This window comes from Aplidium turbinatum, chromosome 17, assembly GCF_918807975.1.
Source record: "Aplidium turbinatum chromosome 17, kaAplTurb1.1, whole genome shotgun sequence".
NCBI classification, from domain to species: Eukaryota; Metazoa; Chordata; class Ascidiacea; order Aplousobranchia; family Polyclinidae; genus Aplidium; species Aplidium turbinatum.
This window is the reverse complement of record NC_137488.1, coordinates 15,955,750-16,082,913: the sequence shown is the minus strand read 5'-3', so window position 1 is coordinate 16,082,913 and position 127,164 is coordinate 15,955,750. Positions and strand designations below refer to the sequence as shown.

The following is a 127,164-nucleotide window of genomic DNA, read 5'->3' as shown; positions in this document are numbered from 1 at the left end:
GTGTTGTGGATTGAATTTGCCAGTTCCAATATTGATGTGGATGAGCAGTCATAATAATAATAATAGGATGGAGAAAGAAAACCGGACATAAAAGAAACCCATCCTCAGGCAAAAGCCCGTTTCAATGTGGCCCAGGAGAGCAGGTGTTGAGCTCTTTCTATGGTTAGACTGCACATCACACAGTAGCCTAAGACGATTGAGGTTTGATATCCAGTTTAAGTTTCGCTAACCCTTACCCTAACTCTAAGTCTCTAACCATAGAGTAACCTATGCTTTAACCCTCGCTGATCGCAGTTTCCGCAAACATTTTCCCGCAGTTTTGCTAACCTTTTCCTAACTCTAACCATAGCGTATTCTATGCTCTAACCCTAACCTTCGCTGATCGCAGTTTCCGCGATCAGCGAAGGTTAGGGTCAGAGAAACATTTTTCCGCTAACTGCAGTTTCCGCTTACCCTAACTCGGCCCTAACTCTAACAATGGAGTAATGTATGCTCTCTAACCCTAACCCTCGCTGATCGCAGTTTCTGCAAACATTTTCCCGCAGTTTCCGCCAACCTTTACCGTAACCATAGAGTAATCTATGCTCTAACCCTCGCTGATTGCAGTTTCCTCAAATATTTTTCCGCAGTTTAATTTTTCCGCAGTTTCCGCTAACCCAAACCCTCGAGTTTGTTTGCGAAACTCCGATCAGCGAGTTCGGCTTTGTGCTATTAAACTGCAATCAGCGACTTCGACTTTTTTTAATTTTTTCTCTCGATCTTTTCAGGGTACGAACTGAGGGTACGAACTGTTCAGGGTATGAACTAGGTTGCACCCAGTCCTTAGCATGTGTTAACACCCCAAGAGTCCAACCAGTGCCGTTTGATCTTGAAGCTTCTTTGTTCATGAAGTCACTCATATGCTAACCAACTGAGCTATTGGGACAGAAGTAAGTTAACAAGTTTTATTGTCAACAGAGCAAATGCTTAAAGTTTACAACATGTTTTGAAGTAAAAAACTACAGCGTATGTGAAATGCTAAAACATATTCGATAGCTCAATTGGTTAGCGCGTCACTTCTGGAACGAAGAAACTTCAAGATCAATAGCGGCGCTGGTTCGATTCTCCGGGTGTGCGCTTGAGCAACGCACGTTAAGGACTGCTCTCCATTCAGCGGCATCTAATGGATGGAATAATTCCCCGGCAACAAGACTTCAACAATAGGAAACTTCACTCTGTCAATCTCGGTGACCGGGCCTGTGTCAGTGATTCAAAGCTTCTACAAGTATGCGAAAACTGCCAGGATTAAGCTCTGCAAGAAGCTTTCCCAGTTCGAGGATAAAGATTCAATCAATCAATCAATTGTTCTCAATAAATAGCTTGGTATTTTATAGCATAAAAACGTATTCGTATTTGGCCACTTGATTGTTTTAAATTGCGAAAAATCTTGTTAGTTTTAATGTTAAGTGTTGTGACTGTTAAACTTGCGGAAAATGCAAGTTATATTTTTTGTTTTTGTTTGGTTAATTAACAAAAAATCATTTATTTAAACCATGTTTTTATGATTCATTGCTCATCATCTGCCTATGTCATATTACCAACAATCCTTTGTTATCTGCTGTGCATATATGATATTTAAAATGTATTTTATTCATCTAGTTTAAGTACCTGTGGCTTACAATTACAACCATAGATTATCTTGATGTTGCTAGTTGTCATATATACCATACCAACTTAATCTCCATGAAACTGGATGTGGAAAGACATCACTCTACCATCACACCATAAATAGGCTAGGCCTACTGCTTTAAATATTGCACTGTATTTCAGCAGCAAAATATTGGTGTTACGTCAGGAAGTTATAGTTTGTATGTGAAGCAATATATTTCCTGAATGACAACAAACTGCAGTTTTTATATTTATTATGTGCTATAATGCAACATAAAAATTTATTGATTGTGCTGATGCTTGTCGGTATGACTAATGAATGGACATTAATTTGTGAACTTACTGGGAATTTAACAGTAATGCTAACATATATGTACTACAGTTCATGTTTTGATAGATTACATCAAAATTGTGTAATATTTTGTCATCCTGGTTTACACATACCTGGCAGTTACAATAGTTAAAAGTGTAAATTAAGTGATTTAATCTTTGCATCCACCTTTTAAGCCAGTTATGTTATCTGCTCACAGCTGCATGCCCTTGGTAAAAGTTGAATTGACATTGTATTTTAACATTATGAAATTAGTACTTACCGTTGTTAGTGATGACCACGGCCCTATGCAGATGTAGCTTTTAACATGACAGTACCTTCTGCATTGTAAAAATTTAACATATATTCATGTATTTATTATTGGAAGCCTTTGTCAGATTTCTGCTGTTCTTATGTTAAATTACTGAAATCACGTCATGGTCTTTCCTACTATTAACTTTATCTCCAAATACCATGTGATATTGTTTGAAATTAGTGGAATCATGAATATGTGACTGATAACAATGCAGTGGTTTTACCAATGTTTCTTTGAATGGTCTAGTTCAGTTTTTTTTTTTCAAAGCCATTATCATCTAATGTTAGATTACGGGTCCACGTCTATTAGGCGCAGACAGTTAGGCGGTGGTCAAATAGGCGCGCACACTGTGGCGTCTGGATGTTTAGGTGCGGAGCACTGTGGCCCCCATTCATTTAGGTGCTATTCCGAGTAAAGTCTGCAGATTGTATCAGCTCAGCTTTGGCAAAACCTAGTCGGGGTTTTGACCGAAAACTAAGTTACTCTTGACTCAAGCCTACCACCCACTTGAATATAGGCTACGGTATAATTTTTACTGATGTTTAGTGTAGTTATTATTTGACTTATACAACTAAAAGTTAACTCAGTCATGTTCGGAAACTTGAATAATTTATTGATAAAGCTTTCGCCAACACAAACCTGGACTAACAACAAATAAATGCCGAACACGCCCATTAAAAAACCAATGTATTTTTCTGTTCAATATAATAAGATTTTGTGTGAAAAGCATTGCCGGTTTAAGCAGCTTCACTCACTGAAGCCATGACATATTTTTCTGTTCAATACAACATTTTGTGTGAACAGCATTGCCGGTTTAAGCAGCTTCACTCACCGAAGCCATGACATATTTTTCTGTTCAATACAACATTTTGTGTGAAAAGCATTGCCGGTTTAAGCAGCTTCACTCACTGAAGCATGACTAACAACAAATAAATGCACGCGCATTAAGAAAAGAACATAATTTTCTATTCAATATAACATTTTGTGTAAAAAGCATTGCCCTACCTGCCAAGCTGATACAATCTGCAGACTTTACTAGGAATAGCACCTAAATGAACGGGGGCCACAGTGCTCCGCACCTAAATATCCAGACGCCACAGTGTGCGCGCCTATTTGACCGGCGCCTAACTGTCTGCGCCTAAAAGACTTGCTCCCTAGATTACCATATAGTTCATCTATGCTCATCTTGTTTGTGCCTCATTGTTTGAAACATTACTGTCTGCAGTTTTAAGTAATAACATTCTTTTTAACTAAATTTATAGGAAATTGTAAGTTAGTGCAGCAGCCTGATGTAAATAGAAGAGACGGTGTTGTTGTGAGTTGGATTGATACTTTGCAGCATGGTTGCTTTGCGTAAGCTTGTCAAGCGTGCCGGTCCATTTGATGACACCAATATTGCAACAACAGCAGCAACAACGTCTGCTTACACTACTGCTGCACGATCGATACTTGACAAAGCAGAAGATATTTTCAAAGGAACTGTCAATAATATTTATAGCAAACGTGAGTAGTTGGGTTGTAAGTGATAATTCAGCACCATAACTTTGTCTCAAATCACGGTTATTCATAACCTTTCAGGATTGGGAAAAATCTTTTCAGTTCTTTATTTTTTTTTAAGCTGTCACTATAGCAAGAGGCTTATTGTTGCACTTAATATTTACTTCACAATGTAGATATTAACAACTTGTTTTAGCTCGGAATGGCATGTTTCGGCTAGTCTGATTCGGCTAGTTCCCTATTGGCTACAGTTTTGAATTGTATTTTGTATTTTATTCCACAATATCGTTTCTTTTGCATTCCGCCAAAGAAAAATAAATTGAAATGAAATTTAGCGCAAAATCTTTAAACTATTAAATTGAAATGTTTGCTCACATAAAATCGACATGTATCCTACGTCACCGTCTGTATGCAAACTTAGAATATATATTAGAATCCTCAACTATTACAAAATTCCAAATCCAACGACGCCTTCTGTTTATTTAGAGAATGTTGTATTTTATTCCACAATATCGTTTCTTTTATAGTTGAAATTATCAAAGCTTTAGATGAGTAGGGTTTAGGCCTAACCACTGAGATCTTAAATCATATTTATGACACCGGAAACATCCCTAGTGATATGGTACGTTCCATATTCATAACTTTACCAAAGAAAACCAGAGCAACAGAATGTTCACTCCACAGAACAATTGGCCTTGTGAATCAGCTAACAAAGATCTTACTCCGAATCATGATGATGAGATTGAGACCAAAACTAAAATCGGAAATTTCAACAGCACAGTTTGGATTTGTTCCAGACAAAGGGACCACAAAAGGAATTTTTTACATTAAAAATGATAACAGAGAGATGTATGTCCGATTCTTCTGTTTATTTGGAGAATTGACGTTGAATCAATGTAAAAATGACAAATTTTGTTGTCTGGGTTTGTTCAAATTAAGTGTTTTACATCAAAACAACATTTTTCATGATTAACAATAGAGGTTAATGAGATAAAGTCTCAGCGAAAGCATGTCAACGAAAAAAAAGACAGTTGCCAAATAGCGTTTGCTATAAAAGATGAAGTTAAAACCTAAGTGGCAGTTTAAAATAAACCTGGGTATAGTTGGATTTAGGGTTCTATATTTAGATTCTAATATATTCTAAGTTTGCATACAGACGGCGACGCAGGATACATGTCCATTTTATCTGAGTTAAACATTAATAGTTTAAAAATAAATTTACTTCGCTTTTTGGTTTTAAGATCTTAGTGGTTAGGTCTAAACCCCACTCATCTAAAGCTTCAAAAGTTTCAACTATAAAAGAAACGATATTATGGAATAAAATGCAACATTCTCTAAATAAACAGAAGGCGTCGTTGGATTTAGAAAATTTTGTAATAGTTGAGGCCGAATTGGACTGTAGCCGAATAGGGAACTAGCCGAATAGTAGCAGACCCGTTTTAGCCTGATGCTGCGAGTTCGCTGTGATATAATAGCAAATGGCAGTAGCTTTCGAAACACTGTTTCCTATTCATTGTTGAATGCTGCTCTTTTGTTTGGTATTCTATTAATCAACTGATTCAACAAAATTTCACAGCAATAATTCCTAACACACAGAAACCCAACAGCCTCAAGCCAAACAAAAGAGTCACATTAAACATAAAACCACATTAAACATATCAAATATATACCATAATCATACATATTGATCTAATTTTTTCGACAAGTATAACTTTTGTGATATTACACTTTGAACTATTTTTTAATTTTGCAACTCTCTGGTTTTATCACTTTTTCATGGTTGCATTGTGAAACTAAATCCTTAAGCTGCTCTCTCCGTAGGTTGAATTAGGTTAAGATGTGTACTTTTTATCTATGGTATGTTGGCAAAAGCAGTTTTTTTATTCTATCTTTTCAATATATAGGTAGACTGATGTTACAAAGCAAATCACTAAAAGTGAGGTTTCACTGCTACTAGACTGAATTCACATAATAAAACAGTTCTTTTGTATTTAAGGTGAAATGAAGGTACATTGACTAGCTCATTTTGTGTCATTTTTTGCAGTTCCAACATGGGCATGGATATGCATTGCGTTTGGAGCTGGTTTGATATTTATTTTTATCATGTATTGTTGTTGTAAAAGAAGCCTTTGCAAGAAAAAAAAGAAAAGCAAAAACAAAGAAAAGCAACCTTTAAACAACACCATTGACTTAAATGAAGTGCAAGCACTGGGAAATGGCTGCAAAGAAATGGTTAGTATCACAGTTATTTTGCAATACAAACTTTACGTCTTAATAACACTATTTTTAGCTCTATGATTTCTTCTGCAATGAATCTTATGTAGCTTTGCGACTTTTGAGAAGTTCTTATTTTAAGTGATTTTTACAGTGCTCTTAGGTACCGTGGTTGATTTCACTAGTTATTTAATTTAATTGGCTTCTCCGAATCAGCAGCTTCTACAAATCGGAGTCTGAATAGTAGCAGACCGGTTTATTCTTTTTATTTAAAGGTCCAGCCGGGTGTTGAAGAATTTGTTGACAATGATGCAGAAAAAGAAGATGAAAAGAAGAAACTCGGAACATTACAGTTCTCATTGGATTTCAACATCAGTGAAGAAAACGTATGAATATAATAAGTTAAACGAGCTCTATTAGTACCAGATGTAACGCTCAAAGGGGCGCTGGTTCCACACCACTTAAAAGTATCCGGCTGTGTTTATGGCAAGACACTTTATAGCAACTGAAGGTGGACAGGAAGATTGGCTTCCTTGCATATTTCGTCCACTTAATCTACATTTTCAAGTACTGGGCACGGACCTAAAACCTGGTTACAACAAAAAATATGTAGCTGATTGGTGATCTACAACTTTCATCATCATATTGAACTTCATTTTTCCTCACTAGTTTGAATTTTCACTTTTCTATTTTGGACAGTCACGCATGCCAAGCATGACCCATAGCTGTGAAATAGTTTTAAAGCTATTGACCATGCTTGGCTTGGTGTGACTGTTAGTGTTCAAACTAGCCAATTGTCAATTTGCGTAAATGCCTATAACATTAAAATAGTCGTATGGCTTACTATGTTACAACAGTCGTAACTGCTGTATTTGTTCTTGTAAAACATCCATATTTTTAGTTGAAGGTAGAAGTCTTACAAGCCGCCGACCTTATTGCGATGGATTTGGGTGGTACATCAGATCCTTATGTGAAGGTACATATAACATCCAGTATACTCAAACCTATCTATTCTTTTCAATATACTGTAGTGAGGGGTCGTTTAAGCGTAAAATTTTCTTAGGTTCTTCTTTTCTCAGTTATTTTCTTGCTCTGTTTCTTACAACCAATCTAATGATACGGTCCGGAAGTGATTAAAATGCTTTCAGATTAGGATTGTTCTATACCTGAATAGTCACGCATGCCAAGATTTCATATACTGATCACATCACAAATGCAGAAGTTTTAAACCAGGTACATCAAGACAAGGAACTATTGAACAACATAACTCAAAGGCAACTCAAATTTCTCGGTCACATTATCAGAAAAGAAGATTTCGAAAATCTCTGTCTAAGCGGCCGCCTTCTCGGGAAACGTGCTCGTGGCAGACAACGAACAACATTTATATCCCATTTCAATACATCAATCAGCCAACCAAGAACACTTTGGGACACTGCGCGACAAAGGGAACACTGGAAAAATTTACGAACTGAGCATCTAGTTCATCAAAGGCCGCATCGGCTATGATACTGTTGATTGATTGATACCTGAATAAGCAACGGTATAGCTGAATTTCGCATGTTTGCACAACCTTACTACTTGTCTTGTGAGAGTACAACAGGTGACATTATTGATCTCCGGTTTGTGCGTTAATTAAATTCACTTTTTACGATTTCAAAAACATCCTTTTGTCAGTCAACCGCCAGCAACTTAGTCCTTTTCTACAATGAACCAATATCGAGCAATGCGACATTGTCCGAACTATGGTCAAGCGTGTTATATGAGAGTAGGCCATGGGTCAAGTAAAGACTTAATGAGATGTTAGATGCGACTACCACAGTAATATACTGTAAAACTGTAAAGCTTATCGTTTTGAGACTGGGATGACTGTAATATGTAATAGAAGATAAGTGTTATCGCATCCATTTAAGGCAGGGGTTCTTAACCGGGGGTAAATTTACCCCCTGGAGGTAAATTTCACCTACCGAGGGGGTAAATTTACTGAATCATAAATTAAAGCAAACTTCATTTTTTAAGTTATTAAAAAACTGATAGTGTTGCATTCGATTTTGATTCAAATTTATGCTGTAAGTTTTCTTCTTTTCTTTTATCTCCACGCAAGTAGACTACCAGTTTCATTTCAGCAGGGTATGTGTGCTACATTTTCACAGTACACAACCTAATTAGAACTTCGACCACAAAGACGAAATTCGAGCTAGTAAGGCAAGAATTAGTCTTCAGCTAGACGAGTCACTGACGTGCGAATTGTGCATATTTGTTGGTTTACTGTCGATATGTGCATGCTGGTGAGATGAAAGAGGAATTCTTGATGTGCGAAAGTTTAGAGACGACTACCAAAGCGGTTAATGTTCTGGAAAAAAATGATAGTTTCTTTCAAAATAATATATCCTGGAAACATGTGGGTTCACTTTGCACAGACGGTGCCCCTTCTATGCTCAATGCTAAGTCTGGCTTTACAACTCTGGTGAAAAAACCCGCACTGAACATCATTTCTACTCACTGTGCGCTTCATCAACATGCACTGGCAAGTAAAGCCTTTCCAGAATATTTGAAAGCAGTATTGAAGCATGTGGTTGAATGTGTGAATTTTATCAGGGCACGTGCTCTTAAACATCGTCTTTTCAAAGTGGTTTGTGAGCAGATGAGATCACAACACTCTGTTCTCCTTTATCACACCGAAGTTCGGTGGCTCTTTAGGGGCATTGTTTTGTCTCGAGTTTTCGAACTATATGGTGAAATCGAGATTTAAATCGAGAACGCAAATCCCCGATGAGTATAAGCACTTTGGCGACCACAAATTTATTGGTGCATTGGTTTACTTGACAGACATTTTTTCAAGTTTGAACCAGCTCAATATGCAAACTCAAGGAAAAAGTGATGATACCATTATAGATGTAGGCCTACATGATAAAATTCAAGGCTTTTAGACAAAATTAGATCTGTGGAGTAGAAGAGTACAAAAATAAATTTACACAAATTTTCCAACAATTGATGATTGAAAAGTCAGTAGAAGTCGCAACGAGATTTATGACCTCGAAGTTTGGACACGGACATCACAAGGGGCCACCAAAACGGTGGGGGTAAATTTTACTTTTTTATTTGGCAAGGGGTAAACAAGACAAAAAAGGTTAAGAACCCCTGATCTAAGGTGAAACAGTCTGTTAAGGTTTTCAACAGAGTAGAGTAGCAGATGCATGTACTAAAAAAAAGATTGGATTTAGCAGATCGATACAACCGTCCAATAGCTGTGCTCTTAGCTTATATAAAACTATCTTCTTCAAAGACTTCAATCAATTTTTAATCAGTTTCAGCCTGAACATTTGTTTTCTCTCACGCTTTATTGATGGCTTTGTTTTAACATGTTGGATTCTAACGACTTATCTGTGAATTCGTTTTATGTTTGAAATCGGTTAATGAAATAAGCACACATTTTATAAGTTGTAAAGTAAGATGGTACAATATTGACACAGTTGAAACATGTTCATTTGAAATCAATAGACTTCTGTCCAGTGGCTTGGCATGAACTGCACAAGTCTGGTAAAAGTGTTTTTGTTTTTTTCCGCAAGTGAGCATAGCAATTTAAGTCATCTGATGTATGTTCTGTTGCTGAATCAAAACTTACAATAGGAGGTAGCATAAACTAAAGTCATATTTCTTTCTCGGGAACCTCATGGATTCTTTAATTGTGCTCCCATAATCATAGAGTTTACACTTAGATATACATTTTGTTGTATTATTCAGGTTTATATTTTACCGGACAAAAAGAAGAAATACGAGACAAAAGTCCACCGGAAATCTCTCAATCCCGTTTTCAAAGAAACTTTCAATTTTAAGGTAGACGTTTGTTTTGCGTTGTGAATACAAAAGTTTTGTACTTTGATACATTTCTTAGTTTAAAGTGTATTCGCAAATGAAGAGCCATTTTTGCATAGCATTTTTGGCTTTCTTTTTATTCTCACTGCTTGTGAATTCCTACGCAGTACTACGTCACTCACTGTTACAGCAGTATCCAATATTTAAAGTTGGAAAAATTTTCCTCATTATAGTCTGTTTGTGGTGAAGGCTACAGAAAGGCCTGTTTGGCACCATACTTTTAACAAAAAATGTTTACATAAGTGAGAAGTTTACATAAGTGAGAAGTTTACCATTACCATATCGTGCGACGAAATGGTCAGTTTCTGTGCTGCCGATGCGGATATGACTGTTTTGATACGGACGAAGATTCTGTTTCGGTGCAGCTTGTGTTTCTTTATAGAACTGGTAGGGTTCATTTGGATAGGCAGTCCCCCAACAGCTATCTTCGAAATTGAATATCTCCACTACGAGATGTCATAGACCAGCGGAGAGCCTTGTTCACTTGTCATTTGAAAACCTTCCAGAACTGATACGTCACTATTATTATAGTCCAGAGAGGTTGAAAGCTTATCACTGCATTTTGATTCTTAGGTTTCTCACAATGAAATAGGTGGGAAGACCCTAGTTTTTGCGGTGTATGACTTCGATCGCTTTTCAAGACATGACGTCATAGGAGTGGTACGAGTTCCATTGGGTAAGATCGACTTTGGCTCTGTCGTCAGCGAATGGCGGGACCTTGAGAGTATGGAAAGTTCAGCGGTAAGTGCAACTTTGCCAGGTGAACAACTAAAATACAATTATATTTTGTCACTGTTACCTTTCTAAAAAAATTTTATGTGCAGTATCAACGTAATACTTGCGTCGAAAGACCCTGCGCGTACCTCTTCTTTGTTATCAACATCCGAATTCGGCTTTGTCCGGTGGCCGATTTTTTTTTTTTTTGCAGCAGCAACTGTTTTCACTCATATTCTCCTTCTTATTCTGTCCATCGCATCTTTTTCTTCAGTCCGATCTTGTCTGCCTCATTCTTCACTTGTTTTTTTGAGCATCCCTGTTTCCTTTTCCCATCCACTTTCAAAGGTAATGCCCTTCTAAAAAAAATTCTTCCTCCCTCTCTAACACATCCATACCATCTTAATTTATTTTCCCTTGCAAGTTGGTGTATAGTCTCCCTCATCTCTACAAAACATAAAATTTCTTCGGTCTTCTCAATTTCTTAACCTAGAGGTTCTTTGCACCCCTTACTCATCTTAAGGCTGCTTGGGACGAGAGACCAATTTTGTGTTTGCTGTATCATTACATTTTTATAGCGTAACTGTTCCTGCCGTATGCTCTTTCTGACACTAACCACAGTTATAGACAGTGGGCCCAGCCTTTACTTAAAAAGACATTTTCTGCAAGGCAGCAGGGTGTCTAACAAATTTTAGCCAGTCAGTCGACACTGTTACGTGCGGATCAAGTTTTTTGCGCCGCGGTTGGTGTGATGGGACATGGAAACACTTGTTAGTTTGTTGTGTGATCGACCAGTTCCGCGAGACGCATGATTTTAAAATCTATGACGACTGCCCAAAATAAAAAAGTGCTACTTGTCTTGTCCGGAATGGCCCGTTTCGGTGAGTCCGATCCCTATTAGGTGATTTTTTTAATTTTTTTTTATAAAATTATCGGGTACCGTAGCCTAATTATCATTGCCGTTTTAGGGTTAGGGGTTAGAGGTTAGGAACTCACCGAATCGGACTCACCGAATAGTAGCTGACCCTGTCTTGTACCACACACTAAACTTCACAATATTATTATAATAATTAACACTAGATTAGTTTTAGTTGATCGAGACTTCGTACTATTCCATAAACCGTTTAGGTTCAAGAGAAGCTCGGTGATATATATTTCTCTCTCAAGTACGTGCAAAAAAACGGAAAACTAACGGTGGTTATTTTCGAGGCTAAAAACCTTAAAAAGATGGATGTCGGCGGCTTATCTGATCCTTACGTCAAAATCGTCTTGATGCAGGTTAGCGCGTGGTGCTATGTGTAGTTTTTGTAAACAAGTCGGCAAGTTTCATGTCGTGTGCTTTAATCAAGTATTGCATATCAATGGCTATATCAACACTTCTGGCTATATTCACACAGCACATCAAAATATGTGCAGTGCGTTGTACAGTATACCGTACATGTGCGGATTGTGCGATTGTGTGGTGGTTATGAAGTCTACTTCAAACCCTCACTTCAGTTTTATTAACCAACCCGAGTTACCACCAGATGAATTATTTGCATACAATTGTCTTTCTGTAATTACAAAACGGTAATTTGCTAGGCTATAACATACTGTACGTCGTCGGGTATGAGTGTCAGGCAGACCACAATAAAATCAACTGCACAATTCACCCTACTTTACAATATAGAGATTATTAATTTATCTCCTAATAGCTGCTTGATATCTTCCCCGGTATCGAGCCATTGACTCTTGCTGTTCTAAGGCATTTGGTAAAGAGACTTTTTATGTGAACCAGATGATTCTTCACCATTGTTTTTTTTGTTAAATGATTGAACGAAATCCTTCTCAGGGCAATCGACGTTTGAAGAAGAAAAAGACCACAGTGAAGAAAAACAATCTCAATCCTTATTTTAAAGAATCCTTTACTTTTGAAATTCCTGTCGATCAAATACAGGTAAGGCGGTCGTGTTTTTGATGCTTTAGAAAATCATCAACGCTTTTGAATGTAAAAGTGAACTGCATTAAGCTCTTGATGATCGAACCATAGCTGTTTGTTGAACAGGTAGACCCGTGACAAAGGGTATGCAGTTTTGTCACTTCTGCTCTATGACAAAGCTTTCTACATTTATCTCATAACGCTATATTTTTTGCAAAACGGCTAGTTCAATGAAGACACAGCACTCACGAAGTTTAAATAGTTGTTTGTTGTAATTCCATACGAACTACGATTACGAAGACAGTAATAAACGGTGCACCATTGGCTGTTCGTTTGTTGCAAAGGTACCATTTTCTGTAAAATTTTCTCCAATTTTTACCTCTTGTGTACATTGTCTTTGACTTGTACAGTGAATTGACAGACGCCGTTAATTATTTTAAGTGTGGTATCGATCGGCCAAATGAAGATAAGTTTTGTGGAGAAGGAAACATGAAAAAGCGTTTGTGAAAGAACGATAGTTTAATGCAGGGTACCAAAAACTCAACGGGACAAATTTTGCCGTTCATTTTCTTGAGTGCAGAAATGTGGCGTCTAAACTATGCTTGGATTTATGGAACAGGATGTTTTAGTATTGAAACTACTGTTGAAGACCAAATGACGAGTCAAATCAAACAATAGACTGACCGGCTTAGCTGAAAAATTGAAAGCTGTTTTAATTTATCTTGTGGCTGCAGTCGTCTCTTGTTTTTCCTGTTGGTCACAAATTTACATCATGGTAAATCGGTTGCATGGTGTAAAACGACTAAACATCAACTTGCTTTGTTAAAGAAACCACGAGTAAGGGCACTGTTGTAGGTGTTACCTGCTATTCTTTAGTTAAATATATATGCATTTAACTGATACACATTTTTGTTAAAAAAAATATCTGATAAAGTCTTGGAACGAGGTCAATTATATCTTTTACTTTTATTTATTCTGAAGTTGATTAAATATCTATAGGGCTTCTATACTATAAGCTTGCGAACATATTTTGGCATGAAAGGCACCCCATAACCCTAACCCCATATTTTATTCTTCAGAAAGTTTCTCTCGTCATAAGCGTGTTCGATTACGACAGAATGGGCAAGAATGACGTCATCGGCAAGTTGACCCTAGGCTGCCAGGCGTCTGGCGCCGAGTTGAGTCATTGGTCCGAGATGCTTCAAAACAATAGACGCCCCTGTGGTCGTTGGCATACATTAAAGTCGGCTGACCCACCGCCGGACGACAGCGTTACCCAAAAACAATAAATGACTAATAAGGGTGGTTCAAATGTCGTATGGCCGGCTCAAGGGGTACACCAGTATCATCATATTGCGTTTTATGGGCTGAAATAAAACCGCACGTTTGTCGTTATATCCCATACAGCAAAATCAGTCACTTTTACATTAATTTAACGCCTGTAGATGTTGAATCAATGCAAAAGTCACCAATTTAGCTGCCTGGGACAGGGGCATAAAGTAGAACAAGAATGTGGCGTCATGTGATTTTTGAACAACCCTTGCGTACATGTCGTAACAACGTATTGTATGCTAGGCTGTGTTTTAATTTTTAATGTTTCCTAAATGAAGTTGCAGCTGCTGTATTTTACGCAACGAAAGCAGAAGCCAAAGCTTCTATGTGTCTGTACCCACCTGCAATTTACGAATTCGCTTACTGTATTTCTCCGCTTCTAACTATTTTTCGGATAACTTATCACTCATATTTACTTTTATTTTCTAATGGAGTTTCTCTTGCATTGAGTTGTGTAAGTATGTAGATAGACTCCCAGACAGCAAATCAACCGTTTTTGCATTGATTGAACGTCTGCAGACGGTAAATCAAGCTAAAAAGACAGTTGATTTGCTGTCTGGGCTGTTTTCGTCATCCAGACATGTGTGCTATGTGGTTATAGATCGTGCAATTGCCAGTTTTTGTCCCACTTACTATTTTACCAATATATTTTTTCGACGTCAATCATCCCCAACTCTCAACAGCGGAAGCCTGGGAACCACCTTGTTTTGATTGTATATCGTAGATTTCACAAATTTTGACGAAGCATTTTTTGCTTTGAAGCATATTTTTGTCTTTGATTCGACTTTACATTGTGCAAAAATAACCTATGTTGCTTTTGTAGTTCATTTCCTTGAGGCACCCTCACTGTTATATTGCTTTGTTTCAGGAAAATACTTTGAGCTTCAATTTTCAATTTGTGGCTTCTAGTTCAGATGCTATTATAGCAACGTCCACGGTACATTGTGGTTGAAGAATTGTATTTTATGATCATTGTATCCAGGCATTTAGGCAAGATGCGTAATATAGATTGAACACAAAACCGGTTTAAACCAGTTCTATCTTGCCAGCTTACCTAATATTTCTTTATCGATTTTTTTCCCAACTATTAGCTTGCTTCTAAACGAATCCGTTGGAATTATAAATCTTTGAATGAGAAAGGTCATCGAACTTTTGCTGCAATAGCAATGTGTTTTACCGTTGATTCAATGTCACTGGTGTTTCGACAGATGTAAAAAGGATTGATTAGCTCATCGAAAGTAGCCTTTTCCGCAAACTAATCAGCTTCCGAAGCTCTATAATAGCAACAACTTAATCTTCTTAAAGGTCAAAAGCGGATAAAAGGTTCTCGAACAGAGGGAATACGTCATTGTTTTGACGTCTAATAAACGGAGTAAAAACGAACGTACTCTTACAAATTCATTCACTAAAGTTGGTTCAAACTTTTGGACACTTTTTTGTCTTCTTTTGTTGGTACAGTACTAACCAAGGCATAATCTGTGATTCAGCGATGAACAATGTAGCGTTTGGTTTTTGTAACGTAATCGGGCTCTAAATTGCTGTAAATATAAGTTTTAAAACCAAATCTTAGTGTTTGGCTTGACTTTTTTGCGCAATTTCACAAATTTGTCGAATTGAGATGGTGATTTTTAGTTAATGTTTTGTATTAGATTGTGATAGTAGTAATTGTGCAAGGCATTTGTAATTTTGTATTTGCCCCGTAGTTCAAGTGTGAATTCGACATGTATGTTGCAATTAGTTTCCTCCGGCTTGAAAAGTAGCTATTGTGTTACAATTTTTGAATTTGATCTTTCCAGAAAACCGAACGTTTTTGTAGCCGGCCATATGCAAGACACAGTTTTAGTATATTTGTAAATTTTACATATTGCAAAGTTGAACAATATTGCTCTGCAGTTCTGTAGCTTTATTGATTTTTGTAAGAAAATGTATGTCATGTCACTTTAATTGTTGTAATTCCTCAGTTAGCTACAAAGTTAATCAAATTTTATTTCCAATTTTGAGTGTTGAAATGAAGTTGTGAGTAGCGTTGTATTTGCTTTTTTGTATATGACCTTACCTCAACGCTCTACCTTGTTAAGTTGAACTCAAAACTAAGCTACGAAGTTGGCATAAATACCTTCAATGAAATGAATTCATGTGCTGTATTTGTGTAGAACTGTAGATGGTACAGTATTTCTAAAAATATCATTTGAGCACTTAAAGCTTTGATGCTAATTTGAAATCAATACATTTTTCTAATTTAGACTTATCCTGACTTCACAGCTTAGTTTTTAGATGCTGCACAAGGTTCAGACGAGGTGGTTGTTGAATGGCCGATCATGATTTTGTTTGCACATTACCGTTTGTTTTAGGCAGATTAGGCTATACAGCCAGTCATACTCCTGACAACGGGCATTGTAGTGATGTATATACATATTTGTTAACGTTTTGTACAGTATTTATTGCACGATAGTAGATCATTGTAAAATTTGCTATAGGTAATAACTAATATGTCTTGAAGTGAACCAAACCAGAACTCTGTTAAAAAGTATGAAAACCAGACAATATAAATTTCTCGGCGATGTAGTAAGAAAGCAAAAACTGGAGCATCTCTCTTTAACTGGTAAAATTTTTGGAAAGCGGGCACCTGACAGACAAAGACAAACACATCTGGAACAATTTAACGACAAGACAGAAACAATCATCCATGCAACATATAATAGGAACATTTGGTCTAATTATTCATCTGAGGCCGTCGATGCCTGGTTCAGGCAAGGCAATTGAAGAAGAAGAATATGTCTTGTGATGTTGTATTGTTTCATTTTATTTTTTTGGACGGCTGCCACTCGATTTAATCTTACTCAAACGTTTTATGACGATAAAACGACGAAAAGATCACAGATGTATGAAGTACGCTCAATTTAATTGTAGCATTGAAAATGCTAAATGAAATATTTTGTTGGTTTGTGACATGGCGACTTATATAAACACAGGCCTTGCCAACGAACTAGCCTATAATAGTGACTGGAGGCTGATCTCATTTCGAATTAAGCTATATTAATTATGAGAAACTTAACTGTGATCTGTGAATTTCAAATCAGTGCAAAATTCCTGGCTCCACTGGCACTGGTTGACAATTCTATCACTGTTGCCAGGTGTGCTTTTAGCACAAATGCCAAAATTTAGTTCAGTATTTGCATGATAACAGTAACACAAAAATGGCCCAAATTTACACAAAGATTATATTTATCAACTACTCAAACAATCAATTTATACTAGCGGTTCTAACTGCTATCAATGGTGGCAGATCGCCCCCCCCCCCCCCAGTCAACTTTGAAGCTTGCGCGTTGATATGGCTTGTGTACATAGGTCGCCATGGTGTGCGATATCTTTGTGTTGTAACATGTACATGTTAAATCACTACTTGTTGCTGAAGTCAATTCGGTAGACTTGACTTGAATCAGTTCCCCTTCCCACTTGTATAACCGCATATGCTTCTTTCATTAGTTGTAAAGCCGCAGAAGACTAGGTTCATTAGTTAAAACAATTCCAAACCGAACTCTTTATTTTGTGAATAAACCGCTGTTTTGCAGTGCATACGATATTGCTTGTAAGTGGTGGCGTTTTCTTCATCAGATAACTGTTGCGACTAGCGAAAACGTATTCTTGTACACTGCGTAGTTGCAGAACTAAATTTTTATGCATTTTTTGTAATGACCATCCACTGTAAATGTCAATGTTGCAGAATGTCATTGCCGTTCGTACAGTTCCTACTCCACGTACCATTGAATTCATTGGCTTTCACTTGTGAAACTTGTCTATATTGTAAATATATGTTTGTTTTGGTACATACACTGCGTTCCAGGTACAGAAACTGTATATATTTTTGTGTACGATACCGTCTATCGTTGTAATATCGTCTCCTGTATCGTCTTGTAAGGAATAAACCAAATAGATGATGGAGATGTAGTTCGTATCTTCAGCAAGTTAGCTTTGAATGACCGTGGCCAGTTTGTTTTTCATTATTTATTTCATTCAATTTTTTCTGATAGTGGTAACAAGTGCAGTGATGTAATCAAGGTTTATGCCAAGGAAAAAGCGAAGACATTGCCAGTGCGTGTACCCACCGATCACCAGTGTGATGGAACTGCTACGTTTTAGACGCAAAGTATGAATGACGATGTGTTAATTGTCACATTGAACTTGCCAGAATGGTCATTGGTCAGTTAGTTTTTTCCCACCCAATCAACCCCCTATGACCAGAGTAGATTGCATTGTTTTTTTTCTGCAGCGTAGGACAGCGTTAGCGTATGTATGCATCATAAATGTCATGATGGGAATTGAGTAACCGGTCAAGTCAGACGCGAAAGTACAATAACAGATCATCGAGCGACAAACTTGGAAGCGACAGTCACTAGGTCCGAAGTTGCTACGTGACAGGCTACCGGAGCAAGAGTAAACCCAGTACAAGACAACTACTGTGACTTTTTAGCTATCTCACGTATCACAACACTTTTGAAGCGTAATTTCAGCAATGATTGCACATTTGATCAGAGAAAATATCTTGTAACGCTTTTTTTTGTAGTTTTCAAAGTCGTACGTATTGGGTGGCATCAATGACTGCACAGGGCAGAACGTGTTGTTTGGTTGGTTAGTTCGCATTGAAAAGTATGCAAATGTGCGCCCGTGAAACTGTGCAGTGTTTAAAGTCGTTAACTCAAAAACCTTTTCAAAAAATGAAGGTAGTGGTTACAGCGCATGTTTGGTTAAAGTAGTTTTAGTTTGGTGGCCGGCTTCTTGACCTAATGTGAAAACTTATAGGCAGGATACAAAAATTTGTGTTGGAATTCTTGTGTTGAGTTCAGATCAAACTTGAAAGGTCAGCCCAAGCAGCGGCTTTGCCGTGGGTGAGATCTATTAGATTATTAAAAAAAGTATGTTATCTTTGCAATATTCATCAGTGTATGATGATTCTACCTTTTACCATATAAGCTGCCGGTTGGTCCAACATATCAATATACCGCCGGCATTTTGCCGTTGATTCAACATAATTAGATGTGAATTCAACCTGTATGAGCCAGATTTGCTCACCGAGTAACCGCTTATCTTTGCCTGATACGACACAGATTGGAACTTTTTTTGCTATCATATGTAGCGTCTGGTTGTAAAGGCACTTCACTTCAGTGGTTGGTTCTTCCGCACTACAGAAGCTAACGTTTTATTGGGGATTTCTACTTTGGTGAGTTTCGTAAAAGACGTTTTTTACTATGGAAGTTTATATCGGTGTACAGTAGGATTTTCAAACCTTTGTCTATAAATATTTTTAGAGTATTTGTGCAACAGAATTTGTACATTAACCACAAACTTTATAATCTTATAATTTGGTCTCTATTGCATTTATTCACTTGATAGATGTCATTTTCCTCTGGCTGAGAATTCTTGGTTTACAATAATTATGTTCATTATATATTGCTTAAACATGAGATGGTTGCTTAATCTCATATTGTTTGAAGATGAGATGAAAAATGTTGCAACTTGCAATGTTAAAAGTGTTTTAATTCACTTCTTTTTTGTATCCAGGTATTGCCAATGCAATACGCGAATGACAATATGGCAGGCTAATACGATTTCTGTTTTTTTTTCTTCTATATTATGTGCCATTGATTAACCTTATGCTATTTTTCACAGTTGAGTTTTCACCACTTGACAACTAAATTTTACTTTAACATCAACACGCATTCAGTAATACTTTCACTGACATTTTCTTTATTGAAAATTCCTTAGGTTACGCGATTCTCAAATAAAAGCGTCTGAGTGGTTTGCTTTCCACTTATCCTTGTTTCCAATAAGGCGATGGAGATAAGTAGCGCAATTGGGTGGTTTTGCAATCTTTTCAATGAGCTTTGAACTCTGCATTTGTGATTCATCTTGGTTTTGATTTGATATTTCTTGTGTTTTTGTCTTTCCTGCCATAGTCGTTCTGTTCAATACAAGGGTTCTCAACCGGAAACAAATTTTATCTTTCAAGGGATAAATTTACAGAAAGATAAATTTCTATAACAAATAATCCACTTCTGTTTCAAAAATAGCTGGCAGTCTAGAGATGAATTTTTCTTGAAAGTCGGTGAGGGGTAAATGAGAGTAAAAAGGTTGGGAACCTCTGGTATAGCACTATAAACAGGTTCTTAGCATTATGTCATCAATGATGCAAACATTTGTAGCCTACAAACAGCTACGTTTTTTTTTGAGTGTTAATCTCTACACCACAGTGGCGTGGTAAAAAGTTGCAAAAAGTGGCGTCACAAAAAGTGGCACAGCACTGTGGCATCACCATTCACCATTTGTTATTCAAATAGAACATATGCAAACCCTACGTTTGACTTTAGCTTTGATTGTTTTCCAGTTGTTGAAAACCATTTTACAAACAACTTTGTAAGAATCTTTGTTTTTTTCTTTCAGTCCATCTAACAATCAAGATGGTGTCCTGGGATCCGACCCAAGCGGGTGCCGCCGCGAATTATCTTCGGTTAGACCCGAAAGAGATGATGACTGTGACGTCACAACCTTACGCTGGAAAAAAATCTGTAAGTCTTATCATGACTAAATTTGAAGTCTTACTGAAAATTGAATGAGGCTGTTCACCAGGCATTAAATTAAATAATATGAGATCTTGTGATAGTTTAGCTTAATTTGCACCAGTAGAACATCTCATATTATCTCAATATTGTTTCATAAGAGCATATTTGTAGTGTCCGTGATTCTACGTTTTTGAAAAATTCGTTAAAGATTTGATTTCCAACGTTCTTCCTTGTAAAAATTGAACGTAAAAGCGTTGAACTCATTTTTTTTCTGTCTTTGTACAGTAAGGCTTATTACAAAGTTACAAACCACTATCCTCATGGAGTGTATTTCTTTAGGTGTGGGTTCCGTGCAAGAAGAATGTCTATCAGAAAGGAGAAGTCATCGGCCCTTCCGAGAAGAAAGGCTGCATGTCTGTAAAAGTGGGAGCCGGTGACGTAAGTGTGACGTTAACGCGCCTCTATGCATGGCATGCCATGCCCAGGCGCCAGTGACACCGCAAGTGCATTATTTTAGCTTTGCACTTGGCTTTTTATCTTTTTCGCTGCTTACGTCAGCAATTCATATAAACGAGCACTCATAGCGTCTGTTTTAATCCTGATCTATGAGGACTGTACTTAAAACAGACTGACGCATCGTTTGCTCGGAATAACGTTTCTAAACGTTAATTCAACGTGTGGTTTTATTTGCTTAGTCTGTTTTGCTCTGTCGTGCCTCATTACTAAGTGGCAGCACGGTATGATAACTAATTGCTATTTGAAGGGTCGTTATCGTGTCATAGCTGATGCTGTTTCGCCAAAGGTTGATGAAATCAAGGTTTGAGGCTTGTAATTCCCACATTAATAACATTTCCATGGCAGTCTTCCCGTGATCTTATCTGAGTTAAAATCAGCTTGTTGTGCGTCAGCTTCCAGCACACGGCTTGTGCTTGTTGTAAAGCCAAAGCAATCTATAATAATTTTGTGTCAAACGAAATGAATCATCTGATTCTAAAATGATGAATGCACACACACTCACATTTTGCCAAATTAATAAAACTAGTTACCGGATTAAACAACTAAAAGCTTAGTTTGTTTAATGTTGTTTTTGTCTTTGTTTTTCTTTTGTAATCTTTTTGCCACATGTGCCGTCCTGGGAGGAGCATTTGTAAGAACCTGCTAATAAGTAATTTTAATACAGATCTAGAAAATAGGTAAAGAATGGATTTCATTAGCAATGATTTCTTACGCTTTTTCACCGTTTATGAATTCTTGCTCTTTCCACAGGAAATCAATGTGAAGGAGGAAAATATTCAGGAGCAAAACCCTCCAAAGTTTTCATTGATAGAAGACATGGCCAATATGACTTACCTCAATGAAGCATCTGTGCTGTGTAATCTAAGGGAGCGGTATGAGAGATTCATGATCTATGTGAGTGATAAATGAATAGGTTACTTCATTTTTTGTGAATCATTTTTCCAGAGATTCATGATCTATAGTAAAAGTTAATGTTTTAATAGCTTGACTATTTTCATGATTGAAATGTGAATTTGGCTGAGGAGGGAGTGTTAGAGTAGAATTTTTTTTAATAAAGCATGTTTATATGTTTTACTTTTTGTCACAATCAATATGCAAAGCCCTGGCGACAGCTTAACTTCTATGTTGTTAAACTTGCGATATTGTAATTGTGTGAGTTTAACTGTGTTATTTTTGGTAATCTTTTGTCTTAAGATAAACTATTGACCCAAGTACTGAGCTATCTCTCTTGCTGAACTCATGTTCAGAGAATTCGAAACTTTCAGATACTTCTCTGACTTGAATAAACGTTCCGACAGGTTTTGCACTCCCATGACCATTTTGAAAGTTTGTGTAGGCCTGGTAACATAAACTGACCTCGTCTACTGACGTCATTTGTTAATTTTAATAACATTTCCTTTGATTTCCAGACGTACTCTGGGTTGTTTTGCGTCACGGTGAACCCGTACAAGATGCTGCCTGTGTACGAGACCTATGTGGTGGCTTGCTACAAAGGCAAGCGACGTGGTGAGATGCCGCCACACATCTTCTCCATTGCTGACAACGCCTATAACGACATGTTGAGAAGTACGTTGTGTCGTGATTTTGTGTATCTGGGTTTCAATAGTACTACTGTTAATTTATGCTCATGCTCAAACATTCAGTCAGTTTCTTTCTGCAACTTGTTTTTTCCTACTTTGTCTTTCTGTGTCTTTACCTTTATGTTATAAACAAGCGACTCCCCAGTAATGCACTGTTTCTGTACAAAGTTCGGTATTCAAGCTGCTCTGGGCCGCTGTATTTTGTAATTTATTTCCAACATTAACACACTTTCATCTTCGTTTTTAAAAAAAAATTCTATGTTTATCCGACGTCTAGATAATCCAATTTATTTACCCCATTATCAAATTAACTGAACTCATCTTTTTCTCAGATCGGGAAAATCAGTCTATGCTGATCACGTGAGATCTCATTTTCTTTCTCTTGGTTTCTCCTTGTATATGCAAATTGTGAATGGAATTGTGTTAATACTTCTTAACGGATTTTTTCTGTATAGCCTATATATAAAACGTCTACTCTGCAAAGGTCTTTACTAACTGTGGATACTTCGATTACAACCAAAAACTGTGGGCCTGTCTAAATTTGAGGTTTTTTCTCCAAACACTCTCGGCAAAGATAAGATGCCACAATATGCGGAGATTCTACATTTAGAAGATTGCTCTCAGTATTCACATATCACATCCGCAGGCGTGATATAGACAAAAATGATTTCATTTGCACGTAACGTGTCTCTTTCATGAAGTAGTATCCACTACTGCCGCTTTTCTCTTTCCTTATTGATATCCGGTCTGAATTTCTATTTGCACAATGTCAATTCATCCTTGCTTTCTACTTCCCACGGTTAGGCTATTTTCTATTCCTTTGTTTGTACATTTTCTTATATATTTGTGTTACAGTTTGGAAACTTTTCAAACACCTGTTTACTCACTTATAAGTGTGTATTCATTATGCACACACTATGTTACACATGTATCCAACACATCAAGCCGGACGGCCGTTTGCTGACGTCCAACTCTTGCAATACGGGAACAAAGGATGGAAAACTGCTACATTTTGAGCTCTTTATTTTTTGATTGCAGTAAATCGATGTTGACTAACATTAAATTGCTTTTTTTTTCAAGCGGCGAGTCCGGCGCAGGTAAAACCGTCAACACGAAAAGAGTGATCCAGTATTTTGCCACAGTGGCTGCGTTGGGGGATTCTGGAAAAGTAGAAGGAGATGCTGGACCAAAATCAAAGGTACGAAACTTTTGATAGAATGCAAGGGACAACTATTTGTTTCCTGCTGGACACGAAATTTGTCATTTTATGGTCAGTTCAGATAACAAACTTAGTTTTCAAACTAGTGTTGCAGTAACTTCTCAGTATAATGTGGATGATGGAACCACAGATTGACTCCTTTTGTTAGCATTCGGCGCAGTCTTTCAAACATCGCCAACGTGGTGTGATAAAAGGATAGACTTTAGTCCCCAAAGGTTTAAATCCTGATAACTTTGCTTTTGCTTATGTCTAAAATTCTTCTGCATTCAAACAAAAAATGTAGTTCGCCTATGAGCTCTTTGCTGCTACGTTTCTGCCTTGCGGGCACCACTAGGTTTTTGCTATATAGTATTCCATTTCTTCAAATTTGTTGTATTTGCCCCCTAATCTCACTTGGTATTTTTTATCCTCCAGGGTACGCTAGAGGATCAGATCATTCAGGCGAATCCAGCCATGGAGGCTTTCGGAAATGCCAAGACTATCCGAAACGACAACTCATCTCGCTTTGTAAGTATAGAAGTGGCACTGTGGAAAACCTTATGTCAACAGTTGCATGTCGAAGCGTATTAATATTAAAGCTTGCAAAATGAAGGTATAGCATTCGCATAATTATGTTGCTTGACATACAGGGAAAGTTTATTCGAATTCATTTTGGAAACACTGGAAAATTGGCTTCAGGAGACATTGAAACCTGTAAGTCTTGTGTTATTGTTTTGTTGGTTGTAAGGCTTCAGTGGCTACAGTCAACCCATTTTCTATGTCCTAGTATCCCTGATGTAACACACTTTTGATATTTCATTGCAACAACATTTTCTTTCAACCCTGACTTAGTTTAGATCACGGATTTAGATTTTATTAAATTGATCTTTAAGAAAGGATTTTTGTTGACAATATGCCGACGATCTTTTTGTGACTCTTGTAATATTATAACAACGCGTTTATTCTTATGCTTTTATAGATTTACTTGAAAAATCTCGGGTTATCTTCCAACAAGGAGGCGAACGAGGATTTCACATTTTCTACCAAATATGTTCCGGTGTAAAGCCAGAAGTATTAGGTTGGAGATTTTTGTTTGAAATATGAGCAGATGACATCAATCAACGACGCAGCATTTAACATCATATTAAGAAATAAACTATAGGTTTTTATTTTTTGAATACATTCCTTTGTTATGGACAGCGTTAACCCACCTAGCAAACCAAATCTTCTTTACAATGATGCAAAATCTGCTGACGTTGAATCAATGTAAAAAAAACCATTAGCAGAGTGAGCATGCCTCGTCCATCCCAGTGACTTGAATATCCTACTAAAGTGTCATGGAGTCTTTGTATTGCCGTAATAGATACACTCTTGGCCTGCCACAGAAGTCCACACTACACAGCCACATGCCTAACGAAATAGATTAGCTAATCCAGCCTTGCTTTCATAAATATCTTGAATAATTGTTTTATACTGTGTGTGTATTAGAAAAAAAGAAAAAATTAAGGACTCGCAAGGTAATAATTTGAAAAAAATGCTGACAAAGGACCTGTCTTTAATTTATTTAAACTAGAGCGAATAAAGAATGCGCATAAATATTCTTGGCTGGACATTTCTGTCCAGTCACTGATTGGAAGCCCTGCTCATAACATTTGTTGTAATTCATGAAACCTAAAAGAGTTGTGAGCAACGCAGTGCAATTTAAAATGTTGTACAATGAAGAGGCAGCGTTCTAAACGATTATCCTTTCGAAACGTTACAGAGATGCTTCTGGTAACCACAGACCCATACGACTACCGCTATATTTCCCAGGGTGACGTCACAGTGGCTAGCATTGACGACAGTGAGGAGTACATTGCAACCGATGTGAGTTTTCCTTTGTAAGGATCCAAATAACAGATCTATAATGTTTCATACACCAGTATTGAGCAGTTTGCGCAGTCCCCCAGACTGCTTACATTCTCAGACAGCAAGATCCGCTATTTTTACAAATGACGTATATGTAAAAAAGGACGAATTTTGCTGTCTAGGTTTGAATAACATTTAAATGTTCACATTAATAAAACTTTTATTTCTCCACACAGAATGCTCATTTATATATTGCGTTATTTTAGCATGGTTTCATATTTGCAACTATGACACATAATTGTTTCAACTCCAGACTGCCTTTGATGTTCTGGGCTTTAATCAAGACGAGAAAAATGGGATCTACAAGATCATGGGATCCATCATGCACATGGGAAACATGAAGTTCAAGCAGAAGCCACGAGAGGAGCAAGCAGAGTCCGATGGAGCAGAAGGTGGTGATCGATTGTGATGTCATAGTCTGATGCATGATCATAGCAGGAGTCGTCGTTTCCCACATTTTTTAATTTGAATGTGTGGTTTTTGAATTACCGTTTCTATGTGGAAACCGGATTTTCGAAGCTAGGATTGGATTCATTAATCATTTAAGTTCATCGTTAGCATTTATGCGAAGATCATCATCCTTGAAGACGAGGGATAGCCATCATGTGGAAACCACATAATACACTACAGCCTACAAAAGCGCAGAAACACGACAATTATTTTTATTTTCATTTTTCCTACTGTAGCTAATTTATATTATTCTACATGGCTGCGAAGTGGGGTCTGACTGACATTCCGCAGGCTGTTAGTGCGACGCCTATGGCGAGCATGTAGTTGTGTATGCAGCGACCACATTATGGTGTACCACATCACAATTCTGTATGATCGTTTGCTTCTTCCAGCTATATGTTGCATTGAATCGCGTAGTCTACTATTGATTGTAGGTGCATCGTGTTTTACCGATTATCCTGTACGTGGTCACAATAGGTGTGAAATAAGAACCACTAGGTTACTATTATATTTTATCAAGATTCTGTGGTGTTTTATTCTCATAAACATGGACCAGCTACTCTAAAGTAGTATGCACGCTGCTTGTTAGATCACTGTTTTACCCTCTCATAATAACCAACTGTGTTGTAAAAGATTTTTATGTCACGTTTTTACTTTTTATTTGATTTTTATTACTTTTTTGCTTTTTATTTTACTTTTTATTATACTTTTTATTTACAGAAGCTGATAAGATAGCTTACCTCCTTGGTATAAACTCTGCTGAGTTTGTCAAAGCCTTGCTCCATCCTCGAGTTAAAGTCGGCAACGAGTTTGTGTCCAAAGGACAGACTGTGCAGCAAGTCTACTACGGGACTGGTGCCCTTTCGAAGGTATAAGAACGAAGCATTGCACTCAATTATACCCAATCTTTAAGTATACAACTGCAAGGCAGAAACACGTTCATTTTTCGCCTTCTGTTTAATGTTAAAGCTTTGTTTTTAGTTGACTATTTTTCGTTCCAGGCTGTTTATCACCGGTTGTTCTCGTGGCTAGTCAAGCGTATCAACGAGACCCTCAGTACCAAACTTCCAAGGAGCTTCTTCATCGGGGTCCTGGATATCGCCGGGTTTGAAATATTTGACGTAAGCCCATCACCAAGTATGAATAGGCTACCATTAAAGTAGAACATTTGGCTGCAATTAGCTACAGTTGCCAATAAAGAGAAAATATTGCCCACTGAGTAGGCTATAAGTCGCAGTTTTCTCAAAACACTGTTTGTTGACGTACGGATGTAGATAAGTCACTACTGAGGCAAAGTAATTTTAGTTTAAAGCATATAAGTTAATTAAGAGTTGTGTTAAAAAAATCAAGGAAATACGTGTACGGCGAAGTGTGCTTAAAAACATAGACATTTCCAATGACAACAAAGCGAGAACTAATTACAATGTGTAAAATAAAAGATCTTGTGGGGTCACAGCTTATAAGCCAGTTTTCAAGAAGCCGCTTATTTGCGTCATACACTGTTCATTTTGTCCGGTAAAAGAAGACAATTATAAATCTCAAGAATGTAGATCAATTACAATTATCGTCACATGGTTGTTGTGGTATTTATGACAGGCAACATGGTAGGAGCGTAACAACTAAGCTACAATTTAGTGTCAATATTGTTGCTTAATAGAACGAGATAGGCTGACTAATTTTTTCTTATTACTAGGGCAACCAAAAGTCAATAGGCCTATAGTCAAAATTTTTCTGCCTTGTTCAAAGTTTATAAAACGCCCATAAACTAAATTTTAGCCTGACAGGAAGAGAGGTTTCAAATTTAATAAGTAAAAAAAAAGTCAATTTTCATGGTTAAGTCAAAATTTTCTTTTAACGTAGTTTTTTTCTCTCTACCGTATTGATATTTTATTAAAACTACACAGATTTTGATTTTTTTTTGCAATTTATGTTGCTATTCTGACGTAATGATTCATTTGTTGCAATTTCTGAGGTAATAATCTTGTTTATCCCACTACTAACGATTGAATATTAAGTACGCAGGCTAGGCGTGGAAGGCAGGTAACGTGGTCGTGGTAACTAATCAAACTCTTCTAAAGTTCGTAGTACACTGCTTGATTACGCTTCTGAGTATACCTCAACACCTAAAGGTGAATGACAGAAGACAGGAATTTCAAGGCGATAATGTGTTACTTGATGTTGAAGTTTAATACTGCAGAACCTTCTCAGCATGGGCTGTATCCAAGGGGGGGTGAGGGAGGTGATCAGACTGATCACCCCCCACTTACTGAAGTGGTTTGGAATGACTAAGACGATTTTAGCCCACTGTCTAAAAATCACCCCCCCCCCCTGAATTCTAAAAGTGGATAGAGCTCCTGCTTCTCAGTAATTTCGGGATATTTAAAGACACTCCATATTTATCTTTTGCAGTTTTTCGAGTTACTTTCATTACGGTGTAACGATCCATTATTGCGTCAGATAAGTTTTATGGTGTCGTTGAGTCTTCCACATTTTTCTTTTATTTCATTAGAAAAAAGAATATATCCTTACATAACGGTTTGATTTCTAATGTGCTTTGTATTTCGCATTTAGGTTGCAAACGCAGAAAGTTATTGGTCAAAATTAGGTCAAAATTTGTAAATTATAAAGTCAAAATTTCAAGTTTTTAGGTCAAAAAATTGATTGCCCTATTATTACACTACTATAAAACATTACTAAGTTGAAAAAGCAATTATGAATTAAAATTTGATATTATCAAATTATTATCGTTTTTTGTTTATTTTGCAGCTGAACAGTTTTGAACAACTGTGCATAAACTTCACCAACGAGAAGTTACAGCAATTCTTCAATCATCACATGTTTGTGCTTGAGCAAGAGGAATACAAGAGAGAAGGAATCGAATGGACTTTTATTGACTTTGGCCTTGATTTGCAAGCCTGCATTGAGCTCATTGAGAAGGTAGCTGACACAGATGGCCACTTTTCATGCAATCAGTAAAATAGCGTAAACTGAAGAAATTTAACAGTTGTCACAAGAAAAGATTTGCAAGTTATGAAAACGAAGTGTAGTGTTTTTTCTATTGTGTCGTTCACATTTACTTTCAGAATGTGCACTTGCAAGCTACTTTTGCTGACCAGATTTACACTTAACATTTTTATTGTAATTTTATCCTTTATCCATCTTCCTGATGTGAGGGTTACAGTCTCTCATGAAGTCGATTTCTAATAAAATATTGAGACTGTTGACCGATCCTTTGGTACTTAGACAGTGCAGACAGACCAACATATCCAATATACTTGAAATTTGAGTAGTTTTTTGTGTTCTTATGTAACATGTTGATCTTTAGCCTCTGGGCATCATGTCCATCTTGGAGGAGGAATGCATGTTCCCGAAAGCAACCGACACAACATTTAAAGACAAGCTCTACACTAATCATCTTGGAAAATCAAATAACTTCATCAAGCCAAGACCTCAGATTAAACGAAAGTTCGAAGCCCACTTTGAACTGATTCATTATGCCGGCATCGTAAGTTATTTTTGCCTTGCGGTGGCTTTAAAAAGTTCTTGCTGAAACTGTTTTTTTTACTTAAAGTAAAGTTAAATTTAACTTTAAATTTAAATTAAATTTAAATTTAACTTTACTTAAATTAAATTTAACGAATATATCACAAATATATTTACTTAAATTTATTGACGACAGTAAACACAAAACTTGCATCTTCGTCTACTTTGCAATTAATAACAAACAACATTGCACTCTTTCCCGTTATCTTCATGACAAAAGAAAATGTTTTAGAAAAGAATAAAATAAAAGAAGATCGTATATTTGTATTTACTGAAAAGTTAAGTTTAACCATGTCCTACTTGAACCACGACCTACTGTTCAAATAGATCGTGGTTAGACCTTTTTAAGTAAAAGATCATCTAACAAGTCACATTGGCAGCCAAACTAAAGAAATCAATCACCAATTGGTCATCCAATCAGCTGGCCTCAGTATGCTTTCATAGTAACGATTTACATTGTATGAATAAATTGCTTCTCTAGGTCGGCTACAATATTACCGGGTGGCTGAACAAGAACAAGGATCCTCTCAATAATTCCGTGGTATCGATCTACAAGAAGTCGACCATGAAGGTTTTGTCGGTCATCTGGGAGAGCTATGTTTCACCAGACGAAGGTGAAGAGACTCGCTATGAGATGAACGCATTTTCTCTTTTGAGTTATAAAAAGTTTCTGTTTGAATCATATAATAGTTTACGAAAGCGATTTATGTCCTTCAATTACAAGGCAAAACATGTTCTCAAACACTATAACTTTAAAATGATGATTTATTAGTTTGTTGTCTACCAAGACACATCATTTGTACTGGCAAAGGGCTTCAATTACTGGAAAGAGCAAAATGATATCAAAGACATAATTCCAAACACAAATTTCTAAATCAACGTTTTGCCCGACCAAATGCATTAAGCTTATGCCTAAAACCTTATCAATCAAACAAGCGTTTTTTTCTACTCTATCAAAACCGATCTTTGGTGGCAGCATCAGCAAGCAACAAGAAAAGTGGAGGAGGAAAAGGAAGAAGAAGCAAAGGAGGATCTTTCCAAACCGTGTCCTCCTTGCATCGGGTGAGTATGAAGTTTGTTGCAGGTAAATTTTTTTGTGAGAACCGATAATATTTGATTATTTATATTGTCATCATAATATATAACGAACGCGTTTACTCGCTATCTCTATGTTAAAATGAACTCTTGCATCCAAGTGTCGTGAACCTTAAAACGACAATACATAATTAATAACATTCTTGAGTATGCCGACCCTTTACTTCCGAATGGTTATTAATTTTACAACTTTTAACCAGTATCCAGTATTTTTTTAAATGAACTGGGTTGTAAATGTTTATATTTTTCAAGAGCTACTCATTTGCAAATACGTACACTGCACCTTCATATTTAGATCTGCTTTGTACTATGTTGTAGAAATCGATAATTTGTATCCCAATTTTTTCGATGATATTCACTACAAATTCTGCCCCTTTATTTTTTGTTCAGGAATCACTCAACCGATTGATGACAAACTTACGCTCGACCCAACCTCACTTCGTGCGCTGCATTATCCCAAACGAGCAGAAGAAGCCAGGTTATCTTGACAGTGCTCTCACTCTACATCAGTTGAGATGCAACGGTGTCCTGGAAGGCATCCGTATTTGTAGAAAGGGCTTCCCAAGCAGGATCTTGTATGCGGAATTCAAACAGAGGTCTCATGATAAGCTTTAGTTGATTGCAAACTCGTTTAACAGTTTAATTTCATAGAAGAATGTTGTTTGATTCAGCTGCTTTATCTGAAGTTGAATTATATCAGGAACAAGTAACCGTAGAAGATTTGTAATTGTATCCATTTTATTGCAACTTACATTATAATAAGCTTAGACCATAGCGATCTTTATACACAGGCCTTGCCAACGTGCGAACTGAAGGCCTATGTAACTTTGATTTTAAACTCTAAGCTACATGTACTATACAGTCTACCTCGAATCAACGAAATACTGATCTTTGTATTTCACTAGGTACCGAATTTTGAATCCGGCTTCCATACCTGAAGGCCAATTCGTTGACAGCAAAAAAGCAACGGAGAAACTCATTGGAACTCTTGAACTGGACACAGCCCAGTACAGATTTGGCCACACTAAGGTACGTTTTAATTACTCAATCTCAATCAATGTCTTGCGCATTCGCTGGTAACAATATTTCAACAATAAACAGAAGCTGAAAACTGTCAACTTTAGTGATCGGTTCTGGGTCTAGTGTACGACACTAAAGTGTGAAGGTTTGTTAAACTACTGAAATTAATCCATGAAAAAATACTTTTGACTCAAATGATACATTTCCGTTCTCAATTAGTTTTCTGCATGTGCTGCAGATTTTCTTCAAAGCTGGAATGCTGGGCACATTGGAGGACATGCGCGATGAGAGGTTAACCATCATCTTTATGAGGATACAAGCAAGAGCAAGAGGAAAACAGATGAGGATTGAGTTTAAGAAAATGTTGGAGAGAAAGTTAGTGTTGCTATTTCGTTTTTTTGTTTGAAATAAAGGCATACATTTATGGATTTAATTCCTGACTTATGATTGTGAAAACAACATTCCGTTTCATGCTTAATTTTTTATTCTTTGGTTTAAAATCACAGCAAAGAGTTGTAAAAGAAATATTGTTTGTTTTATATAGAAGTTATTTGGGGTGTACGTGCAAAACGGTAAATTTTAGAGGCTGTTCAATGTTCATGCAATTTAGAAACGACTCTCGGTTCTTTAATACGCCTTAACAAAGCGCGGGTTGCTTGTATGGCTGACACAATTTACTTTAACATTTCACACTTCTTTATTGACATATCACGACAGTTGTAACCATAAAAACTATTTTTTGTGTGAAACCCAGAAGAAAATTCACTTGTTAACATCATTCCATTACAATTCAATCGCAAGGGTTCCTCCCTTCTTCTTTCAGACAAGCCTGTTCCTTGATCCAAGCCAACATCCGAGCTTATCTTGCCGTGCGCAATTGGGAGTGGATGCGGTTGATGTTCAAGATCAAGCCTCTTCTGAAGACGGCAGAGACTGCAAAGGAGATGGAAATTATAGAGAAAGAGATGGGAGAAATAAAAGAGTCATACGAAAGAGAAAAGAAACGAAGACAGGAGCTTGAAGATGCGCAAGTCGCCCTCATACAGGAAAAGAATGATCTTGTTCTTCAACTAAGTGGGGTGAGAGTCATAAGTTGTCAGAAATAATTTGTTTTGTCACTTTAAGAGTATTTTTTGTAAAACATATCACTTTGTAGAACAACCGTAGTTGTTTTTTAGAACGTAGTTTTGCCAAATTTGTGATATATTTGTTAATTATTCATTATGATACTTGTTGCAAGGTTTTAAGAATTTTGTTCAGGCGAAAATAATCCAAAAAAGAAACGCGTGAAGAGCATGCTAATGCTTAATATATTTGGTGCAACTGCAACGTTAAAAGTATGTAAATATCCCATTCTTCCAGGAGCAAGAGGTATTACAAGATGCCGAAGATCGATGCGATCAACTCATCAAATCCAAGGTGGAAATGGAGTCAAAGATTAAAGGTGAAATGCAATTTGAAGATCGATCGCTATTAATACCTTTGAACGATTTCTCAAAAAGAAACTGCTGGAAACGTTGTCGTGGAATTTTGAATTTAAAGTTTGTTGCAAAATTCCATGGCTTTTCTAGTAGGCTACTTCAACCTTTAAGATTCAGGCTAAAAAACAGGCTTTAAAGCAGTGGTTCCCAAAGTGGGCGCCAGCGCCCCCCTGGGGGCGTTTGCGACCATGAAGGGGGTGCTGGCTATAAAGTGGGCGATTGGGGGGCGCTGAGAGTAAATCGGGGCAGTTACAAGAAGAGGATTGCAAAGCATTTTTTGCTTCAAAGAAATACAAAAGAAGACGGTGGCTATACGAGTTCTGTGGCAGACATTGTGGCAATTATGTTGGCAATGTCGCTTCGCAGTGCCTTACAAGTTAGTTGAGGTTTAACGTAACGCATGACAATTTGAAGCACTGCGATTACGCAAATCCGATGTTACAATCCGAGAGTATTTTGATTTAGCGTTCGTCTTAATTTATCTTTGAAGACTGTCATTAAAACAGTGAATAAAATTAAAGCGCACGCTCTGAATACACGCGACGCTTATTCAAACGATTGTGCAATGAGAATGATGAAGCTTTTGAGCGCTTACTACGGTACTCCACACCGAAGTACGATGGCTTTCCAAGAGAAATTGCCTTGCACGATTTTATTCGCTGTTTGAAACTATCGTGGAATTTCTAAATAGTTGTGATCCTGGCCTTGCGAATGACGTCCTGGTTGTGAGAAATGATATCGCTTACTTGTCAGACATGTTTTCCAAATTTAATGAATTAAAATTATCCCTTCAGGGTAACGCAATAAGCTCATGTTGTATCAGCGAAATTTAGCTAGACAAGAATTTTTCCAATTCTCAAGCTTGCACCAACTTGACACCAGTGACAAAGGCATATCTGATGTTGATGTAGAGACGTACAGCAATCATCTTGAAGAAGTACACAAAGGCATGGGAGTTCGATTCCAGGATGTATTCCAGTTAGAAATCCATGACTGGATAATCGACCCATTCTGTGATATTTCCGAACATGTAATTCTTGAGGAGGAACTGATAACAATGCAAAGCGATTTTGCACTCAAACCGATGTTCAATATTTCGTATCAATCGTTCTGGCTACAGAACCAAATCAGAGAAATACCCTCACGTGCGGAATCGGGTCAAAGTTTTTATCATTGCCTTTCCCAGCTCATACTTGGTGGAGCGTGCTTTCAGTGCCGTGACAATGCTTCTGGAGAACAAAAGAAACCGTCTTGATACAGTTAGACGGGGAGACTTAAGATTGTTCCTATCCAAACTGGAACCCGATATCAAGAGGGTGATGGCATTGCATCAACCTCATCCGTCTCATTAGAGTTGGACTTCAAGTTGTGGTGAATGAAAAATAACTTTGGTTATACTTTTTTTTTATCGAAGGGGGCGTTTGATACTCTGTTCGTTGTCTAGGGGGGCGCTATTAAAAAAAAGTTTGGGAAACACTGCTTTAAAGCATCCATTAACCCATACAAAACCAGTGTTGCCACTTTCAAATATGAAATGTATTTTTTATTTAACTTTTCACCTGTTTTTAATTTACTTTAAGAGCAAGTAATTGACTTGAACATGATTTACTTTGCAATACATTTATGGATGCACGAGATTGTTGGACTGTTTTTCTTTTTCTTAAGCCTTCTGGTTTTGTGACAGATTTGGAAGAGCGATTAGAGGATGAAGAAGAAGCAAATAATGACATGCTCTCCAAGAAGAGGAAGTTAGAAGATGAGTGTTCTGAATTGAAGAAAGACATTGATGATCTTGAATTGACATTGGCTAGAGTAGAAAAGGAAAAACATGCCACTGAGAACAAGGTATGAAACCTTGTAGACAAGTGACTTTGTAAAAAGTAAAATGTAGAGATTATATGTAATTTTTTATTGATACTGTGTTGAATTGATTTCCCCTGCCTTTGAAAAGTTGCGAGGCATTGTCAAGCTATTTTTCCATTATTTCTTTACATTCTAGAGCTGATTACGTATTTACTAGTTACATTGCTAGTTAATAGGGCTTTTGCTTGCCAATCGTCATTCCTTTTTTCAGTGGTTGGTGGGAAATTAGCATTATTAGATGCCCCACTGTTGCTTTCGTAAGTCTTAAGTTTTAGTCTGTAAAGTCACATCGTTATACGAGAAATTGATAAATCTTTTCTCAGGTGAAAAATGTCATGGAAGAGTTGGCCAATACCGAGGAGATGCTAGATAAGACAAACAAAGAAAAGAAAGCTCTACAAGAAGCCCACCAGCAAACATTGGACGATCTTCAAACTGAAGAAGATAAAGTGAACAGCCTCACTAAGCAAAAGAGCAAGCTAGAGCAGCAAGTTGATGACGTAAGTTAAGCATTAAACTATTGTTAAATGTTAATTATAGGAGACTACTAGCAAACGACGGTAAGCAAAGAGAAAGTTCAAATAAGGAAATGGTTCCGAAGAAATTCAGATGAAGTATAAATTGTTTAACTATTGTCGTCAATAAAGTTTCTTATTATCAAACATATCGTTGAGTGTCTAATGCAGTGGTTCTCAACGGGGGCGGTACCGCCCCCCAGGGGGCGTTTTGATTTTGCAGGGGGGCGGTATGATTACGTCGGCTTAAGGGGGGCGTTTAGATTATTAGGATGCATTCTGATTTTACCCATCTACCGCCCAACGTAACGATTTTGTCAAAGAGCTCGTATCTTCGTGGTAGCATTTCCTACCTCATACCTGGTGGAAAAGGGATTCACGTGTGTTGTTCTGCTACATACCAAACAGCGAAACCCACTTGACAATGACATATCCATAAGAGGTGATCTTCGAATGTTTCTCACTGGCTTTACACCGAATGTGAAGAAACTGGCACTTCCTTACCAAGCCCAAGGTTCACAGTTCACACTGACTACCAGTTACTGGCCTGTAGGCCTATACTGTTTTTATGCTCGCAAATATATATTTGCTTTTCATCAAATATAGTTACTAGTCTCTAAAACCCTTACAGCTTGTTTTACCCTAACAGGGTGATCATCAGAATCATCAGAACGTCCTTATTCTAATAGAAATAGAATTCTATTTGAATAAGGACATTTTGATGATCTACGTTTTAGGGTAAAACAGGCTGTAAGGGTTTTAGAGACTGGTAACTAGCCTATATTTGATTTAATTCGTGCTGCTTGGCTTTTTGCTTGGCATTGAGCACTTTTTGTAGTATTAATAGTATTTATTGTTTTATATTCGCTTTTCGTAATCAATCGTTTTTGTTGGGGGGCGGTAAAATTTTGCCAGTTCATGAAGGGGGCGTTTGGCCAAAAAAGGTTGAGTAACACTGGTCTAATGGTTTTGTAATAACAGCAATGTCGTCGTTTTATGACAAATCTTCATGCTGATGCGTTGTTGACTGGCTTTGCTCCAGATTGCTCATCTCATTTTAAGGCAATCGTTTGATTTACTCTTCCAAGACCACTCTTGCACATTGTTTTTGGTAACAGTTTGCTAATTTTTAAAAATAAATTCTGATTAATCAGCTGGAAGCTTCTTTGGAGCACGAGAAGAAGGTGCGGATGGATTTGGAGAGGACCAAGAGGAAGCAAGAAGGAGATATCCGTTTATCTCAGGACACTATTATGGATCTCGAAAACGATCGACAGCGATTGGAAGAGAAAGTCAAGAAGAAGGATTTTGAATACAATCAGCTCTCAACTAAGCTGGAAGATGAGCAAGCTCTCATCGCTCAACTTCAACGAAAGATCAAAGAACTTCAGGTGACATATAATTTTATCTTCTAATATACAGGTTGAGGAGGAGATAAAAACAAACTTCTTTTAAATCTTCCAAATTTGAAGGGCAGATCACAATGTGGTACATTCATACACAACTATTCCATATGCTGATAGGTTCCACTTCCTGCAGGGATTTATGAGTTGTTGTTGCACGTTGACGTGGCCCAATAAAAATATTTTACTTCATGAATGTATAACTCAGGGAGGATGTTACTGCTTCAATTTTCTATATGGTCAACATCACAACAACGTATGACCAATAAAAGTATGAAGCTCATTTATGATCAGGTGTTTTAAAACTTAGTTTATTTATCATTTTTACATATGTAGGCTCGAGTTGAAGAGCTGGAGGAAGAACTGGATTCGGAGCGTGCGATGCGCGCTAAAGTTGAGAAACAAAGAACGGATATGTCTCGAGAGCTGGAGGAGTTAAGCGAAAGACTCGAGGAATCAGGAGGAGCAACAACTGCACAAGTAAGTGAAAGTGACTGAATTTCTTTGCCATGTTTTGTTAATTCTTGTGCGCTTCATATTTCATTTCATTTATAGTAATTCAGTGTTCAACTGTTCGAATGCTCGATAATGGCTAACATGTTGTACAGCCGAAAACGTTTGCAATTTTGTGTTTGTTTTTACGCATTATATTAAACGCCATGTCGTTTCATGGTAGTATTTCAGTATTGTCATAACAATAACCTCCACTTGTTCTCTCCAGATTGAGCTGAACAAGAAAAGAGAAATGGAATTCAGCAAACTTCGCAGAGAACTAGAAGAGGCCAACTTTGCTCACGAAGCCACGATATCCACCATGAGGAAGAAGAATGCGGACACCATGGGTGAACTGTCTGAGCAAGTACGCATATTGATTGAACAATACTTCGCGCGAAAGCGCTAGGGCACTGAAATAAGTGATGTCATAAAAGTGAACAGGTCAAGTCTTTGGTTCCATTTGATGTGCATTTGTTAGAAATCATTTGGGTTTCTAAATGCATTTGAGTGACGAAGAACTGCTCTACTCGCCTGTACTCGTTGGAATATGATTCATGGCTAAATCCCATTTGCTTCTGTTTGTATGAAAAGCAACATAATAAAATGTGCATTTGTGTGTGTAACATGTGTAACTGTGGTAGTCGGACGCTCCAAAATATTTTCATCGCCTTGATAAAAAATGGCGATTGTGGCGTTCATTGCCCTTCAAAAAGAAAATGAAGTTGGCTCAGTTTTGTTACATTATAATGTTCAGTAAGATAGAAGCAGGACTTTTCTGGTGATTCACTTGGTTTGCTGAAGTCAGGCAAACCTTACGCAATGGTTAGCTTACACTGCCATGTAAAGTACAAGTATTGCATAGACAACTGGCATTTGACTGTCTTCCGTATAGGTGGATAATCTTCAGCGGGTTAAGCAAAAGTTGGAAAAAGAAAAAAGTGAAATGAAGATGGAGATCGATGACCTTGCCAGCAACGTGGAAGTCGTGACCAAACATAAAGTAAGTAGAACTATGTACAATTGTACAATGTACATTATATTATTATAACATCTTATGTTAATGTCTTTACACTATTGTTGATAACAGGTAGCGATAGTGTGGGTGGCATAGGCACGAATGTTTCACTAATGTCACACCATCGCAACACAGTGTTAGGTGACATCACCTAGAAATTGTAACTAATGTGAAATAAAACTTACGTTAACTTTCTATGTTGTGCTGTGTTTAGTTGAGTTTTGAGAAACTGAGCCGCAATCTCGAAGATCAACTTTCTGAAGCCAAGAGCAAAAACGATCAAATGCAGCGAGACTTGAATGAAATAAACACGAAGTTTGCCAGGGTATCCAGTGAGAAGGTTTGTCCGTGGATAAATTCGAATTTCTTGTTTCAATTCAACTTAGTCATGATATCTTCAATTAGCATTTTGATCATGACCGATCACTTGCGACTTCCTTGAAGAATTGTCATTATACTTTTGTTTTCTTTGTGAGTCTGGTATTTCATTTCATTTGGTCTATTTGGGTTAAATATTTCACTTTGTGTTGTTTTAACCAATGCATAATTTTCTTATTTTTGAATTACTGACATAACTTACGTCAGTTGTACTTTTAAATAAGTTTTATTCTTCTTTCAATCAACAGGGAGAAATGGGTAGGTTCCTAGAGGAGAAGGAGTCGCTGATGAACCAGTACACTAGGACTAGGAACTCACTGCAGCAGCAATTGGAAGAACTGAAAAGACAATTAGAAGAAGAAACTAAGGTTCAATTTTCACCTTTCAATTAGCAATTGACTTTAACAAAAGCTAAATGTTTTGCAAAAAATCGTTTTAGAGGTAATCGCAATTATTGTAATCATCACTCTACAAACTTCAAAGACAGCCGACTTTCACAAAAAGCATCTTTACTTTTAAATTTATTGGAAGTCTGGTGATGTAAAAATGAAGCGTATTTTACTTTTAAGCTTATTCAAAGTCTGGTGATGTAAGAACGACATCAAGTATGATATGCATACGTAGGCAAAGAGTGCGCTTGCTCACGCGGTACAAGGCTCCCGTCACGACAACGACTTGCTGAGGGAGCAGTATGAAGAAGAACAGGAAGCTAAGGCCGAGCTCCAGCGCGCGCTGTCGAAAGCCAACGCTGAAGTGGCGCAGTGGAGGACTAAATATGAGACGGATGCTATACAAAGAACTGAGGAACTTGAGGAAGCCAAGTATGACAATAATCGATGATAAGTTTATTCTATTTACAAATAAATTGGTTAGTCTAATTATAACTTTAAAACGACGTTCGATTTGCGTTTCTTCTCTCGTTTTTTAGAAAGATTTAGACTCTTTTTGTTAAATTTTACTACCAACCAACCGCAAACCGACGAAAGATTGAGTGCGCAAAAAGTAGTGATTGTGTAATTGTTTGTTTTTTGTGGATACACATTATGTTTTTTTCCAATATCAGGAAGAAACTAGCATCCCGTTTGCAAGAGGCAGAGGAGGCTGTGGAAGCAGCACAAGCTAAAGCCTCCAGTTTGGAGAAAACCAAGATGAGATTGCAAGGAGAACTTGAAGATGTTGGAATCGAGCTTGAAAGATCAAATGGAGCTGCAGCTGTCTTAGATAAAAAGCAAAGAAACTTTGATAAGGTTCTTCATTTACTTGAAAAGAATTTAACGTCTCTAAACTTGTATGAATTTTTTTCTTTCACAAATGTTTAATCTCTTATCAAACTGTTGTTTATTTTGTTTCTTTACAAAGATGATAACAATAATATCGGTAATTAACAGCAATAATAGTACTATATCTCTATTGTAAGACCTTTCTGGAGCACTCATATAGCAAATTACAAGTCTATTTAAGAAATTAGCCTCAGTATTTAGCAAAGATAGCAAAACTAGAGGTTTTTAGGGGAGTTTTTTTTAAATTAGGCTACTTTAGGCTAATAGTTGATTTTAGAATTCCATTAAAGTTGGGACTGAACAAGCAAAAAGATGTTTGAACCTCATTTCCTCCTAAAGGATAGCTTAAAATGATAAAATGAAAGTCTATAATGCACAAAGTCTATAATGCACAATGTCTATAATGCACATTGCACAAGGTCTAACATGTGCCTTCTAGTACCGGTTGCTTGTTTCAACTGGCTTCTCATGCAGATCTTAGCTGAGTACAAAGAAAAGCAAGAGGAGACGCAAGTCGATTTGGAACTCTCACAGAAGGAATCGAGATCTCTTTCTACCGAGCTGTTTAAGATGAAGAACGCTTACGAAGAAGCACTGGAGGCTCTGGAAACGATCAAAAGAGAAAACAGAAACTTACAAGGTAACTGATGTTTTATGCCCTGTATAGTGTATAAGTTATTTTTGGTAGGCGTGTTAATGATACTGCAATGTTGGTAATAATGTTTTATTTTGTAAACATTATTACGTGGTGCAAGGGATGCTCGTCACTAAGACGTTGTATAGTTTATGTTTTTATCTATTCCGCTGAAAAATTACGCTCAAAGTTTTTGACGTGTAGCGTTCAGTTCAGTAGGCCGTAGCCGTATGGAGGACCGTAGGCATTTCTCTTGAGCAGCTTTTTCGTCCAATCGAGTCCACTTCTCCAATCGAAAACATTGCCCATCTAGTTTGTTCTTCTTCCAGATTCATCTTTTCCACAAACCTTTCCTTTAATAGTAGCTAAAATCAAACTATCTCCCCTTCTTTTCCAATGATCATATTTATGGAGCTTCCTCTCTATGACGTTCGCCAGCATACTTTCACGGTCCCGGATTCCAATTTTGTTATTCTCCCATTCATGCGTGCGTATGTCAGTCCAACTCACCCTCAGCACTCGTCTCTATAACCACATTTTATTGGCATTGATCGTATTCTTCTCTGATTTTCTTAATATCCACGTTTCGTATCCGAAGAGAGCAACACTCCACACTAAAACCTTTGCTAGCTATAATTCGAGATTGGTGGTAATGTCTATTGATTTCCAAATATCGCTGAGGCTATTTCTGATGCTCTGTGCTTGTTCTAGCCTTGTTTTGATGTCCAGTGTACTTCATCCATCTGGTGTGATATACGATTCCAAGTACCGCGATAAAATGTCTTTCATTGTATATCTCACGAGATGCAGTTGTGATTTATGAATTTTTGTTATGTTTTTATTTTTTTCAGAGGAGATTTCTGACATCACGGACCAGCTTGGAGAAGGCGGGAAAAGTATTCATGAACTCGAAAAGGCGAAACGTAGTTTGGAACACGAGCGTGTGGAATTACAAGTACGTGGCTACAATCATAATTTGAAGATGTTTACTTCTGAAGTGCGTCATCTCCTACTATGCTGACAACCAAGTCATTAAGTGGTCTTTAGGTTCAGAAAACTGTTGTTACAATCACTTTCTTTCTTATTTCAGTGCTCTTTATTTTCTAAAAACGAGAAACTGCTTTGAACTTGGTCACCATTGTAAAGGTATTGTGGTTTTTAACAGTAAATGTTGTTCCAGGCAGCATTGGAAGAGGCTGAAGGTGCGGTTGAAAATGAAGAAAGCAAAGTTCTTCGTCTTCAAATTGAAGTTGCCCAAACTAAGCAAGATTTTGAAAGAAGACTGCACGAAAAAGACGAAGAAATTGATAACACTAGGTGATCACTCTGGCCTATAGTTTGCTGAAGAAAAGTAGGCTATTAAACACGTTAATCTTTGATGATGACCTTTTTATTGCCTACTTACTGTTAGTAGCGAAATTTAGTTTTAAGTTGAGCTCCATCCGGAAATTTTAATTTTGTAACCGGAAGTTTTCTTGGCTCCGGCAATTATCACAAGTGCTACGATTGTTCCGGAACGCTGGAGTGCGGTCTGGTGGCCCTGAAGATGCATGTGATTAGTATCAAGGTCTTCCAACGTCGGCCAAAAGCGTTGTAACTTGCACAACAGGGTGTTATCGAATTCACAATTTTTGAGATGCTATGTTTGACAATGCCGACATTTCACTCGAGTTATTCTTGTTCAGGCGTGCATGCCAAAGATCGATAGAGTCCATGCAGGCCACCCTGGATGCAGAAGGGAAGGGGCGGTCTGAAGCAGTCCGCATCAAGAAGAAGATGGAGAGTGATCTCAACGACCTGGAGATGCAGCTCTCGCATTCCAACAGGCAGGCACAAGACGCTATAAGACAACTGAAGGACAGTCATGCCACTAACAAGGTTCGTTCCTTTGTTTATTCATTCGAATACGCTTTATATTTAATTCCCTTTAAGAAGACAAATTTGTATTGGCACCAGTAACATAAGCTGACCGCTGAAGTAACACAAAGTGTTTCAAAAAAGCCCGACACATTACAACCCGGTTGTCTTCACAGCTGGTCTTCTTTAGTCTACAGATGTCGAATCAGTGTAACATGACCTGTTTCGTGAGCTGAGTGACAGCTGGTCATAAGGTGCACATTTGTTTACTTTTACATCTTAATGTTAAGGATCTGCAAATCCATCTGGATGAAGCATCGAGAAGAAGCGAGGACCTTGAAGAGCAGCAATCAGTTGTAGAAAGAAGAGCAAATTTGTTACAGGCAAGTGATCATCTTCTTGAAGGACAATACTTGTAAATATTTCCATCATAAAGGATAAAACTGAATAAAGTTGATAATAGAATTAAGAAAATGACCAGACGTGGTAAAATTGTTGAAGGAGGAAGTGTCCAGATGAAAAGATTGATCAACATTGGTCTAATTACTGACTAGTTTTTTCAATTTTATTTTTGGGTTTATTTGTGTTGCTAAATTTACTTACAGTTATTTTCACTTTCTCCTCTATTTTGCAGTCCGAATTGGAAGAGATGAGATCTGCTTTAGAGCAGACTGAAAGAGGACGGAAGATGGCGGAAGGAGAACTGATGGAGGTGAGCGAGAGATCGAACCTCCTGCATAGTCAGAACACTGCTCTGATAAACCAGAAGAGAAAGCTTGAAGGAGAGCTCCAGAACATGCAAGGAGAGATTGAAGATGCCATCCAAGAGCAGAGAAACGCTGAAGAGAAGGCAAAGAAGGCGATTGTGGACGTAAGTCATTGATGTTGTTGATATAATAAATGTATTGCCACATTAAATGTAGTGTGGATGCAAATGGTGAAAAACGACCTCACTGCTATGGTGAGTGCTTAGCGTGTTTATACACACAGTGGAACGTGGAAGGCATGCCGCCATTTATATCGTGCTATAAAAGATGCATGTTAAACTTTTGCATTAAATGTGCGATTTGGAAAAAGTTTTTAAAGGACAGTGATCAGACTTATATTCGATTTCTCACACGCCACCGCGGGAAATATTTTTGTTTTAAAAACGTGTGGAGTTTTATATTTTTCTTTTGTGCTTTTGTTTTAAATGAAAATTTGGTAAATTTTTCACAAAAATCCTTTGTTGAAATTCCTTTATTAAACTGAAAAATAACCATCTTTTTTACAAGTATTATGTTAGTAAATCAATTTTAATGCAATGCAGATAGTATTGTTTAAATTTTTCATTTTTTTAACGATATTGTCAAACTGATTTTTAAATGTATGTATTGAACAAACTATGCACCACTTTCGTTGCTGGGCAAACTATTAGAAGAACATAAAGAAAGTAGGTTGGTAAGGTTTTGTAACAAGATCATTCTTCCAGGCTGCCATGATGGCTGAGGAACTCAAGAAGGAGCAAGATCAATCGTCGCACTTGGAAAGGATGAAGAAGAACATGGAGCAAACTGTTAAAGATCTTCAGATGAGGCTGGATGAAGCAGAACAGGTGGCGCTTAAGGGCGGGAGAAAGCAGGTTCAAAAACTTGAGGCCCGGGTAAGTGATGCTGCAAAGATTGAACGGCCTTTTTGCTTTGAATACCTTTTATTACTGCATCTTTGGTAAATTGTGAGCAGTAAGGCATATAGCTGAGTAATGCTTTATATTCACGTGGTATGGATTCCTTGAACAATCATTTCTATGCAATTTTTAAAGTGAAAAAGGGGAGGATATGACTTAATACTCAAATGTAATAATTTATGTAACGCAATATTTGGACGTAGACACTATTAGATGCAAGCCACATTTTGTTAGTAAACTACGCATACGTGACTCAATTATTTCTTATTTGAATAATTGAAGAGGCGATTGTTACACCATAGTGGTTTCCTAGTCAGGCCACTCAACGGAAATATCAGCTGAAAATGAGATTGGTTAATGTCGTCAAATTTATGTTTTGTTTAGGTGAGAGAACTTGAAAATGAAATAGACGCTGAACAAAGACGAAATGTTGACGTCACGAAACAGCTGCGCAAAGGCGAAAGACGCATCAAGGAAGTGTCTTACCAAGCGGATGAAGACAAGAAGAATCTTGTTCGAATGCAAGATCTGGTTGAAAAGCTTCAGATTAAAGTGAAAACGTACAAGAGACAATGCGAAGAGACGGTGAGAGATGAGATACAGTGCACAAGTATTTTCAGAACAGTTCCAAATTTAGATAATATTGACAATATTGTATTGAAGTTTTTGACAAACATTATGGCGTAATGTCAAACAGGAGCAAGTAATTGTAGTAAAGCTTTGGTGAAAAAAGCTTTTTAAATTGTCCAATCTATCGTGCAAGTAATATATTGTTTATAAAATAAACAATGCAAAAAATAATTTCATTGGGTAGTAAAAGGTATCTCGCTTTTGTAGGAGGAGCAAGCCAATTTGAATCTTTCAAAATATCGAAAGCTCCAACATGAGCTGGATGATGCCGAGGAACGTGCGGAAATTGCGGAATCACAACTTAACAAACTACGCGCTAAGGCTCGGGACGGAACAACCTTTTCCCATTATGGGAAAGGAGGAGATATCTAGATATTGTAAAAAAGTAGGAATTTATGTCACATCTTTCCTCTTATGCTAATGTTTGTGTTGTTTTTTTGTGTGTTCCTTTTTGTGTGTTTCTTTTTTACGTGTGTTTCCATTGGACTAAGCCCACTTTTTTTTTACAAATAAACAGTTTTCTCACAAACTGTTTCAAAATTACTTTTAACTTTATTTTACAGAAGCAAAGAAACTCAAAGTGACAGCACATTGACACATAGAATCAAGCCACGAAGTTGCAGCCTGTGCCCTTATAGAATCACGTATCGCTATGTACAATACACAGATATGCATTTGCAACAGTATCGTTGCCATGTAGTGATGTCACAAAGCTTTCACTATTTTAGCTCAGAAGAAAATCATTTCTGAACAGTTGCTTGGTGTTTCCATTTGAAGTGCATAGTTACGATTGCACATACGATAACTACAAGCTGCTTACAACAACGATTACGATTACAACAACGTTTCGTATTCTGCGTTTTTGTCTTGATGAAATCTTGATTCTGTTTTAGATACAACCCAACTCGTACAAAATGAGCCTTGTATAAAGAATTTAATGAGCTGCCGTTGGTACTTTGAATCCTACATCTTTGCCTTTCAATTGATGTTAGCAAAGAAGCAGCGTTAACTAATTTTTGTGTGTGATTACATTGTACAACCACAAGGCCTGAATAAGATGTACCTTCATCATTCTTAGTCTGCACAACGTTACCCACACATTTTACTATAGCTGTAACGCTGTAAAAAATATGCACGGTACGCTAAATAATACCCACTTTCACAAATACTATTGTATCCTGCAATGCTTGCGTGCTTTTTGCTGCAGTTTTTGCCGTCGAACGGGTTGAGTGCGGACCAAGTTTTGTTTTGTATAGATGTTAATCCTATTTGTTTTCACTCTGAAGATTTTGTAATTGCACGATATTTTATCGATAATTTGGTATTAGTTGAAATGTAAATAGATGAGTGCCATTACGCACAAACGTTGAAGCGTATGTGTTCAGCATAAGCTATTACTTATTGTAAAAAATCAGGTTTATTTGAGCAACTGTTGATCCCGATTAGGCCTATTAGATAAAGGGTTTCTAAGGGTGTCTCAAATAAGCAAGCCAGCAAAAAAACTATCACACATCTGGATTGTGAAATTGAGTTTGTATTTGTACTGATTTGGTTGAGGCACTGTAGCCTTGGCTTGGATGCAAATGGAAACTGATCAGTAAATGGCCATTCACAATGGCTACCACCAGACTAAAGGCCAAACACTAATTTCAAATGATAATCTCTTCGGCCATGTATGTACAAGATAATAAACGTAACTTCATCTGCGTGCATGTAGGGTATACCAGCATTGCGCTTTTGGGTTATGCATCGTTTATATAGACAAGAAGTTTTCTCTTTGATGTGCAAAGAGCGTTTAAATCAAACTAGTATAGAGTAGAGAGTCATATAACGTGGTGAGAGCGTTTTTATGTAAATTGTGTTTCTAGCACAAAATTTGTGTGACTTGTATTATTTGCAACTTCGCTGTGCATGAAAAGTTATGGTTACGCACTATGTATTTAACATACGACAATACATCAACAAATGCGTCAAAGCAGAGTAAAATGAGGTATCTAAGCTCTGGAAGCTATAGGATAGGCATAAAAAACGTTTTTTTGCATCACTTAACCTTCGGTGGGATGGCGCAACGGATAAGGCGTTGGCTTTCCAATTATGCAAACCTGGTTCGACTCCGGGCTTCAGCAGGTAGTTGAAAACACCGCTCACCTCTACCCAGGGTGTAATAAATTGGGTGGGCGTAGTTGCTGCAGGAAAGGCGGCCGAGAAAAGGGAACTGGCCACCCTACTCTCCTTAGTGCCTAAGGCTTAGTATAATGAGAATCTTATCTTCTCATACGCGACACTTGAATCAAGTATGGGACCCCTTTTACCTTCGACCGTATCCGATCGCGACCCAGCCACGCAGGTTAAAGCCTGCTATAGTCTGTGTCCAGTCGGCTGAACACACGCCGGTCTGCGTTACAAGACGGCGTTCTAAAGTTGACCGCATAACAAAGCATCAAAATTGCTCAGTCCACTGAGTGCCTGACCTTTACCAGCTTTGATCAGCAGTGGAGGACAAACGTGGCCAAAAGAAATCGGTCAGCGCACATTGCATATTTGAGTATTCAAACGCATAAAGCTCCTCGGATTGCACTAGAACGCGAATAAGCCGGCTAGGCTAGCATTTCTCTTCTACGAAGTAGCTACTTAGCCTAGTAGGCCTACAAAACCGTGAGGTTGTAGGTCGAAAGTTGTCGCAACGACTCCGAAATGTAGCCTAGAAATGACGCTGGAAGCATGGCAAGTCAAATGAGTAGTTTAAAATTGCTGAAAGTATTAATGAACAGACTTGCAGTGGTAGTGGTGGTGAAATCGATTGCAATGAGAGAATTTGTTGATCGGCTTATTGGGGTAATTTATTCGGCGGCGTCTGATAATAGCCTCGGCCAACTGTTTCATATAACATGACAATAATTATGAGCTAGGGGAAGGTTTTGGTTAGTTGAGCCGGGTAACGGTTGATCCATCCGGTTTTATCGCAACGTCGTGCATGATTAGTCAACCGTTTCATAACGAAAATATGGAAAAACTTGAAGTCCATCAGCACATGTAGTTTTAGGGATTTTCTACAAGCAGAAAAATTGTGAAGCAGTTAAATGTAAAATGGTAGGTTAAAGTAGTTTTGAGAAAAATAAGAAATGTGCTATTTTTTCCTACGATGTTTCATCATTGTCTTAATGGAAATACTGGGATAGGTGAGGGTAACTTACTCTTTGTTTTAGTAGTTCTCGTTGCTTGATTAGCCAGTTGGTTCTTGGCAATTTTTCATGAATTTTGAAAATGGCGGCGATGTTAACAGTTGAGCCACTTGCAATGTTCACGGTTGAGCCATGCCTTTATCATAAGGAATGTAGTTTATGAGCCGATGGTCCTTACGTACTGCCCTAATTTTGTTGTACCGTACTGTAATTGATGCGTAGAACTGGTGTCTTAGCCGGGGGCGGTCCACTGCCCCCCTTAAACTTCCATAAGAGTAGTTTTTTCTGTAATGCGCCAGTTTGAGGGTAATTTTTTTAGCACTCCCCCCTTATATTTTTCTCGATAGCAACACCACTGGTTGCTAATGTTCGTTTTCTTCACAAACCTCGCGAAATCGTTTCAGAAAGGTAAAAGCACCTTCGTGCAAAGTTTCCTATTCAATGATTCTCAGTGTTTTCAGAAATATAAATTTCTGTTCGTTCAGTGTTCACTGTTCTTTCATTTTAAGACACTAGACACAATACACAGTTTAAACTTTTTTTGATTGTTTATTTGCAAGATACAATTTTGGTAAAGAGGTTACTTTCTTCAGCCACAGACATATACAACCAAGCAACCACACGGCATTTAACATAATGGATTAAAATTGAACATAAACTATAAGCTACAAACGTTTTCGGCCATACACACGTTAGCCCTTATCAAGTAACAAAAAATAACTGCTTATCATATCTACAATGAAAATGAATGACTGATCTAAACACTGAATTGAAAAACGAAATGCAAAATGAAACGGCAGAACAGAAGAAAGGCACATCACGTGGCGTTTAAATTACACCAGGCAAAGACGCAACATATGACGTATCAAGAAAAGACGTTGAGTAGATAAGAAGCACCTGAGGCAAACAACTGTGTATTGAGGCGAGGATTGTATGATTTTATTAGCAAAGCCTCGTGGATTTTAGTGTCGAATTCGGTGAAACATTTACGCATAATTCTAAAGGACTCCAAGGATGGTTTGTTATTTGAACATGTTTGATGGATTGATGGATTCGGATTTTTGGTAAAGTTTGTCGATTGTCAAACATGTTCAAATAACAAACCATCCTTGGAGTCCTTTAGAATTATGCGTAAATGTTTCACCGAATTCGACACTAAAATCCACGAGGCTTTGCTAATAAAATCATACAATCCTCGCCTCAATACACAGTTGTTTGCCTCAGGTGCTTCTTATCTACTCAACGTCTTTTCTTGATACGTCATATGTTGCGTCTTTGCCTGGTGTAATTTAAACGCCACGTGATGTGCCTTTCTTCTGTTCTGCCGTTTCATTTTGCATTTCGTTTTTCAATTCAGTGTTTAGATCAGTCATTCATTTTCATTGTAGATATGATAAGCAGTTATTTTTTGTTACTTGATAAGGGCTAACGTGTGTATGGCCGAAAACGTTTGTAGCTTATAGTTTATGTTCAATTTTAATCCATTATGTTAAATGCCGTGTGGTTGCTTGGTTGTATATGTCTATTTGCAAGATGTTCAAGAGAAGAGTTTATTGTGTTTGATGCAGATTGAGCTCTGTTTTGGGATATCTTTTGGAAGTGAAATAATGGTGGATCAACCGTGAAATAATGGTGGCTCAACCGTGAAATTTAGGGTATCATTTGAGCCGGCTAAATTTTAATTTTAAAATGCCGATAAATGATATAAATCGGGGTCAGTCGCAAACACAAACATGTTCACAAGAACCGCATAAGACTGAAATTTATCATGATGGATTCGGATTTTTGGTAAAGTTTGTCGTTAAATTTTTATTGCAGAAAAATCGATTTCTGGCTCAACTAACTAGACCTTCCCCTACATATTTCACCTTTCCATTTTTATTGTGGCCTCATTCATATTTTTAAACATCATTTCGACAACGTTTTCTTCTAGTCTAAATCGTTAGAAAATCTACACAAACGGAAACTTCTAAAATTGCTTTCAAAGTGTCAACTTTTCTTTCAAAATGTCAACTTAAGTAGCCTAGATTGTTTGTTTTTTTTTGTTTTTTTTTTTATTTCTGACCATCATATCAAAACAATACACATCAACATAGCAAAGGTCAAGAAAAAGGTAGAAGCGACAAAACGCGAACGTTAAAACGTGCTTGTGATCGAAGTAAGTTATTGAGTTGAAAAAAATTTGGCACGGTCGCAACACCTTCAGAAAAATTTAAGATATAAAGGGAAAATAAAAAAATAAAAAATGTTACAAAACAAATAAACATATATAGGCTATAACTTTATTAGCCTACATAACTTTAGCTGATATATTGAAGATTTGTATGGACAGTTGCTATGAAGATCGGCCATGGTGCGTTATCAAGAGTGCTGATGGTCGTAAGGGGAACACGTCTTGATGCGTTTAGCTCATAGCAAAGAGCAAGGCAGGCAAAGAAAACCCCACAAAGAAATCCTACCACGGGCAAAGCCATTTCAAGCGCAACGCACCAGGCCTTGCACGACTCACAAAATAGATAGGCTATAACTTGACGACATGAAACAATGACAAAAAACAAATAAAACAAACTAGCAAAAAACAACATCATCATCTTGCGGAAATTCAATTATACCCAGGGAAGTTATGTCTTAAAGATATCAAGCGTGCTTTGATAAAAGTTGCGTTGATAAAGCGATAATTTTAGACCCCTGTCAGCTAAACTCGCCACTTCCACACCGATCCAACGTTGGCTAACGTTGAATTAATGCAAAAATGACAGTCATCGCCAGCTGGGATGTAGTAGTGGTATGTCCCAGTAATATGATAAATTTGGGTTACCGTATGTTTTACACGTTAAACCATGTTAAAGTGACAAAAAATATCCAATTTGGCATATTACGTTAAAAATAATAGATAAACAATCAGACAATAGCATGACGATCCAGTCCAAGATATTGAAATAAAACAACTGGTTGGAGCACATGGCCACCGCTTCACCGAAAGATGGAGATTGGTCAAAAAGGATGGAAAAAATTCTGCAGACTCTGTAGAACTTCTGTGGACAAAAAACACAAGAACCAGAAGGCCAGTAGGAGTACTTACAATCTTACTATTTTGCTAATAAATCTACACACATTGACTAATTATTGCTGGGCAATAAAAAAAAAATAAAAATATTAGTGTGTTTGGTGCATGATATTCATGTGTACATGTGTGTTTGGTACATGTGTGTTTGGTATTCAAGCAAATTACCTTTACCTAAATTATCACCGGAGTTTGCCGACCACTGTATTATGTAAAACTTTTGGCAGCTCAAAACTTTTGTTGTCTGATTTTACTGTTGATATTTTGGCTTTGCCTATAGGCTACTGTAGCCTATCATTCACTTGCAACTGCTGTTGGGCTGCATCTAATTTATGTAATGATATAAACAAATAAACATAGATATAAACGAAAATACATAAAAGTAATAAAATAAGCATACAGTAGGTCTATAAACACAAACTTTATAAATACACCAAATACAGTTAGGCTACCATTCACCAAAACCAGAGGCTCTTTCACCCTTTTTGGTCTCATCAGAGGGTTCATATTCAAATAGAGTACCGGTAGGCCTATAGGGTAATAGGTTAGGTAAATAATAAATAATCACAAATAATAAATATGAATATATGTTTTATATACATATAATATTATAACGAAAACAATACAATTTACCATAATAATAAAATAAAGAAATACTAATATAAACATAAAATGCATAGGCTACGTTAATTTGAACTGGAAAAAAGTTATCTGAACAAAAAAAGAAGTTAATGATAAACACAAAATTTTTGTTTAGGTTTTTCAATTCAAGCAATGCAGTGTCCTGATGGAATGACGTGAATGCTTGCATTTGATGCACTAAAAGAAGAATTTAAGCCATATCCCAATTTCTCATCCCCCCCACCAAAAACATTGTTATGGCAACAGTCTAACAATTTCTGTTTATGATGTCATTACTACGAATTTCCACCAATGGTGAAGGCCACAGGGTTGAAGTTGAACTCTGAACTCTCAAGTTCCAGGAATCAGCTGGGCTTTAGGGACAGTCTCCCTAAGGCCGAGAGAAGAGTTGGTGCTACTGGGGTTAGTTGCGGAAAGGTTGTCAAACAGATGGTTTTAAGACGACACAGATATAATCAAATAACTATAAATGACCAAGTGGGTCATATGTTCGATAGCTGCTTTGAGATACCGGTAACTTGTTTAGATTGGAACACATTTTTGAATGAAATGTAGGCCAGGGTTGACAAGCTGGATGCAGTATAGCCTACTTTTTCTATAGTGTCACTTTGAAATGGTATTTCACTTTATAGCCTATTTAATAATATCGGTCTCAACAACCTATCTTAGTTAGTTTTACAAACTTCTCAAAACTTTCAAAGATATGTTGTTTGTAATCATATTTCAAGTGTTAGGCTTAGTTTGCAAACAAAGCAGTGCAGGTTGCTCAATGAATGAAATTTTCCTCCACTGTAAACCATTTTTTTTTTACTAAGATAATGCTCAATCCTGCATGGTTACTTAATGTCAGGACCAAGCCTTTTTTCAATTTTGTGTTGGCAGATAAACAAAACACAATAAACACAAAAGGTTTAACTGTGTTTTGTTACAGAAAAGTTTAGGCCTAGTACAGATTGTTTTAATTCCTAATCAGTAAGAACAATATATGTCAGAGGTATAGAAGGGACAAAAACATATGTCAAAACATGGTTGACATTGAAAGAAGCCATTTACTTAAAAACTTGACATGGTTTCAAATCAAAATAGTTCACAACTTAATTCAAACCTTAAAGAGAGAGAGAGAAAATTTTTATTTTGTTGTGAAAGTGGTACAGTACAAGAATAATTGTATAAGTGTGAGAAAAAACGAGCACAATGAAAACTAAATTCCACAACAGACATGAAGCAACGAAAAACTGTATCAGTCATTAAGTCAGGTATTTCTTGTGTTCTTAATGTAACAGATGCCAAGCATTGGCAAACCTACCTTTAAACTACAAAGATGATCAGAAAAAATTAGAAGAAAAACAATAATAAATTGACTAATTGTCGCAATGTGCAAAGCATGCTTGCGTTAAGAAGACACAGCAACATGGTGAAGTAAAGTTCTTCGATTCATTAAAGGAACATTTATCTTTAGAACAAGAAAGCTTTTTCTGAATTTAAATACTGGAAATTTTATATGGTGCTTGAAACTTGAAAGTACGATGTGGAGTTTCAGTTTGTTGTTACTCTTGTACAATATCATCACAGTCCATCGTCCTTGATATGCACAGCTCACAAAAATGCCAAGAATTAAACGATCATTATTCAACCATGCCATTTCTTTATTCACAGAGTTATGTGCTCATTAAAGTAAACTTCCTGGACTGGCTTGAGCCATGAAGTTTGGCTAACTTAGTTTCATGCATTATTTGTTTTCACCAGGTTAACTGTAGAAAGTTTAAGTTGCTCTAACTGCAACATACAATTTCTGCTTGTATATGTATAAAATTGCTTCATTTGACAATTAAGCAGACAATATCACAAAGTCTGAAAATCAATCTTCTTGCCACTGGACAGACTTTGTTATTTTGATATCAGCCCATCTTGCAACATCTTTATATTTTGTTTGTGTTTCTTTGCTTGACCATTTGATCATGTATGCTGGATTGGAAAGGTAACTTTGTAACCTTATTTTGCATGAACTTGATGTAGCAAATAGAGCTTCATTTGACTTATTTTCAGTCAGGTGTTTACTTTAGTAGGCTAGTACCTATAATATAACTTAATTGAAAGATTAAACAATATTTTGATCAAAAATTATTCTTTAAAATGTTAGTGCGTTTTTGTTAGAAACCATCCTTGATAATGAACCACATGTGATATTGTGATAGTGCTCAAAATTTCTCTGAAACCAGTTTGATTGAAAGTGGCCTCAACTATAAGCCAGAGCATTTAAGTGGATTTCGATGTCATGTATTTCCTATCATGTTACTTTCACAGCATCAAAATAAAATATATTCAACCTAATGAGTTCAAGTTATTTGTATTCTAATCATTTTTATCTCATAAATATGACATGGCATACCCATTTGCTGTTCGATTCTTTATTAGAGTGAGTGTACAGGACTACTGGCACAAGCAATTTTCCATTTTTTTATACAAAAATACAACCCTAAAAATTTAAGTCTATAAGTCTCGACATATAATTGAATGACCATGACAGGTCTATTACACTAGTTTCTGTATCACATCCTATTGGTGTCTAATTTTAGCTTGCTTTTATGTTCTGAAGATTTTATTATGCTTTTTTTATAATTACTTTACTCAGAATCATGTGTTTATATCTGTTTTATTTGAGATTTTTATATTTTGCTTTAAAAGTAATATACCGTACCTAACATAAAATTGTTTTCATGAAAATGTATGTCATCAAAATAAATCAAAACTCTAAAATTATTCAAAGTTCCATAATGAACTACTGTATAACTAAAAAGACTTGCTTAACATCAAAGTGCACAGCATTAAGAAAAGAAAAACGGCTTTCAAACAGAGATGAAAGCCAATTCATCTGTTTGATATACAGAGAAATCTTGCTCATTAATGTACACAACATTTTATTTATTTTTGTTGTTCAGTTTATTTTTTTTTGATTTACAGAAAGTCCAGTCAAGAACATTGGACATCGCCTCCAGGAAGGTAAACTAATGTTTATTTTTAAGTACCGTTATGTTATTGTAAAAGAAATGTATGTGTTTTCCTTGTGTTGAAAAGATTCAAAGATATTTTTTATTCATTCTTCTTCTTTTTTGTTTGGACCTTCTTTGCCAATCCAGGGATCGAGAAGCTTTACTTTTTACCACCCTTGGGCACTGGGCAGTGTGGCGACTCGGTCTACTCTAGATGTTTGGGTAGGTGTTGAGCAGCCATTGAGTTTTCATCATTCAGTTCACACAGAGCATGCACACCATTTGGCGCATGGTAGATGGCGCAGTTACAGATGGTGTGGTCTGCGATTTGTTCTTCCTTGCCACACTCACAGATCACGGATGGAGCTATCCCCTATTTGTGCATGTTGAGCGAAATAGTCCGATGCCAGTTAGCAGGCGGTTGAGTTGCACCCAGGCCTTCCTTAACAAATGCATTCCGGTTAGGTGCAGGCCGGTGTTGGAAATGAAACTTTGGAGTCTTGAGGGTTATTTTATTCATTTATTTTTGAATATTCTTTTTGTGTAAATCAAGTACGTACTATGTTAGATTCATTGATGTTACAAAGTTTTGTATGTCTGTGGTACAACAAAGTGAACTTTCTACCAAGGCTCTATCAATATAGTATACATAGGTTTTTTAACTGTTGCATATTAATTGTACCAAGATTTCTTTGTAACAAAGAGGCAATGCTTTACAATGTCTAGATCAGTGGTTCTCTACCTTTTTGTCTTGGTGGACCCCTTTTGGTGTCTTCGAAGCGGTCGCGGACCCCTAAAAATTTCAATTTGAAATTTTGGTATATCGCGTTTCCTTATAAGAATTAGAAAAGCAACACACTTAAAAGAATTTGCTGAATTCGCAACGCACTTGACGATTGTAGGTAACTGCTCTAGGCTGCTGCTGAGTCGGAGTCTGCCTCGCTTTCTGACCTAGTCTTGTTCTGACACGATCCCTGTTCCATATCTCGAAAGCTGAAACCTCAATTGCTAAGGTAACAGGGATCAGTAGTCAGTAGATGTAACAGAAAATATATTTCGCACTTGCTAGTGCATGCGCTTTGTCGATGTGGGATTTTAGAGTGTTACATCTACTGACTACTGATCCCTGTTACCTTAGCAATTGAGGTTTTAGCGCTTGACGATTGATGAGATTGATGAAGTTATGTTATGACTTATGAGCTATATGTTGGCACACAGGATCAAACATCGGTAAGCTATATGCTCATTTGATGTTTTTCTATAACTTTTATCAAAAGTTAATAGAATACTTGCGACCGTTACAAAGAATTTCTCCCTTTTTTCATTTGAAATCAATATTAATTCGTTATAATCACAGTCATTGCAAAACTGTGAGTGGTGATAGACTGCTGACTAACGTTTGTATTTCTAAATTAATCATTGATCAACAATCTGTTGTCTTAAAAGAATTTAGTTGAACATAGCCAACATAGCCTTATTAATGGTTTAAGTAATTTATATGATATTTAGTTAAGAAACCAAACCTTTGTGCAATGTCCTTTGCAATTTCAAACGACGCACCAGTGCGTTGCGACTTACAGTTTAAGAATCACTGTAGGCTAATACATAAACAAAGCACAAACAATTTTTAAATTTCTTAATTTATCCGTCATGTTGAAAACTCGGAAACTTTCGCGGACCCCCAGAAATCGCTTCACGGACCCCTTGGGGTCCGCGGACCCCCGGTTGAGAACCACTGGTCTAGATTGTCAAACGAGTTTATTTCCTTAATATTATGGTCTACTTTTGTATCTCACAATGGCATATCTTATAGGAATAAATACTTTCGGTAGAAGTGGCGCTAGAAATAGTATTCCATACAGCAAAATTTACATTAAGATGTCTGTAGACGTTGAATCAATGTAAAAATGACAGATTTTGCTGTTTGGGATATGACTTACAAGTACTCCATTTTTTTGGTGAACTCTGAACTTATGATTTGAAATAGTCATCTAATAATGTTATTTTATTACTTTAGTATAATGGATGATGATGAACCTTCTAGAGATATATCTAGTAGAAGCATCAGAGACCAGAAAATTGAACGCCAGGTATGGTGCAAGAACATTATTTGCACATCATTATGTTTGTCACAGTCTTAGCTTAAGAGAATTATTTCAGTAGTTTCCAATTCCAAAATATACAGTGGGCAACACTTAATTGGCCCAATTTGGCAAAGTCTCAGTCTGATCAAGTGAAGCTAACTGTTTTGTTCTCAACCGTAATTAACTAGTTTGTTTTTGTTCTCAGAAACTGAGAGAAGAGAAAAGACAGCAACGCAAAAAACATGAATCTTCGATGCTTGTTTCAACTGATGTTCCTCGAATCGGTTCAGCAGGAAAATCTAGACCTTCTACAGCATCACGAAGAGATGAAACACTTCCTCTGGTAGAGAGTCGAAACACAAACAACAAATATAATCATGGTATGACAATATGCAATGCCTGGAGTATGTAATTTCGAAAATAGACATTCTTTATGTGAAGAAGTTTCTTTGTTTATATAAATAAATCGATCATGTCAAATGGTTTGTATGTATGCTTTTCTGGGGAGATATATCTGCAACTTATAGAATTTACAATTCACATGTTGCGCAAGCTAGAAGATTGGAAAAAAGTATGATCGATTGTAACTATTTTGTATGTATTGGTTGCTAATTTTTTTCACATTAAAGTAGTTAGTTGAGTTTTTTTTTTTAAATACTGTAGCTCTTTTTATAAAAACCCGATCTTTTACATCACTTTTCTTCAACGCACTATGCCTGTATCTTTTTCTATGACAATTTTACATTTCATTTTTGCATTTTTATTAATATCTATGAGCTTTCCATTTAGCAACTTTCCAAGTGATGCACTACTTGTGCATATTAGAATACGGCGTTCATACATTTTATAAGTGTCAGCGACACATTTGTTCTTTCAATTAAACCATTTCTTTTTTGGATACTTTAGTTCCCAATTGCTAAGTTAACCAAAGAGGTTGTAGTGGGTGGCCTACTTAATTCATTCCAGAGGAAAAAAACAGTTGGATTGATTGCATTTTACCAATTTATCATCCAATCCATGTGTCATATAGCTACACTGCTTTAAAATCTGAAGTAGCACTGGGGTGTGCGATGATTACTTTGTAGATAAAAATTAATGGACTTCTTACGAGAATCCACCTTGACATGCCCCTATTTCACCACGAGATGTTTTCAGCTGCGTACGACAACCCCAGTCTTGAAAGCGAAGAGCAAAACGTGACCATGATCAACGTTCTCCCAAGTAGCAACCCATACAGCACGATAGAACCTCGCCAGATGTCCCACTCGCCACAACATAAGTTGATAGAAGAAAGTCCTGACGTCGTCCCCCCTCGCCAAACCGACACCCAGCGCAAGATGGCAAAGCTAGGTATGTTTGTGATCGAATGTAACTTCTTTACCTGTATGGTGTCTGAGATATTTTTTGCAAAACCTGCATGTCTCAAAATTTATATAAGGTGACAAAACTGACGAAATTCCTGTATTTGAATACTTGTTATGTCGCGATACACCAAAAATATGCCATAACTTTGTAATAGAATTCGTAGAGCCTTTGTTGATGTGTAAAGTTTTTATTGTTTTATCCCGCAAAACGCATTTTTTGATGTTGTAGCCTATGGGCCTAATGAGTACAGGAAACCGTAAAGGTTACGGTAGTTATTGTAATATAACTGAGTTTTTTTTCGGACACATTGCACGTTGTCTTTTGAGTTTTTTCTGCTTCAACACTTTCGATAAAACTTAGAAGATATAAATGAAAAAATACTTGTTACAACAGAGCGGCACTATCGTGGTCGTTGGTTTGAATAACTTCCTCAACGTTTCCTCAATTGTAGATTAAGCGGCTTGGCAATAATGGCAACAGTTATTAATTACTACATTGGTTGTACGCACGCACACTGGCTGCACATGCATATTTATTTCACGAGACATCATTGACTATTGCATAGTCACTGTTGCAGTTGGTTTTTGCCGCAGTTCTATTTTCATCAATTGATAAGTGATTTCCGATTGCAGTACATTTTGTAGTAGAATTAAAACTTTTGAAAAGTAAACGAGAAAATGCGTGATGGGGTAACGGAACATTCGCAAAAGGATAGCGTTGATTACTTTCTGTTTACATTTGTGGGATGACAAATATTCATAACATGAGCAAGAAAATCTTTCTTACGGATGATGGTTTGCGTTTGTAATATGTTAATTGGTAAGGACTATTGTAGATATGTTTGAAATACATCCACCAAATGTTTTGTGGCCGCTGTAAAAATTCTCTAGTGTCTGATAAACACATCGGAAGGATTGGATTTGAGGAATATATAAACCGTTGTGTTTCTTGGTTGTATAATGTTTTTGGTACAAGCTAAACTTTCCGGCAAGGCTTTTTTGCGAAATTTTCACCAAGGCTTTTTGTTTGCAAAAATCTAATCTAGCTCTTTAATGATAGTAGAAGAAGCAATAGAAAGCATAGCAATGTCTTAAAGGTTGAAGTTTGAATTCGCAGCTACATTGGATGATGCCCCTCTATATGACCCTCCAATGTTTTTTCATTGCTGGGAAAGTGATGCCGAAGATACTGGTTTGCAACTCAAACAATACATCGTTATTTTACATTGTTTCAACGTCATTAAATGTTCTCTTAGCTCAATGTTGCATTGACGTCCAAGCATTGTCCTTCACAAGTCTGTCGCTTCCAGTCTTGTTGCATCTTGGCTAAATAATTTCCTTTTTCGTGAATGTTTGTGTCTTTGTGACAAGTTATGATTGAAGCATTGTTCTTAGTTAATGTTATGGTTTTTATTGGTTGCATAAATTTCACCTGCACGAGGCAGCCAGTTATCACAATAAGGTTGATGTAAAATAAACAAAAACCAAAATTTTATCATTAAAGTTTTCGATACTATCAAAAGTTTGTATTAATTGGCCATCTGAAATCTTCAGAAGACAACGTTATGTTTTTTGCAACTAGACACATTTCGTTGTTTATGTTTGAGAAATTACAAAGTAAAAAGTCGATGGTGATTCGCCAGACTTAGCAATAAAATCATCGTTGAGCGGTCATCAAAAAGCCACTTGCTCAGAAGGTCAGATTGTTTTCATCTGCAACAAACTGCCAGATTTTCTTCTTTGATTCATGGTTGCCTGTAGAAAATCGTTGAAGGGAAGGCCCTGCCGGCCTGCTGAGTTTTCAGTGAAAGTGAGATTCATCTTTTGTCCATTCAAGCGTTACCTTCATTTTGCAGCAAGTAATGCATAAACGTTCTAGTTCATTGGTTGTTGTTTGTGTTTTCTGACAACGCCTCTTCACAGTATGACAAAAATGCAGCCGCTATGTTTCCAGCCACTTTCGTTTTCACCTTGCCAGACTTTCCTATCCAGCTGACAAGCATATGAGAACACACAGCATCTCACTAAACATCATGGTTAATTGCTTTTCAGTATTTGTATACAGTGGGCTCCACTTTAACTATCATATGAACATGAAGAAGAGAGGATGGTTTCTCTTTATCAGGTTTTCTATTTTTGTCTTCACTAAAAGCAGTTCGCTACTCATGTGCCTGTGTGTAGTCACACACCATGGCAACCCATCACAAAGCCACCGAACAGACACTTCACACTGATTGTCGTGTGGGTCACGACGATAGTTGTAACTGAAGATTATGTAATCATTTATAGCAGGGGTCACCAACCTTTTTTGCATCCGGGCCACTTTGGCACTAAGGAGAGCTGTGGCGGGCCGCACTAATAAAATGTTAGGTAGGTTAACTTTTATGCTAAAAAGGAACGCATTTCATACCCAGTATCCAGCGTTACATGTTGTTCATATTTATGTTAGAATACCGCAGCAACAAAATTAATCAAACAACGTTACTGCCAGGCCAAGCTCCTTTTACAACACTTTTGACTTCTTTAACAATGCCTAATAAACGAGGCCACTTGTTTTGTGCACTTATAGCGAGGCGAGCGGTTTCATCAGAATATTCATCGCCAAGCAAGAGTGGTGTTGTTACTTCGCTTCGCAAAAGATATCTTGCAATTAACAGTTTCAGTAAACAAGGAAATGTTTGACACTTCGTAATACAGGCAACAATAGTGACCTGCAAACATATCAGCGAAAAATAGGCTCCAATAACATGGAAAAAGACACCAGGCACCATGAAACAAACGTTTGTGGAAATCACCGAAAAACGTAATTCATGAACAGTGTTCCCTCTAAAAAAGCAATGAGTTGGTTTTTCATCTTTTTTGTGAGAGTCTATAATACCGTCTTTCTTTTATTATAAGACAACTGTCACTTGTGCTTATCAGCATGGCAAGAATTTGTTGATTAACAACATTTTGCAGTACTTGCTTCAGCAGTACATATACTAAAATTCGAACGATACAGAGAAGATTAGCATGGTCCCTGCGCAAGGATGACTTGCAAAATCGTGAAGCGTTCCATATTTCTTTAAAAAAAAACATTTTGCAGTAGGCTACTAAGCTAAATTATTTTATAATACAATCAGAAAAAGTCTTTAAATTTATATATAATATTTTGCCAATTTATTATGATATAAATTGAGTTGGCACACCGACCTATTTTGCCAACAAAAACTTGCATTTATAAAGAGAACACTGCTCGTGAAATACAATAACTGTGAAACACGCACTAGTGTTTACATGACATTTGCAAACTTAAAATGAGCAACCCTATGCTCACAGACAATTTCAAAATTCGAAAACAGACGTTTTAATCAACCACTGGGACAGTGTGGCTGGACATCGCATTGGAATAACTTTAAGCAATCCCCACCTAGAACTATAGTCTGATTGTTTGGTTGGTGGAATCGTATGCAAAGCGAAAATATGCTTCCCGGAAAGTATTTTTTGCCTTCATGCTCCTTAACTCCTCAAGAAAAGTATTTTTAGTTATACTTGCACGCTGATACCTTCCGCGGGCCGCATGCGGCCCGCGGGCCGCCAGTTGGTTACCCCTGATTTATGGTAACATAACTGCTGCCATTACGTATTTGGTTACCGAGCATGTTTCAATATATTATTTAGCTGAAATTTGCAACAGTTAATGTGGTGGATTGTTATTGAAATTACGGTATAACTATTTTGAAGTAGAGTACTTTCACAAGCACTGTACATTACAGATAACGATAATTGACTGCACTAATTTAAGTGTGAAGGTTTTAACGACTTCTTGACTAGCCAACACTATATCGCATTTTTATAAAATCACATCATGTTATATGGCTGATGTCGCAAATGTTTTTGAGCTCATTTTGCCAATGTTTATATTCAAACTCTAATTCTATAACAGCAATATCGTTCAGTATATTTTCAGTATCCACAAATTTTAAAAATTGTTAGGGCTGCCTGGTTTTTCAACATCAACGTGGTGTGTATTTGTTGATCCAGTACTTCGCATTGTGCTTTTGTTTTGTTTATGTCTTATTCATTATGTTACTTGGTCATTTGCCGTTTCATTTGATGTCAGTGGTTTCAATTTCGTATTTGTCATAAAATTTCAACAAGTTTTGTATCTGTTTGTTATAACTATGAAGCGGCACCACTTTCCGCTTTTGAAAAGCAAATGCGTCCGCTACCTGATTAAAGCAGTCCCACTTTCACAGCTCTGCTTTGCTGGAAACAATGAAGCTTGTACTTTATTACTTAAATTGAGATGACTACAAATTGATGATACTGTGGTGTGATTGCTTAATCTTTGAAAATTTTATTTGCGTTGGGTTGAGACTCAAGATTCTGTTTGCGTAATTTAACTTATTCATTTTTATATGCATGTTGAAGTGAAATGGCAACACTGCGCAATAGGTTGTCGAAATGAAATTATTTGTGTTCGACTTGCAATAACACTACCATGTCATGCTGCAGGCATGGCTGCGAGTGCCGACTTCGATGTGGACTCAGAAGAGGAAGAGACAGAGCAAGGGATGATGGCGATCGGTCCTCGTCCTCCTACTGCCCAGTCCATGGGAAAACGGCCACAATCTGCCATGAAATCCCTTGAGGTAATGGCAAGTAGTCATCACTGTTTAAAACAATGTTTTTGGTAAGAGGAAGAATGCTTGAAATAGCTTATAAAAAACGCCTTTTGTATATTCCCACCGAGATAGATGTTTCATGGCATGGTATATACGGTATGAGATATTAATAACTACTCCCAAGTACCTCACAAGTGACGTTGTATTTGCCAAGCGAGTACAGGTCGCCCCTTGACTTTCAACTGAGTGTGAGTGAAGTGCTTTTGCTCTCAAACTAAATGATAAACGTTCAAGACGCTTTGTTCCCTGTTTTATCAGTGATAAGTAAAAGTATATCATCTGCCAAACCCAGAATATTGTGTAGTGTCCATCTGCGTTTAAACACAGGATGTAAGTTATGGTTGTGAGATAGATGTTCAGCCATTTTGCTGACGTGCATATCGTTTTTAAAAACCTACTGTACAGACTTTGTAAGTTTTTTACCTCATCAAATGTTATCTGATAGATATAAACGGTTTACGATTTTTTCTAAGGGAAAAAAACGCAAAACAAGTGTTCCCCTGCTCCCGATGTTCCTTGACGGGAAAAGCGTCTTTGATGCAGCATCAAGCAGTTACTCCTTTCTTAACGACATGGTACTTTCCCCTGCTCCTCCTTTGCCCCACACTAATAGCAGCCCCAAAAGTAGGGACATGTTCGACTCAGCTTTCTCCTCTGGTACCACACATCGTCGATTTTCGACTAAGTTTACGAATGAAAAAGCCTTGGCTTTGGCAAGTATACGAGTGTGTTGGTAGAGACTCACTTGCTGTAGCTGATATTTGGAACGGTAGCATAATACCACTCGATTCTCTCATATTCTGATTGCAATAACACTTTCTAATCTATATTTTATTGATCTTTGATTGTGAGACCCACGGAACGCAATGCACGAAATTCTTTGTTCAAAGATGGACAGTCTTTCTCTTGATTGGGTTCCGCCTCGTTGGTTGTGTGACGTCACGTTTTGTTTGCGTTGAAGCTTTTTGCGTGTATTCATCACTTGATCTGTCTAAGACTAAACCTGACACAGATATGCCCCTGAACAGCTTATGGTGATAAATTTTGTAGGAATAATGTTAATCTTCATAGCCTTTGCTGCAGCTTGCCATTTGGTTGCAAGAGGTAACTCAATTCCTTCAAATTCAAAGTACACGCACTCATAAAAATACAATAAACTAATTTTAGCTTTGAAATAAGTCACTCGAACCGTTATGTGTTACCACTGCGCCTTTACTGGCCTTCCAACACCAAAGCAAAACAAACATTTCTTTCAATGAATCTCAGTGAAAAAATGCACTTGGTCTACTTGTGAGGTTTACTGGCAACCATACATTACATAACTTTGTCATATACGGCACCCACTCAAGGCTTTGGTCAACGAGCATACGATTTAACTGGCACGCGTTTTGTCTGGTGTGGTGTGTGGTCACAGTGCTTTACTAATTTACTTTATTAGCTTCCTGGTTTAGGCTTCCACCGAGAAGAATAAGAAAGATGTGGCAGTTAATTCAACTGAAGGATATGCAGCAGGTGCAGGAAATCCTCTGCTAATGTCAGCACCAGGGAAAGAGAGTCAGTCAAGAGCAGGAAAGTTAGCTGGCCCAATGCATACCCCAGCTTCATCGACACAAACCACGCTTAAGAACAGCCGTTTGATAAAGCGAGACAGCTGGGTTGAGGCTGCCGACGGTTGGGAGAACACGAGACAAGAATGGCATAAAAATAACGAAGTCTCCTCCACTCAAGTCACAGATTTTGATATGAACGACGAAGATATTGAAGGTGAAAACTCGAGGTAAAGATTAGAGAAAATTATCGTAAAATAACATAAATAAAAATGTGGATTTAACACGCTAAGCTTGTTAACATTTTTTCGTGTAATCTCTCCATTGTTTTAAACAGGAAATTTTTTGAAAAACCACACTTTTGTAGCAGTTGTCTATTTTTAGTACCCATGCTTAATTTTATGGGTAGAAAATACTTTCCAAGGATTGAGTGATGGCAATATGAGCTTTCCACCGGGGCACTGGCCAAGCAGCCAACGTAAACTATTTTTTCCACGTGGTATACACTTGCCATTATCGCAACGTTGCTTTACGGATGTCATCTCACAATGCTAGGTTCCTTGTTTTCATTCTTGGCTTATGCATACCATATTTTTGATTTTGAAAGCAAGAAAACTGCTTTCTACTTGGTAACTTTTGGCTGTTCACCTCGGTTCATAATCACTGAAGCAGGAAAACTATTTTGGAGTTTGTTGATTAATTCAAAATGCTAACGAGTTTTTCACATTTTAGATGCAAAAACACACTCTAATTACGTACCCTTCATGGGGTCCTGCTCTCTGCCCGATAGCGAACGGCTGTCTTATAGATGGATAATAGTGATCAGTCTTTTATCGCAAACTTTGTTGGTATACGTGCCCCGTGCTAACTGTCTACTCTTGAAAACTCAACTCAAGGCTGTTGCTATTTGAATGCAACAGCACTTATTAATTTATGTTGAATTTTTCAGCAATTCATAAACAGTTTAGTTGCATTAAAAGCTAGTTTTGCATGCATCTTGGAGTCTTTTTACTAGAGGTGGTAAAACCTTTCTTACATCCAAGTTGTATTACATTCTGCTTGAATTTGCAGCCTTGTAGCATGGCCAATTGGTCAAATTCGTCATCTTAGACCAGTGTTTCTTAACCTTTTCGGCGCTCGTACCCTTTGAGGCTTTGAGCTTTCATGAAATTTTCTCGTACCCCCTGTTAGTGATGGTCTTAGGATATTTCTGGCCCTGTGTGGAATATGCTTTGCGGGCCCCAATGACAATGATCCAATTCAGTAGCGTAGCCAGGTATTTTGAAAGGAGAGGGTGTTTTTGACGGCCGGCAGGCAAAGCCTGATGGTGTGTTCGCCGAAAGTGACACCCAGCGGCAGGGGGTCTCGTGGCCTCCCCCAGAAAATTTTGAAAAATTACTTTGAATTTGGTGCATTCTGAGAGCATGTTCAACAAAAATACTGGCAGGCTACTTGCTTGTCAATCGAATTGAATTTTTTCCATTGGAAATGACAAAATTACTGCATTTTCTGATAGGGACAGTACATTACAGTATGATCTACAATCCCTAATTTTCTGACTAAATTGCGGGCCCTGTGCGATCGCACAGTTTGCACACCCCAAAGATCGGCACTGTCTACAATGGCCAACGGAAGCAAATAAAATTGTAATAATAGTGTATTTATAACTTACGTGTTGAATGTATGCATTAAAAACAGTCTTGTACCGTAAGTTCAACAATATTCATCAGTCAATCTACGAATCGCTATTTTGTTGATCAATTGTCAATGATCATATTGAAACGAAGTTCTTTCTTTGAGATGGACACACGCATATCTCATGGATCCAAACGATTCCTCGGCTTAGTTTTGATGTTTACAAGAGTTAAGAACCCAGTTTCACATAGGTAGATTGTCGCAAAAGCCACAAGGATTTCTAAAGCTTTTTTGCTAACTGGGGAAATGTGTTGAGTTGCGCACACCAGAAGGCATCCAACTGCATTGGATCAAACTCCATTTTGCTTTTACTACTAGCTTTCATTTCAATAAGATAGTCTTTCATTTGGTCATTACACATTGTTTACACATATGCCTAAATAGCGTATAATTTCACACTGCATGTCGTACCCCCTGCTTTGGTGCTTTGTACCCCTAAGGGGTACACGTACCCCTGGTTAAGAACCCCTGTCTTAGACACATTTATGTTTTTCGGCTGTGTTTTGCAATTTGGACTAGTGGAAGGAAAGACAAATGAAATGTGGAGCAACGTTTATGTTACTCGGTCACAAAGTCGACAAGTTGAAGTTAATATAAACTAATACGTTCAAGCTCAAATTCATGTATTTTGCGCCAAAATGTCATCGATATGAGTTGTCAAGGCGTCATTTCAAAACTGTATTTCCAGTGACAATTATTGTTTCCTGTCATGATGCAGATCTAAGAAGGTTTAAGTCGAATTTAAAAAAACAAAACATGTTTTATTACGTTTTTTATTGTTGTCGTCCAAAGAGTAGCGTCTTACCCTTTTCCAGAAAATTTTTACTTTCACTTTAGTCCCGTTTATCTCCGAGTTAAACTTCACTTCTCGTGTTTCGTTTCAATCAATAATTCAGGACTTCTATTGTTGGCTACTTCTGCGTCAGCGGTCGTAATAAATAATTGACAAAACGAAGTTTACCTAAATGAAGATTTGTTCTTGTAAACTGCGTAATTCCACATGCTACGGTTCTTCGTACAGTCTTAAAATGATTAATGTAATTGCGTTTGTAAGGGTTCGTTCGTCTCTTCACTCCATTGTCTTCGCATGTTACGTTTATTTAAAATTTAAATTCTCTGTTCAGAAAGTTGTTTATTTCAACGTTTTATTTAATGTACCCTGAGGTTACATCAATTTAAAAGGTGCAGCTTTTTTGTCAAGTTGGTCAATCAATTATGTAAGTTTAACATTTTAAAATTTGCTGTGCGTGTTATGAACAAAGTTTCATTGCTGTGAAACCACGTCATCAGACCGTTACGCAACTGTTTGCTACGCGAAATAGGCAAGTCCATTGATATGTGGACATCATTGCTTAATACTCGGCTCCGCACACATAACCTCTTCGATTTATTGCCTAAGTCTTGTGTTGTCTGTCCTGTTAATCTTCAGTTTCCATGTGGTTGCGAGGTTCTAGCACTTAGCAGCAGGGTTGTCGGTATTTTACCCGACTCAAAAAAACCCGGGTGGGTTTTTTAAAAAAAAAAACACTTAAAAAAAACCCAAAAAAACCCATAAAAAAACCCAGAGCATCATATTTGTCCAGTTTTTATTAGAAAATTAAAAAAATGAACAAAAAACACTACAAGGCACTTACAACAAACTTTAAATTAGGACTTAAGTATGTGATTGTGAAGTAAATTTCCAAGAATAAACTGAAAACGCAGTGGATATTGTACATACAGTACACAAAAATCAAGTAATGCCACTTTGTGTATACTACATTGAAACTCATTTATACTAGAAGGCCTTATAGTTAAACTAATGAAAGTACTACTCTACTGTAGTCTGTATATATGGGGTCTGCTACTATTCGGTGAGTCCGATTCGGTGAGTTCCTAACCTCTAACCCTGACCCCAAACACCTAATCCTAAAACGGCAATGATAATTAGGCTACGGTACCCAATAATTTAAAAAAAAAAATTTTAACATCCCCCGTTAAGGGATCGGACTCACCGAATCGGACTCACCGAAACGGGCCATTCTGGCATATATGATGTGAAATGCAATTTAGGAGGCTATTTACCAATTACAGATTCTGGATTCTAACACATGGCTGTTTCAGAGCATTTGCCTCAATGGCCATTGGCCACGCAATCGCTCAATTGCTCATCCATTACTATATATAATATAATATATATATAAATGATAAAAAATATTTAAACAATTAAACATGATGGCATAAATGCTCCTTGCCTTCAAATCTAAAGCAAATGATGCAATAATGTGATTTCTATCATGGTAGCATCAACTTGGTATAGAAATCAGTGGATGATGCAACATCCAACTTGATCTTGAAATTAATGGATGATGCAACACTCAAGCAACAACAGCCCTAGTGCATTATTTTATTGAGTTATGCAAGCATGTACTGTGAGTGAAAGGCACTTCATTCGTAAAAAGTAGTTTTGAGGTGAAATAAGCATGAATCTACCTTTTTTTGCATCTTTTTTAAAAAAACCCAATAAAACCCAAAAAAACCCGGGTTTTTTTAAAAAACCCGGGTGGGTTGGGCTTTTTTAAAAAAACCCGGGTTTTTCTCAACCCTGCTTAGCAGCCCAAGGTTGCAGCAACAAGTTGCGCAGTTTTGTATTCATTCGTCTAGCAAGACTGGTGTCAATACAACACGTTTTTTCTGGGACGACTGCAGTGTTCTTGTGGCAATGTAGGTTGCTTGTTGCACCTGCTGGTTCGTTTCTTGCATTCCTGGGTTCCTTCATGCTCACAGCGTGATAGCTTTGCTTAAAGATATTGTCATCATCCATGACATTTCTTTGTGTTTTCTTTCTGCTAAAAGTATATGGAAACTTGAGTCTGGTGATTTTATATTGTGAGGCGTGAAGTGACTTACTCGACTATTAAGCGTTGTCATCAAATTGCATAAAAAGTCTTATGCGTTTTTTGTGTAATAAGTCGAAGATGACTTGGCTGTATGAAGGTTGCTGTATGCTTACGTCACAAAGTGCTTGCTCATGGTTCAATTGTTCATTTCGCCGCATCACTTTTCTCTAAAGTCGGTAAATGAATACGGCGAGTTGGGCTTGTTCTTGGAATAGGCTTTCTGAATGAAAAATTTGTTTAAACTGCTACTTTACACCGAGAAGTAACTTGACGCCATTGTTTGCCAGAAATTGTTTATTGGTTTGCTTTGAGGCAAGATACTTTTGTGCCATGACAAGCCGAGCTATATATAGCATTCGTGATCAGTGCTGGCGCCTCGTTTACTTTCAGCAAGGAGTGGTTGGCCATTGTGGTTTCAAAATATTATGCCTTACCCTTCAGAAGCCATAATATCGGAGTTATTGCTTTATTGTAATGTCTTTTGAAATTAACGCAACGCAAACTGCTTTTTTCATTAGCTTTTCATCCCAAACAGCAAAAGCCGTCATTTTTATATTGATTCAACGTCGTGGAATCAATGAAAATATGACGGATTTTGCTGTCTAATAATAATAATAGTGATAATGTTGTGGTCTTATTTATTGTCGCTCTACAGCAGCTAAGGTCTTTTAGCGACAGGGCTCATTTTCAATTTAATATCTGGTTTACGATGTCATCACATTATTATCCGACTCATTCTCACTGCGTTATGCAAGAACACAATCGGTACCGTTTTTAAAGTCTTCGTTTTGACCCGACCTGGAATCGATCTAAAATCTACCAGCACTAGAGCCGAAGGCGAAACCACTCGGCCACAGCAGCTGGTGTGTCTTTGAGCCCACCAGACAGTCAATCGCTTGTTTGCATCAATTCAAAATCTGTTGATTTGCTGTCCGGGTACTTCAGTTTCTACTTGTGGGTATGCTGAGTGTTTCAGCTCTATTGTTTTCGTGTTGTGTTGAAAACATGGTTGTTGGTAGACTGAGCCGCAGTCATGGGACCTGTAGAACTTATACGACTTGTGGATATTTCAAAGTGCTGAAATTTTAATTGTTTTTCAAACGTGCATTATCACAGGAAACCTGGTCTATATTTGACAGGTATGCAGTGGCGTAGCCAAGGGGGGGTTTTGGGGGTTACAGCCCCCCCCTTTGGCACACGTGTGACGTCACGATATTGAGAATGATGCTTTCAGTCTAAAAAAAAATTGCCTAATTTTAAACAAAACTGCATTAAAAGATCGAGTTTTGCCAATACCAAACATCTCAGCCAGGAATTAGCAACAAGAAAACATAGAGACTTAGCTTTATTTTTGAAAAATGCCGAAGAAAACATGATCTTATCCTTTTGCTATGCCACCAGACAGCACCATTTTACAGGAATATTCATACTCACATTCTTGTTGAAAATGCTCTCAGAATGCACCAAATTCAAAGCAATTTTTCAAAATTTTCTGGGGGAGGCTCCCCAGACCCCCCGCCGCTGTGTCGTCAAAACCCCCCCTTTCAAAATTCCTGGCTACGCTACTGCAGGTATGCAACACCTAATCCAATTTCCTACAATGTCAAGATGGCCAAATATTTCACTTAAAGCTATTACGCCATGCACAAGAAATGCTTTTAAATCTTCGCGAGTCGTAAACATAAATTTACCCTCAGTAAGCTTCTAGATGGGAAAAATTAAAAAGGATTTTTCTGCAGTTAGTGTATGTAATTTGGTAACCTTGAACATTGGCATCATTCCATTCACTCCACACGCTTTTCATGTAAGCTATTATGAAGTTAAATTATATAGTTGAACGTTACTCTAATATTGTATTATTGCAATCAAAAAGCAATCCCCTTTTTTGGTTGAAGATGTTAGCTTCATGGCAGTGGAACGTATACCTGCTCTGTTACGCCTTAGTCTAGATATTGATTTTCTTGTTATTGATATTGTGTTTTAATATAGATACAAGATATGGCGTACAAGGACAACATTTCAGTCCTTTTTGCTTGGAGTCAACGTCTACAGATGTTGAATCAACGTAAACATCACTGATTTGCTGGCTGAAAACAAGTTATATACTTTTATGAAACTGTTCCCTTCAATGCTCGCCCATGTGACATCTGCTCGTTGTACAAACGAGAGCCAAGATCGTTTAATCCAAGATTAGCAGCCATCGACCTTCCTGGCTTTCCTTTGTTGCTTTTTTATTTTAAAAGATTTCAGTTTTTTGACGTTGCAAAAAAAATGAAAGATATTTCTAAATTGTTGAATTGGCGTCTTTTTTCCAGCTGGCACAATTCGTTCTTGTATTGATTTTACACCTGACGGAAATGTCATCCCCTGGCAGCAAATCAACCGTTCTTTTTACGTTGATTCATAACAAAAAAACGATTTATTTGCTGTCTGGGCATGCAGTGATGTGATGAGTGAACTGCTTGATGTGGACACTCGACAGATCGCAGAGTCGTGGATTCGCTTCAGTGTCAGTGTCATTGAACTGTGACCCGCAACGCCTTTCGCTCACAGCACGCTGATAAACGTTCAAACTTTGACGGCACACCCCGACAAAAATGTAACTAGACTAAACATGCATGGTTACAAAATAATTTCACAACTAAAAAGGGTAGGCCAAATAATATACTTAAAAGTGCAATAAAGACAAATTAAAGTGTCGATTATGTTCTGTGTCTTTAACACTGCCTGAATACACCAGTTGCCTAGAATTGTGTACCTTCAAAACTTTGTTACTGTTGAATTACCAAAAGTTATCAATATTTGCTTTGTGAAACAGCATTTTCCGCCCGATCAGGCTTGAATGATCATGTCCCAGCTAGTAAAATTAGTTCTTGTTAGTGTCAGGCAATCTGACACGAGAAATCCACATTAAATTCTGGCCTCTTGGTAGGCATGTGTTTTATTGAAGCATTTGTACTTCTTACGTAATATTTTACGTTACAACAACGAAGGCATCATGTTGTCATGACGCAAGCAATTACCAGGCAACAAAATCGGAGTTTTTTAATTTCCATGAAAGAACAACTCATTTATTGTTGCCAGACGCCACCGAATGAATTTTTCAACCGTTTCGCAAATTCCCCAATCACAAATGTACATAATGAAGACACAAGTGTACTTTCGCCAATCCCACGAGGATCTTTGAAAAATACCCTTGAGATTTCCAGAACCTTAAGATTTGCTCAATTTCGAATCTGTTCCCTTAAAATTTTCCAAATTTTTTAAATTGGTAACAAAATTTTGCATGAAACTACTTCCAGATGAGTTGTTCAGCCTAACCAAAGACTTCATTGTTGCGCCACAAAAGTACGACAATAAATAATTAATAAATGTTATACACACCACAAATATAAATAGAAGTTTTGTTGACAACTTAATTGCAGTGTAAAAACGTGTAACTAATAAACAATTTTGCATAAACTATATGAAACCTAAATTGATCTAATGTCTGAATGACCAAAAGTTGACATTAACCCACAAAGACTATTTTGTATACATTTTTTATATTCTATTCTTGGTATTATCGTAAGTAGAAAAGTTGACTTTGGTTGGCTCTATTACTTACTTACTGATCGCATTCGTTATTCTTTCATGAATTGATATCTACTTTTCAACATTTGTGATTCAGAGCCTCTTCTAGCCAAAGGGATACCAGCAATAATCCTATCACGATAAGCAAGGTTAGCAACAAGAAACAATTATCAATAGTTTCCAAACATGAAAGCGATGCAGTCGGCACAGGAGGGTTCAAATCACCCAATGATGAAGTATGGTGGATTCTAGTCAGGATGAAATGGGTTTTGACGCGAATGCAGGCCAGGATTGTGAACAAAAATCTCAAATCACAGTTCGTTTCTCGAGTTAAACAAATTCGTGAAAACTTAGACAAAGTGAAAGGTGAAAAAAGAACTCCTCAGTTGAGAAAAGACTGGGCTCATCCAATTTTCATCACTCAGCCAGCATCCAGCTCTAATACCGATCGTCCAACACACGCAGAGAATAGTGAAGAAGTTTCCGTTATGGACAACACCGAAGACTGGGATCTTGTGTCCAATCTTTGTCAACAGTTGGATGCTGTCATCAAACAAGGTCACTCCATTATGGAGAACACCAGTCCTGAATCCGAATCGCGTCAACGTCTCGCGGATTACAGCTTCCGAGCTGGTGCCACCATCGTCCAATTGATCCTGAGCGAAGAAGAATCACTTAGCGAGCTTATCTCAGCTATCGAAGAACTTATCAATCAATACCGTGCAGAAGTTAACCGAGAAAACCAACTACTAAGCCAAAATCGATCTCAGAAAGGCACAGACACGTTTAAGGCGCCCCAGCTTTCGTTTAACGACCTAATACTTCAGGAAAACGAAGTTTTGAGCGCGCTTCAAAGCTTTTCAGGCAACAGAGTAGCTGCTGTTAAGGTACAGTTTCATGTAGCATTTAGTTGGTTTTGTTTTGAAAAAATGAAGACTTACCAGAACAGGCGGTTTTTGTAGCATTAGCATGGATGACACATAGTTTTTAAGCTAATTTGTGTGTTTATCAACTTACTTTGCTTAACAGAACTGTTATAACGATTTGAGATTTGCTTGTATTAAACGCTAATCAATTTTTTTGATACTAGGAAGTTGTTTTCAAACTGACTTAGTAACGAATTGGTGTGATAATACTCTTTGTGCCTTTCAAATGGTCATGCTTTCAATCAGTAGACTCTAGTTTATTACTATCCGTGCACTGGTGTCTTAGTGCGCAAATGATAAAGTGTCTTAGTGTGCAAATGATAAAGTGCATTTTTATTTGATCTTATGAGCTTCTTTGATTTTCTAATGAGTATTTTGCAAATAAGTTTGATTGTTTGAATTTTTATAGTTTAATTTGAACAAAAAATGCCCCTCACTTGTAGTCTCGAAAAGGCAGGTGTTTTTTGACAAGGAGGCAAAATTCACTGTTGCTCTAATTTAAAAGATAGTGGAAATCGCTGGTAATAATGATGATTAAGTTTTGGAAGTTAACTTCCTCGGAAATTAAACTCTGGAGGATTGTCACGTGACCAACTTATGTGCTGTTGAAACAGCATCATTATCTTGTTGTAACATTCGAAGCAGCACTTAGAGATGTTAATCTAACATAAGTTCAACGTGTTAAAATGTTGATGTTATAAAAAGTATGGTTTGTACGTTCTTGCCTAATTTTCCAAACAGCACTGGATTTAGTTTACTTCCTTCATCTTAGTTTATTTATAGATCTTCTGGCTTGAGAATAATTGATTTTATTGAGTTTAATAATTCATAAGGAGAAACGACAATATCATTAAAACAATAAAGTTTCTAAAAAACAACATAAAAACTTTCGAAGACTCCCAATGTTCCACATTGCCTTGACGTCGCTTCACGTAAAAATCAATGCTAAATGTTACGGAGTTGGCGAACCTAGCTTACGAAACATAACCTCTCAATCATATTGTAATAATTAGAACGGAGAACAACTGGACAGCGCTGGAGGTAAATCCGGAATCCCAGGAATGGACACTGATGACTTGGAGAACTTTTGCATGCAGCCTGCTCCTCAGGTAGTTACATACAAAATTATTGTATTTCAGTTGTTAGTATATAAGTTGAGTGTTGTACGGTACTACGCAACGTTAGACCACTTTTGACTTTTATCAATGTTACTGGATTTAACTTTAACTTGAATATTATAAATTAAGCTTCACAAACCAATTTTCAAACTTACGGAGTTTTGATGTTGGAATGTTAACTTTCTTGAAGAACAATCTAACTTTGACTTATTTCTTTCACTTCTTCATTCAGGGGTACACTGTGAAGTGCAGAATCACCAGAGACAAGAAGGGTTTGGACAGACATGCCTTTCCCACATATTTTTTCCATTACGAACGTGAAGATGGTAAAAAAGTGAGCAACTCTTTTTCATTTTGAATTGTAATTTTGATTTTATGTCAAAAAACACAATATGTATAGCGCAAATGATAGAATCAAAAAAATAACTACTGTATCACAGTCGTGGGTCAGTGCTCAAAATTGTGATAAAACGAAATGAACTTTGCTTGATCTATTGTGGACGTCTTAAAAATTAACACGTTTACAGCCAAACTAAATCATGATTGCAAACGGTTATGTTGCTTACATATTAGCCTAATCAACTCAAGTTATTACTGAGGGCTCAAACCTACTTCTCTGCTGAGTGCCAGCAGTGATAAATTTAATTCCATTTTTAAAAGGTCTTTGCTATGACCCAACGTGGTTTCGAACCCACACCTACTGCATCCGAGGCGGACACTCAAACCACTAAGCCATCGAGTCGCTGTCAATCAAAAGAACACATTGATTTCACAAGCCGACAATACTTAAAAACTTTATGGATTTTGACAACTTTGACAATAGCATTTTGATGTAAACTTTACCAAGCCGACAAGACTTGTCAAAGTCTACATTGAAATTCTATTGTAAACTTTCTGGAGCGGCAATAAATCAAAGCAAAATAAAGACATTCTTAACACAATGTTAGCCTGTTGAACCATACGCAATATGATGTGCTTATCTGTAGCCTGGAAAGTATCGATTAGCGCAAAAACATGTTATTTCATGGTAATTGCAATGCTTTTTAACATTGCCAAATTGTAATTACAACGCATTTGCTGGACACTTGCATCATTGTCACGACTACTACTTCAAGAGCCACATAGGTGTGAACAAACAAATCGTTGATAGGATCACATCTAAATATCCTTGGACTGCAAGCAATTCGTGAGACCGCATCAGTTCAGACGCTTATTGTGTGTAAAGTTAAATTTAGAGATTATATCAGAGGTGTCCAACCTTTTTGGCCAAAGGGCCACATGCAGTTTACGAATGATCGCGCGGGCCACTTGAGTATTTACTGCTAATTTGTAATCTTAAAAATGACTGTTTTATAATTTCTAATTAAAACCCTCACACCAAAATTCTAATCTTAGAAATGTCTATTATTTTTATTTTACAGTTATAAGAACAATAGACAAACCAAGATATAGTAAAGTCAACAAAGTTTTTACCACACGTCGACATTTCCATGTGAAGTTTGGCACTGTTTTTCTCAAACAAGTTAGGCCAAATGCGGTGAAACGGACGATTTAGCAATGCAAAGCGAGTTTTCCATATGGCTGTCAGAAATTAGTGATCACTGATCACTCAGGGGATTTAACATGGTTCATCCGCGAAAAAACTTACCCGCACAAGTATTGTGTTGCCGAATTATGATGTCACGAAAACTGCCAATCTGTGGATTCTCTGATATTTTTCTTAAGAGACAATTTTTTGTAAAATTCTAGAAATAGAAAGTTTTGAACTTCTCCCTTTAAAACAAAGAAATATTACTGATTGACTGACTCTTGAACCACGAGTACGATTGTGTGAAAAAAGGTGGACGTAACAGTGTGGAAAATGTGATGCGTAACAATGTACATCGTGATGCAATAAAATTAACTTGAACAGTTGCGCACCCCTGCACTATATAGGGACTATAGAATAATAGACAAAGAAAGCAAACAATAAATGCCAATTTTTCGAAATGTAAGTTTGCCATAAATTACGTACCGTAGGCGATTGAACTGATTATACAGTATATGTCATTTCGAAAAATATCACGAGGGCCACTCAGAACCTTCTCGCGGGCCACGGGTTGGACACCCCCTGGATTATATGATTGATTGTAGAAACATCCTGTTTGCGGGTATAGGGAGAAGGTATAGGTAGAATTTTTGTTATACGTCTTTCATAGCTCTACCTGATCTAGGCCTTCACGCCCCCGATATAAGTGAAGCTAAGGTGAAAATAGTTTGATGATCCTTTTGAAATATTTACTAACGGAAAGTTTAGATTCTGTGACACTGAATTCCTTTCGGCAACTTTTTAAGACAATTAAGATAAATATTTTGTATCGATATTTCATTACGTTGTTTTGACGATGTAAAATATCATTATTTTTTAATTAATTACGCGTCCAGTTTATGTTAGTTATATGTTAAACCCTGTAGTAATGACGCTCTTGGTCTGAGCCCTTGGTCCCCTAAATAAGTTTTTAGGGAATAAAAAGAGAACATACCCCTCGCATTGTGTGGAAATGCCGAGCAGTCGTTGCCAAGTATACAGTTGTACACATCACACAAATTTTGTTCCTTGCAAAGTTTTTTTTTAAACAAATCAAGTCCAGGCTTGTTGCTGGCATCGAATTGCGTGACCGAGACGGTCTTGCTATTTTTGCAGATCTTCATCTTAGCTGGCAGGAAACGAAAGCGGAGCAAAACATCGAATTATCTCATTTCTGTTGATCCCACTGATCTTTCCAGGGATGGGGATTCTTACGTTGGTAAGTCGGGCATCTTTCCCCATAATTTGCATCATTGTTGCATTGTTTTTGTGTTGATTTTTTTCTTTTTTGTCATGTACAATTGTGTGTATGCGAGATCAGCTTATTTAACTGTAAAATTGATTAACGGCGCAAGAAACCTTCCTACGTCGTAAAAGTTGAGTGTTGTTATGACAACATTGGTAATAAAGCACTCGACGATTGCCAAACATGTTTTATTCATCTGTTTAACTTTAACTTGTATGCGTTGCGGCTGGGGTTGTCTTACTGCATTCAATAATTTTCAAGGCTCATTCCATTGAGCCAGCGGCTTTAGTTGTCACATTGTTGATGATTATTGTTTAAATATCTACAGCATGCTGCTCATACACCGAGTTTGTTGTGGTTTCAACGTAGCCTTACGCTATTGTGGTTACTGAGGCAATCTTTTACTTAATTTTACTTGCGACAACGTAAAGTTTCTTCTGTTGTGTGGTCAAGTAGACGTCACAAGGTAATTCACACAAATTAGAGTATTTTTGCTTGTTCTTTTGTTGCGTCACTTTGGGTTGATCACGGGGTCGATCATAATCTTTTAATCAAACAAGGTCACGTGATAGTTATCCACTCCAAACATTAGCTTGACTCAATCTCAATATCCTCTGCACTTTTATTGGAAAAAATTCTCATGCGTCACACGCCATGTCATAAGATACCGTTTGCATAAGAAGATATGCTTTCTTTCTTACATAACAAGAGAGGTTAATTTTATAGGCAAGGTCCTATACCCAGTTACTAAGGGTGGTGAGGTTCTCATTATGTCAAGCCTTCGGCAAGAACTAGCGAGAGTAGGGTTGCTAGTGTCTTTTCCTCGGCCTCCTTTCCTTTTAGCAATTACACCCACCCAATTTATTGCACCCTGGGTAGAGGTGAGCAGTCCATGTCATTTGTCAACAACCAGCTCGGTTTTCGAACCAGGATCGCATGATTTGAAAGCCAGTGCCTTATCCGCTGCGCCAATTCTGAAGTACAAAGACTTTAAAGTTTTTTTTTGTTTTTTTTAGGCAAATTACGCTCGAACATGATGGGAACGAAGTTTACGGTCTACGACAATGGCTTGAAGTTCGGAAGTACTGGGCTTACACCAGACCGCAGTAACCTGAGAGAAGATTTGGTCGCTGTCTGCTACGAGACTAATGTTCTTGGCTTCAAGGTTATATATTTCATCTTTTTATTTCTTTTCATTTGAACTTTTTTTGCCAGTCTAAGGGTCAAAGAGCTTTTATCCCCCTCGAGACAGTGCCATGGTCAGGACTAAATGTCCGGGCAGCCATTTCATTGAGTCGTCATCTAAATCACCTAGACCACAAGTCCTGCTCGGGACATTGTAGTCTGTAGATTGTGCTATTAATTTAAATTCCTACATAGTGCTTGGAACATAGCCCGTGATTGGAATCTATCACCTGCCGGAAAGCAAGTGTGGCCTCTTCGCGACAAACCTCAGCTGGTAGTATGCTTGCAAGGACAAGAAGCATTATCTTGTTCATGCTTATTAGCGTAGCAGTATCACATTTTGTTTGTACCTGTCCTTCAGTCTAAATAATTCGTGAGGATTTACCTAACAAAGAAACTAGTTACACATCACACAAAAAAGCCTCATTAACCTTAGTGTTATGACAGGGCCCCCGCAAAATGACAGTGATTATCCCAGGAATGAATGGAAACCAGGAAAGAGTCAAATTCAAACCTACCCATGTAAGTTGAAAGGAAAGAACTCTAAAAGTTTCTATTTTAATAAGCTTTGTGAAAGAAGCTACTCTGACGTGATGATTGCTTTAAATTTCCGAATTGGAATATTTTTTTTTGTGCTGGTATTTACCATAGCGACGTATACACACAGGCCTTGCCAACAACGTGAGAACCTATGGTCATGACTGGAGGTGTATGTAATTGTATTTTTGAGTTCTGGGTGTACTTAAACCATGGCGACCTTTATATACAGATAGCCATGACTTAAACTATACAATACTTGACTACTATACTATGCTACTTACCGTACGTAACTATAAATGTACTTTATATTTCTTTGAAATGATGGTTTTAAGAATTCAAATTGGTAAAGTGCGATCGCTGAATCTCAAACTACTGCAAAACTTCTAGTTTCACTTAAAAAAAAAGACAAATGTTTTTTGTCTCCTGTGTTGCCAGATGCTTTTCCGATTTCCAGTACAAGTGCTAAAATTTGATTCCTTATCTTTCCGGTAACAATAGCCCGAAATCACACAAAATATACACAGAGACTTTATTTATCAACTACTACTCGGACCATCAACCTATACCAGCGATTCTGACTGTTATCAAGAGTAGCAGATCGGCCTACAATCAAAGTTGGCATGACCTGTGTATATAGGTCGCCAATCGCCATGGTACACTGTAAACTTTGTAATTTAACTTTAATTATGTTAAACTTTTTAGGAGCGAGAAAGCATACTGTCCAGATGGCAAAATAAGAATATGGAGAATCTGATCGAATTAAGCAACAAAACACCAGTTTGGAACGAAGGTAAGACCGAATGAATAGTAACGATTGCTCAACCTGCCACTTACACATTCAGGAAAGTCCATTTTTTTACATTGACTCAAGGTCTGCAGACGTCAAAAGGGTTGGTATTCTGATCATTTATTAATGAATGGGTGAGGCTATTCCATGCCGACCATTGAGTATGTGATTTTTGCTTTCTTATAAATGCACTCCATCCTTTGCGTTCATGCGTGGTCGACATCTTTCGACTGAGAATAAACCAGACAGCTAAATTCGTCGTTTTTACATTGATTCAACGTCTGCAGATGATGAATCAATGTAAAAATGACAGATTTTGCTATGTGGGAAACGACTAATTGTTGATTACAACCTGGCGATTGGCGAAATGTTCGCCTTTCGTCATCACCGTAGCGATTCATCCATTTCCACTCAGACTGCATTTAGTTTGCTTCACTACAGTAATTGAACAACAGGTTGTGTTTGTGATTGTCCAAATGTCCAGTAAGCAAAATTTGCTTTTTTATAACGTTGTGAGGCGTTGAAACGACGTAAAAATGCTCACTTTCAGTAGGTTGTTGTATAGTATTTTTGCATGTTTGGTCGTTCATTAACGGCGTCATGGTACGAAACTTGAACATAATTTTTGCCATAATGTCTGAGGATATAACTTATTCTTTCTGTACTGGCCGTGAAGCTGGGTTTTTTTTTTCGCTGAAACTTTTCGGTCATTTGTCCGAAATGACTTGAAAAAATTCGGTCATTTTTTATTTATTTCGGTCATTTTTTCTGATGAAAATATTTCCTTTCAAGTAGCTGATACAAACCAAAATTTGCACTTCCTGACTAGCTACAACATAGGCGCCAACTTTTTATGCTGTATTGATACATAAAACAATAGATGAACTAGCGATCGGCAGCAGGACAACATTTTTTGAAAGCAAACCGCAACAGCTTCGCGATAAATAATCACTAGAACGAGTAGGATGCTACAATTCCACACCAGACAAAATCTGTCATTTTTACATTGATTTAACGTCTGCAGACGTTGAATCAATGTAAAAATGACTGATTTTGCTGCTTGCGACATAGCAAAAATCTACCATTTTGTGTCGATTCAATGTAATCAGATGTTGAATGCACCCAAAAACAACATAATTTGCTACGTAGACGGAGAGCGTGCGTTTGGCTTTATGCGCTTGCAAACAGACTCGATGTTGCTTTCGAAAGTCGAAACCTCTACAGTGAATTGTCGCGGCAGTGAATCGCTCGCTGTGAAAATGAACTTGAAGTCTCGGCACGACGTAACCACCAACCAACGCAACAAGGGCTGGTTCAAACCGCATTGCGCACACGCGACATAATCAACGCAGTAACAGACTCGCGCAAACTGCATGGCGCACACACGACCGTTGCCATAGAAACCCGATCAAAGGCGGGGAATATGCGCATCTTTTGTTTCATCTGCAACGCGAAAACAGGTCAGTCATAAGTTGCGATATTGTAGTCAAAAGGGAGCTATGTCAAGTCGAAAACTTAATCAAACGTCTGTCCGTAACTATTTTTCAAGGGCTGTTTACGGATGCCAGTAACTTTTAAATTTATTCAAGGTGACGTGCTGTTGAATTGATGTAAACGTGAATGATTTTACTTTCAACAGGTACATTTTCAAGCATATAATCAAGTTAGTATTTGCATTCCATTTTCAAGACATTGTCATTCCATTTACAGTACACCTTTTACTTTTTAGTAAACTTTTTCGTCTCTTGTTTCATGGTAATAAATCTAATTCGTTGCTAAACTTTATGTTGTGCTTAGCTTAAAGAGTCGCAGTCCATCAACCGCTAGCCTACGTAAACGCATGGCATGTGTTTGCTTAACCGAAGTGGTCGAGTTTTGTTTATAATAATTAACGGTAGGTCGAACGTAGCGATAACTGCGAGTGTGGCAATAAAAGCAATCCTAGTGTGACGACATAATTACGTCATCCATCTGCGTGACATTTTGCTGAATTTACGTTGCTGCTGATGAAACACGCTTTCGCACCCACGGCCAAAAAAATAGTTAGGCGCCTATGAGCTACAACATTAAGTTTCGCTGAGAAACGTTGTCGTGTTTTAACTGAGAAAACTTTCTTCAACGTTCATCAGCGAAACTCAACCTTGCAACACCCGATTTGACTATATATTTTTCGGACATTTTGACCGAATTGACTATTTTTTTTTCGGACATTTTGCTAAAAAATCGGTCAATGACCGATAAATGACCGAAAAAAAAACCCAGCCGTGAAGATGATGTCTATCCCTCGTCTTCGAGGATTTAAATTGAACTCGTATTTCAAGGGATAAATTGTTGGTGCTATATTTCCCAACGGCACACCATGGGGCACACTTAGCAATATGTGTTCATATGAAGTCACAAACGCACCATTAGCAAGTTTATATATGTAATTAAATCGTTTAAACTTGGGATTTTTGTTGCAGAAACCCAATCGTACGTTTTAAATTTCCACGGACGCGTTACCCAGGCGTCTATCAAGAACTTTCAAATCATTCACTCCAGCGATCGTAAGTTGAATCATTGTTCCGGAATATTACTTGTTATATGAATACTCACAATGACGAAGCCGGCCGTGTGGGGCGTTTTGTGCTTCTGGATTGCAGATAATAATGGCTATATGCATTGTATGTAATAACCCAGGCATCAAATCAGTCGTTTTTTACATTGATTGTAATCAATGTAAAAAACGGCTGATTTGCTGCCCGGGAAGCGCTCCTTTTTATTTGCATCATTTTTTGAACATTAAAATTGAATTAATTATTGTCTCTCGTTTTTTTTCGGGCTCAAAACGTCCTTTTTTTTCAGTGGTTTCTTGCTTAATGCAATTGCAAACTACAATCATAATAGTCAACCCTCGGAACGGTAGTTCTAATATTAACACATTGCTAACGATATTTATGCAATATTTGCAATATTTGATCGCTAGAAAGATCAAAAGTCGGTCTAAGCTAAACCTACGTCATGCAATAATTTAATGTAAACGAGTCTATACAAAGGTATAGTTACATAAGATTTGCTTTTACTTAATTAACACGACTATTAACTACCTGATAATTAATTTTCAGCTGAATACATCATCATGCAATTTGGAAAAGTGGAGAATGATGTTTTCACTGTTGACTACAATTACCCTTTAAATGCTGTCCAGGCCTTTGCAATTGCATTGTCAAGTTTTGATAGCAAATTAGCTTGCGAATAAACCAGCCAGAGCCAAATTTATGCGTTTTATTCCGGTTGAAACCGGTTCCGCCAGAGAAGCGCACTTAAAGTTTTATGTTTTAATTCGTGGTCACTTTGTTAGATTCTGTCCTTTAAATACGTTCGTTTCACGTTGCGATACTGTGTATTGATGTAACTCAGCGTCGTTATCAATTGACAAGCGGTGGGTGTTTTGAAAAAAAGCTCAACCCCTAGCTCATCCCTAACAACGTCGTTAGGGACTCTTCCAATACACTTAGGTTTGATGGGTAATACACCCAACGCCAATGTTACATGAAACCTCGGGAAAATTTGCAGTTTACAAATTACTTTTGCCATAACCCCAGTCTGTAAAAATGACGGATTTTGCCGTCTAGGAACTGACGGAAAATATTGTCACAACGACAAAAGGTTATTCAGGCCACGTCGTTGTTATTTGTATCCCAGACAGCAAAATCGGTAATTTTTACATTGATTTAACGTCTGAAAACGTTGAATCAATGTAACAATGATCGATTTTGCTGTCTGGGATGTTGAAAAACCACCATCCATAATTGCATACGCCGATATCACTGATCGTTCGATTCTAATTTCAAGTGAAAGTGTCGCCTGCGCAGCCCGTGCCGCACAAAGAAGTGACGATAACTCGTAACGTTGCTAACAAACAAAATCGTTTGTTCTGTGATCTTCATCGGGAATACGTAATAATTTACATTAGAAAGATCTTTGCTCAGACTGACTTTTTAAGGTTGTAAATCAGTTTAGAACTTTTTTCAATTAGAATGTAAAAAGATTACAAATTGGTGCGTTATCTTTTTAACTCGGGAGTTCCCCACTGCTCAGCAATGAGCAAATTCCACTGTGTTTGAATAAAAATCGTCAAAGTTTTGAATATTGACGTTGAAGCATCAAACTCAATTGACCTGTTGGGTCTTGCATGCCCAGCCAGTAAATCAGTTTTTTTTTACATTGATTCAACGTCTGCAGACGTTGAATCAATGTAAAAAAGAACTGATTTGCTGGCTGGGTGTGGAATTGTGTGTACCAATGGGCTTTTTAAGTTACTTCGAGAAACTTTCTTAGTCACTAATTTATGCGCCTGTGCCGCCTGACAGAACATTCCTGTGGAATTGTTGTAAAAAGCCATTTGCTAACATGTCGCATTGTCGCTCGAATTTGCTCTGCATGCCAAAGCGAGGCTGTTCTCTGTTTTGGCAGCCTTCCGCCAGTGACTCAAACTTATAACGTGCTTATTTTTTGTAAATAGTGATTCATGCGTTGGTATGAACGTCAATTGTTAAGTGTTTTATGTTGAAACAAAGGTGTTTATAACAAGATAACGACTGCTTTGAATTTCACACAGCCCCCTATTTGTTTCATTTAAGTGAATTGGATCTCATCTTCAAAGTAGTTTCTATCTTTATTGCACTTGTTCACCCCGATCTGGAGCAAAGCAGATGTCGTACAGGTCAGGTAGCATTTACAGATTGTTCTATAATCTATGTGATTCCCGAATTATCTGACCATCCTCCAACTCCAGTGGGGAACATCATCAGTTGGCTCTGAGCTGCCAATTGATAGTTTTTGAAAGAAAAGCTTTCGTAAACTATCGCTAGTATTTCATTGAATTTGCGCAAAGTAATCCATACCCACTCGGTTTAAAGCTTATCCCCGAATTTTCAAATGTGAGTGTTATTGTAATCCAAAAATAAAGAGCCCAAAATGTAAATACTGAACTCATGTTCAGCAAACATTTCGAAAACTATACTGTCTTTATCTTCAGTGTTACAAATGCTCATGCTATAGATGTTTATACATTTAGAGCACTGAAGATGAAAATATTATAGTTTTTGAAACGTTTGCTGAACATGATTTTAGTATTTACATTTTGGGCTCTTTATATCGTTATTAGATTAGCCAGGCGTTCCTACCATTCTGCTCCTGAGCGTTATTCTCTTGGAAAGCTGATATAGACCCACCGGCCTTTGGTTGTGCTCGTTCAATCAGTATTATCTGCAGCTTTCGTAAAGTTGAACTTGTGTTTAGAAACGGGACGTGCTTTACTTATTCATGTTTTCTATATTGTTTAATGTCAATATTTTTGATAACGAATCTGAAATTATTTACCTGTTGGTGACAGCAATTAAATGTTGTGAAATGAAATTGCAGCAAAATATGTTTGTTAGAATAGTCTGCATACATACTAGGATGTTTCATTTTTTCACGATTTTTGAAATCAAAAATGCTTGGGGTCTAATCAGATCGGATTTTGGCCACAAACAGCGGATCCAAATTATTTTTTCGATCGGACAACTTTTAGAGGGTGCGCGACTCCCCCAAAGTTTGAAAATTTGAAGCGTGTGAAAATTTGCAGGAAATATGCGATATTTCGGTAACGGAAAGTGATAGAAAGACGTGTAAGGTGTCAACTTGTGCGGAATGGCCAACTTCCTATCTGCGTTTAATACATTTTGCTACCCTATCTGCAACGAAAAAAAGTTAATTGCAAAAAACTGTTTTTTTCATATTTTTGATGTTTTGTTCTACAGAAGCAAAACCCTTGGAACCAGTAACTACAGTGATTACAAGTTATAGAGAGCAACAAACATGTGCTATGGCATAGGCAGGCATAGGGTACAAGTGTGCATCGAATTTTACACAACAATGGACTTCCTTTCACAATTGGCTTAGAATACCGTCATCTCCTATCGCACAGTGTCTCTCACATGTAAACGTTTCAGCATAAGCTACCAACACAGAGTAATTAAACAAAACAGTTGACATTGACGTGGCTGTGCAAATCAAGAGTCGTACACCATGTGAACGCGAAGAAAATCATAAATTCAACAGTATGTACAATACTTGCGGGCTAGAGGTACTCAAACGCAGCTCCAGGAACAGGGATCCCCAGTCATGACCAGTGAAAGCAAAACAAATAAGCAACATCATGTAGAACGAAAAATCGGGCATGTTACCCAAGTATAAAAATTACTGCCGGCATGTAACACTTAATGATTATTCTTCAGCATTGCTTAAATACGACCTCAGTCTAACATCAACTTTGCTTTGTTGATCAGAGTTGTCAATAATCTTCTTTCGTTGTAGCAATTCTTTGAGCTTCCCTATTTCCCTCTCATTTGATCTATTCTTGCATTGCACTTGGACCCTTGCTTTTTCTTTCAACCTCAGCAATTACGTGAGACAAGTAAATTTCATTTACACGAAACATACATTCAAAAGAATGTATTTCATGTCCAATATTCTCGATGATGTAATCAGTCACTCGTTTATTAACACCACTTTTTTGCCCGTGTTCAATCTCGCTGTATCACTCATGATCGAGTATACTTTGGAAAGATTTTCACCACATGCACCAATAATCGCATTAAAGACAGCTTCACTATTAACAGAAATTTCCTTGAGAAAAAACTTTACTCCGATAACTCTTTCCATAGTTTTGTTCTTTGCTCGATCATGCGTTTGAACCAAAAACACAACGATCCATACCATTCACATTTCGACCATCATAATGAAGCTGCAGAAAATCGGAAGCAGAGATGTCATCATCACATTTTTCTAAACACAGCTTTCTTGTTTTCTCCCTACATCTATATACGGTAGTCGGTGAGGCAGCAATATCGTCACCAGCACATGCAAGCAACTGGTCAGATTGTTGGCGAATAGAAGTGTTTCGCCGGTCAGCTAACATACAGCTTAAAGAACTTACGGCAGTTTTCGTTTTTTTGTGTACATCTTGCCACCTGTTACTGCTTTCTTGGCGAAATCAGGATCAAGAATTAAGCCTCATGTCTCCTCTTTCGAAGACTCACTGCTGGAAAAGGTTATATCAGGTGTAATCATATCTGCAGGTCTTCGCCTTAGCTTCTCCTGTGCTACCAGGCCGGAAGTTTCTGAGCTGGTTGAATAAGAGCAAGATGGTTCATCTTCACTTGGTAACTTTTGCTGGTAAGAACTCTGATGACTCAATCTATTTTTTACCCTTAAAGTAAAAGATCTGTCGCGAGATGCAGTAATAAACATCTTTCTGGCAGACCTTTGATCTTGCAAAAACTCAACCTCCTCTTCTGGGATACGGTGCATCCATTTACAGCTACAAGAAAGTCTGCCGTAGTAAAACTTCACCTGTGATGGAATGGCACATTTACACTTGCAGATATCAAACAGCTCATGGAATAAATAAACTTCTGTCGCTCCCGTCTGTGGCTGTTTTCTTTTCTTGATTGCCTTAAATTTGTTTATGAGCAGTTTTAACCTGGTCTCACAACTCGAATGATGCTTATCACCGGAAGGCTGGCACTAACCCAAATATGAACTATATCATTTATCAACTGTCTCTTGACATCAGCAAAACATGGAGGCTTCTTAAACTTGGGATTCGTTTCACTGCATTGCTTGCATAAAAAATTGTAGTGGTGAAGAACGCTTGTTTGTGGGTAATACATTCCCTGGCAGCTTTTCAAATTTCTGCAATGTCTCACTGGCGTCAAGTCTTGTTTCTGGCACAATAGCAATTGAACTAACTACTTCTGGGTACAAATAGCCAATACTTAAATCTTAACACGTGCAATGACAATCCGTGGTAAACTAAAACAGCAGATGGCGAATGACATCGACTCAATCTGCAACGGGAGCTTCTCAAAACAACCCTATACATTACAACTAACAAATCTTCTTACTACAAACTCGAACAAAAATGTAGTTCTGAAAACTTAAAAAGCACAGTATAATATTCTACAAGTCGTCCACCTGCATTGTTAGGTCATAGTACATTTAACAAAACCTGTTCGTAAAAAAATGTCATTTGTCATCAGTGCAGTTACTAGAAGGGTTTTGCTTCTGTAGAACTGGGAAGAAAACACCAAAAATGTGAAAAAAACAGTTTTTCGCAATTTACTTTTTTTCCGTTGCAGGTAGGGTAGTAAAATGTACTAAGCGCAGATAGGAAGTTGGCCATTCCGAACTAGTTGACACCTTGCCCCGTCTTCCTATCTCCTTCCGTTACCCAGATATCGCATATTTCCTGCAAATTTTCACACGCTTCAAATTTTCAAACTTTGGGGGGGCCGCGCACCCTCTAAAAGTCGTCCAATCAAAAAAATATTTTGGATCGGCTATATGTGGCCAAAATCCGATCTGATTAGACCCCAAGCATTTTCAATTTCAAAAATCGTGAAAAAATGAAACATCCTAATACATACCCTTCGAAACAATTTACTTAATTAAGAGCATGACATGATTTTTTCAATCATAGGCATCACCATGTCAATGCACAGCCTGATAATTTATCATTTTTTCATGTGAAGAATATGAAATAAAGCTTGGCATTGGAAGCCGTTTATCGGTTGCTGAATGCAACACTTTGGTGCTTGCAAATAAGTTGTTTGCTGTTAATTCTGTTCTGTGTCGTCAATTACATTATCTGTTGTACTCTTGCTTTCTATTTTTTGGACTTCAGTTAAGGAACAGGGATTGTGATTGTGCGAATTTTTAAAGGTAGCCCGATCTTTACACTGATGTTTAGGCATGGTGACTCGAAGAGACGGCCTGATTTGTCACATTTTGTTGACTGGTTAAGTTCAATTATTACAACCTGAGTAGGGGTGAGCGGTGTTTTCAACAACCAGCTTGGTTTGGGTACTTTAGTCTATTTAGCTCATAATGAATTCATTTTTTTTTAGTTTGGTGAAAAAGATGGAGTTTGCAGTCACGTCCACAGTCACAGTCCACGCATTGGCAGGCAAATTTTTCGATATTAGGTTACTCAGACAGTGAACTGTATGTCTACAACAAATCCAACTCAAGTGTGCAGAGGCGGCTCGTCATAAGGGACTGCGGGACTGCAGCCCCCCCAACATTTTTGTGCATATGTGAATTATATTACATATAGATAGTTTTGCCATGTTTTTTTAATTTATTTCGCTTGAAGAATTAAAAAAACTCTTAATCTTAAGTTTTTTTGTAATAAAAAAAAAATTTGTGTTACAAAAATTAATTGGCAACTCTGGGTCTGCAAATTCTGCAGGTCCGGTGTTGCTTGTTCTTTTTTTTATGACGTAGGTTTTTCAGAAAAAAGTTTAGTAGCATCACTGAACAAGCGCTGTAGGGACTGCAAATAGAACAGACCCTGGGCAGGGATTCCAACTTTGGTTCTCGTAAATCTTTAGGGTAAGCGTGTGGAAGCTATCGGTGATTAGGTGAAGGGATCGTAGGTTACTTTACTTGATCTTTGTTTTGAGAAGTCACTGAGACAGACTAGTTTTGATGTGAAGTAAAGCCAATTACTGTAATTATTGATGCTCTGTCACAATTCGTCCTTTTGGGATGATGACGTCATTAAACGTCACACAGGTTGGAATGGACTATTATAAAGGAGGAAGTACGGGGTGGAAATGCACTGAAAAACACCTGAAGAAAATTGTCTTCGATTTATTCATTTGTTGTTAAATTTCAACAAATTTGCTATCGTTGGAAAGCACAAGCATAGATCTAACCAACTAAGTTAATACCAAGTCCCAAAATAGTACTAGCTCCATCTGGTGACCACCTAAACTTGACCAAATTCAAGCCATTATCAAAAGTTTACTTTAAATGATAAAAACATTAATTTAAATGATAAAAACATTTATGACTGCAGTATTTGTTCCAACATCAAATTTACATTAGATTCATTCAAGATAATTCGCAACTGTCAATCAGAGTTTAAAAACATTAAAGGACTGCTAATTAAAAGAACATGTTACTGTGTTACTAACCCTAACTCAGTGCTATTATCACTCAGTCCGGTACAGGTTTATAATTATTTATATTAGGTTAACCTACTGGTTGATGCAGCCCCCCCATGTTTTGAGACCACAAGCCGCCACTGCAAGTGTGAACACGTAGCCTACCACGTAGAAAAGTAAAAAATTGTGATCAAAATACACAAGGCGTGCAGCGAAAGCGTGTGAGTTGGTTCAGAAAACCGGGTTGCAGAAGAACGCGGTTTTAATACCTGTTCAGTTAAAACAAATTGTCATATTTCAGGCTTGAAATCTAAAGCTACTTCTCATATTGCACACACCGATAACCAGACGCGTTGACAGGGGGGGGGGGGGGGTACTTTTCTGGCCCGGGATAATTTTAAGGGCAACAACCTTTCCAAGGCACCCAAGAACTTGACAAAACCACTTCTCGGCCTAATGTTTGGTTATAGTGTGTTTTTCTTAACGGTATCTTGATTTGGGACCCGAGAATCTTATTGGTACTGAGACCAAATTATCCTCCTGATAACTAAACTACCGTAATTTAATTCTGTCCTTTCATCTACAGCCGAGCTCTCAGAGTTATGTATGCTACAGTATTTATTCAATGAGCGAGGTATAGACTTATTGATTGTGGAAATCTTTATCCTCGCACTGAAAAAGTTTCCTGGCAGTTTCGCAGACTTGTAGAGGCTTTGAACCTCCGACGCAGACTAGGTTACCGAGGTTGGCGAAGTGGAGTTTCTGTTTGTTGTCTCTAAATTACTCCATCCACTAGGTGCCGCTGAATGGAAAGCAGTCCTTAAACTGCGTTTCTCAAGCGCACATATCGAGGGACGAACCAGTGATATTGAATTGAAACTGTGATGATTACGACACGGATAGTATTGAGTGACAGCAACAGAAAAGAGAATGAATGGAAGCATGACGAATTCGTCATAGCACATGACTTCTTCGTGGTAACCAGCATTTCGATGGTCAACAGTCTTCTCAATGAATTTATTGAGGTCAATGCATTGCTTTGTGACAAAAATGCAGAATTTCTCAGATTCCAAGTTTGTATTATAATTGATATCTCATAAAACCGCCTCCATCAGTGAGTTGGTGGTAGACTGCGGTGAAGGTTAATAGGCTACTGTATGGAGCGGGCGTAAATGCGAACCTAACAACTGACCACCTGCTTGTAAACGCGAGAAATATAAATTATTCACATTTCAAATCTTAGAAATTTAGGAGGGACCATGGCCTCTTTGGCCCCCCCTGGCTACGCCTATGTGTGGATCGCTAAACAAATCCCTATTCCACATTTTTTTTGTTTTTCATATGTTTGGGTTGCATCTAGGCTAGAAGGCGAAGACAAGTTCAACATTAAGTTGCTTTGCATTAAATTGTAGCATGCCTATCTCACCGCAGACAATTTTGAATGAAAATAATACAAAGATGAGTAAATGCAAGAAAGTTTATTGTACAGTTTTAACTGAGTGATGTACAAACAGCAACTGGTTGGTGACGGTGATACACATGCATGCTTAGCAAGTGATATACTCCAAACGCATTGAAACGTGTCCATGCCACGTGAGCACGATGAGTCTGACGTACCTTGCAACAATGGTTTGTGGGAATCTGTTGAGGACGTGTGTGTTTAGATCGCTGTTTCCTTGGAAAACCTGAACACAGGATAAAGGTTAATAGCCTTAAGTTCAATCTTCGATTTATTTCGATTCTCGAGTCAATCAAATAGCAAAGACATTAAGTTCATTTCTGGACCCGAGTAGCTCTTGGACAGCTACCGAAGATCAAGCCTTGCGAGTGCTTCAAGTAGGCTACGTAGAATTTCAGTGCCCAATGCTACTTGTTTATTTTTAAACATAAAATGGAAAATTTAAATTGTTTAAAAACAATCCTGTGTCGTCATTCTATAGTAACCAACTTCAAAACATCAGGTTTGAAAGGGCAACTTTTCCCAAATCCTGATGATGCTTTTCATAATGTTGCATTTTGGGCTGATTGTCAACAGCATGGTTACTACTATAATCTAAGCCATGGGTTGGCAACCTTTTAACAGTCGCGGGCCACAAAATGTCAGCAAGGATTCGGAGGGCCGGAGGCTATTAATTTGCGACATATAAATTTAGGAATTTTCATCCTCGGACTGAGAAACCCTCTCTAGTAGTTTTCCATATTTGTACAATGTACATACTTGTAGAGGTTTAAGAGTAAAAAAAGATGAGTCCCATACTTGATCCAAGCATCGGGGGATGAGAAGATAAGGTTCTCATTGTACTAAGCCTTTGGCACTAAGGAGAGTAGGGTGGCCAGTTCCTTTCTCTCGGCCGCCTTTCCTTCAGCAACTACGCCCACCTAATTTGTTACACCGTGGGTAGAGGTGAGAGGTGTTAGTCAGCAACCAGCTTAAGCCGGGAATCAAACCAGGATCGCATGATTGGAAAGCGAGCGCCTTATCCGCTGCGCCTTTAGGAGTCACCTACTTTAAATCTTTTCCCTAACTGTTCTTATGATTTTAAACATTCTGATGAGGTCATTTTATGGTGCATTTTCACTATGTTAGTATCTTTCAATTTGGCTATAGTATATAATCACTCTACGCCAATGGTTTTTAAACATTTTTGGACTACGGCACATCAAAGTATTTCGTACGCTACCGCCGCAAATTCGTTGACTTACTCGGTCGATTATTTTTTCGAAATATTGCTTTTTTTCAACTTTTTGGTTGAAACTGCTACCTGCTAAGTTGACGAAACTATACATGATAGAAGTTGTTAAAGTTAGTTTTACTATGAACACATAAACCACTATAATCATCGACTTTTGCCTCAATGCAAAAGGTGTGCATACTTTTACTCACAAATAGCCTAGTCTTGATTCATTTGGGAGTTATCTGATGATCAAGCGAAAGACGCAGTTAATTTTGGTCTAATGCAGGCTAACACGAAAGCATATACTCCATTACGATCTATAGCAATGTGACATGTCGCAACTTTGGGATAGGGCTGCAACATTCAAATCACCATACTTTTGCAGCACACTTGCGACTCTCCGACGGCACACCAATGTGCCGCCTCACACAGTTTTGGAAATCCTGCTCTACGCTCATCACGTAGGTTACTGTCAGCAAAGCTGTAGGCATATAGACTATAACACAAGCCATCTGTTTTAATTGTGCCTATATTAACGATTACTTAAAAAAAATGACATGCAAGCAAAAACTTTTCTCCACCAATTTGAGCGGGACACTGGAGAGAAGAAACATGAACTGTCGAACTTGATCAGGAATATAGACGTTTGGAACAACTACGTTAAGGGTGTCCGGGTAGCGAATTTTTTTCCCACGTACTTTCTGTCTCATTTGTATATTTTAGTAAAAGTTTGTATTAAAACCGTGTGAATGCAACATTTTCTCATTGGCACGGTTGGTTCAGTGGTTTCATCCTCTGCCTCTAAAAGTAAGATTTTCCACCCGAATAAATGATGATCATAAAGAACAAAGCAAGCTAGATATTAACAAATTTCGTGGGTACATTTCATATTTCAGTGATTGCTTCTATTTATAACCTTCTTACGGCTGTTACTGAAAAGAGGATATCATTTTTTTTCTCTTGACATAGTTTCAACAATGGCAATATACTACATCACAAAACCAGCATCAGTAGCTTAAAAGATCTTAATCTATCAAAAGAAATAGATTCCATTTAGCAAACAATCCTTGTTTCATTGATTCAATGTCCGCAGACGCAGAAGGATGATAATCCGGAGAAGTGTCCAAAGCCTACACGCGGTTTTTAACATTTGTGGAATATGCCAAGTAGCCTACTATTGTTGAAAAACATGTTGACGGCACACAGTGGTTTAGAAATGTAACAATTCATTGAGGAGTCGCGGGCCGGATGATTTTGCTTGGTGGGCCGATCTGGCTCGCGGGCCTTAGGTTGCCGACCCCTGTCGCAACACCTTAGCTTAGGTCCTAAGCTAAGGTGTTGCGACTGTGCCATATTTTAACAACCTGAGAGTCCATTGAAAAAATGTCAAATTTCTGAAATTTGGCATTAAAATTTCCATTGCAATCCTGTTTGAGACTCATCTTGGCAGGCAGCGTTTCGCTTTTAGTTCAGATGCTATTGTAGAGACGTCCATGCACTATCCCTAAAAGGCTTTAACTTGAACGGAACGACAATAACTTTTCATTACATTACCAGTTTTATTTTTTGGCGATGGTTAATCCAGCCCTGACGACATGATTGATCTTCAGTTGAAATAAGCGATAACAATAAATGCAATTTATTTCCAAAATGTTATATAAAGGTGATCGCTAACCTGAAATTTAAATCTATACGAAAATTTAGTCGTTTTTGTTTTGAGAAAAAAATTTAAACTACTTACTTTTTTTTCTCCGTGTTTGTCGCTGAGTACTAATAAGTCACTAGTAGAATTTCCATAAGAGATTTTGAAGCTAGTGACCCATTGTGGATGATCTCCTCTGCCTTGTGTCACAACACCAGTGACAAGTGTAGGCGTCTTCAAGTCAATTTGTATCCATTCACCTCGTCTGGCTGAAAGAAAGGTGTTGCAGTCTTTATTGTTATCAATAATACTAAAAACGTTTTATCGACAGAGATACAAAGCGATTGTTGAAAGTCCATCTTCTTATAAATTTTTTTCCCCATTAGGACTCTGGACTTCTCTAAAGTTTGATTCACTCCAAATAAAAATTCAATCAATAATAACTTTATTGATTTTTCAGCGGGCCGCTGCGCTTTTTAGAGTAAAAAAATGATAATATTAGAGATTCAAACCCACTGTTCAACTGATGACTTACCAGTAAGTGAAGCCCAGCACCAACCATGACCCGGTGGCCCCTTGTAATCCAACCGAGCTTGTCGAGCAGCATAATTAATAGTGTGAATAGTTGAAGCAGTAATGTCCGCATCAAGAACCCTTCCATCTTTCAATCCCACGGCACATTGAGTGACAAAAACTTCAATGCAACAACAATTAATAAGTCGTCTAAAAGTCTATTATCCACTGAACAATGAACAGTACAGATACACTTTAAACCTATGAGTTGCATTTAATTTGTCACAAGTCAAACATTTCACCATGCAACACATTTTGAAAGGAAAGTGCTGTTACTTTAAAGTTAAACTATAAAGTTGGTACAAACTAAAACTATTTGATATATTTGAAGCGAAACCCGTGATATGAGAATGTCAGCATTCATACTGCTCCACGGCCTTGCACGATTTGTTTCGTAGGTTGAACAATTATTAAATTTATAATGGAATGAGTTTCACTTTCAGCAGCAAGATCGTTGTTTATGTCTCATGTGTAGATACAAACGTATACCTACCCTTGTGAATGTGCGCACGTGGTCTGCCATTCATTACTACGGATTCAGCTCTTTCATGAATGTACAATCCTTTTTAGATCAGAGTCGATTCATTTGGAATTATGAAATGGCTTGACATGCAATTGAATCAGGGGAGGGGGGGGGGTAATTTTAATTTCAACTTTAACCCTGATTTTAGGATACAACAGTACATTCTAAAACTGCTGGAAAAAAAATGAAACTTTTCATTCAAAATGTCGCCCCTACCCTGAAAATTACTTTTCACATAAAATTGCCTTGTATTGCATTGACATCACTTTAACACTGTTCTGTTAATAAAGCTTTCTTAACAACCACCTCGTGTCGACACTCGACAACCATCCATTACAACAACTTGCCGTTAAAACAAACCCGGATTTAAGGGGGGGCAGAGGGTGTTGGTGCCCCGGGCTCCCCTTTTAAAGGGCCCCCTGACGTGGAAAATTGTGATTTTGTGTTATTTTTTTTCTCTTTCGGCCTTTGAAGTTTCTGCAAAATGCTGTGCAGTGCAGTGCTGTGCAGTCTGGATTAATACTAGGCCTACTATAGACGTAGAGGTGGTTTTTCGCGCCGTCGGCGGGAAATTTTTTTTTTACACGGGGGCACCCCGATCTAAAAGTGCCCCGGGCTCCCATCAACTAAATCCGGCCCTGGTTAAGAAACATCGTGAGCAGCAGTTGTCAGCCTGAGGTTTTCAATTGGTTGTTGTAGCAGAAGCATACCAAAAGTAAGTCAATCTGCGTGATTAAACTGAAACCAGCCGATAAAATAGAGAGGTAGATAGAAAGGGATTGAGCGGAGATTCTCAGAATGAGGGCTTGAACTAAAAATGTAAAGTAAATTTTTACAGACAGAAACCAAAGACGTTTTATCATTTAAGTCAGTTATCATAACAAAACAAGCTACAAGCGACTTTGTTTGAAAAGTAGTTTTTGGAGTTAGGTTTTGGTCAATTCGCGGCGGCTCAAATACAACCAGCTTCATACAAACTGTTCATACAACTGCCGAAGAGTAATAATGTCACGCTTTTGCGCATGCGCGTAGTCATGCGAACAAACCGAAAGAACACTTTTCCGTGTTTTACGATGACATAAAGACCAAAAAAATGTTTACGGCAGTTTTGCAACATATTCAAGGTGTTTTAGTACAGTAATAAATAATATTTGAACTTTAAATGTCATAAACAAAAAGTGACGTCCATACAATATTAAGCAATTAAGCGCGAAAAGTAATTTTCAAGATGAGGAGGCAGGGTTTGGACGGGAATTTCACAAAAATGTTTTCTAAAGGTCTTAGAGTGCCCTGTTGTAATCTAAAACCAGGGCTAAAATTAGATTTGAAAAAAAAGCCGATTAACTTCCCTAATTGAATCGGCTACTTACAATCCACAGGCATATGTGAGAGCAACTTCGAGATCGTACTGGCCATTTGTGTCGTAGTTTCTGCAATATAACATCATAATTGATGAGCAAAAAAGACTAATGCTTAACAAAAATGCTTGAAATGTTGACACGTGTCTATCGCTGAGTTCCTGCTACACTCGACTGCCGAGAAACACATGTTTTTGGAAAAGTCTTGAAGGCTAGTGTGGAGGCTACACCGGTATGGTTAGCGAAACACAATGCTCGCTGTTCTATAGTGAGTAGTCAGGTAGTGCTGACGCCAAGAAGATCGCTCCTTTTCAACAAGCAACTACTAATAGGCTAAAATCTGATAGAACTTTTTGCAATAACAGCAAGCGTATAAATCAAGTAAGAAGTAAGCTTCCTCAAAGCAAGAAAAGGAACTTTGCACCTGTAGTTCCTGTAAGTTCTCTGGAGGTCATTTTTGCGTTTCTTTGCGTCACTTTTGATGTTTATTGCTTTTGTGGAGCTTGAAATGCAATCAAGTAATCAGTCACACGGCATCTACACGTAGTTTTACATCTCGTTTGCGTTGCCCTTCTGCGGCATGCCGCATTCCACCCATCAGTGGGCTATGTGTTGTGCTTGGAATGTTCTGAGCAATGCGGTTGCAAATCTGGATTGCGGCTCCTTTTCAGGATTCTTCCATATTGTTAGAAGCTATATTGGAAGGGTCTGCTACTATTCGGAGAGTCCGATTCGGTGAGTCCGATTCGGTGAGTCTGATTCGGTGAGTTCCTAACCTCTAACCCCTAACCCTAACTCCTAACCCCTAACCCTAAAACGGCAATGATAATTAGGCCACGGTACCCGATAATTAAAAAAAAAAATTGAAAAAATCCCCGGTTAAGGGATCGGACTCACCGAATCGGACTCACCGAAACGGGCCATTCCGATATTGGAAGACGGCAAAACTATATTGTTACTTGTTAGTTACAAAGTTGCCAGGTTAGTGGTTTTCCCGCCTAATTGGGCTCCTTTTGACCTTGGCTGGCGTTTTATTTTTCGGTTTGACAAATGGCGGTTTTCTGGGCTCCTTTTAAATATGTTATTTTTTAAGTATTGATGTTGCATTTTCATCCATAACAAGGTTTCGAAATATTTTTTTTTTAGCCATGGTTAATTTTAATTTAAATGCGTTTGAATCTTGGCCTAGGTTTGAAAAAATGCTGTTACGGTCAACCTGAGTGAACAATTGAGTGCTGATGGTCGAAATTTGATGCAGTGTACGATAATCAGGTTGTCAGGCATCAGTAAGTTATTCTCTTAGACTACGGTTAGGTGAGTTTGCTGATCACTGTTTTTTTCAAACAGAGTCGCAGACGACAAATAAAACACACTGGTATGAACAAAACCTGTTTTTCCAACTGCTTTGGTCGTTTAAAATGCACGTAAAATAGTAGGCCTGCCTAAATGCTTTGAATTTTTTTGAGCTACTTTCAAAACAATTGGCTTGTTTTCGCAATTTTGGCAGATTTGAAACTTGCTTTTGACTGGAAAAATTTGTAGGCCCTGGCAACGTTGGTTAGTTAAGTTTCAGCACTTTTGATTTTGCAGTTCTGCTCTTCGAGTCTGCATGCAGTTGAAGACGGTTTAGAGTTTAATTTGGTATTGGTATGGACCAGTCGACCTTTGCTTTTTATATGATGTTGTTTTGACAATATTTCTGTGGTATGTTGATTGACTTACCAGTCAGTGTCTGTATTTTGCCGTTCAATTGGTCTATTTCGCTTGGATTGCAACCACACACTCCAGGGGTTCCTTGAGGCCCCTGAGGCCCAGGTGGCCCTTCAGGTCCAAGTTTTCCAGGACGACCCTGCAAACCTTGCCCCACTGTGGGTCTCCACGGAAGGGAACGACGAAAAGGAAGACACATCTCTTCGTCATCAGATTGCGCAAATGCGACGTTGCTCCATAACAAACCAAACAGACAAAAAACAGTAAACCTTTTAAGAAATATCATTTTCTGATTTGTAAATCTTGCCAACGATCTCCTGTTTGAGACGTGCTGCAAGTATAAAGTCATTAACATAGCTGGAATAAGTAATAACAAAAATACTATGATTTATTCATTTTCACTTTACAACTGCTAAGGTGTTTTAGTGACAGGGCTCATATAATCTTGTATCATATTTATGATGTCATCACATTATTACCCGACTTATCCTCAAGAAAGAATACATTGGGTACCGTTTTAAAGGTCGTCTGTCTGGCCCGACCTGGAATGGATCTAAGATTTTTACCAGCACCAAAGCTGAAGGCGATTACAAATCGGCCACTGAGCTGGTAAAAATTAAAACTGTTTAACTGATTGCTGAGCTTCGGTAGGTCTAAAACAAATGCATATTTTATACGCCCTAAACTATTTTTTTAATGTGGTAAGCTAAACAATTACACTCGAAGAAGTAAACTAGCAACGCAACTGCGCTATATATAGGCTTGTTGATATTTCAATGCCATTATGGGTTGGGTCTATACCAGACATGGGCAAACTACGGCCCGCGGGCCAAATCCGGCCCGCCGGCTCTTGTATTCTGGCCCGCCGGATGTTATCGACATGTTGCAAGTTTTATTATTGTGAAGTTTCAATAGGAGGATTAGATACCTCTTGTCTCTAAATAGCGATACAATGTAGAATGTAGAGCATTATGATGTCACAGGTACATTTGTCGTCGCTGCAACAGCACCACAAGAACTGCAGTTGGAATTGATCGATCTTCAGAGTGACTACGTTTTAAAGGAGAAATTCGAAGCCCTGAAGCTAAATGAGTTTTACGCATCGCTAAGCAACACCAGATTTCCAGAAATTCGAAAGGTGGCACAAAAAATGCTGGTATTGTTTGGTTCCACATATATTTGTGAACAGACGTTCAGCTTGATGAATTTTAACAAATCTAGCCACAGGTCTCAGCTGAGTGATGCGCACCTCAAATCTATCCTGACTATCGCCACAACCAAAATGATGCCAAATTTCGATGCTTTGGCAAAAAATAAAGCTTGACAATCCTGTCAGACGTCGTATTTAAATTCGATTTTGTTTTTTGGTTGTATTTTTCAGTTATTTGTTAATTTAATCTTCCGTTTTTTTTGTCCCTTTGTTATTCGTGTGACAAACTATATGTAAGTGGCGGCTCGATCACTTGGCCCGCCAGTCTAAGAACAAAATAATTTTGGCCCCTAATTCAAAAAGTGTGCCCACCCCTGGTCTATACCATGCTTTCAAACACCATGATAGCTTATACCCATACGAGCCTGTTGTCGTTTGAAGAAGTCTCAGCATTGGCAAAAGGTGTCTGTGATAATACGACAGATCAAACAACGCGTTTTATGTGTGAAACTAGAACTAAAATTAGCAAAATAGTAGTAATAATTATTAGTGCGTGACTTCTGGAACGAAGATGCTTCAAGACCAAGCGGCGCTGGTTCGACTCTCGGGGTGTGCGTTTGAGCAACTCACGTTAAGGACTGTTTTCCATTTAGCGGCATCTAATGGATGGAATAATTCCTCGGCACCAAGACTTCAGCGATCGGCAACTTTACTCTGTCAATCTCGGTGACCCTTGATTATAATAGCAAATAGGGCCACTGTATAACTGGCTACTGTGTCCTGGCCAATAGAAACTTTGCACCTTACGTTGACACTGTAATATATAAGCTACAGCACGAAAAAAGTAGCGAGATCCTTTGGAGTTATTTTCAAACTGAAGTAAATGCTTCCAAAATGAAGTTGTACAATGTTATGGGTTATTAACAGTTAGTCTATGGCCAAAGCAATTTGGCCATCACTCTGTGCCTATTGCTTAAGCAAACTGCATAAATACTATAGCCTACAAATAAAGTCACTAGAGCCATTGGCGACGCTATACGGGAAGAGAATATCACACCCACATACTGACTAAATCTTTTACAAATGAATAAATTTATCCACTAAAAGTTGCTAAACTAAATAACTTATGCATAAATATCAAAAAAATTTCTGCTCCATGTATAACTAAATTTTTGTTACAGAAATTACTTTGAATTTGGTGCATTCTGAGAGCATTTTCAACAAAAATGTGGGTACGAATATTCCTGTAAAATGGTGCTGTCGGGTAGCATAGCAAAAGGATAAGATCATGTTTTCTTCGGCATGTTTCGGAAATAAAGCTAAGTCTCTGTGTTTTCTTGTTGCTAATTCCTGGCTGAGATGTTTGAATGTTTGGTATTGGCAAAACTCGCTCTTTTAATGCAATTTTGTTTAAAATTAGGCAATTTTTTTTAGACTGAAAGCATCATTCTCAATATCATGACGTCACACGCGTGCCAAAGGGGGGGTTGTAACCCCCAAAACCCCCCCCTTTGGCTACGCCACTGCCTGGAGGTTTACACCTTGCAGGTTTATATGTTTTTTTTTAATAATAAGCTGATGCATTTTGTTTAATAAAGTGACCACCAACATCACGTTGCTTTGATGAGTTTCGTGAAGGAATTAAACAGATTTAAATAATTTGTTACTTTGTGTTGCCCAATAGGCATAATACAGTCGTGTAAGAACCGCATGCGAAATCAGGGATTGAAGCAATTGTATCATGTTGATTTGGCCTTTTTCATAAAAAGCTCGCTCAGGTACAAAACAATTTTATATTTTGTAGCTGCCCAAGCCAACATGATGCAGCTTTAATTACATAAAGTTAATAAGATTTTGTTTTTTGTCACTATGCAAAACTTATTAAGTAGTGCCCTCTCATTAAGTCCAATGTGCTCCGGTTCAAACTTACTAAATATACATGTATAAATAAAACCTAACAACCAGACGGCATTTAACATAACATAAAAATATTCCGGTCAAAATCGTCCGGTCCCGAGAAGGGCTAAACGGGGACTACTCACTCATAGATATGAGTGTGCCAAATGACAATTTTACAATAATAATTGTATGCAACTTATAATTTATCAGTCGGCTGCATAGCCGAGTGGTGAGTGCCCTGGTTCGACGTTCAATAAGGCGACGGTTCGACACCGCTCAAGAACATGTGGCTTTGACGCTTGCAAACATGCCGTCGATTGCGGAGTCGCGCCCCTTCGACTACAGCCTTTGATTTCACTTATGAACAGTGCGCTGCTTTACAAAGAAATGCCTAGGGCCGTTTTAGAGCAAGAGCTATTGCCTGCTGAACCGATAATTTTTCTATTATTGTAATTTTAGGATTTTATGTTTAGCAACCATTGCCAAATTAGTTGTAGACAGTTGCTTAAATTTGCGAATATTTTTAACAAGGTGGGCAACTGACCGTTCTGCTCTCCTGGCTCGCACACTCATGCTCATTGCTCAGTGGGCCTCTCAAACACATTTCTGTTTCTAAAAACAGATTTGGTTCATGTCTGTTCGATGTTTCTAACACAAATTGAACTCAGTAGTAGCTATTACTTGACCTTACAGTATAATACTACATGTTTTTGGGTGAATTGCTATAACTACACTGTGATAATAAAATGTTTACCAAAATATAAACTGGTTAGTCACTTTTTATTGCTGTCTAAACATGGATACCTTAAATTTACAAGTTGAACATAAAACACTTTCATTCTTAATTCAGTGGTTGTGACAAAGAAAAGATAGATTTACCATCACAAAAAATCAGCCAGAAAAGTCATGTAGTCACTCAATCAACAGTGGTTCTGAAACTGCCAACAGAAAAAGCGGAAGGAATGTCCATTAAGTTGTCTTGAGACTATTCCAGCCAGAAAAATTCGCCCTACTTTAAAATTAATCAACGTCAGAAAACGTTTAATTATTGTAAAAAGAATGGATCTTGCTAGCTGAGATATACGCCAAGTAAAACGAAGACGCATTCCCTTGTGAGGTCATTTCATCGTTTCTCAATATATAATATACATCAAATCGTGTCGGTTTTGCAGACAAAAAGTTCTGTGATATCAGCTCAATGGCGGAGTGCTTTATGTTTTTGCTTCTCGCTTTTATAGATCTTGGTTCAATTCCACAATCACATTAAAACTTTTATAAATGATACCGATGATGTACTTTCTTGCGAAAAGCAGTGATGATATGCTGGGTAATAATGTGGTCACACAATAAGTATTGCACAAAGTTGAACAAAGAACAGTAACTGAAAAACTTGAGTAATTGTAGAGCGACGTCAGTCAATTGAATTCATTAACGAGTAATAATAATTTGCATCTTCATGGTTACTTCTGGTAAGATAAGTGCGATTCAGTTTCTATCATGCAAATATACAATTTTAACTGAGTAGGCCTAATGCACAAACAGCAACTGGTTGGTGACGGTGATACACATGCATGCTTAGCAAGTGATATACTCCAAACGCATTGAAACGTGTCCACTCCACTCTTGCACGATGAGTCTGATGTACCTTGCAACAATGGGTTGTGGGAATCTGTTGAGGACGTGTGTAGTTTGATCGCTGTTTCCTTGGAAAACCTGAACATTGGGTGAAAGTAAATAAGTTGAATCTTCAAGAAAGTGAAATATCTTCTGACAGGTTTCAAACCCACAACAATGCCTGATATGAACGACCCGGTTACAAACGAACTTAAATTTAAATTTTAACACGAGTAAATTCAATCATAAACAGTTAAAAATCGATTTCCATCTGTTAGCCTAGAGATCTTTGGTTAAGTTTTTTTTTCAATAGAAGTAAGTTAAATCTTAATTTATTTCTGATTGCTCTAGTCCAGGGCTTCTCAAACTATGGGTCGCGACCCCAAATGGGGTCGCGTAATGAAATTTTGGGGTCACAATGAAATAGTTTAATTTAGTCTAGTGCCGGTAGGTTATAGTCTTGCCATGATGTTAATTGACCGCAACCGTCCGCGTGAAATGTCGAACGATAAAATGTAACCAATGGTAACAATTGATGCATTGTTACGCTACCATTGCTGTAACAAGGAATGCATACCCAAACTTTTCTGACCTAGCCCTTGACAACTCTTGCTCTTTTGCACAACATATTTATGTGAAGCGGCATTCTCAAAACTCACCACCATCAAGTGTAAAAACCGATCCTCTCTGGAAACTGTTGAAGATGCTATTCGCTGTGCTTTGTCTTGTATCATTCCACGAATGGATCACTTGTGCAAGAAACATCAAGCGCATCCATCCCATTAAATGATTTGTTTTTGTTTACTTTTCATCATGTTAGCGGATTTTTGTGATTCGTGAATTGGGTGCATTTGTATTGTTTTGTTATAGTCTCAATTAGGGTCGGATTATTCGTGTGTTATTTCTTGTTTTCATTCGTTGCTTTTTTTCATGTTTCATTGTTGTTGTTTTCATGCTCCTTTCGATATTGTTTTACTACTTCAGTAAGAGAATTATGAAGTAAGCCAAAAAGAACCGAAACAAATTGAGACAAAAGAATTAACCCCGTATTAATGTCATTAACGTGGATCTCCCCGTAATGGGGCGCATAGAAATATATTTTTCAAAATGGGGTCGCAGAACAAAAAAGTTTGAGAAGCCCTGTCTAGTCAACCTAACAGTGACGACATTAAATTAACTTTTGAAAATCGTAGTAACTCATGGACAGCCACACCAGATGAGGCCTTGTAGGTGCCTTAGCATTTGGCACTTCTATGTCCACGCCACTTGTGCAGTTTTAAAAATAAAACTTCTTCAAACTCGTGAACATATCTAATAAAAAAATATTCTTGTATATGGTGCTGTGGTGCCCGTTGCCTCTGTGACCTAAGCACTGTTTTTTTGTTTAAGTCTCTGGAGCAAAGAATCCACGTTTTACCATCTCAGATTGGCAATATTTGTGGGACTCCACAGAAAAACTACTCGAGAGCGGCAAATCGTTGCCTATTTCTGTAGAAAATAGCCAATGAAAGCCACATCGGCAACGAAACAAGGTGGAGCGTGGTGGTATTTATGCGATTGTCATTCGTTTCTTAACCGCTTGATTAACGGCGAAAATATTTTACTCACTGAGGAGACGTTTTATAATAAACACTAATTGGCGCTCGTTTTGATTTCAATTGACCAGAGTGCTAATTATTCGGAGTAGCATAGTTTTTGAGGTGAAGAAAATAATTAAAGTTCCAGTGCCTGTCAACCAAGGAACAGAGTGGCTTCTTTGCAACGCAAAGCATCAAATTGACTTTCAAATAGTGTGGGACGCAGAAATGCGGTCACAACTCTCAGGGTGCCATTAACGTCAGTGTCGATGTTGTGACAGTTTCTGTGTTATGACAGTGAGCGCTACAACATTTAACAGCTGCGAAATTCTGCTAAAGAGGAGACAAAACATAAGGATGCTATCAACAGGGCCAGTGCAAGGCTATTTTGAACCCTAGGCAAGCGTCAATTTCTGCGCCCCCATTACTCAACATTTTACTGCAATACAATAAGTGAACGATAAAAGTTATAAATTTTTCCGGTTTTTGTAACACAAATTGCTCTTGATTTAAGTCATAAAACAGCAAAGTTCATTTCTAATTAATTTAATGGGTTGGATTGTTTTGCCGTATTATCTATCTTTTCATCGAATTGCGCTTTGATTCTCCTGACTGATTCTTGTTCAAATGATGAAGGAATTTCCAGTTTATTGACAATCTCAGTAGCATTTACTAAAATCTGCTGCATCGGATCTGTATTTCTCAGTGATTTTCTTCGTATAACTTGTAACTGTATATTGTAGATTACCTGTTTTTAAATCAACGTCACTTTTCTGGATCATTTTACTTGTGAAGTTTACTTTAGTGAGCCTACGTAGGCCAAGTGGGCCTACTATGGTAGACCTACAAATGAATATTGTAGGCCTACCAGTAAGCAAGAGCACCACAAATTTGAATTTGATGATTGCAAATGCAAGTCAATATTTCCAGATGACCCCACTAAACTTGCATCTTTGAAGATATTTATCTGAGCAATGGCGGATCCAGGCGAAGGGTGCAATAGAGACAATCGCCCTTCCTCTTAAAACACAAAAATTAGCTTTATTTACAGTACAGTGTTTTTGCAAGATCGGATTAATGTGTATACCTATATATCATTGTGTTTTGTTAGAATTTCCCACTCATTTTCCTCTCACATAGGCTACCTGCTGCATCAGCCTTGCATCCGAAAGTCACACACCTAGTAACCACTGTAAGATTGTTAGCTACAGTATCTCAATGGTTTCAAAGTATCAGTGCGCTTATTATTTTGTATGTTTGAAACTAAAGTACCGGTATAGACGTAGGGGAAATGTTTCACCAACGGCCATTTTACTAGTTATTTTCTATCCATACAAAGCTTATGCGTCCTTTTTTTGGCACAACAGTAGGTCACATACCCCGGTATATTCAGCCAAAAAATTTTCTTCGTGTTCCAACTGCTAACTGCCGAAAAAGAACTATCAAATTATAGTAAAAAGTGCCCCGTTAGTCAAACCCTTATACGACCAACGGGCCACTGCTATTCGACCAACGGGTCACTTCTACTTGGCAAAAAGCTGATGCACTGGAGCTTATTTTGGACTATTTAATACACGAACAACATACACACAACACAACATAAGCAATAAGCACTTAGAAAAATGCTTTTATTATGAAATCTCATTTCATATTCAATTCAATTTTATAATATGAGATTCAAGTGTTTTTGGTGTTTATTTTACTTCTTTTAAATCTCATATTTTTCTAACTTTGCAGAAAACTTTAAAACACCAGACAGGCGTTTTGTAGTTGCCACGGGTGTTGGTGCAGTAGTTTTCTCATTATCCATTGATTCATTCTTTAACATAACGAGCCAACGTTGTTCATGGTATATCATATCATATTTATATCATATATCGCCGACTTTCAAACAGAAATATTTTGTTTCAAAACATCTTCGACAGCTTTGTTGAGATTTTCAGAACTAAACAACCCAGTTTTATTGCTAGTTGTTTTAATTTCTAACATCTTTAGTCTGAATACATAAAGGAAGACATTGCTAAACAATTAGCTAGTGACCCAGTGGTCAAACAAGTGGGTGGTCCGTTGGTCAGATACATGATAGTTCTTGGATTTTAAGGCCTAGTTTAATGATGGATAAAATTTAAACATCCAACTCAGTGGTTCCCAACCTTTTTGTCTTGGTGACCCCCTTTAAAAATTTTCGTAGATACCGCGACCCCCACTTATATTCTTTCCTAAATGCAAGTATACTATTAACAAATAATACAACAAAAGGCAGCACTAAAAATGTTTTTCTTGCATTTATTGACAAATCAATACGATGGTTGGACCTTGTAGGTCTGCAGCTAACTGTGAAATTCGAGGTTGCGTGCTAGACAGAGCCAGTCTCATGTCGTCTTCCACATCCATTCTATTTCTTTCCTTCGTTTTCATTATGCACAAGAGCTGAAAAACCACTCTCTCTTAATAGATACGTCGTAGCGAAGGGCACTAATACTTGAAAAGCCAGCTTAGAAATCTGTGGGCATGAATCATACATTTCACACCAAAATTGAGAGAGTGACTTTTCATGGTAAAGAATGCGAGCAGATGAGTCATTCTTAAGATCAAAATATTGATCTTGTATTTCATCAGGAATGCCACTTGCATCCAGAGAAACGGAAAATGGATTTTGAACAAGTACAGCTTCTTGCTCTTCGAGTTCTGGAAAGTAACGTTGGAACTCGGACTCCATGGTCTGCAGGTGTGCCACAACCAATTTTTTTAAATCTTTGAACTCTTCACCCGTTTCTTCGATGAAAGAAACACTGGACAATCTGTCAAACATAGCAATGTTCCCAATATACACTTTTCGCTGCCAGTTTTTTTAATTTTTGAGACTAATACCTTGACATTATCATTGAGTTGTATAATATTTGTGTCTTTCCCTTGAAGTTTCAGATTTAGCCAGTTCAATTTTTCAAATATGTCCGTCAAATAAGCCAGGCACTTCGTCCACTTATCATCATTGAAGTTAGGGATGGTAGAAGTTGGGGATTGCTCACTCAAAAGGAAGGTGGACAACTGAAGGGTCATAGTGTTATAACAAAATTTGGTGTAACTACAGCTTAAGGTCTGCCTCCATAATTATGTTGCATACCTAGGTGCAGCGTATTTGACCTCTCCACGTGTGTACTTAAGTGTGTATTGCCAAAATAAATGCTTGGGAACACGTTTTATCATGCTTACTTGACACCATTCAAGTCATAATAAATCAGCGGTAGATTTCACGCTACACTGGTAACAATACGTGGTACCCGGACATTTTGCCGAAAGACATTTTGCCGAAAGACATTTTGCCGAAAGGACATTTTGCCGAAAGACATTTTGCTGAATGGACATTTTGCCGAAACTCCTTTTTGTGTTATATGTATCGATATTCTTTATTAGTTCTTATCGATATTACTTATCGATATTCTGTTTTAGTCTATCGTTCACAACCTTAGCCCTTTCGGCAATTTGTCCATCGGCAAAATGTCTTTCGGCAAAATGTCCTTTCGGCAAAATGTCTTTCGGCAAAATGTCCTTTCGGCAAAATGTCCGTGCACGACAATACGTAGCCTCACGCTGCTGCAGTAAGGTTCTGCTGACGTTCTAGCGCCCAAAATATAGCATTTCATTTGATAAAAGTAAAAAAAAACTTTTTGCAGTTCTGCCAATTTTTAAATTTCTCAGTGACCCTCCAGCTGTCCATATTGCAAGATAAATCAGTAAAGTGAGTCGTTCCGGTATTCCACTGTTCCTAATTGAAGTAAGACAAAAATTCCCTTTTATTTTTAAATTCTAAAAATGCCTGAATCTCATTCTTCATCTGATAAACACGATTAAGAACGTTTCCTTTGGAGAGCCAACGAACAGATGTGTGGAAAAGCAACGTTTCGTGTGTTGTTAAAACTGTTAAATTAAACAACCAGCATTCCAGTCCCAGTTGAAAATATCTATCATTATGATTTCAAGAACACAAAGCAATTGCACTGATGTAGCCTAATGTTCAAGTTCTCTCTTCCTACTACACTAGGCCTACAAATAAATACTCAAACAGACCACAAACTACTAGCACTAGGGCTAATCTCGTTGCTAGGATCTCATTGCGGTTTGTTTACATCACCCGCAACCGCTTCATTTCTGTTGAAACCACCGACATGAAATCTAGACCGCCACAAATCTCATTTCGGTCATCGCATGTAAACAGACTACGAGTCTGGCAGACTAACCGAAATGGAAAATGGGCGCAATGAAACGTCATGTAAACGTAGCCTAAGGCACATACTACTAGCGGACCGTCCGGTACCTCGTTCTACTTACATTCACGTTTGTTGTTTCATGAGCAACAGCTTCGCGACCCCTTATAAAATGCTCTGCGACCCCCAGGTTGGGAACCACTGATCTAACTCATAGCAATTTCATTAATCAATGAATAAGCCATCAGCAAACAAAAAACAGTTTTGAAAAAATAAAGCGATGGGTGAAAAAAATTGCAGAAAAAAAATGTTCAAAATTTACTTTCTACCCAGAGATATCTAGAACAACGGGATTGCTGACTTTGCAAATTTCGATAAAGCGATGGACACTAGAAGGGTCAGCGCTGTTAACGCCCGAAAATGAAAAAGGCGAAAGCGCGTGTCAATTACGCTGTTGAGAAGTCGCCTTTTCTAGATATCCCTGCTGTGAAGCTAAAATAAGGTCTTGAAAGTGGGCACTCCTAGGCGTCTTGCCTAGCAACGCCCATAGCAACAATTAATGGCTGGCCTTGTCTATAACTTAAGATCATCATTTTAAAGCAAACTTTTGCCGTTAGTCATCCAAGACTATTGAGTATTGAACATAGCTTTAGTTTTCACATTTAATTGATTATTGCATCACTTTTGGGCAAGGTTTAGTCATCAAAAATAGGAAATAAAAAAAAATGAAAAAAAGTAAGAAAATTCAATTTCGTGGTATTGCTAAACAAAGAAAGTTGGATAAGGTTGGTTGTAAGTCTAACAATGTTGGTAGACTTGATGAACTGTTACTGTAACACAAGTGTAACCTTTCCTGTAACACCAGAAAGCCACCTAACAACAGAAGATCAAAGCTCTTTTTGCCAACCTTTTACTTTAGGAAAACAAGACAGTGGCAAAATCTCTGCATATTCAGAAATCTGCCAAATACTCGACAAGTTTTGACTTGACAAATCAAGAAAAAGAAGCTTTGACACATCCAAGGCCAGGAGAAAAACATTAAAGGCACTTAAGAAAAAATTACAACCCAAACAGAGGCAAAAAAGGGTCTACTTATGATAAAGGAGGCTTTAAAGTGTTGAAAATGTTTATTGTTGTTTTTCGTAAAATGTGATTTTTGTCCAACTACCAAATATTAATCCCAAATATCTCTTTCATTTGTTTGCCAATCGCTTTCAAATTTTTAACACTATCAGACAGAGTAAACATGCAAAGCCTCTGGTCAAAGAATTTTGGAAATTTTGTCCATGATGCTGTCAGCACCCATTTGTTTCATGTCCAAGGATTAAAAATTTTTGAAAAAATGCAACAATTCGAATAACTTTTTATATTCTCAAAATATCTTCATTTCCTTCCATAGAGCTTCAGTCTTGATACTTATAAACATTCTGTTAAAATTTGATTCAAATCCAGTAAGTGGTATTAAAACTATTTGTGTTTAAAATTTGTGTATTTTTTACCACTTGGTGGCGGTTAGGGGAAAAACGGCCACATTTTCAATTTTTTTGCTTTTTTTACATGATTTCATCTTCAAGCATCATTTTAAAAACAAGAAATGGGTTGTATGTTGAGAAATCCACATTTTAGTTTGTGCAGTAATGATGCAGTAACCCTCCTATTGTCCACGTCAAAACAGAGTCAGCAATCCCGTTGTTCTAGATATCCCTGTTTCTACCCTGTAATAAACCATACTTTCCTTCATAACAATACCAAAAAAATCACAAGTCCCGCAAGGAAGATTTCCAAAACCAAAAAGGTTAATCTCGGTACCACAATAACATTTTTCGTGCGTCCAAACTTTTATTTTAAGAAATAGAAGGGTGGTCCGTTGGTCGTACCCTGTCCGTTGATGGAACATCTCCCCTATAGTTCGTGCGACAATATTCCAAACACAAACCATTTTTATTCATAAAAAAAAACAACATACAGTTACAAAACTGCAAGAAAAAAAAGCTCTGCGCCCCTAGGCAACTGCCTAGTTTGCCTAAAGGACGCCCCGGCTCTAGCTGTCCCTATGTGTCAGCCCTTGATATCCAGTTGGAGCCCATTAAAAGCTTTAGTAGTGAATTTTGATGCGCAGTGACATCAAGTGACCGTGATACATAAACAATCTATGCAGTTCAGTTTGTTTTTATTTCTGACAATCACAACGAAAAACAATATAGCCTATGCCAAACATAGCAGAGGTCTAAAAAAAGGTAGAAGCGACAAAACGCGGACGTTATAACGTGCATGAGTGTTGACCCAAGGTGCTTTGACTCAATGAGAAATAAATAAATTACTGTTCATTATAAGCCCAGACTTATTTGGCAATTTATTATCAAACCAGCCTAAACTACATGATTGATCTTTAGTTGGAATGAGCAACAACAAAAATGCAATTTATTTCCGAATAGACTACTGTATAAAGTTGTAAGACATTCAATAATTGCCTTTTACTTTTCTGAGGGCAAAAGTTGCCAGCTTGAAGTCTAAGTGTAGTTTACTGAAAAAGCTACTTATTTTTCTGCCAAGTAACCTACTACACTAAAAGATCACTCACTTTTTCTTCTCCGTTTTTCTCTCGGACTACTGATAAGCTGCTCAATGAGTTTCCATAAGAAATTTTAAAGCTAGTGACCCATTGTGGATGATCCCCTCTTCCTTGCGTCACAACGCCAGTGACGAGTGTAGGCGTCTTCAAGTCCACTTGAATCCATTCGCCTCGTCTGGCTGAAAGCAAAGTGTTGCAGTCTTTATTATTATCAATAATAAATGAAACTGAATACTGAAAATTTTGTGTGATCATCAGAATAATTATATTTTGTAAGTGAAAGCAAAGACAAACAAGTTGCTTTGTTGCTTCACTGACGTTTCGAGCACCATGACAATGCGGATCATCGTAGCGAATAACATACAAAATAAATTTTCCGAGGTTCCGAGGTTCCGGGTTAAAGAACATTGCAGAGCTGTCAAAAATATGGAAAATGAAAAGTCAGCTCTCTGTTCGCACATAAGATCACTTAATAACCTGGTCAGAAACAAAAATTTTGAAAAACAAAACAAATTGCTATCAACGCATCACGGAAAAAAGTTACTTCATTAACATTACGTCAAAACAATGCAATGTACTCAACCGGAACGATGGAAATCTGCTGCCAAAAAGTTATAAATCTTTATTGTCTTGACGCGCAGGATTTATGCCTAATTGGGAACAGTTGGAAAGTTCTTAAAATTTCATTTCGTCTCGAATTTTTGTTTGTCTCAACTGTTTCCACTAAGTTTAATTGTGACAAGGGAGCGTTCTTCTTGGCTATCAGCATAAGGTTGAGTACTCACTAGTATTGGTGGTGCGACACGGATGAGCCCAGCCTCATGGGCGAAACACGGTGTCTATCGCTGTCAATTCTTGCCACAATCGGCTGCCGAGAAACATTTATGTTTAATGTTGAAAAATTTACGTTGTCTAATGGGGAAAGTAACCGCTCACACATCTTTTGGTCAACTTTAAAATAACGTGTGTTTCACTTTTTTTCTCTTGCCTTCAACCGCACTGCAGTACTGCATAACTTCGTAAATTTTATTTAGTATGCTATTCGCTCTGAGGATGCGCCTTGTCATGGTGTGCTAAACTTCAGTGAAGCAATAAATCAACTTGTTTGTGTTTTGCTTTCACTTTCATCAGATAAACGTTACAACTAGTGCTAGAAACAATAATAATAAATCTATTTATCGACTGGTACGCAAAGTGATTCTCAAAAGTTTATCACCACATCAAAATTTTATCCAGAACTCAGCATCTCAACTGGATATCAAAATCTTTTCTATCGATTCTATGATATAGATCACTTATTGTTTTTTCAGCGCGGCCGTTTACGTTTTACTGAAATAAAAAATGTTTTATTTGAGAATTAGTATTTTTCAATTGATAACTTACCAGTAAGTGAAGCCCACGACCAACTAACTGGCCCCTTGTAATCCAACCGGGCGTGATGAGCAGCAAAATTAAGAGCGTGAATAGTTGAAGCAGTAATGTCCGCATCAAGAACCCTTCCATCTTTCAATCCCACGGCACATTGGGAGACATAATCTTAAAAAAATAACAATCAGCAAGATGTTGGCCACTAACAGTTCATGATTCACTGGACCGGCATTCTTCAAACATGACTTACATTTGATTTGTCACAAGTTGAACATCCACTATTTGAACAAAGATGATGAAGATGCTATAATTATAGAGAAATCGATTCTTAATAAATTTCGATAAGAAGTTAGATTGTTATGCAAATGTCAGCATTTAATGAATGCAAAATAGCAGTACCATCTTTTCTATGGTGCACATTTTTAAAGGAAGGTGCTACCACTTCAAGCCCAAATTCATATAAACTAAAATTGAAAGAAACACAGCTTTTCAGTAGCATTTTGCATTATTTCGAAGTATAAACAATTTCGTTTTGTTATGCATTCAAAATAAGATTGAAACATCATCATCATCATCCGTTTAATTGATTTCGGCTCTGTCACTCTATAACCTAGATCTTCTCCCTCTACAGCTCTCGACTCCTCACATCCTCCTTGAAAAATGAAACGTTTATATAAAAATGTGAGAACTCAAAAGGCTCTCATGGCTCTGCACAGTTTGCTTCATAGATTAAACTAATGTTCAGGAAATATTTCGAAAGTGTTGAGAACGAAATAAAATTCTATTTGGACAAAAACAATTCTGTTTTAATGTAGGCGTAAATTTTTTTTTTCGAAGAATTTTTTTTATTTATTTTGGATCTCATTTCGTGTGAGCCAAATAAATTTCCTTCTCAACACAAGTTATCAAATTTTATTTTAGTTTTATTTTCACTAAAGAAAATTCATTTCGAAAACCTCCACTATTGGTTACTAATAATTCAATTCTTTGTATGAATGCACATGTAGTTATGATTAGTTACTTAAGAATCATTGATTTTAAATGGCCAACATGCCATTGAACTTACAATCCGCAGGCATATGTGAGATCAACTTCGAGATCGTGCTGGTCATTTGTGTTGTAGTTTCTGCGATACAATATCATAACTAATGAACAAAAAAGCTTAATACTTATGATAAAAAACGTAAAAAGTTCATCAAATGTAAAAAAGCTTTGGTAGAGACTAGAGAGTTTGCATACTTGTTAAACCCGCTAAAGCTACTCTGTTTTATTTCTAAATGTAAAAAAATAGGATACGTTAGCAATTTCATGGAATGGATATAATACCTTTTCACCGAACTAGGCCTTGAAAAACATTATAAATTTAGTAATATAAAAAGTATGTGAAATGCTTTGGGTAGCTGCAAACATTTTTACAACTAATGTATATTAATGTGTCCCTATAGATCAGAGATGGAGACCTTTTTATTACATGGATCACAAAAAGACACCTTAATCCCTAAAAATACAAAAGTGAGTTCTTATATTTAAGGTGAAATTCAAGAAAAATTACCACAATCGGTTTTTTATTACTTTCCCTTATCATCATCATTAAATTTCCTTCCTCTCGTCGAGGTTTGGAGGGAATGAAGTGCCAAGTTTCTTTGTTGTGAGATTTTTCTTTTGCAGTTTTTTAATCTAGTCCTGACAAGTCTTTGTTGTATCAAAGGGTACAAGCAAGAAAATTGATTTTTGACAATCAAGTACGTAATATCATCATTACGTCATAACCAGCCAGTTCCATTACCTTGATAACGCGTTACTACGGCTTTAGTTGTGTCAGACTTCTATAACATCGCATTTCGGTACGGTACTACGATAGGTAGATTATGTTGGATGGAGTCTTATTACAAATATTTGGGAAAACTTTATTCTTTTTTGAATTATATGTTTACATTTTATTTCTACAATGACAAGTAAGTCGCTGAAAACCTACGATGGGTCAATGGTTCGCCATCCCTGCTATAGATTAAGTGAGAAAATCGCAATAAGGCAGCTGAGCTACCACCAGTGCTGGCGATGGCAAACATTATGCAGGTAAAGTCTGAATGAACTGTCTGTTTTGCAAGGGCGAATAACAGCAAGCGTATAAAGCAACTAAAACATAGTTTTAATTAAAAGCAAAAAATTCGTTGCAGTATTTAACTTTGCAACTAACATAACCTTGTTTGTATTGAGACTGGTACTTTAAAACGCAGCAGTTGCTAATATAAGCGTTTGATTTTGGTTTTTATTGAAATCACTTTGAAGTGGTATTACTGCTCTTAGATTTTATCTGATGATTTAGTAACCACTTCCAGGAGACACCATTAGTCCTTCAAGACACTAATTGATGACTTACCAGTCAGTGTCTGTATTTTGCCATTCAGTTGATCTATTTCGCTTGGATTGCAACCACACACTCCAGGGGTTCCTTGAGGCCCCTGAGGCCCTTCAGGCCCGAGCTTCCCAGGACGACCCTGCAAACCTTGCCCCACTGTGGGTCTCCGTGGAGACGAACGACGAAAAGGAAAACACATTTCTTCGTCATCAGATTGCACAAATGCGACGTTGCTCCATAACAAACCAAACAGACAAAAAACAGTAAACATTTTAAGAAATGTCATTTCTTTGTTGTTTAGTACGGATAGGTCTAAAACAAACACATATTTCATACCACCTAAAATATTTTTTTATACTGCAACCGATTACACTGAAAAAAGAGACCTGTTGATATTTTAATGCGATTCTAGGCTGGGTCTAACATCACTCTTTCAAAAACCATGATACCCATGCAAGACTGGTGTCGTTTGAAAACCAGTCTCCTTATTGGAAGAACGTGCCTGTTATATGACAGTAACTTCTTGCACTCTGTCCCACGATTGCACAGTAGCCTTCCTTATGTAGCTGGTGCGATGAATATTATTGGACATACTACCCAGCGCTGCAAATCCGACAAGTGTTTGTTGTGTGCAACTCGAACTTAAATTAGAAAAACAATAACTTTTGAGCTCAGTTTAAAAATCTTCTATTTGCACTTTGGATGAGACACTCCACTGCTCATCCGTATCTAAATTGTAATCTAAATTTGAAAAGCAAAAGTTTAATATGAAAGCTACTTGGCAAACAATCAACAATCTATTAGGTAAATCCCAGTCTAAGACTAACCATGGCATCAAAATTACTGATAGTACAGTCACTGACAGATTAACTATTGTAAATCACTTCAATGATCACTTTTCCTGTGCTGCCCATTCCCTTACAAGAAAGATTCCCAAATCAAATACAATATTTTCAACATATCTTGATTCTCCATGCTCTGAGACAATTTATATTTATCAAACTACTTTGAATGAAATAAACAATATTATTCATGCTATGCCAGCAAAAACTAGCAGTGGCATCGATGAAATACCATCCATAGTTGTAAATTCAACCCCAAACAATATATTGCATGCCTTAACTCATATATTTAACTTATCTTTAACGAATGGAAAATTCATAAATTCATTTAAGTTGGGGAAGGTGATACCTATCTTTAAAAAGGGTAGCTGCAAAGATTCAAACAACTACAGACCAGTCAGCCTACTACCTGTTTTTTCAAAGCCGATCTTCATAGCAACTGTCCATACAAATCTTAAATATATCAGCTAAAGCTATGTGGGCTAATAATGCTATAGCCTAAATATATGTTGTTTATTTTTTTGTTTGTAACTTTTTTATATTTTCCCTTTATATCTTAAATTTTTCTGAAGGTGTTGCGACCGTGTCAAATTTCTTTTAACTCAATAACTTACTACCTTTTTCTCGACCTTTGCTATGTTGACGTGTATTGTTTTTGATATGATGGTCAGAAATAAAAACAACTGAACTGAAGTCTTCATGAAGTTTCACAGTGAAGTTATGTTTAAAGATGTCTTTTTCGTCAATAACTTATGATATCAATAAACTAATGACTAATGTACGAACTACAAGCTGTCCCTTCCACAAGATAAGCATCACTGATTTTTTAGCTACTTTGATTACTATGATGAACAATCGAAATAAGCGCTTTTACCAATGCAAATTCGTCAGAAAAGAAGATGGGTGCCGGTAAAATCTGGCCAGGCAAAGAAGGGTTGAACAAAAAGTTTTATTTCTACTGCATAAAGTGCTTTAAATCGCAAGGAGAAAAATAACACCTCAGTTGGTCTCTCACACGCATTAATGTTTCTATAGATGGATTTGGCTCATTTCTTTCTGTTTCCGATATAAACTGAACTTCTCAGCCTACTTTGCGTTTCATACTTGAAGGTTAAAATACTTAATATCAATTGCTATTATCATAAAATATGTACAAAAATATGAACTGATCAGTAAATTTTATTGCTGTTCAAACGTGGACCTCTTGAATCCACCTATTTAACACAACACACTTTTATTTTTAATGCTGTGGTTGTAATGAGAAAAAGATAAATTTACTATCAAAGAACAAAATCTGTCAGAAAATAAGTTATGTAACCACTTTAATCACCAGTGGTTCTGGAACTGCCTGCAGTAAAAGCGGAAGAACTGTGCATTAAATTGTCCTGTGACCATCTCAGTCAGCCAAATTCGGCCTTCTACATGGACTTTAACCAACGTCTGCAGACGTTCAATCAATGTAAAAAAGTGAATTTTATTAGCTGGGATTGTATAGCCAAGTAAAGTGATGACGGACGTATTCTCTTGTGGGGTGATTTCAATGTTACTCAACAAAAAATAAACATCAAATTTTGTCGGTTTTACAGATAAAAAAATTGTGATGATCAGCTGGGTGGCAGAGCAGTTTATGTTTTTGCTTCTTGCTCTTATAAATCGGTTCAATTCTAGGTCGGGTCACGTTAAAAATTCTATAGATAATAACGATGAAGTACTTTCTTGCGCAAAGCAATGATTATAATTATGCTGGGTAATAATGTGGTCACACAATAAATATAGCACAAAGTTGAACAAAGAATACTAGCTAAAAAATTTGAGTAACTATAGAGCGACTAAAACAAAAGTATCTTCATGTTTTCAGTGAAGGAACAATGGTTTGCGTCTTCATCATTAGTTCTGGTAAGATAAGTGCAACTCGGTTTCTATCATCGACGATAAATGGTCATTATTTGTGATAAATTTGCTTCCAATATCAGGGTTGCAAGGTAGTCCAAGAAGATTTTGGACAGTATTAGTCTGAAATTAGGACACTTTGGGCAGTTTATAAAAAAACTGCTTTATTTGTGGTTCAGCACTTCGTTAATGTCATAGGAACTTGAGCATTGGCACAAATAAACGTCCGAATGATTTGCTAGCCATCTGACGCAGCGTATGAAATTAGGCCAATTTCCTGTCTTTTTGTCCGAATTTTAGGCCACCAAGCAACCCTTTTCAACACACGAAATCAATCCATTTGCCCATAAAGAGAGACGTTTTTTTACGGTTTCAGCCAAAAATGGCTGTTTCATTTCCTTCCATTAGATAATTGTCATGTCTTGCGTCATCGAGCGATGACCGAGAGGGTGCATCGCAGAGAGTTTGTTGATAAATGTTCCTGCTTAAAGAGGACCTGAAATGAAAAATTAAAATTTTTGGTGATTCTTTAGTGTTTAAGTATTATATTTTTCAAAATTTTTTTTGATATACCCTTTTGTTTGGGAGATATAACCAAATTAAAATGGGCCACCTGATGGCGCTATGTGTTTTGTGACGTCATCGGCGGGCAGCCAAGTAAACAGCTTCAAGCATTTGCCTTAGAAACGTCGCATAGGTCATTGTATATTGAGTAATAGAAGATCAGCACAAAGAAGACGTCTGACACTAGACATGGATTTCTCTTTGAACAAAAAAGACAGTTGACTTGACAGCGAAGAACATCATTCTGATTCGTGCTCTGACAACACCAGTACGGACAGCAGTCGGATGGCAAATTTGCATTGTAAAAATGCAGGAAAATAATTTGCTTGAACCAAGTGGTTTATATCAACTAAAAGTAGCCTATGTATTTAGAGTTGCCTACCCTGCCAATGTTTTACTGTCTTACTGACCTGTTTCAAAGTCTTGTTGTTTTCTCGCTGTGCTATTCGACTCAAACGCCCGATCGTACTCACAGAGTGTACCTAGGTCGATCGAGTTTTGTGGGTACTGCATTGACAGTGGCTTTCACATATCTTGAAAAATCAAAGACAGAAGGAACAGCTTCAGGGATGAGCAGGTGTCTGGACTTGGTTCCTTGTAGCTCTGCCTGTAGATCACGTTGGTAATCGCTGGCCAGAAAATGATTGCTGCACACACTTCTGTGCTTGTTTACAGGTGGGTTTTTGAGTTTCATCGTCGAGATCCATTTCTTCAGCTTGTCGTCATTATTGAGAGGTAAACGATGAAAAGATACCCCTTTGACGATTCCCCGGTTAGTAGATAACCGGGAGCCATACAATAAGCCACTATTTTAAGGGCGTAAAAACTCTCTTCGCACAAAATTGTTCGCTGTTTCGGTAGCCTACGCGATTCGTTCCTTGTGTTTGCCTGCAAAACAGCATACCTTGGATTCGGCGTTGCCGGCCAATGACGTCATCAAAAATTTTGACCATTCAGAATCATTCAAATCAAAAAAGTTTTTTAGCAAATCCGTGTTGGCCTTGGTTGAATTGAACATGTTGAGGTTGCCACAGGAGGGGGTAGGGGGGGAGAAATTGTTTAATCATCTTAGCTGTTAACTAAACAAAACAATTGTAGTTAATTGGGCCTAGGTTGGAGCTCTGCAACGGGAAAGATGGACAAAATCATTATAATTGTAGCTGTTGCTCGAAAATGTTGGGATTTTGCCAGGGGGGCGAGGCCCCCCCTGGTTACGGGCCTGGGTGGTCGGACAACTCGGCAAGCGAAACTCAGCAAGTGCTTCAACTCAGCAAATACATTTCAGCTATAGGCCTATACTGCCCAAGTGCCCAAGTCAGTAAATGAAGTTTTCACCTAGTATCGGACTTGCTTAGTCATCTCTTGTTAAACTGAATTTGCTGACTTGTTAGCCTGCATGCCAAGTATCGTCTTGGTCAGTTTTTACTTGCTCATAGGTTCATCTTTTGCCAATTTAAGCCATTCGCTGAAATGTTGCTAGCTCAGTTGTCACTTGCTCAACTGCAATGTGCTGAGTTGTATAAACTCTACTGCAGTTGACGTTTTTGAATGACATTTATAGGACGATATGTGTATGTCTTGTGATTTAATAATGCACAAACAGCAACTGGTTGGTGGCGGTGATACATATGCATGCTTAGCAAGTGATATACTCCAAACGCATTGAAACGTGTCCACTCCACTAACGAGGTCCGATACTCGTTCTCGATACTGCTCATGACATGAATGATCACCATTTGGCGAACTTCTTCCGCTTGTATTCCAGGAAGCCATTCCAACCAACGCGAAAGCGGGTAATTCGGATGAGTCGCGCTGGCCAGAATACAGTGCCTGAGGATGGGTTTCTTTTATGTCCGGTTTTCTTTCTCCGTCCTATTATTATTATTATGACTGCTCATCCACACCAATATTGAAACTGGCGAATTCAATCCACAACACTTTTCATTAGGCTGTCATTCATTACCATGTGTGCTTTTCTCTGTTTTCGTTTTGTTTTTCGCTATTTTTTTTTTTAGTTTTGTGGCCGTGCTAGCTACTGACATATAGCCTAGCCTACTACATAATTTTTCATTCAGGCACGTTTTAAACCTTGAAAGGTTTTGCCACCTTTTCCCGTTCATTAACGTGCTGGTAGGTTTATATCGATTTTTGTAGTTAGTATCTTTTTCGTCCCGGACGCGTTAATGACGAAACATATAATGAATGAATGAAATTGTATCACCTTCTTTTCGCCCTTTTCACGTCATGGAAAACAAAGCTTATGATTGGTTGGCGGTGTCATCCTATAGTCATTTGCAGTGGCAGAATTTTTCCTTGTTAAAGTGGCTATACCCGGATAGACACTAGACCAGCGTTTCTCAAAGTGGGCGAAATCGCCTCCCAGGGGGCGATTTCGAGCGCCAAGGGGGCGAAAAAATCAAAGGGGGGCGATCGGAGGGCAAAAACACTCGAAGGGGGCGAATTTATCAAACCACCAAAACCAGTCCAACGCGCTAATCAGTTCTGTGCACTATGACTACGGTAGGCTACTATAAAGCTTAATAAACCACAAATTCAATTGTGGACATAGAAAAAGAGCAACAACATCTCACAATCTTGCAAAAGTTTACTTTATCACTTGAAGGAGTTGAAGCTATTGAAATCTAATCAATTCATTGCACAATTATCTATTATTGTAGCGTCACAGTGCTCTTTGCAAAATATGAAGTTGAACGGTCACAATGCTCTTTCATATTCCCAGATATTGCAATTGTCTTGGCGTGCCCTTTCATATTCCCAGATATTGCAATTGTTTTGGCGTGCGTTAGGCCTACACAGTTTGCAAAGAGACAGACATGCAAAATCAGTTGTAATTTTCACTAGTTTATAGGATCAATTTATACTGTTCAACTACTGCAGCGCCAACACCAGGGATGGAGGAACCATTTTAAAAGTAGGTGGGCCCAAACGCGTAGCAGTCAAAGTTAATCAAACTTCTGGGGGGCTTCGCCCCCCAGACCCCCCATAACATTGTTGCATTCCTAATACTTCAAATCCTTTATACATTGTGTTTTCATTATTGGATTTTTTGTCTACCAGCGAAAAATTTCCGTTTTTAGGCCCGATTTGGCCAAACAAATTACAAAATTGTTAAATTGCTCTATAACACTGTAAAAAATATGGCGATGTACACACAAATAAAAAGGCAAAATACACACACAGTTATAATACCAACCTCGGAGAAATAATCTGCAGCATTACTGTATACAGTAGGCCTACGTGCATGCACTCCATAATATGTAATGTTATTATTGTTTTAACCTTAGAGAACAATTAGATTGATTTATAGATTAATCCACCAATCACACGCAACCACACCCACATGTACTGCCCATCAACAGTTGGGCTCAACAGAAAAGTTTGAAGATTAGATTTCATCATTCACAGGCCAACAAGAATTTTTTTTTAAAAGGCACGGTGTGAGAGTCATTTTAAGGTATTTCGAGGCCCCTGATTCCGAAAATACACTTGTTTTTTTCAAATTGGCTCTAGTTTTTGAGATAGCCTACAGCAAAAACATTTTTTTTGCAATTTTGAACCCCTATAGATTTAACGTCGTGTCGTTTATTATATAGACAAAACTGAAAGTAATCCCAGGCGCATTTCTGAGTTTTATAAACGCTATTTGGAACCAATCACGTTCATTACAACCCAAACAAACGGCTATTTAACGTTTACTGGCCTATAGTAACAATCAAAATACGACGTGAAGCAAGCTATAGGATACAATTAAGATGTAGAATAAATAACTTATGCTTTGCGTTAATATATTTGTTGACTTCAACGGTATCAGACTTATTAACTAAGCTACTAAGTACAAACAACAAAATACATAGGCTACATTGTTTTGCTTAACAAACTAGACGAATAAGCAAAACAAAGCCATCGATGAACAAACGCAGATCTTTATTATGGTAGGCCTATAGGCCTACTGAGCAACACCCATCAAGGTACGAAGGCCATTTATATAATTACAGATACAAAGTTGTGTTCTTCAATGAAGTAACTGCTTAAAATTTTATCCTTGTTACGGAAGAACGTAATCTCGGTTCGAAATTCAATTCCTGGTAGTTTCAAAAATTCGAAAAAACTAAGTGCATGCTTGGAATCAGGGGCCCTAAAACACTCTAAATTGACTCTCACCTTTTGTGCTAAAATTTTTTTGTTGGCCTGTGTAATCAAACTAGTGTGTATCAAATGAGTGAAGAGCTTTTTTTTGGAACTCCTTCTCTAATTTGCCGTTTTCGCTACCTTTTCAAAGAAATTTGGCTTTTAAAAGTGGGTGGGCCAGGCCCACTCAGAAAATAAAGTAGGTGGGCCCAGGCCCACGAGGCCCACGTGTTTCCTCCATCCCTGGCCAACACCCGAGCTAGGTTATTCACCAGTTTATTCATCAGTCGCCTCGATAGCTCAATTGGTTAGCGCGTCACTTCTGAAACGAAGAAGCTTCAAAATCAAGCGGCGCTGGTGTTGCGGCCAATCTCTATACAAATCAAACGTCATATAAACCGTTCAGGTCTACTGAATCTTACGTCATGGAATTTTTCTTAAAAATGAGCCAAAATTGCACCATCGTTCGTAAGACTTGTGTCAAACCTGTTTAAACATGAAATATTGCATTATCACCTTTGAACACCTGTTTGAATTGCGTGACAATGTTTTTCACTATTACGTCACAGTACTGTGTACGTGAGTTTGAGATATTGCCATGTATTCTGATCATTCGTAAAATTGTTGCTTGAAGTTAGTCGCAAATTTAACTGTTTCGCTTAGTGCTGCTAGCTGGACAAAATTTCCGTCTTTTATCCAAGTAATCTGTTCTGTAGTGACAAGTTTTAGTGGTGTACGGCGTTGCATCCCATTTTCGACAGCTTTGAGGCTATTTTTACAGAAATACAATTTTGAATAGACGTTTCAAAGGAGTGTTTTTTTTCGGTCATTACATGCAGACGAACGGATTCGGGAATCTTATGTTACAATTTTCCTACGAAGAGATTATGGTTTACCGCTGTGACCATAAAAAATAAAAGACGTGACTTGTTAGCTGGTAGGCCAAGAAGCACTAAAAGCACATAAAGAATAAAAGACGTGACTTGTTAGCTGGTAGGCCAAGAAGCACTAGAAGCACATAAAAAATAAAAGACGTGACTTGTTAGCTGGTAGGCCAAGAAGCACTAGAAGCACATAAAAAATAAAAGACGTGACTTGTTAGCTGGTAGGCCAAGAAGCACTAGAAGCATAAAAAATAAAAGACGATTCTCTGGCTAATGTTTGTACGGAAGCACAGGCAAGACATAAAAAATAAAAGACGTGACTTGTTAGCTGGTAGGCCAAGAAGCACTAGAAGCACATAAAAAATAAAAGACGTTACTCTGTCTAGTGTTTGGTGCAGAAGCAAAAGAAAATTAAAGACATTTCTTCTCAGTTGGTACTGAAGAACTTCAAGCTAAAAATTAAAGGCGTTTCTTTGTCGGTTCTGAAGAAAAAACTACATTGACATTCATTGGCAAGATAAAAGATTAAAGACAATCGATCTGTGCTTAAAGATTCAAGTGAACGAATCCAAGCAAGTTTTGTGGAACTTTTGGACTTCATTCATATACCCTTACATCTACGGTATTGTGCATTTAAATGCTTTTTTGTATTTTTACGGTCATTGCAGTTAAGTTTTTTATAACTACTGTAATAATTTTGTGTGTTTGTGCAACTTAATTTTTTAATTGGTAAATTTAGCCTCAACATTTAATATGTCTGCACTCGGTGGCGACAGGGACTCGGCCGCCGTCGACTCGACTGAGTTTAAGCCTGATGATGTTCTTTGCGGTCGGGCAGGCCATTCTGGGGAGGGACCCAGTAACGATGAGGCTAAGTCAGTTCGAGAAGCCCGGCATCTCAGAAGGGATATTTTGACTCAAATTGGGGAACTTTCTGTAGCCCTAGGTTCTTTGAGTGATAAGCAGGAACTGTTAATTTTTAGATCTAAGTTCTCTACTTTGGAAGAGGATTTACGGCATTTCCATGCTCTTTTGACTAAAATTTTTAACTCTGCAATCTTGGCAGAACTTCGTGATAGGATAGATCCCGAATTTAACTCGTTAAAAAATAACTTCGAAGAAAAAGTAAGTGAGTACTCCGAAATGTAGAATGCTGACATACATCCTGAGGATAGCGCCTCAAATGTAAGCACTAGGATGTCTAAGAGTTCGTCTCGGATAGTTGCACAAATTAACCTACAGCTAAGACGAGAGGAGCTCCAGATACAAGCCGAGGCCGAAGCAAGAGCTGCGGAGGCCATGGCGAGAGCTGAGGCCATACGAGCTGAGGCTGCCGTGAGAGCTGCCGAGGCTGTACGAGCAGAGGCCGCCGCGAGAGCTGAGGCCGAAGCGAGAACTGCTGAGGCCGCCGCGAAAGCCAAAGCGAGAGCTGCTGAGTTCGCACTCAAAGACGCACAGTTGAAGGCTGAACAACGTAAAGAGGTAGCTTTGGCTGAATATCGATCAGAGGTGGGCTCCCGGCGTAGTTCTAAGAAGAGCTCTTCTAGCCATTCCAGAAGTGAACATCAATCGCAGTTTAATTTACATACCCTTTTCCAGACGCCTGTTCAGTCCGTGAGTGGACCAGTGCAATCCACACGTTTTCCAGCTGTTTTAGGAGGTCTCGGCGCCGCGGCTAAGGGTCTTCCGAAGGCTGTAGAGCCAAGGCCTGCGAATTATAGCCGAACTCCTCCCCCAGAGCGTACAGGTCACGGGGCCGCTGATAGCAGTAATGCTTTGCCCCCTTCACAGTTTTCTGCGCCGCTAGTTTTTGATCGCCCAGCTACACGTAATTTGGGTGGTTGTGAGAGGCGTATCGCGTCTCCTGATTTTAACGTTTGTGAGGATCGTGATCGGACTGTGCATGTGACTGAGCCCCCTCAGCCCCTTAAGGGATATAGCTTGTCTTCTCCGGCTAAATCGAGTTCTCAACAACAGGATTGCTTTTTTGAATACCAAAACAGTAGGACGTTTTTTGATTAAGGCGGCCTTGATTGGTTACGATGGTAATAATATGCCATTCATCTTCTTTAAAAATCGTGTTACGGCCTTAATGGCAGCTTCGTCCTTTAAAGGAACTCGTTTGACTTTGTTACAGGCAGCTTGTGTTAGAACAGCTGCGCAAACGATTGCTAATTTGGTTTCTGACACCCCTGGCTTGTCAGAGGAAGACAGGATAGAAATGTCGTTAGCTCGCTTGTCCCAGCGTTTTGGGGTTCGTGGAGGTCTTTTCGCCGAACCGGTAATTAGAAAGTATCGCTATGGTAGCAAATTGACTTCGACCTCTTCCAGTGATCTGAAAGAGTTTAAAGATGAATTGTCGCAGTGTCTGCTTTACGCGCAAGCTTATGGTCAGCGTGACAAATTGGAAGGACGTTTTGTTTTGGATTTGGCTAAGCGACTCCCGTTTGACGGTAAGCAGCGTTATCTTGACTTTTTAGGTGATCAGTATGGTGGTACTGATGAGCCTACTTTTCAGAGTTTGTTTGATTTTGTAGTACGGGAGGAAACGCGCAAGTCGACTGATTTTAGCATTATGCTAATGGGCGATTCTGGTGAATCGCAGCATTTTAAAAAGTTTGGCAAAGGAAAATTGCCTTCTTGTCCGGTTAGGCAGACGTCCGTAAAACCCCATCATAATGTGATTTCAGGGAGTTTGCAGTACTCGACTGCTGTTGGCGCACCGCGTGGTGGTGTGGCCAGACGTAGTGACATACCGGCATGTTTTTATTGTTCGTCACGTGGTCAAGTTGAATATCATTTTTTGTCTAATTGTAAAGAATTTTTGAGCTTGACACCTAAAGATCGGAGAGATGTCATTGTGAAAGCTGGCAAATGCTTGAATTGTTTGCGCCAGCATATGGTTAGGGATTGCGTTCATGCAAACAACTGTCGTAAGTGTGGCCCTAACAACGATAGGAAACACTATTTTCTTCTGCATGATTTTTATGTGACGTCACGTGATTCTCTGGATTCGATCGGCAAAGGTGATGCTGGTGCCAGAGTTCCTGTGCGTAATGTTAAGATTGGAAATGTTAAAGCAGCCTTTAATCGCGTTACTGCTGCTCGTGTTTTGAATCCAATGACTGGCAAATCGAAGTTGGTGTATTGTCAGCATGATCCTGGTTCGCAGTTGACGTTTGTTTCGAGTGATTTGGTGTGCAAACTTGGCCTTAAACCGTATGACAAAGCGTCGTTTAAAATGGATACTCTGGCTGGTCAGAAACCTACTTGTGCTAACCTTGTTAAACTCAACATCCAGTCGTTAGAGACAGATGAACTGTTTTGTGATATAACTTCGGTGGTTAACCCAGCTTGGGCTGACGATGTTAAAACTTTACCGCATAAACAGGATTTAAGTGGTTTCCGTCATTTTCATGACGTGAATATGTTTCATTTGAATGATTGTAGTACTGTAGATGTACTGATTGGCAACGACAACGCTTATTTGATGTGGGCAAAAGAAGAACGTGTTGGTGAAAATCGTAGTGAACCGCATGCAGTGATGGGCATTATCGGCGATGATTCATCGGCGATAATTATCGGCGATAAATTTTTATCGCTTATCGTTATCGCTCAATTATTTTTTTGGTTATCGTTTATCGTTATCGCCAAAGGCAATATTTGATT

At 37.7% G+C, this 127,164-nt stretch overlaps 5 protein-coding genes and 1 non-coding gene across 7 annotated transcripts; 4 read left to right on the top strand and 2 right to left on the bottom strand.

The window, feature by feature from the left end:
* The first annotated feature begins 3,540 nt into the window (after window positions 1-3,540).
* LOC145786369 (synaptotagmin-1-like) lies at window positions 3,541-15,195 on the top strand. The gene is made up of 9 exons (XM_082598013.1): window positions 3,541-3,776; window positions 5,815-6,002; window positions 6,260-6,370; window positions 6,886-6,960; window positions 9,726-9,818; window positions 10,431-10,598; window positions 11,700-11,849; window positions 12,403-12,507; window positions 13,569-15,195. Exons 1-9 carry the CDS (start codon window positions 3,614-3,616, stop codon window positions 13,776-13,778), a joined length of 1,263 nt encoding a protein of 420 aa, XP_082454139.1. The 5' UTR covers window positions 3,541-3,613; the 3' UTR covers window positions 13,779-15,195.
* A 5,169-nt stretch (window positions 15,196-20,364) lies between these two features.
* LOC145786403 (myosin-6-like) lies at window positions 20,365-46,869 on the top strand. Its single transcript, XM_082598049.1, has 42 exons — window positions 20,365-20,384; window positions 20,718-20,816; window positions 21,645-21,788; window positions 22,304-22,460; window positions 22,807-22,834; window positions 23,555-23,672; window positions 24,108-24,200; window positions 24,323-24,386; window positions 24,652-24,750; window positions 25,435-25,538; window positions 25,834-25,972; window positions 26,751-26,899; window positions 27,032-27,151; window positions 28,797-28,967; window positions 29,356-29,535; window positions 30,055-30,187; window positions 30,550-30,635; window positions 31,059-31,264; window positions 31,574-31,697; window positions 31,927-32,063; window positions 32,512-32,767; window positions 33,051-33,132; window positions 34,854-35,014; window positions 35,356-35,532; window positions 36,702-36,938; window positions 37,287-37,430; window positions 37,672-37,809; window positions 38,338-38,445; window positions 38,675-38,800; window positions 39,087-39,206; window positions 39,463-39,659; window positions 39,902-40,085; window positions 40,593-40,758; window positions 41,604-41,707; window positions 41,933-42,069; window positions 42,438-42,630; window positions 42,900-42,992; window positions 43,244-43,480; window positions 44,081-44,251; window positions 44,660-44,860; window positions 45,113-45,290; window positions 45,469-46,869. The coding sequence occupies exons 2-41, from the start codon at window positions 20,790-20,792 to the stop codon at window positions 45,275-45,277; spliced, it is 5,676 nt and encodes a 1,891-aa protein (XP_082454175.1). The 5' UTR covers window positions 20,365-20,384; window positions 20,718-20,789; the 3' UTR covers window positions 45,278-45,290; window positions 45,469-46,869.
* A 5,089-nt stretch (window positions 46,870-51,958) lies between these two features.
* Window positions 51,959-84,130, top strand: LOC145786136 (uncharacterized). 2 transcript variants are annotated; one of them, XM_082597791.1, is made up of 16 exons: window positions 51,959-52,195; window positions 54,755-54,793; window positions 56,801-56,873; window positions 57,073-57,247; window positions 58,023-58,217; window positions 62,729-62,865; window positions 64,350-64,675; window positions 72,690-73,479; window positions 74,532-74,627; window positions 74,869-74,970; window positions 77,320-77,422; window positions 78,466-78,614; window positions 79,082-79,156; window positions 79,877-79,964; window positions 82,424-82,507; window positions 83,066-84,130. In XM_082597791.1, exons 3-16 carry the CDS (start codon window positions 56,805-56,807, stop codon window positions 83,197-83,199), a joined length of 2,523 nt encoding a protein of 840 aa, XP_082453917.1. In that variant the 5' UTR covers window positions 51,959-52,195; window positions 54,755-54,793; window positions 56,801-56,804; the 3' UTR covers window positions 83,200-84,130. The 2 variants fall into 2 exon arrangements, with proteins under 2 accessions (XP_082453917.1, XP_082453916.1); XM_082597790.1 differs by lacking the exon at window positions 51,959-52,195 and adding an exon at window positions 53,113-53,771.
* On the top strand, window positions 61,189-61,295 carry LOC145787013 (U6 spliceosomal RNA). The gene has a single exon (XR_014291341.1). It is a non-coding gene; the product is annotated as a U6 spliceosomal RNA (small nuclear RNA).
* Window positions 84,131-91,488: 7,358 nt separating the features above from the next.
* Window positions 91,489-98,695, bottom strand: LOC145787007 (EGF-like repeat and discoidin I-like domain-containing protein 3). Its single transcript, XM_082598760.1, has 5 exons — window positions 98,435-98,695; window positions 96,725-96,784; window positions 94,794-94,952; window positions 94,358-94,527; window positions 91,489-91,626 (listed from the first exon to the last, which is right to left on the bottom strand). Exons 1-5 carry the CDS (start codon window positions 98,619-98,621, stop codon window positions 91,489-91,491), a joined length of 714 nt encoding a protein of 237 aa, XP_082454886.1. The 5' UTR covers window positions 98,622-98,695.
* Window positions 98,696-102,238: 3,543 nt separating this feature from the next.
* Window positions 102,239-115,365, bottom strand: LOC145786253 (EGF-like repeat and discoidin I-like domain-containing protein 3). The gene is made up of 5 exons (XM_082597894.1): window positions 115,188-115,365; window positions 113,874-113,933; window positions 112,823-112,975; window positions 111,449-111,618; window positions 102,239-103,184 (listed from the first exon to the last, which is right to left on the bottom strand). The coding sequence occupies exons 1-5, from the start codon at window positions 115,363-115,365 to the stop codon at window positions 103,047-103,049; spliced, it is 699 nt and encodes a 232-aa protein (XP_082454020.1). The 3' UTR covers window positions 102,239-103,046.
* Between the last annotated feature and the right edge of the window lie 11,799 nt (window positions 115,366-127,164).

Bases quoted from the DNA above. Each gene is read 5' to 3' on its own strand.
- LOC145786403 (XM_082598049.1), top strand. From the start codon at position 20,790: ATGTCTGTAAAAGTGGGAGCCGGTGAC. The intron at 32,768-33,050 runs GTGAGAGTCATA...CCATTCTTCCAG, and splicing joins TTGTTCTTCAACTAAGTGGG to GAGCAAGAGGTATTACAAGA. The intron at 40,759-41,603 runs GTAACTGATGTT...TATTTTTTTCAG, and splicing joins AGAAAACAGAAACTTACAAG to AGGAGATTTCTGACATCACG.
- LOC145786369 (XM_082598013.1), top strand. From the start codon at position 3,614: ATGGTTGCTTTGCGTAAGCTTGTCAAGCGTGCCGGTCCATTTGATGAC. The intron at 3,777-5,814 runs GTGAGTAGTTGG...CATTTTTTGCAG, and splicing joins CAATAATATTTATAGCAAAC to TTCCAACATGGGCATGGATA. The intron at 6,003-6,259 runs GTTAGTATCACA...TTTTATTTAAAG, and splicing joins GAAATGGCTGCAAAGAAATG to GTCCAGCCGGGTGTTGAAGA.
- LOC145787007 (XM_082598760.1), bottom strand. From the start codon at position 98,621: ATGTGTCTTCCTTTTCGTCGTTCCCTTCCGTGGAGACCCACAGTGGGG. The intron at 96,785-98,434 runs GTAAGTCAATCA...GTTATATTGCAG, and splicing joins CAAAATACAGACACTGACTG to AAACTACGACACAAATGGCC. The intron at 91,627-94,357 runs GTAAGTAGTTTA...TCCTGTGTTCAG, and splicing joins ACAAACACGGAGAAAAAAAA to GTTTTCCAAGGAAACAGCGA.
- LOC145786253 (XM_082597894.1), bottom strand. From the start codon at position 115,365: ATGTGTTTTCCTTTTCGTCGTTCGTCTCCACGGAGACCCACAGTGGGG. The intron at 112,976-113,873 runs GTAAGTTCAATG...TATTTTTTTAAG, and splicing joins CTCACATATGCCTGCGGATT to ATTATGTCTCCCAATGTGCC. The intron at 111,619-112,822 runs GTAAGTTATCAA...CTTTGCTTTCAG, and splicing joins GTCGTGGGCTTCACTTACTG to CCAGACGAGGCGAATGGATT.
- LOC145786136 (XM_082597790.1), top strand. From the start codon at position 53,752: ATGTATGCTGGATTGGAAAG. The intron at 53,772-54,754 runs GTAACTTTGTAA...TTTGATTTACAG, and splicing joins ATGTATGCTGGATTGGAAAG to AAAGTCCAGTCAAGAACATT. The intron at 79,157-79,876 runs GTAAGTTGAAAG...TAAACTTTTTAG, and splicing joins TCAAATTCAAACCTACCCAT to GAGCGAGAAAGCATACTGTC.